The 144,179-nt window shown below is 37.4% G+C and overlaps 1 long non-coding RNA gene and 1 other non-coding gene across 2 annotated transcripts; one reads left to right on the top strand and one right to left on the bottom strand.

Annotated features, from left to right (window-relative positions):
- The first annotated feature begins 59,687 nt into the window (after window positions 1-59,687).
- LOC123464749 lies at window positions 59,688-112,561 on the top strand. Its single transcript, XR_006639768.1, has 2 exons — window positions 59,688-60,111; window positions 112,173-112,561. It is a non-coding gene; the product is annotated as an uncharacterized LOC123464749 (long non-coding RNA).
- Window positions 112,562-118,504: 5,943 nt separating this feature from the next.
- TRNAR-ACG lies at window positions 118,505-118,576 on the bottom strand. The gene has a single exon. It is a non-coding gene; the product is annotated as a tRNA-Arg (tRNA).
- Window positions 118,577-144,179: the final 25,603 nt, after the last annotated feature.

The following is a 144,179-nucleotide window of genomic DNA, read 5'->3' as shown; positions in this document are numbered from 1 at the left end:
TGAGTCACAATGTGAATTAATGCTATACTTGTGTTTGTTGTAATGAAGTTCTAAATGAAAGGAAAATTACAAAATTACATTACAAAATAACAAAATTACATTATGTGCATGGTAGTAAGTTTTAAATGAAGAAAGAGAAAGGAAATGAATGAATGAAAGAATGAAGAAGAGAAAACAAATGTCTTTCCTGAATTAAAAGTGATGATCAAATGGAGTAATGAAAGCAGAAATTTTTATGTGTATGTATATATCTCTACATAGGTGGATATTCAGGATGTCCAATTCAAAGTAATAAAATTGCCCTTAAATTGCCCTTAAATTCAGGATGAACTATGTAGTTAATAATACTCAATTTTCAAAATTGAATTTAGAAATTAAAAACACTTGCTCCTTGGAAGAAAAGCTATGACCAACTTAGACAGTGTATTAAAAAGCAGAGACATCATTTTGCTGACAAAGGTCCATAAAGTCAAAGTTGTGGTTTGCCCAGTAGTCATGTACAGATGTGAGTGTTGGACCATAAAGAAGGCTGAGCACCAAAGAATTGATGCTGTCAAACTGTGGTGCTAGAGAAGACTCTTGAGAGTCCCTTGGAAGGCAAGGAGATTAAATGAGTCAATCCTAAAGGAAATCAATCATTAATATTGAAGGACTGATGCTGAAGCTGAAGCTCCAACATTTTAGCCACCTGATATGAAGAGCTGACTCATTGGAAAAGACTCTGATGCTGGAAAAGATTGAGGTCAGGAGGAGAGGGGGTAACAGAGGATGAGATGGTCACATGGCATCACTGATTCAATGGACATGAGTTTGAACAAACTCCAGGAGACAGTGAAGAACTGGGAAGTCTCATGCTGCAGTCCATGGGGTGGCAAAAAGACATGATTTAGCAACAATAACAATAACTTCAGTTTTCTTTTCTTTTTTTTTGTGGCATCTTTGTCAGGTTTTGGTATTAGGGTGATGGTGGCCTCATAGAATGAGTTTGGAAATTTACCTTCCTCTGCAATTTTCTGGAAGAGTTTGAGTAGAATAGGTGTTAGCTCTTCCCTAAATTTTTGGTAGAATTCAGCTGTGAAGCCATCTTGACCTGGGCTTTTGTTTGCTGGAAGATTTCTGATTACAGTTTCAATTTCTGTGCTTGTGATGGGTCTGTTAAGATTTTCTATTTCTTCCTGGTTCAGTTTTGGAAAGTTGTACTTTTCTAAGAATTTGTCCATTTCTTCCAAGTTGTCCATTTTATTGGCATATAATTGCTGATAGTAGACTCATGATCCTTTGTATTTCTGTGTTGTCTGTTGTGATCTCTCCATTTTCATTTCTAATTTTATTGATTTGATTTTTTTCCCTTTGTTTCTTGATGAGTCTGGCTAATGGTTTGTCAATTTTATTTATCCTTTCAAAGAACCAGCTTTTGGCTTTGTTGATTTTTGCTATGGTCTTTTTGTTTCTTTTGCATTTATTTCTGCCCTAATTTTAAAGATTTCTTTCCTTCTACTAACCCTGGGGTTCTTCATTTCTTCCTTTTCTAGTTGCTTTAGGTGTAGGGTTAGGTTATTTATTTGACTTTTTTTCTTGTTTCTTGAGGTATGCATGTATTGCTATGAACCTTCCCCTTAGCACTGCTTTTACAGTGTCCCACAGGTTTGGGGTTGTTGTGTTTTCATTTTCATTCATTTCTATGAATATTTTGATTTTTTTTTTAATTTCTTCTGATTTGTTGGTTATTCAGCAGCGTGTTTTTCAGCCTCCATATGTTGGAATTTTTAATAGTTTTTCTCCTGTAACTACAGGCCAATATCACTGATGAACATAGATGCAAAAATCCTTAACAAAATTCTAGCAATCAGAATCCAACAACACATTAAAAAGATCATACACCATGACCAAGTGGGCTTTATCCCAGGGATGCAAGGATTCTTCAATATCCACAAATCAATCAATGTAATACACCATATTAACAAATTGAAAAATAAAAGCCATATGATCATCTCAATAGATGCAGAGAAAGCCTTTGACAAAATTCAACATCCATTTATGATAAAAACTCTCCAGAAAGCAGGAATAGAAGGAACATACCTCAACATAATAAAAGCTATATATGACAAACCCACAGTAAACATTATCCTCAATGGTGAAAAATTGAAAGCATTTCCCCTAAAGTCAGGAACAAGGCAAGGGTACCCACTTTCATCACTACTATTCAACATAGTTTTGGAAGTTTTGGCCACAGCAATCAGAGCAGAAAAAGAAATAAAAGGAATCCAGATTGGAAAAGAAGAAGTAAAACTCAAACTGCAGATGACATGATCCTCTACATAGAAAACCCTAAAGACTCCACCAGAAAATTACTAGAGCTAATCAATGAATATAGTAAAGTTGCAGGATATAAAATCAACCCACAGAAATCCCTTGCATTCCTATACACTAATAATGAGAAAATAGAAAGAGAAATTAAGGAAACAATTCCATTCACAATTTCAACAAAAAGAATAAAATACTTAGGAATATATCTACCTAAAGAAACTAAAGACCTATATATAGAAAACTATAAAACACTGGTGAAAGAAATCATAGAGGACGCTAATAGATGGAGAAATATACTATGTTCATGGATCGGAAGAATCAATATAGTGAAAATGAGTATACTACCCAAAGCAATCTATAGATTCAATGCAATCCCTATCAAGCTATGGTATTTTTCACAGAGCTAGAACAAACAATTTCACAATTTGTATGGAAATACAAAAAAACCTCGAATAGCCAAAGCAATCTTGAGAAAGAAGAATGGAACTGGAGGAATCAACCTGCCTGACTTCAGGCTCTACTACAAAGCCACAGTCATCAAGACAGTATGGTACTGGCACAAAGACAGAAATATAGATCAACGGAACAAAATAGAAAGCCCAGAGATAAATCCCCACGCCTATGGACACCTTATCTTTGACAAAGGAGGCAAGAATATACAATGGAGAAAAGACAATCTCTTTAACAAGTGGTGCTGGGAACACTGGTCAACCACTTGTAAAAGAATGAAACTAGAACACTTTCTAACACCATACACAAAAATAAACTCAAAATGGATTAAAGATCTAAACGTAAGACCAGAAACTATAAAACTCCTAGGGGAGAACATAAGCAAAACACTCTCCGACATAAGTCACAGCCGGATCCTCTATGACCCACCTCCCAGAATATTGGAAATAAAAGCAAAAAAAAAAAAAACCCACAAAAAAACCCAAATGGGACCTAATTAAAATTAAAAGCCTCTGCACAACAAAGGAAACTCTAAGCAAGGTGAAAAGACAGCCTTCAGAATGGGAGAAAATAATAGCAAATGAAGCAACTGACAAAGAACTAGTCTCAAAAATATACAAGGAACTCCTGCAGCTCAATTCCAGAAAAATAAAAGACCCAATCAAAAAAATGGGCCAAAGAACTAAATAGGCATTTCTCCAAAGAAGACATACAGATGGCTAACAAACACATGAAAAGATGCTCAACATCACTCATTATCAGAGAAATACAAATCAAAACCACAATGAGGTACCATTTCACGCCAGTCAGAATAGCTGCTATCCAAAAGTCTACAAGCAATAAATACTGGAGAGGGTGTGGAAAAAAGGGAACCCTCTTATACTGTTGGTGGGAATGCAAACTAGTACAGCCACTATGGAGAACAGTGTGGAGATTCCTTAAAAAACTGGAAATAGAACTGCCTTATGATCCAGCAATCCCACTGCTGGGCATACACACTGAGGAAACCAGAATTGAAAGAGACACGTGTACTCCAATGTTCATCGCAGCATTGTTTATAATAGCCAGGACATGGAAGCAACCTAGACGTCCATCAGCAGATGAATGGATAAGAAAGCTGTGGTACATATACACAATGGAGTATTATTCAGCCATTAAAAAGAATACATTTGAATCAGTTCTAATGAGGTGGATGAAACTGGAGCGTATTATACAGAGTGAAGTAAGCCAGAAAGAAAAACACCAATACAGTATACTAATGCATATATATGGAATTTAGAAAGATGGTAACAATAACTCTGTATGCGAGACAGCAAAAGAGACACAGATGTATAGAACAGTCTTTTGGGTTCTGTGGGAGAGGGAGAGGGTGGGGTGATTTGGGAGAATGGCATTGAAACATGTATAATATATATGAAACGAATCACCAGTCCAGGTTCAATGCATGATACAGGATGCTTGGGGCTGGTGCACTGGGATGACCCAGAGGGATGGGATAGTAAGGAGGTGGGAGGGGGATTCGAGATGGGGAACACATGTACACCCGTGGCGGATTCATGTCAATGTATGGCAAAACCACTACAATATTGCAAAGTAATTATCCTCCAATTAAAATAAATAAATTTATATTTAAAAAAAGAAAATTTCAGTGAAAAATTAAAAGATGGATTTTCTCTGGTGGAAAATCTCCTATACAGAATACTAGGCATGATTATTTAAATTTTTATCTCCCATTATCCTTAAATAAAACACTACAATGTGGTGTTTATTTTTCTAAAATGGTGCTCAATGGAGTTGTAGCAAAGATATTGTGTAATTCAAGGGCATATCATTGATACAAACTTACATCATAAGGCTTTCAGCCAAGGAAATTAAGATAATTAAAAAAAATAAAAACTATGTCTCATCTGAGTGCTCTATTCCACTATCTAGACCTCACCTTGATCCTCCTTCTGTCTCTTAACCTCACTTAAGGATTATTAAGACAATTGGTTATGCAACTGTCCTCCCTTCTTGAAAGGCTTTCAGCAGCTTAAGTAAAATGATTCTTGTTCCTGAAGCGGTTTTTCATTCTGTATGTAACCTTCCTGTGATATTATTATAACAAACTAACAGAGGAGAAAATTCAGGGTCAGAGGGGAAAATTAAAAGAAATGAACTTCCTCTCCATGTTGTAGAATAGATCAAGTGGCTGTCTATTATTCCTCTGGCTTTTTATGTCTTCATTTCAGGAATTTCAGCAGTAGTTAAGATCGTTTAATTTTTGTGTGTGTACATTTAGCAAACACACACAGGCAGTGAACTCTCTTTCACAGAGTGGATATTAAAATTCTCCATAACCTCTGGAAAAAAGCAGAGTTGTGTAGAGAGCAAGTGCTCAAAAACATGTTCCGAAATTCATGTTAATGTAAATGGGTGGATGAGAAACTAACATGAGAAATGATACAGTTTACAAACATGATTACTTAGACACCTGATGGTCAGTTTTCCTTCACTTTTGCCTTGCTTGTTTTCATAATAATATGTGTATGAAATTGAATACAAACGTCATCAGGTGTTGCAAAAGCAAGGACTAAAAGTATTGAGTTGTCAAAGAGGGGAAGGTCATTCTTAATTCAACTCAGAATCTCCAGGAGCTTTTTCTTTGAAGGCATTTGCCAGTATTGGCTGTGGGCTACAAAGACTGAGAGTCTGGGGTTGTGACAGCAAAGGATGGTTTCTGTGGGACAGAGAAAACAGACAGCCCAGTGGCAGTCACGTCAGGCTGAAGCAAAAAAAAAAAAAAAAAAAAAAGAAACCTAAAATTCAAGGAGCCTCAACACTTAAGTTTGTTTCCCCTTATGGATACTATGGATACTTTAACAGCATTCCCAAGTGTGTCTGGTGGGAGTGATAATCCTTTAAGAAGAGAGGGGAAGTTCCTGCAGTCTCAAGGGGCTTAACAAGCAAAACCTTCCAGAGGCAGGGATCCTAAGAAAACGAAAGGCAAGAACTGAAAATTCTTAAAGGGAATGATGAACTGAGACTGATCAGCTGCAACCCCTAGGCCCCTGCCTTTTATTTTCTTAGGGGCACATATCCATCTGGATGCAATTGAAAATTTCCTGAATTTAGGAAAAAACACCAATTTACATTTATCAAACCACAAGTTGGATAGTTTATAAGAAAATCACATATACACACATCATGATGAAAGTGCTAAAAACCAAACAACATGAGAAGGAAGAAAACCATTGCATGTGAATATTTGCCAAAAATTCTTACATATACCCCAGCCATTTTACTTTACTGTCTCTATTTCATGCCCTCCCTAGGTCACTGGTAACTATTTGGAGAATCAACAATCCCTCTGAAATTTAATGTATCAGTGTGTGAGTGTGTGTTATTGTTAAAACATGAGAAGAATCGTGCAAATTTGGCTGAGGTGCACAAATGGAAGGTGATTATGACCAGGGGTGTAGCGAATTAAGATGTATTAAGAGAAAAACTAAGGATGAAAGGATCTGAGGAGTGGAATTTTTCACCATCCCCACAGTGCAGTTTTAGTCTACCCACCCAGGATATGAGTTCATGGTCCTTAATATATTGTGAAGTAATTCACGTCTTTGACAATCTTATGGAAAAAATGGACAGAACAAAAATTTTAGATAGTTTTGGAGAGAGAGTGCCTGTCATCTTTGAAATGAGTAAGGGTCAAGAATTTCAAATAGTGAATCTTAGTGAAAATTTTTATAGACAATAGGCCTTCAGAAGAAGGTGCTATTAAAAATTGGATCCTACTTCATTCCAAGTTATTTTAAACATCAAGATAAGCCATATACTGACTTCCCTGGTGGTCTGGTGGCTAAGACTCCATGATCACAATGCAGGGGGCCTGGGTTTGATCCCTGGTCAGGGAACTAGAACATGCATGCTGCAACTAAGACCCAGTACAGTCAAATAAAATAAATAAATACATTTTTAAAAGAAAGATCAGCCATTTGAAACATACACTTGTCATTCACAGCACTGATAAGACTAGCATCATCTCCACAGAGTATAGTTGATGTAAAGACTGCAAAACTCGTATGGAAATTGATCTATGCTAAGTGAATTTGATCCCTAAAATTTGATATTGGTATATAATGATATTGGTATATACATGTGTAAGCCTATGAGGGTGAGAAAGACAACAGTGTATGCATGTTGACTTCAATTTTTTTAAAGAAAATGTATGCAGCTTGCAGACTTACTCAAGGGATTGTTTGCATAATAATGAAACAAGATTTTGCATTCTAGTTTATGAATACCAGTAACACAAATAGATTTTGTAAGAACAATTTTCATTTTGGAAGTTGCAGTTTGTCATTCTTAGAATAAAAGGTGAGATAATGAATGAGTCTCTATGCATCCTTACTTGACCTCTGTCTGACTACATGGAGAAGTCACTGTGCAAGGACTCTTGTCAACTCAAAGGCCAGTAAAGTTATCATGACCCACTTTATTCTGTGTCTTTTCCAGCAGCCAATGTATGTTTTAGCAATATGAACCTGGATGACAATAGTTCTGAGACCAAAGAGGATCTTACAGTAAAATAATCCTGTAACAACGGTTGGAAACTCAGCTCCTTCCTAAGTATTTGTTACATGCTTATATGTAGGAAAATTGGGAACTCCTTAACATAGACACTTAGAGATAAATTTTCCTTGAAAATTTAAAATTTCAATGCAAGTTTTATTTTCTGGGCCAAAATAATTAGTCATAGATATAAGTAAGTTCTCAAGTGAAAAATCTTACACATGGGAGCAGTACCAACATTGAGTTAAGTTTATCTTTCTAAGTTTATCTTTACCCAATTTCACTGGAAGTTCTATTATCATCTTCCCTAGTACATTTCAGATTTGGCCCTAAAGCAGTCAAAATATCTGCTCAGGAGTTATGAAGAATAGTTATGAGTAAGACAACTATGTGGAAGATCAGATGTGTTCATTATAGTTATACCCCAAGCAGAGATGATGAGAAAGCAGGTTAATTAAGTAATAGAGTATACACAGGTGTGTAGAGTGTATTAACTAGAAACTAAATCTCCTGAGAAATCTGTATGCAGGTCAAGAAGCAACAGTTAGAACTGGACATGGAACAACAGACTGGTTCCAAATTGGGAAAGGAGTACATCAAGGCTGTATATTGTCACCCTGCTTATTTAACTTATATGCAGAGTACATCATGCAAAATGCCAGGCTGGATGAAGCACAAGCTGGAATCAAGATTGCCAGAAGAAATATCAATAACCTCAGATATGTAGATGACATCACCCTTATGGAAGAAAGTGAAGAAGAATTAAAGAGCTTCTTGATGAAAGTAAAAGAGGAGAGTGAAAAAGTTGGTGTAAAATACAACATTCAGAAAACGAAGATCGTGGCATCCGGTCCCATCACTTCATGGGAAATATATGGGAAAACAGTGGCTGATTTATTTTTGGGGGCTCCGAAATCACTGCAAATGGTGACTGCAGCCATGAAATTAAAAGATGTTTGCTCCTTGTAATAAAAGTTATGACCAATCTAGACAGCATATTAATAAGCTGGCATTAATTTGCCAACAAAGGTCCATCTAGTCAAAGCTATGGTTTTTCCAGTAGTCATATATGGATGTGAGAGTTGGACTATAAAGAAAGCTGAGTGCCAAAGAATTGATGCTTTTGAATTGTAGTGTTGGAGAAGACTCTTGAGAGTCCTTTGGACAGCAAGGAGACCCAACCATTCCATCCTATAGGAAATCAGTCCTGGATATTCATTGGAAGGACTGATGCTGAAGCTGAAACACCAATACTTTGGCCACCTGATGTGAAGAACTGACTCATTTGATAAGACCCTGATGCTGGGAAAGATTGAAGGCTGGAGGAGAAGGGGACAACAGAGGGTGAGATGATTGGATGGCATCACTGACTCAATGGACATAAGTTTGAGTAAACTCTGGGAGTTGGTGATGGACAGGAAGGCCTGGCGTGCTGCAGTCCATGGGGTTGCAAAGAGCTGGACACAACTAAGTGACTGAACACTTAATGATGATAAAATTGAAAACCATTCATAATAAGCAAATGAAATCTAATCTTGTATTTAATTTAGCTTTCTTATAATCCTAGAATATTACAAGCTTTCTCATTTGAAGTTAATGGGGGTTCATACTGTTTAAATAATGGTAGAGGGATATTTATTATAAGAAAATATATTTGTTGTATAAGAAAAATTGATCCAAAATCATTGCATAAGAATGTATTAGTTTGCTCAGGTTGCTACAACAGAATGTCACAGACTGGTTGGCTTAAACAGCAGAAATTTACTTCCTTGTAGTTTGGGAGGCTGGAAGTCCAAGATCAAGAGGCCAGCAGTGTTGGTTTCCAATGGGACCTTCCTGGCTTTCAAATGTTGCTTTCTTGTTCTGAACTCAAATGTCCTTTTCATTGTGCTTTTTTGTTCCTTTTGTCTCTTCCTTTTCTCTTAAGGACAATTCTATTGGATTAGGACCCCACTCTTATTTAACCTTAGTCACCTCTTTTGAAGTTCTGTCTGCAAATCAGGTACATTGGGGAATAAAGGCTCCAATGGGTGAATTTTGAGGGAGATACATTCAGTCCATAGCAAGTGGATATAAAGTATAATATGACTCAAATAAAACCCGTGGCAGATTCATGTTGATGTATGGCAAAGCCAATACAATATTGTAAAGTAATTAACCTCCAATTAAAATAAATAAAAATTTTTTTAAAATACAAAAAAAAAAATTAAAATATCTGGAAAGGATATTATCTACCTGGAAGGATGTTGCTTACATCATTTATCTCTGCTACTGCTGCTGCTGCTGCTGCTACTAAGTTGCTTCAGCCGTGTACGATTCTGTGCTACCCCATAGACGACAGCCCACCAGGCTCCCCTGTCCCTGGGATCCTCCAGGCAAGAACACTGGAGTGGGTTGCCATTTCCTTCTCCAATGCATGAAAGTGAAAAGGGAAAGTGAAGTCGCTCAGTTGTGTCCGACTCTTAGCGACCCCATGGACTGCAGCCTACCAGACTCCTCTGTCCATGGGATTTTCCAGGCAAGAGTACTGGAGTAGGGTGCCATTACCTTGTCCGGTCATTTATCTCTAGGTAGTATGAAAAAAGATGATATGATTTTTATAGTATTATTATTATTTGATCCCTCTGGTTTTTTCCCCTTAATTTCTCTTCATTAGGCATGTATTCCTGGTATGACTTCAAAAGGCAATCAGTGTAATATAGTATAATGCACAGCATTTCACCTGTTATTAACCACATTTAAGAGATCAGTGTTGTAATATGGCATACCCAAGATCAGATTTCCAGGTGTAAGTGTTGAGACTTTTTCAACATATTATGAGGCCATCATACATCCTATTGTGATAACATCTTGAAATGAATTGTTCGTCATTCAGTTGTGTCTAACTCTTTGAGACACCATGGACTGTAGCTTGCCAGGGTCCTCTGTCCATGGGATTCTCCAGCTAGTATACTGGAGTAGGTAGCCATGCCCTTCTCCAGGGGGGTCTTTCCAACCCAGGGATGAAACACAAGTCTCCTGCATTGCAGGAGACACAAGAGACTTGGGTTCGATTCCTGAGTCAAGGGGATCTGCTGGAGGAGGGCATGGCAACCCACTCCAGTATTCTTGCCTGGAGAATCCCATGGACAGAGAAGCCGGTGGGCTACTGTCCAGGGGGTCACAATGAATTGGACATGTCTGAAGTGACTGAGCATACACTTGAAATGAAGACAGTTGGGACAGAGGGACACGGATCTGGTGGGTAGATGTACATTCAGAGACACCACTGGCTGTCTATCCCAGCACACACATTTTGGTTTCATGTTTCTGTTGAAATCTTCTTCACTGGTAGCCCCAATATTTTGTGAAGCAAAACTCTTTTTTTTTTTTTGTTGTTGTTTTTGAAGAGGAAAGTCAGAATTTTAGGTGGAAAAAGGATAGGAAGAAGGGGCTAGGAGCTAAAAAAAGATGAAGACGCAAGAGTCACCTTTCTTTTTTTTTTTTTTTTAATCTGTCATGTTGAACTCTGTCAGCATGAATCATTTTAGCCATCCATAGGTAGTATTTAAGAATTCACAAGCCTTATGATACTATTTCACTGCAGGGTATGCATGGAACATTCTCAGAGTGGGTTTACTTTAATGAAAGATTTTGGAAAATGTACCGTAAACCACAGAAAATACAGCTCTATTGAGGCTTAGGATGGAAACTACATAAGAAATTTTAAATAAAACTTCAAAGAAATTTTGTTTTACAGGTAAATCTATTGGCTTATACTACCAGATATATAATACATTATTATAATTATTGTACAATGCAAGAGAAGACTCTACACATGGACATCACCAGATGGTCAACACCGAAATCAGATTGATTATATTCTTTGCACCCAAAGATGGAGACGCTCTATACAGTCAACAAAAACAAGACCAGGAGCTGACTGTGGCTCAGATCATGAACTCCTTATTGCCAAATTCAGACTGAAATTGAAGAAAGAAGGGAAAACCACTAGACCATTCAGGTATGACCTAAATCAAATCCCTTATGATTATTCAGTGGAAGTGAGAAATAGATTTAAGGGACTAGATCTGATAGATAGAATGGCTGATGAACTATGGACTGAGGTTCGTGACCTTGTATAGGAGACAGGGATCAAGACCATCTCCATGGAAAAGAAATGCAAAAAAGCAAAATGGCTGTCTGAGGAGGCCTTACAAATAGCTGTGAAAAGAAGAGAAGCAAAAAGCAAAGGAGAAAAGGAAAGATATAAGCATCTGAATGCAGAGTTCCAAAGAATAGCAAGAAGAGATAAGAAAGGCTTCTTCAGCAATCAATGCAAAGAAATAGAGGAAAACAACAGAATGGGAAAGACTAGAGATCTCTTCAAGAAAATTGGAGATACCAAGGGAACATTTCATGCAAAGATGGGCTTGATAAAGGACAGAAATGGTATGGACCTAACAGAAGCAGAAGATATTAAAAAGAGATGGCAAGAATACACAGAAGAACTGTACAAAAAAGATCTTCACGACCCAGATAATCATGATGGTGTGATCACTGACCTAGAGTCAGATATCTTGGAATGTGAAGTCAAGTGGGCCTTAGAAAGCATCACTATGAATAAAGCTAGTGGAGGTGATGGAATTCCAGTTGAGCTACTTCAAATCCTGAAAGATGATGCTGTGAAAGTGCTGCACTCAATATGCCAGCAAATTTGGAAAACTCAGCAGTGGCCATGGACCTGGAAAAGGTCAGTTTTCATTCCAATCCCAAAGAAAGGCAATGCCAAAGAATGCTCAAACTACTGCACAATTGCACTCATCTCACATGTTAGTTAAGTAATGCTCAAAATTCTCCAAGCCAGGCTTCAGCAATACGTGAATCGTGAACTTCCAGTTGTTCAAGCTGGTTTTAGAAAAGGCAGAGGAACCAGAGACCAAAATGCCAACGTCCGCTGGATCATCAAAAAAGCAAGCGAGTTCCAGAAAAACATCTATTTCTGCTTTATTGACTATGCCAAAGCCTTTGACTGTGTGGATCACAATAAACTGTGGACAATTCTGAAAGAGATGGGAATACCAGACCACCTGACCTGCCTCTTGAGAAATCTGTATGCAGGTCAGGAAGCAACAGTTAGAACCAGACATGGAACAACAGACTGGTTCCAAATAGGAAAAGGAGTACGTCAAGGCTGTATATTGTCACCCTGCTTATTTAACTTCTATGCAGAGTACATCATGAGAAATGTTGGACTGGAGGAAGCACAAGCTGGAATCAAGATTGCTGGGAGAAATATCAATAAACTCAGATATGCAGATGACACCACCCTTATGGCAGAAAGGGAAGAGGAACTAAGAAGTCTCTTGATGAAGGTGAAAGAGGAGAGTGAAAAAGTTGGCTTAAAGCTCAACATTCAGAAAACGAAGATCATGGCATCTGGTCTTGTCACTTCATGGGAAATAAATGGGGGAAACAGTGGAAACAGTGTCAGACTTTATTTTTCTGGGCTCCAAAATCACTGCAGATGGTGACTGCCGCCATGAAATTAAAAGACGCTTACTCCTTGGAAGGAAAGCTATGACCAAGCTAGATAGCATATTGAAAAGCAGAGAGATTACTTTGCCAACAAAGGTCCATCTAGTCAAGGCTATGGTTTTTCCTGTGGTCATGTATGGATGTGAGAGTTGGACTGTGAAGAAGGCTGAGCGCCAAAGAATTGATGCTTTTGAACTGTGGTGTTGAAGAAGACTCGAGAGTCCCTTGGACTGCAAGGAGATCCAACCATCCATTCTGAAGGAGATCAGCTCTGGGATTTCTTTGGAAGGAATGATGCTAAAGCTGAAACTCCAGTACTCTGGCCACCTCATGCAAAGAGTTGACTCATTGGAAAAGACTCTGATGCTGGGAGGGATTGGGGGCAGGAGGAGAAGGGGACGACAGAGGATGAGATGACTGGATGGCATCACTGATTCGATGGACATGAGTCTAAGTGAACTCCGGGAGTTGGTGATGGACAGGGAGGCCTGGCGTGCTGCGATTCATGGGGTCGCAAAGAGTCGGACATGACTGAGCAACTGCACTGAACTGAACTGTGGTGGAAATATCAGAGGCCTCTTTTCATTCATTCCATGGGGACAAAAATTATTTCCTGAGGCACAGAAAAGTCTTAGTTATTGCAATGCTTTGTGTCCTCCAAAAAGTCCAAAATATATAGATACACAGTCTATCTGTGTTATTAATTCATTGGAGGAATTAGGACAAAATATTTAAAACATCTCCTTGGCAGGGGCAATAAAAAGGTTGTAGAAATACGGATCTATTCAGATCAGTCACTTGGCATTATTTGACTAGTTGACTTTTACATTTTTTAAATTTAAAGTCAGTAGATTTTGTCCTCTATCTATCCTACCTATAGTGGAAGGTATTACAGAGAGATCTGTAAGGTTGAATAAAATTGAAAAAAGATTGATATTGTTAATATAATTTGTTAGAGAAGAAAGGAAGTCACTGTACATGGATTGAACTGAAAATAAAAACAAAACAAACTACAGACTACAGAGGTTTTGCCTTAATTGGCCATAAAGTGTTTCATGATCATGATTTCTTTACTTATTAGGGTTCTTTATTATTGATTAGATGTTAGAGAAAAAAACTTTATGGGAAAATATTTTGTTATAACTGAGAAGTTATAAGCAATGAAGTTAGTATAAATGTAGAAAGAAATGTATAATCATTGCCCACTGAACAAAGGCATTATTTTTTAATCTTTAGAGGAATGAATATGGTTGATAAGTATACTTAATTGGGAAGTAGCATCCAACCCATGGAATTGCTAAACCATTAAACGAAAATCAGCTAAAAGGATGCTAGTGTTGGTTCTGAAATCATTTCACCTCTTAATTTACACCAACATTTTAGCATAAATGTAGCAGATGATTTTACTTCTTTCCTTTTAGAAAAATATGCCATTTGAAGGACTCTTAAAGATTAATTGCTTAATTTTGTTGGTTTAACATGCTCTAGGAGAGTGCCACGACCATTTTGTATATTACAGCCTGATGAACCAAAGTGTTTTGACAACCCTTTTACAATTTGAGTCACAGGGGGTTTAGAAGTAGGCTGCTTTCCAAATCTTATCTTGAGAAATGATTTCTCTTTTGAAGACATGATTTATAAACGTGAAATATCTTTCTTTCACTTATTGGCCACTATGCTTTGTCTGTGTCCCTCAATAATAGTGGGCAGTATAAAAGAACGCAGTGTCCGTAATATGCTCCTTCCTTGTCCCAGTGTCCAGCAGCGGGGTTTTGTGGCATATACCATAAAAAGGCTGAGGCCCCTCTATCTTAGCCATGCTCAGGCTACTGCTTTGCAGAAACAAGTGACTCTACTGCTCATGAGGCTCAAAATTCACAGATGCTTAGTCAATTCAGATTACTGGCTTCAGGCAGAGATTGCCTCCCTTATTCAAACAGTATTCTCTTCTGTCTCTGATGACAGACTGGCTGACTTTACTCAGAGTTTTGTTTTCTCCTATAGTAGGCTGTTGATAAAGGCCACCAGTTGCTATGTACTATTTCTTCCAATAAGCCTGAGACATTTTTCTGTTACTGTAATCATAGCAAGCAATTGTATGACCAAATATTTTATCCGGGAATAATAAGGACCACCAGATTTGTAGACTACAGTATAAGCATTCTTTCTGTTTGCTGTTTGACAAAGTGGCATATATATTTTGCATTTTAAATCATATTACATATTTGTGGTAACTGGGAAATTACAGATTTCTGTTACAAAACATAGGCGTATTTTAATAGTACAAGTTAGAGAGACCTGAACTGACACTTGAACTTAGAAAAATGTTGGTACTTTTGGATCATTCAAGACATATAACAATCATTGTCTGCTTTTTGCTGTATAATAAATCCAATATTTTGGTGTTGACAGGGTGAAATTAATCTCTCTGAATCATAGTTTTGCTAATAGACTATACATGCCATGAAGAGAAGAATTACATCTGCTTTGTTCAACAGTACAATTTCAGCATTCAATACAGTGCCAAGGACATAGTAAGGCTTCAGTAAATATGCATTCAGTTAGTTTCAACAGAGAGATACCATGATGTTGATATCATAAGAAAGATTGGCAGAGATAATTTTATTAGTTAAATTAGCTTTACCAATTCAAAACTAAACCCTTTTTAGTTTTATAGCATTACATGAATTGTTATGCTTTGTGATTTTCTTTATTAAATTGATAAATTTTAGGCTAATATCTTTACTCCTTTCTCCAATTTTTATAAAATCTCTCTTGCAAATGTCTTTTATTTTATTTTTTTTTAAATTTTATTTTATTTTTAAACTTTACATAACTGTATTAGTTTTGCCAAATATCAAAATGAATCCACCACAGGTATACATGCAAATGTCTTTTATATTCTCATTCTGAGTATGTAAGAACACCTAAAGCTCTTTTTTTTTTTCAAGGAATTAGTCACTTACTTTTAATTTTATATCAAAATAATACATAAAATGGTATAATAAAAACAAAAATAAAATGATACAGAAGAGCTTAGGATGAAAACAGAAAAGCTTATGATAAAAAGCAACTGTCTCTGGCTTCATCCTTCCCACTTCTGTTTTCAGTCCTTGGTAGTGATCTCTTTTAGCTGTTGTTTTAGATCTTCTAGGAGTTACCTCCAAATCAAGTGGGTTCATTAAGAATTGCTAAATAAGAGACTGTCTTTGGTAAAATAGTCTCATTTTTTTTTTCTTTCACTTTTCTAAGCACTTAGTACTTGGAACTTAGTTGGCCCTCAGTAAATATTTACTAAATATATTGAAAACTCATGACCAAAAAGATATCAAGAGAAAAATGTGATATTTATCCCCAAAGTAACACTGACTCTTGAGACAGAAAATGTCTAGGAAGCCAGAGGACAAAGGTATACAAACTCCCATTGGTAATCTGATTGCTCATTACTATCAGTCTCAGCACGATTTAATGGAATATAATCCCTCCCCTTCCACAAGAGTAATTATGTAATAGGATCCAAGGGTTTCCGGTGTTCTTTTATGAAATGCAGCTGAACCCAAAGACAGTAGCAGCCAGACAGTGAAGATAATCTAATGACTGCACTGTCAAGTAGGTAGTAAACCTTTTCTCATTATTTTTAAAACTATGAAACAAAATTTAAAAAAGCGAAAAAACAAAACCAAAAAAGCAGCACTCATAGGCCCTAACATAGTGACACAGCTTTAAACAAAAAACATCAAAAACAAAAATAATCCAATTTTTCATTGTAATTAAATTTGCCATCTTTCATGCTGGTTACCTAGCCAACATTTTGAATGTATATTGTGGTTCATAGTTCTGAAACATGGTATTCTATGGGGAAAAAAACAGCTTTTACTCCTTTTAACTTCCAAATCTGTCATCTTGCAGTTGTTCAGCTATATCTGTTTACGCCCCAAAGTGTTAGTGACTCAGTTGTGTCTGACTGTTTGTGACCCCATGGACTGTAGCCCACCAAACTCCTCTGTCCATGGAGTTCCCCGGGCAAGAATACTGGAGTAGGTAGTAATTCTCTTTTCCAGGGAATCTTTCTGACCCATGGATAGAACCCATGTCTCCTGCATTGCAGGCAGATTCTTTACCATTTGAGCCACCATGGAAGCCCCAAATCTAGTAATTAATTATATTTTTTAAAGACTGGAAGCAAAACATGTCCACATCCATATATTTATATGGACCTTAGATAGATAAAACACGTAAAACACGTTTTTTACAGCTTTTTTCCCTTGAGTTGGAAATTTGCTAATCCTCAAATACAGCTTTCTGTGTGAACTTAAGCCTTACAAATAGCTATAAAAAGAAGAGAAATGAAAGGCAGAGGAGAAAAGGAAAGATATATCCATTTGAATGCAGAGTTCCAAAGAATAGCAAGGAGAGATAAGAAAGCTTTCCTCAGTGATCAGTGCAAAGAAATAGAGGAAAATAACAGAATGGGAAAAACTAGAGATCTCTTAAAGAAAAGTAGAGATACCAAGGGAACATTAGATGCAAAGATGGGCACAATAAAGGACAGAAATGGTATGGATCTAACAGAAGCAGAAGATATTAAGAAGAGGTGGCAAGAATACACAGAAGAACTATACAAAAAAGATCTTCACAATCCAGATAATCACGATGGTGTGATCACTCACCTAGAGCAAGACATCCTAGAATGTGAAGTCAAGTGTGCCTTAGGAAGCATTACTTTGAACAAAGCTAGTGAAGGTGATGGAATCCCAGCTGAGCTATTTCAAATCCTAAAAGATGATGTTGTAAAAGTGCTGCACTCAGTTCAGTTCAGTTCAGACACTCAGTCGTGTCAGACTTTTTGCGACCCCATGAACCTCAGCACGCCAGGCCTCCCTGTCCATCACCAACTCCTGGAGTCCACCCAAACCCATGTCCATCGAGTCGGTGATGCCATCCAACAATCTCATCCTCTGTTGTCCGCTTCTACTCCTGCCCTCAATCTTTCCCAGCATCAGGGTCTTTTCAAATGGGTCAGTTCTTTGCATGAGGTGGCCAAAGTATTGGAGTTTCAGCTTCAACATCAGTCCTTCCATTGAACACCCAGGACTGATCTCCTTTAGGATGGACTGGTTGGATCTCCTTGCAGTCCAAGGGACTCTCAAGAGTCTTCTCCAACATGACAGTTCAAAAGCATGAATTCTTCGGTGCTCAGCTTTTTTTATAGTCCAACTTTCACATCCATACATGACCACTGGAAAAATGATAGCCTCGACTAGATGGACCTTTGTTGACAAAGTAAAAAGTGAAAGTGAAGTTGCTCAGTCATATCCGACTCTTTGCGACCCCATGGACTGTAGCCTACCAGGCTTCTCCCTCCATGGGATTCTCCAGGCAAGAGTACTGGAGTGCGTTGCCATTTCCTTCTCTAGTAATGTCTCTGCTTTTTAATATGCTCTCTAGGTTGGTCATAACTTTTCTTCCAAGGAGTAAGCATCTTTTAATTTCATGGCTGCAATCACCATCTGCATATGCCTGCAAATTTGGAAAACTCAGCAGTGGCCAGCGAACTGGAAAAGGTCATTTTTTGGCCTTTGGTTCAATCCCAAAGAAAGGTAATGCCAAAGAATGTTCAAATTACCACACACACTAGCAAAGCGATGCTCAAAATTCTCCAAGCCAGGTTTCAACAGTATGTGAACTGTGAAATTCCAGATGTTCAAACTGGTGTTAGAAAAGGTAGAGGAACCAGAGATCAAATTGCCAACATCCATTGGATCATCAAAAAAGCAAGAGAGTTCCATAATAACATAATCTTCTGCTTTATTGACTACACCAAAGCCTTTGACTGTGTGGATAACAACAAACTGGAAAATTCTTCAATAGATGGGAATACAGGCCACCTGACCTGCCTCCTGAGAAGTCTGTATGCAGGTCAAGAAGCAACAGTTAGAACTGAACATGGAACAACAGATTGGTTCCAAATTGGGAAAGGAATATGTCAAGGCTGTATATTGTCCCCCTGCTTATTTAACTTATATGCAGAGTACATCATGAGAAATGCTGGACTGGATGAAACATAAGCTGGAATCAAGATTGCCAGAAGAAATATCAATAATCTCAGATATGCAGATGACACAACGCTTATGGCAGAAAGTGAAGAAGAACTAAAAAGCCTATTGATGAAAGTGAAAGAGGAGTCAAAAAGTTGGCGTAAAACTCAACAGTCAGAAAACTAAGATCATGGTATCTGGTCCCATCATTTCATGGCAGATAGATGGTGAGACAGTGGAAACAGTGACAGACTTTACTTTTTGGGCTCCAAATCACTGCAGATGTTGACTGCAGTGATTTTAAACACTGCAGTGTTGACTGCACTGCATTAAAAGATGCTTGCTCCTTGAAAGAAAAGTTACCACCAAACTAGACAGCATATTAAAAAGGAGAGACATTACTCTGCCAACAAAGGTCTGTCTAGTCAAAGCTATGGTTTTTCCAGTAGTCATATATGGATGTGAGAGTTGGATTATACAGAAAGCTGAGTGACTAAGAATTGATGCTTTTGAACTGTGGTGTTGGAGAAGACTCTTGAGAGTCCTTTGGACAGCAAGGAGATCCAACCAGTCCATCCTAAAGGAGATTAGTCCTGAATATCCATTGGAAGAACTGATGCTGAAGCTGAAATGCCAATTCTTTGGCCACCTGATGTGAAGAACTGACTCATTAGAAAAGACCCTCATGCTGGGGAAGATTGAAGGTGGGAAGAGAAGGGGATGACAGAGGATGAGATGGTTGGATGGCATCACCGACTCCATGGACATGAGTTTGAGTAAACTCTGGGAGTTGGTGATGGGCAGGGAAGCCAGGCATCCTGCAGTCCACGGGGTTGCAAAGAGTTGGACACGACTGAGCAACTGAACTGAACTGAACTGTGTGAACTGATCCCTCCAAAAAGAGGCAGTCAGTTTTCCTCTAGCTTCCATGCTGATGGCTATACTCTTCTAGCATCACTAGTTCTACTTTGTCTTGTAACTCATTTTGCTTTTTGTGCCCTACCCTCACTTGAATTTTCATTAATATTCAGCATTTAATAAAACTAGGCGTTCAGAATGTTGTAAAGAAATGTATTCAGAACATAAAGAAGCTTGATATATATTTGAGTAAATAAGGTAATAAGTGAATGGATGTAAATTGATCAAAAATGGCATGTAGAACAAAACCTCTCAAGCAGAGAGCAGAAAGAGAGCATTATTTGTGGTCTCAGTGGGATTATTCAGAAGCATCTCAGAAAATGAGACCAATATCTTTTACCTCATTGCTTTGTAGAGCCATACTGGCAATCCTATTCTGCTATGTATAGAATATTTGAGATTCAGTTATATCCTATGTTTGGAAACTAACTATCATGTACTGTCATCACCTGAGTGCTGAGACTGAGTTTGACTCTCTAGCAGAGAATGGGGCTGGGGTTCTGTCCTGGTCATATGTTTCAAAGAACCATCACCCTCTGCTTCAGTAGGCAGGCCCTGCACTGGAAAGAATGCCTACCAATGGCTCGTGATGATGACACCACAGAAGAAAAATGTATTGGTCTATTGGAGTAGGTTGCTACTTTAACTTAACAAGTCAGAATATTTATTTGATTGTGTAGAATTAGGTGTACACACCCTATTGTGTAGATCTCAGTACATAGAATATTGCATGGAGAAGGTAGGGTAAGCTTGCCAAGAAGCAATGTAGAATAGAATAAGCACAAATTCAATATTATGGATACCACAGGGAAACAGATGAAATATAAGCATGAATGTTAGGAAATGAGCCTTGTGGTCCTTTCTTCTCAAGCACAGACTGTATGATTTTGAGAAATTCACCTAATAAGCTGAACCTCAGAGTCGTCACATATAAAATAAGAGTGGAACAGAGTATTCACTAAATAACCTCTATATATCTATAGAGTCATAACAGTATAAAGGCAGAGTTTATATAATTCTTTGACTCTGGAAGCCTGGAAACCTTTAATCTAGTATCCAGGATTGGAGCTAGCTAGAAATAGTATTGAAGCAGCCAATAGAATGTTGATTGAAAACTATAGTATATTATGGAGAAAGAAGATTGATTTGTCTTGAAGTAACTTTGGAGACGTGGCAAATTGGTCTTGATCAGAGACTTATTGCCTGTTACCCTTTTGAACTTCCATACTGGGTGGTTACAGGTTTTCTCCATTTACACTGCCAAAGTTATTAGTCCTCAAGTCAGCATTTCTGCCTCTGAGAGAAATGGAGGAGTCCTGGAATGGATCTTTCACTCTAGACTCCTCACATGGAGCTGACACTTATTTCTGAATTTATCTACACCTAAGTTTGTTTGAGATGGTTCAGCTGTTTAAACTTTTTTACTTTGTAGTGGATTTTAATCTGTTCTTTTTATTTTTGTATTTTATGTGATGTGTATTTGTAACCTCCATGTGTCACTACATACATTCAAAAGCAGGTTATATATCATCAATATCTTGATAATATCTGTGTGCTTCTCCCATTTTCCATTGATGTCTTTTTAAAAGTAATAATTATTCTAAAGTATGTAATGGTCAGTGTTCCTTTTTTATTCAATAATGTTACCATATCTGTATCTATAAACAATATATTTTTTATTTTGCTTGATTGTGAGGTTTATAAAAGTGGTACCACAAACTCTAAGCTTTTAAAATTTGCTTCAATCAGTCATTATATTTCTGAAATTTACCCATTTTGTCTAATGTATTAATAGTCTGTTCATTTTCAATGTTGTATAACATACCACTGTGTGACTATTGTAGAATTTGTGCGTTCATTTACTTCTTAACTTAGGACCCCTCCAGTACAGTATTACTGGTACTAGACTTTGGATTGTTTTATCTTTTTGTTCTATAAAACAATATAACAGTGAACATAATTGCATAGGATATTGTATATGGTTGTGCAATAAAAAATAAACTTACTTACTTTAATAGGGTAAGTACAAGACTGTCCAGGTCATAATAGACCATCTCACTCAGGCCTGCTTTTCTCATTTATTCTCTTCCCTAAAACACTGGTGAAAGAAATCAAAGAGGACACTAATAGATGGAGAAATATACCATGTTCATGGATCAGAAGAATCAATATAGTGAAAATGAGTATACTACCCAAAGCAATCTATAGATTCAATGCAATCCCTATCAAGCTACCAACGGTATTTTTCACAGAGCTAGAACAAATAATTTCACAATTTGTACGGAAATACAAAAACCTCGAATAGCCAAAGCAATCTTGAGAAAGAAGAATGGAACTGGAGGAATCAACCTGCCTGACTTCAGGCTCTACTACAAAGCCACAGTCATCAAGACAGTATGGTACTGGCACAAAGACAGAAATATAGATCAATGGAACAAAATAGAAAGCCCAGAGATAAATCCCCACACCTATGGACACCTTATCTTTGACAAAGGAGGCAAGAATATACAATGGAGAAAAGACAATCTCTTTAACAAGTGGTGCTGGGAACACTGGTCAACGACTTGTAAACGAATGAAACTAGAACACTTTCTAACACCATACACAAAAATAAACTCAAAATGGATTAAAGATCTAAATGTAAGACCAGAAACTATAAAACTCCTAGAGGAGAACATAGGCAAAACACTCTCCGACATAAATCACAGCCAGATCTTCTATGACCCACCTTCCAGAATATTGGAAATAAAAGCAAAAAAACCCCCCAAAACAAATGGGACCTAATTAAAATTAAAAGCCTGTGCACAACAAAGGAAACTCTAAGCAAGGTGAAAAGACAGCCTTCAGAATGGGAGAAAATAATAGCAAATGAAGCAACTGACAAACAACTAATCTCAAAAATATACAAGGAACTCCTGCAGCTCAATTCCAGAAAAATAAAAGACCCAATCAAAAAATGGGCCAAAGAACTAAACAGACATTTCTCCAAAGAAGACATACAGATGGCTAACAAACACATGAAAAGATGCTCAACATCACTCATTATCAGAGAAATGCAAATCAAAACCACAATGAGGTACCATTTCACGCCAGTCAGAATAGCTGCGATCCAAAAGCCTACAAGCAATAAATACTGGAGAGGGTGTGGAGAAAAGGGAACCCTCTTACACTGTTGGTGGGAATGCAAGCTAGTACAGCCACTATGGAGAACAGTGTGGAGATTTCTTAAAAAACTGAAAATAGAACTGCTTTATGACCCAGCAATCCCACTACTGGGAATACACACCGAGGAAGCTAGAACTGAAAGAGACACGTGTATCCCAATGGTCATTGCAGCACTGTTTATAATAGCCAGGACATGGAAGCAACCTAGATGTCCATCAGCAGATGAATGGATAAGAAAGCAGTGGTACATATACACAATGGAGTATTACTCAGCCATTAAAAAGAATACATTTGAATCAGTTCTAATGAGGTGGATGAAACTGGAGCCTATTATACAAAGTGAAGTAAGCCAGAAAGAAAAACACCAATACAGTGTACTAACGCATATATATGGAATTTAGAAAGATGGTAATGATAACCCTGTATGCGAGACAATAGAGACACAGATGTATAGAACAGTCTTTTGGACTCTGTGGGAGAGGGCGAGGGTGGGATGATTTGGGAGAATGGCATTGAAACAGGTATAATATCATATAAGAAACGAATCGTCAGTCCAGGTTTGATGCAGGATACAGGATGCTTGGGGCTGGTGCACTGGGATGACCCAGAGGGATGGTACAGGGAGGGAGGTGGGAAGGGGGGAAAGGATGGGGAACATGTGTACACCCGTGGCAGATTCATGTTGATGTATGGCAAAACCAATACAATATTGTAAAGTAATTAGCCTCCAATTAAAATAAATAAATTTTTTTTTTTAATTTTATTTTGTTTTTAAACTTTACATAACTGTATTAGATTTGCCAAAATGAATCCGCCACAGGTATACATGTGTTCCCCATCCTGAACCCTCTTCCCTCCTCCCTCCCCATTCCATCCCTCTGGGTCGTCCCAGTGCACCAGCCCCAAGCATCCAGTATCGTGCATCGAACCTGGACTGGCAACTCATTTCATACATGATATTTTACATGTTTCAATGCCATTCTCCCAAATCTTCCCACCCTCTCCCTCTCCCACAGAGTCCATAAGACTGATCTATACATCAGTGTCAATTAAAAAAAAAAACAACCCTCATGACATTGGGGAGGGGGGTGGGGGTGAGGGTTAAGAAAATCTAAATGGCCTGCTGTTAATGGGTTTTAAATTAGGTTTGCTTTTCTTGAGCGAAATCACTCTGGAATGAAACTATAGTAATTTAAACAATAGCAGCACAAACATTATATGATCAGAGCAGCTTGAAAGATGCAATTTTGGAAATAAAGAATTAAAACTTGAATGATCCACAATGGACATGAAATCAATGGTCAACACAAATGTACTCTCTGGATGATCAGCTGCCAAGTAAACTCATTTCCTGAGTCTGGCAACAGGGTCCTGCTGAAATTCTTGGTGGCTAAACATTACTTTCTTAGAGAAAGATGGCAACCCACTCCAGTATTCTTGCCTGGGAAATCTCATGGACAGAGGAATCTGGCAGGCTATAGTCTGAGTGACTAATCAACTTTGGATCATTACAAAGGAGAAGCAGGTAGAAGCAAAGGAAAGTTCCACCCTGCCACGTGAATTAGTTGATGCAAGGAAGTCACAATCCCGCCTTACCTTCCAGATATCATTTGGAGGTTGTTTCAAGTTCTAAAACCTGAAGCCATTTAACTTCAACATAGTTGGGCCAGAGTTGCTGGCATATGCCTAGCAATTAACATATGAAATTTTTATTTAGTGTAAGGAAAAATATCTCCCTGATTTGGCTGAATCTCAGATGCTAACAGTTTTATTTTTTGGTTCATTTATTTCCAGGTTTCATGTTGCATTTAAATATGTGAAGGTTTAAGATGTGGAAAAGCAGAAAACCTTATAGATAAAAGCATATTTTAGTAAACTCTCTAATCCTCTAGCTATATCTTCTAAAATGGAATTTAAAGTCACCATGAAATTATAAGTGGAGTCCAAGTCAGAGCAGGAAGTAGAAATGCAGCAAAGAGATGGTCCACTTAGGCAAATTCTTCTGGAGCTTCTATAAGAAACACAGCTTCCACTGTTGGAGCACTTTGGTCTCCTCTCTTATTCATGGGGGATATGTCCCAAGGCTCCCCGATGGATGATTGAAACAGAAGTTGTACCAGACACTATACATACTATGTTTCTTTCTATACATACATACAAACTTGTGATAAAGTTTAATTTATGAATTAGGCACAGTAAGAGATTAACAACAACAATAATAAAACAAAACAAATTACAACACTATGCTATAATAAAAGTTACGTAAATGTGGTCTCTCTTTTTTTTAACCCCAAATATCTTATTGTACTCACGCTTCTTGTGATGATGTGAAACGATAAAGTGTGTACATGGTGAGATGAAGTGAGGGAATGACATATGCATTGTGACACAGAACCAGGCTACTACTAACCTTCTATATGTCAGAAGAAGGATCATCTGCTTTGGGTGATCCTGAGTCATCAAGCCATGATAATGTGGATGGTTGGATGTCAGGAGAAGCTCATGTTGATGGTTGGGGAGCAGGATGACATGAGATTTTATCACACTACTTGGAAACGGATGCAATTTAAAACTTATAAAACTTTTTCCGGAATTTTCCATTTATTATTTTTGGACCATGGTTAGCCATGGGTAACTGAAACTTTAGACAGCTGAACTACAGACCAGCAGGGGGAGGGAGAGGAAACTACTGTATTCTTTGATGAGTCACTATAGTTTCCATCCGTGCCTTCCATGCTGTGCTGTCGAAGGAAGGAATACCCAGACTGATAAACGGTGAGCTAGAAGAAACAATATCAGAAACTCAAAAGCAGCTCCGTGTCAGAGAAAATGACAAATCAAACAAGCCAGTTGATGCTTGTGAGATATCTACAACAAAGAAAATGTGTTTGTTACATCCCATAAAAACACCAGCCTATTTAATATTACTGTCAAGCTTAAAAAAAAATATAAATATATAGTTGAGAATGCACTAACATAAACCTCCCTAAAGAAAAGTAAGCAACAGAAGGATGCATTAAGTACAATAACATGCTCTGTTTCTTTTTACCTTTCAAGGGAGTTATTGGGAAGTTCCTATTACTAAGAATCATTAGTCTAAATAACAATTCCAAATTTTGAATTATTAGTCTACATAATAATTCTAAATTTTGTACTGAGAAACTTTGACCTCCTCTTAACACCGTTAGAGGAAATTCTCCGTGGCTACCATTCTATGAACAAGTGTAACACAGAAGTGGGATGCTTGTACCAGAGTGAGGGTAAAAGTATTGGATTAAATGTAGAAATGTATCTGGCTGAGGGTGGGGTGCTTTACCAGTGATCTTCACACCTGTGCTCAAATTGAGCTCTCACTAAAATGATCTGTGAATCATCATTTTATAGTTGAGGAACCAAAGCACGAAGGCATGGGAAGGTGAAGTTGTTCACTGTTAATCTGTGATTGAACTATGATTAGATTCCAAAGTTCTCGACTCCTAGTCCAGTCTTATTTACATGACACTACCATATTTGCCCTAATTCATTTCACTTAAATAAATTCCACTGAGGCTGTTCCAGATACTGTGGACAAGGCTCTCCTTTGAAAGAAACAAAGTTCCTCTCCTCAGGAGGCCATCAAAAGTGCAAATAATCTGAGTTCTGAATTACACGTATTTAAGTTTAAATTCCACTTGTGAGACTTACTATGAGACCTTGGACTAGAGACTCAATCTTTCGGTACCATAGTTTTCTTGACTAGCCCTTACAGAGGAGGATGCTGTATGTCTCATAGAGTCATTTTAAGGATCGTAAATAACAATGCTAGAAACATTCCACAAATGTCTGGTGCACAGTACCTCTTCAGTGAAGGTCCTCTCATGGGTAATACGACAGTTAGTAAGATGACTATAAGGCCAACAAGAATGAAATGAGTATCGTATGGAGGCACACTGAGTGCTACAGGCATTTAACATCATGTATATATACTGTGTAAAATGCTATTGCAGGGGACTTTCTTGGTGTTCCAGTGGTTAAGACTCTCTACTTACAATAGAGGGTGCAGATTCAGTCCCTGACTGTGGAACTAAGACCTCACAAGCGGGTGGTGCAGCAAAGAAAAAAGTGCTATTGGATGCGGTTTCCTCTTTTAGAATCAAAGACATCAAAGTACTGAAAGAAATCTTGTTTGTAATCCCACTACCTTTATATCATTTCCTATCACTGCCTCTAGACTTGGGCTGTATTCCCTGTCACTCTCTCACATTCCATCCCTTATTTTATTTCCTGTTTATGAGTTACATGGAGCAGATTTTCAATGTCATTTTCTTGAACTCTATGAAAATTGCCTTAGTAACAGTATAAGGAGATTTGTTGGAACGAGTATGAAAAACACTAATAATATTATTTGATAGGGTCTTCTTTTCATTCCCTATATACATCTGTCTTCAATATTATGTAGATGTAGTCACTACCATTATATAGCAGAGAAGTATCCGTGATATTAATATGTTCCCTGAATATCAGTTTCTAAGAGCAAGCCAAATGTATATGCATACATTCCTCTAATGCGTTTATAGCTTTTTACTTAGTTGAAACAGCTGTTGTTACCCCATGAAAGACTTAAAGGAAACATTAATTTTTTAGTGTATTTTTCTACTTATAATGTTCTTTTTGCCTTGCTGCTTCTTATTAACAATATTTGCATAAATATATATTACTATCTTTTTAGTTTCTATCATTTCTCTCTGAATCATGTTCCCCACACAGAGTTATCATCTTACATTTGTGGAATCATCAGATGCTGTGAAATCTATCATGAATTTAAGGCACTAATGGCTATCAGGAAGTTCAAGATTTCTTAGCAGTAATTAAAACCACAGACTTACGTGCATAAAAACACGTAAAGTCACAGCTAAATCAGCAGGACTCTCTTTGTTTCTTCTCTGATCTTTCTGTTAAGCTTTCTGACTCTCTTAATATCACACCCACATGTTACTATCCACTAATTTTTCAGCTGAATCCTAGGGGTATAAATTGCTCCATAGTCTAATCCAAGTCAAATAAAGGCCCTTTTCAGGGGGTAGTTTGGAGGTCGGTCTTTGTTCTGACTTTAGGAAGGCTCTTCTTAGTTGTCTCTTTCCCTGGTTCTGGGTTAGCCTGTTATTTTCATAGTGTTATCAGAATCCTCTTAATTGCTTACCATCAAAATATTCATTGTATTCAAGAGTGATCTTAGATTTGAACTTCCTGCCTTCTGTTTCAAACTGAGTTTGAGAGTACTCCAGATATCTCTGTTTTTATGGGCTACCTCTTTAATAGGAAAAAAAAAAAAATCTCTGAACACTTTTCCAGAGCCGGAGGCAAGAGTGCTGATGAGCAGGGCATTGAGTGGTGGCAGCAGCTTCTGGCCTTCTGGGAGTGACTGTTCTGGCATGGAATCTATGTCCTGAAGGAGCTGCGTTAATGGCTACTGGGGCTCCAGTATCTTTAGTCTTATTGTGCCTGGAAAAGAGCTTCTACCCTATCAAAGGGGGCTGGATGGAGAATGGAACTAATACTAATCCCATGGCAGTAACCACCAGGGGTTTAGCCTCTGCAATGGCTTTGGCCACCTAAAGTGAGAAGCTGACTCATTGGAAAAGACTCTGATGCTGGGAAAGATTGAAGGCAGGAGGAGAAGGGGATAATAGAGGAGGAGGTGGCTGGATGGCATCACTGACTCAATGGACATGAGTTTGAGCAAACTCTGGGAGATGGTGTAGGACAGGAGACTTAGCATGCTGCAGTCCATGGGGTCACAAAGAATCAGACACGGCTTAGAGACTGAACAACAACAATGCAAGCTGAGGCTGGAGAGGATGAGACATGACTGTGGCCTGTCCCTATTAATGAGATATCATACTACTTGATGAGAATATGAGGGGAGAGAATGGTTTGTTTTCTGGGTCAAGTACATCAGGAGTGGAGATTCCATCCTGCTGAGCTGGAGAGGGTGGAAGTAGGAACAAGGCACGTATCCAGGTGTTACAGATGCTTTCTGTTCTTACTATGACTTAGTAGATACCTTCTTGAATCAAAGTTTTCTCATATGCTGCATACTCTCAGGAAAATTTCCAGAGACTTTAAAAGAGTACTATCATTGCTCTTTTAAAAATAATTCTCATTGGTTGTGTTTGCTTTATTGGAGAACATGTCTGTAGAGCTCCTCAGGCTGCCATTCTAACAGTAACAGCATGCTTTTATAAATTTTTTTTTTTAATTTTAGGGCTTTAAGTATCTGTGAAAGTTCTTGTTAAAGGCAGAATTATTAGATCTCTTCTGATCAACTTTGGAGCCAGTAGCACAGACATGAGATTTTTTCCCCCTTAATTTATATGAACCTGGAGAAGAGCAGAGAAATAATTCCAAAAGGGAATGAAAAGGCTGGGCCAAAGTGGAAACAATGCCCAGTTGTGGATGTGTCTGGTGGTTAAAGTAATGTCCAATATTTAAAAAACAATATTGCATAGGAACCTGGAATGTTAGATCCATGAATCAAGGTAAATTGGAAGTGGTCAAACAGGAGATGGCAAGAGTGAACACTGACATTTTAGGAATCAGTGAACTAAAATGGACCAGAATGGGTGAATATAATTCAGATGACCATTATATCTACTACTGTGGGCAAGAATCCCTTAGAAGAAATGTATTAGCCCTCATAGTCAACAAAGAGTCTGAAATACAGTCCTTGGTTGCAATCTCAAAAATGACAGAATGATCTCTGTTCGTTTCCAAGGTAAACCATTCAATATCACAGTAATGCAAGTCTATGCCCCAAACACCAGTGCCAAAAAAGCTGAAGTTGAACAGTTCTATGATGACATACAAGACCTTCTAGAACTAACACCAAAAAAATATGTCTTTTTCATCAAAAGAGACTGTAATGCAAAAGTAGGAAGTCAAGAGAAACCTGGAGTAACAGGCAAGTTTGGCCTTGGAGTACAAAATGAATCAGGGCAAAGGTTAACAGAGTTTTGCCAAGAGAATGCACCAGTCATAACACATACACTCTCAGAAGAGACAGCTCTAAACATGGACATCACCAGATAGTCAACACTGAAATTAGATTGATTACATCTTTGCAGCCAAAGATAGAGAAGCTCTATACAGTTAGCAAAAATAAGACCAGGGGCTGACTGTGACTCAGATAATGAACTTATTGCAAAATTCAGACTTAAGTTGAGCAAAGTAGGGAAAACAATAGACCATTCAAGTATGACCTAACTCAAATCCCTTACAATTACATAGTGGAAGTGTCAAATAGATTTTTGGGATTAGATCTGATAGACTGCATGAAGAACTACAGATGGAGGTTCATAACACTGTACAGGAGGTGGTGATCAAAAGTATCCCCAAGAAAAAGAAATGCAATAAGGCAAAATGGTTGCTGAGGAGGCCTTACAAACAGCTGAGAAAACAGAAGCTAAAGACAAAGGAGAAAAGGAAAGATATACCCATTTGAATGCAGAGTTCCAAAGAATAGCAAAGAGAGATAAGAAAGCCTACCTCAAGTGATCAATGCAAAGAAATAGAGGAAAACAAGAGAATGGGAAGGACTAGAGACTCTTCAAGAAAATTAGAGATACCTAGGGAACTTTTCATGCAAAGATGGGCACAATAAAGAACAGAAATTGTATGGACCTAACAGAAGCAGAAGATATGAAGAAGAGGTGGCGAGAAGACACAGAAGAACTATACAAAAAGTTCTTAATGACCCAGATAACCACGATGGTGTGATCACTCACCTAGAGCCAGACATCCTGGAATGACAAGTAAAGTGGGCCTTAAGAAGTATCACTAGGAAAAAGCTAATGGAGGTGATGAAATTTCAGTTGAGCTATTTCAAGTCCTAAAAGATGATGCTGTGAAAGTGCTGCACTCAATATGCCAGCAAATTTGGAAAACTTCAGTGGCCCCAGGACTAGAAAAGGTCATTTTTCATTCCAATCCCAAAGAAAGGCAATGCCAAAGAATATTAAAACTACCACACAATTGCATCCATTTCACACGCTAGCAAAGTAATGCTCAAAATTCTCCAGGCTAGGCTTCAACAGTATGTGAACCGAGAACCTCCAGATCTTCCAGTTGGATTTAGAAAAAGTTGAGGAACAAGAGATCAAACTACCAGGATTGTTGGATCATCGAAAAAGCAAAAGAGTTCCAGAAAAACATCTACTTCTACTTCATTGACTATGCTAAAGCCTTTGACAGTGTGGGTCACAACAAATTGTGGAAAATTCTTAAAAAGATGAGAATACCAGACTGCCTGACCTGCTTCCTGAGAAGCCTGTATGCAGGTCAAGATGCAATAGTTAGAACTGGACATGGAACAAGAGACTTGTTCCAAATTGGGAAAGGGGTACACCAAGGCTGTATACTGTCTCTGCTTACTTAACTTGTATGCAAAGAACATCACGCGAAATGCCAGGCTAGATGAAGCACAAGCTGGAATCAAGATTGCTGGGAGAAATATCAATAACCTCAGATATGCAGATGATACCACCCTTATGGCAGAAAGCAAAGAGGAACTAAAGAGTCTCTTGATGAAAGGGAAAGAGGAGAGTGAAAAAGCTGGCTTAAAACTCAATGTTCAAAATATGAAGATCATGGCATCCAGTCCCATCACTTCATGGCAATAGATGGGGGAACAATGGAAACAGTGACAGACTTTACTTTTTGGGCTCCAAAATCACTGCAGATGGTGACTGCCGCCATGAAAGTAAAAGATGCTTACTCCTTGGAAGAAGATCTATGAGAAACCTAGACAGCATATTAAAAAACAGGAACATTACTTTGCTGACAAAGGTCCACCTAGTCAAAGCTATAGTTTTTCCAGTACTCATGTATGGATGTGAGAGTTGGACCATAAAGAAGGCTGAGCACTGAAGGATTGATGCTTTTGAACTGTGGTGTTGGAGAAGACTCTTGATGGTCCCTTGGACTGCAAGAAGATCCAACCAGTCCATCCTAAAGGAAATCAGGCCTGAATATTCATAGGAAGGACTGATGCTGAAACTGAAACTCTAATCCTTTGGCCACCTGATGAGAAGAACTGGCTCATTGGAAAAGACCCTGATGCTGAGAAAGATTGAGGGCAGGAGGAGAGGGGGACCACAGAGGATGAGATGGTTGGATGGCATCACCAACTCAATGGACATGACTTTGAGTAAACTCAGGGAGTTGGTGATGGACAGGGAGGCCTAGTGTGCTGCAGTCCATGGGGTCCCAAAGAGTCAGACAGGACTGAGCGACTGAACTGAATACATGATAATTCTTTGTTTACTTTAAAGACACCTCATTATCTTCTGTCTTTTTCTTCTTTTCAGCACCTTCTTATTTTCTGAAACTAAAACATGTGCCAGGTTCATTCTTTGGATTCACTGCCCCAGCCTTAGGATCAGTCATTTATCTAAGAAGCACTTTCCCCCTTTATTGGAGTATGATCTCAGTGCTAGGTATATTTATTACTACTGGGCTCATTGTTTATAGGCTCTTTCAATTGGCAGGGCAATTTTTTCTTTTAAAAATTATTTTCTACTTTATACTGCAGAGTAATATATATCAGGAACTTAAGTTCATGTTACTTACTGATAAAGAGTCACACCGTACCATTAAAATCATTTTCAGAATGGAGTTTTACTTGTTTATCTATTTTGTTCTCTTATCAACTAAGAGGAATTTATCCACAAAATCAGGGCTGTTTAGGATAAGCTATTTTTCTCCCCAGACCTATCCAAATATCCTGTTCCAATATTTAAGAAAATATCTCTTAGTATTTTTTTCCTCATACTGAATGGCTAACAACTATGCTAAATATTTCTCTTTATCATGGAATTTTTATAAAAGCAGAACTATGAATGGACTCAATATTCAAGACAACAGTAATAACAGGAAAACAAAAATCTCCTTACAAAAGAGCTACCTGGCAAAAATATTATGACAGAGGGAGAGTCCCTGGATCCAGAAAGCATAACAACAGGGTTCTGGAAATAACAACCATTTTCATTCTTGTTTAAGAATAAAACATAATAACAAAAAAATAAAATAAAACATAATAAAGGGAGTGACTGCAGTGACTGAGGAGTGCATTTTTCTAGTGAGAACATCAGAGCTGGGAGATATGAGTGCCAAAGTTTGGAGGGGAAAAAAGATATTGGTGGTCGAGATAAATGGCTGCTATTTATGGCAACAGGTCATGACCTGTTAGAAAATCAGTTCAATAATAGCTCCAATAAAAGAATGATTTAAAATTATGCCCCTACTAGGTTCTTTTATGTTTACATTAAAAATGAGCACTTCTTCATGTTGGGGTTAAAAAATTATAAGTTATACAGATGCTCAAAATGTTAAGGTAAGAAAATCTAAAGATAGATTAGTATTTCTTTCCAAATTACAATCAAAGCTAACTTAGCTTTCCAGCTTTCCAGGTGTTTGCTTATGGGTTCTCCATGTAAATCACTAATAAATCAGGGTTGTTTCCCTATCGTAAAAATGCATCTTCAGGATATATCTTCAGATGAATTTAAGCAGAAGAGTACTTTAAATAACCAACAACTCAGGGTTGCTTAATGACAGAAATTTCCATTTTTGGCTTTTTAAATTTCCATTGAAGGGTTTACTAATGTAGATGACACCTTATCAATTATAATGGCCTCCTTTTCAGTTTCCAATCTGTTGGGCTTCAGTGAGTGCCTCCAAAGTGAAATCAGTGGTTTCATGAGAGTCATTAATATTTGCCTTTAATGACTTCTCTTTAAATGTAAAATACAATTTTTCCAAATGACTTTCAATTAGAAGCTCAGTGACTCTGCTTGTAAAATTCCAGGGCCTTTGGGAGGACAATTGGTTTCTAAAACAACAAAATGAAGCAACTCTGAGTTGTATTTGAGACTTTCAAAGGCCTTGTACCTTCTATTTATTCAAAGTGGAGAAGGCTGGGAACTGAGAGAAATAATCCTTAAAATCATTTCAGAGTATATGTTTTATCTTTAAAATTAGTTATTGCAATGAATGTCCTGCCTTTTATATTGATAAGCATTGGAATGTGCATTAAATAAGCTTCAGCCTAGTAGAGGACCCATGAGAACTGACTCAAGACCCTCTATGATGTATCAGATGTCTGACATACATTGTGACTTACTATCACAAATATAATTCAAGGTAACTCTAATTATTCTTAATTTACATATAAGGAAACTGACTCACAGAAATTATGTTATTTATCTCTATTTTTATAATGGTCCAATACCCATTCATTTTCTACTATTTGTAAGTGATAGGTTAAACCCACTCAAGTTTTATTCCACATTTTTGGCAAATAGAAAACATTTTCATATTTTTCCCACTAATAGCTATGATCTTACTTTTCACCAATACTTAGAGTAATTGCCTTTCTGTTTTGGCTCACAATGAAGCAATCATATCTATGGCAAACAGAGGAGGTAATAATGATTATATTAATAACACAAAGGGGACAAAACTACTGGAATCTCACCTTTAATTTCTTGTGTATTTTGCCTTAAAAGAATATTTTAAGGAGTCATAAATCCAACATTATTAGAACAGTACTGTGGTACTGTAGTACCAAGCTATTGGGTTTTAGCAAAAGAGAAAAAAAAAGTCACTAATCAATTTTTAAAAAATCATTGATCCTTTTGTAAAGTCTTACTTTTGCCTTTGTTTTTTTAAAAGCTGTTACAAATTTACATGAATTTGTGAATCAATTTACAAACTAGAACTGGAACTAGTTTAAATTTGGGTGTGTGTGTGTAAATGCTCAGTCATGTCTGACTCTTTGCGACCATGGACTCTATTCTGCCAGGCTTCTCTGTCCATGGAATTCTCCAAGCAAGGGGTAACCATCCGTTCTCCAGGGGATCTTCACTGATCCACTTGTGGATAATAAACAGACTCTAGTGTGCTGAGAATGGTTTCCTCTATATTTGGACTGAAATGGTGTCACCACTACCTAGTAAATGAATCCCTCGATAAGGACACCAGTAACAACTTCCTGATGAACAGCATCAGGGTCGAGGAGACTTAGGATCCTTGCCCTTGGACGTGTGCGCATGTTAAGTTGCTTCAGTTGTGTCTGACTCTTTGCAACCCTATGGACTGTAGCCTGCCAGGCTCCTCTGTCTTTGGGGATTTTCCAGGCAAGAATACTGCGGTGGGTTGCCAGCCCTCCTCCAGGACAGCTTCCTGACCCAGGGACTGACCCCACATCTCTTACATCTCCTGCACTGGCAGGCAAATTCTTTACCACTAACGCTAACTGGGAAGCCTGACCTTGGACAAATTATAGCAAAGATGAGTAAAATTATAAAGAATAAAAGTGAGGAGAGGTTTATCACAGCAGTTTAGAGCAGGGCTTCCCCAGTGGCTCAGCAGCAAAGAATCCGCCTGTAATGCAGGAGACACAGGCTCAATCCCTGGGTCAGGAAGATCCCTGGAGGAGGGCATGGCAATCCACTCCAGGATTCTTGCCAGGAAAATCCCATGGACAGAGAAGCCTGGGCAGGGCTACAGTCCATGGGGCCGCAAAGAGTCAGATATGACAGAAGCGGGTGAGAATGCACAGCCAGCCAGAATATATGATCACTTGACATCTGGCCGTTGAACAAGGGGTAAAGGAGAGACTGGTACTAAAGGAGGAGAAAGGCCGAAGGAAGGGTTCCCTCAGGGAATCCAGCTGAGAGAAACCCCTAACAAGGGGAACTATAATTGACATACATACACTCTAATGGGTAAAACATATAACTAGGGGGAATCTGCTCTATAACACAGGGAGTTCAGTCTGGGATAACCTGGACGGGTAGGAAGAGAAGGTGTGTCTGTGTGTGTGTGTATATATATATATATATATATATATATATATATATATATTCGGAGAAGGCAATGGCACCCCACTCCAGTACTTTTGCCTAGAAAATCCCATGGACAGAGGAGCCTGGTAGGCTGCAGTCCATGGGGTCGCTAGGAGTCGGACACGACTGAACGACCTCACTTTCACTTTTCACTTTCATGTATTGGAGAAGGAAATGGCAACCCACTCCAGTGTTCTTGCCTGGAGAATCCCAGGGACGGGAAGCCCTGGTGGGCTGCCGTCTATGGGGTCGCACAGAGTCGGACACGACTGAAGCGACTTAGCAGCAGCATATATAAAATTATGACTGATTTGTGTTGATGTACAGCAATGATCACTACAACACTGTAAAGCAATTATTCTCCAATAAAAAAAAAAGATTCCTAAGATTTTTAACCCTGAAGGAGAAATACATACAATTTTCAAAAGGATTAGTCAATTTTAAAATTCCATTCCCACACCTGGGTGAAAAATTGATCTTAAAATTAAGGTTTTACTTCTAATTATAAAAATACAAGCAGCTCGGCAAAATATCAGGGGGTGATGAGAGCATTTCACAAAAGCAACCCTTTTTGGAGCAATGTAAATTTCTGATCTAGTCTTTCAGTAAATATGGTCCAATTTTCCTTCTTACCAGTTTTTAAGAGTTGTCACAATTTTGATAGTCTACATAAATGGTATTATATAAGTAGTGTTAAAATTAGAACCATATTAATTGCATGCAGGTTTTCTGGGAAAATAATCATAAGAGCATCCGTTTTAGACACCTCTGTGGAACCAACATACCGACTCATCTGTAGGAGCACAACTATTGGAATTAGCTGCTTTGATTAGAATTTTATTTTCCATCATTTGGACAAGTTATTTGCCTTCTCTACCTCCATTTCCTCAACAGTAAAATGGTATCGTTATATTTCTTAACTCACAAGATTGTGGCAATAATTAAAAGAAATGCCTGAACAGTGCTCGGTACAGTGCTTGGCATGTAATGAACACTCACGTTATATAAGCAGTAATTATTGTTGACAGAATGGATTACTCCAGGCCCCCAAAGGAAGTGTTAAATGTAGTGGTAATTCTTTAATGCTGTGGAGTTTTAAAGATCTGGGTTTAAATTATGACTCTGTCATCTAATAATTCAATGGCCGTGACAAGGACTTTACTTCTTAAAGTTTCTGCATGTATAAAATGGTGATTATGGATAAACTACTTCCCAGTGTTATCAAAATCATGGCATATGTTAGTGTACTTAAGGCATTTAATATTGTGCCTGACTCAAACAGGTAGCAATTACTGAGACCAGTATCTATCCCAGGGAGAAAGAGATTTTTCTTGCCTATTTTAAACACGACCCAGAGGGATGGTATGGGGAGGGAGGAGGGAAGAGGGTTCAGGATGGGGAACACATGTATACCTGTGGTGGATTCATTTCAATATTTGGCAAAACCAATACAATATTGTAAAGTTTAAAAATAAAATAAAATTTAAAAAAAAAGCAGTAGCTCATTACAAGGAAAATTCCTTGATCTTTTGGCATTCTTCTTATACTCTTTATAGTAAACCATAACAAAACAAACAAGAAAAAAAAACCAAATGCTGAAGCCAGTAAATTCTCATATCTTCCTCTCCTCTTGCTCATATTCTCTTTTTCTACACTGAGAACCAAGATGAAGTTGAAAAATCCTCGGCATGGTTTTGGTGCAGGTGATACTCAGAGGTCATGGCATCCGGGTTCTATATCTTGCATTTTTCTCTTAGTGAATGGATACCCCTTCCCTGATGCCTACTTTGTGCTCTCAAGTAATTTCATTCTCTCTCTTTCTATCCTCATCAAGCCTTGTCCTCAGAGCCCCCCTCTATGCCACCTTGAAGTAAAACCTGATAAAACCAGTAATGTTGGACTTTTCAAAGATATATGCATTCAAACGGGGATAAAAATCATACAGTTAAGAAAAGAAAGCAACTGTAATTCAACAAAGATTTAGAATTCAACTTTGTATCTTCAGGTGAGGAGGCACCGGGACTTCCAGTAGTCCTTGAAGATTACGTGTGCATACTTAGTCCCTCAATCATGTCTGACTCTTTGCAAATCTATGGACTGTAGCCCTCCAGGCTTCTCTGTCCATGAGATTTTGCAGGTAGAATACGGATGTGGGCTTACATTTCCTCCTCTAGGGAATCTTCTTGAATCAGGGATTCATTCCTGCATTGGCAGGTGGATTCTTTACCACTGCCATTAGGGAAGTCCCCTTGAAGATTTTATCTATGACTAAAATTTAACCTGTCCCAATGAGTATGATTAAAGGATCAGAAATGTGTCATAGGAAGAGTATAAATTGCCAGAGAAAACATGAAATGGCTTTATACCTCATTTCATTTTTTCCCTCCCAGTCACCATTTGCTTTCCATGCTACCTGGGTTCTAGGTTTGACCTCTGTTTCCATCACTTATGGGCTTCCCTGGTGGCTCAGATGGTAAAGAATCTGCCTGCAATGAGGGAGACCTGGATTCGAATCCTGAGTTGGGAAGATCCCTGGGGTTGGGCATGACAACCCACTCCAGTATTCTTGCCTGGAGAATCTCTGTGTACAGATGAGCCTGGCGGGCTACAGTCTATGGGGTCACAAAGAGTTTGGACATGACTGAGCGATTAAGTACACACACACTCTATCACTTAGTTGCTAAACATAAGCAAATCCAAACAAATCATCTAATCCTCAGCTTCCTTGCCTTTGAGATGTTTATTTATTTATTTTTTTTCTTGGATGGGGGCAGAAAATTGTTTTATGTATGTGAAAACACTTGTCAAATGTTAGCCAAGTAATTATTTTAGGACAATACTTTTCTGATCTGATTCAGGCGCTCATCTATGTATCTTAGACACGACCCTTCTACTTCTAAAATGTTCCAGTCTTAGTCTTCATCCTCTAATAGAAAATTAAGTAAGCTCTTTGTAAAGGCACTGTGTAAAAATGATTCCAGACTTCAAAAATCAAACTCCACATTATTAACAACTGAGTGTCATACATTATTTAAAAATATGTTGCTGTGAAAAGTGTGGCCTGCTCTTTGTCTTTCTCATTTATGTTATGATATTTTCAGTAATTCAAAAATTTAATTATTTTTTCTCTTTTCAATTGTCCAAGAAACTCTAAAGGAGCTCATATGGCCCTCCTATAGGGATACAGCTGCTTAAAATGGAAAGGAGCTTCTCCAGACAGAAGTTTATGAAGTGGAGTTTCTCTGCATTTAATTTCCTCTGGAAGGTAAGCCCTTCGTCAGAGTTTTTTCATCAAGCTTTTGCTGCAGCTGTATTACTTCAGTTTAGGCCTGCCATACTAGGGAAGAATAAACAGATTCATGAATTATCCTCAGTGTATATATTTAATCAAGGGAGTGACTGTGATCTTGACTGTGTATTAGACTTTACCTTTTAAAGATTGCTTAATTTTACATTTTACTCAAGGAGACAGTTTTGAATGGAAATGCCTTTGATCAAGGCATTTAAATCAAGTTTAAACTAGAATCAAGTCTAATGGAATTTTCTATTCTTTCTTTTCCTGTCTTAAATAATAATCACCCATTTATTATTTAAGCGTATGACACTTACTGAATTCAGGTCTGGCATAAGACTATCAAGCCAAGCATGTAGTACTGTGGGGGATCTTAAATTAGCCAGTCATACTCCTTACTTAGCAGATGAGGGAAATGGTGCTCAGCAAAGCTGAGAAGTAATAAAGGATTTTTCCAAGGTCACACCAGTTCCTGTTGTTACAAAACTATGCAGCAATGCCTCATTGTTCCTTTCTGGGCATCTCTGATGTCTTCTGCCCCTTCAGACCATGTCTTCTCTTTTCAGATTTCTGTCTGGTGTTGTTATCAAGCCCTTAGAATGTACAGAAGCTCTCAAGTGATGCAATATATTCAGGACTTTCCTTCCTTGGTCTTTATCAGGAGATATTTGTCCCCTGTTTTCTTGACATATTTCATGGTAATGAATAAATGACTGATATTGGATTGGATACTATCATGGTTTCCAGGCAGCATGCTCTAGTGTTTTAACTTTTAGGACCCAAATATGCCTCCAACGGACTTAAAATACTAGCTCTCAGAGAGTCCTTTGGGTAGCACTCTCAAATACCAGCCTCTATTATTGTTTCCTCCAGCTCCATATACAGCTGTCAGCATTCCTCAATAAACTACAAAGAACGAGATTTTGCATCTACTCCATTTTCAATGTTCCATATAAATGCATGAACTTTTTCAAAGATGAGTTTTAAAATATTTTTATCAGTGATGCATAATCAAATCCTAAAAAAGCAATCAAGCAATGAATTAATTCAAATGGATTCCACATAGGCTGTAAGCAGTGAGGAGGGGTATTCAATCACCATCTTTTCCTTTATAGCTTACCTTTTAAATTCTTTTTCAGAAAAAGAACATGAGAGAAATGGTTTAATTCAGGGAGAAGAAAGTGAAAAGGAGGAGAAAAAGGTTACTATTTATAAATATTGAGGAAGATAAAAGAAATAATGCCTTTAGGGGAACTTTTACCAACGCAAAGTTTGATTCCATACAAGGCATGCACTTGTATTCAGGATAAATAATAGCCAGTGGAGACAGCACAATGTTTTTTATTTTTATTTATTTATTTATTTTTGATGTGGACCATTTTAAAGTATATTATTTTTTACAATTTTATGTTTGGAATTTTTGGCCACAAGGCATGTGGGATCCTAGCTCCCCAACCAGGGATTAAATCCACACTCCCTGCATTGGAAGGCAAACTCTTAACCACTGGAAGGCCAAAGAAGGCCCAACTCAATGCAAAATGGTTTTGAACATTGTATAACATCAGAGAAGGTCCACATGGAGCTGGGACTTTCATCCCTACTTGCCTGTGATGAGGCACCCCTACCCCAAGTATTAGGAGAGTCCTTGTGGGGAGTTGGACTTTCACCCCCATCTAGCAATAATGAGATACCCTTTTACCTCCCAGCTGGTGTGAAGTTCAGGTTCACTGAAGAATCAGGATTTTCACCACTTCCCGGAAATAATGAGGTCATCACACTGTGGCAGTGGCTAAAAATGGAAAGGAGATTGCTAGAAATCTCACCCCCTCTTAGAAGTAACAAGGAGGCCCTCCCCTCACGTTTCAATGAAAGCCAAGAGGGAACCTGGTCTTCTACGTCCACCAGGTAGTAAAGAGGTAGTGACTTAGGGGCCTATGGGACTCTGTTCAATTTGTAGATTAAAACTGCAATGTGATGTCATGGACAACAATCACTGGAGAGGATACAGAGGGTTAGAATCATCTATATACTGCTGGTAGGAGTGTAAACAGTAAAGCCATTTTGAAAAACAGCTTAACAGTTTCTTTAAAAACTGAATACGCACCTTTCATACAACCCAGCAATTGCAGTGCTGGGCATTCATCACAGAGAAATGAAGACTTATGTTCAAACAAAAACCTGCATGCGAATGTTCACAGCAGCTTTTTTCTTAATTGCCTAAAACCGGAAACAACCCAAATAACTCTCAACTGTTGAATCAAATGGGAACATCTAAATTGTGGATTACTATTTACTAATAAAAAAGAATAAACTGCTGACACATGCAACAACCTGGATGAACCTCCAGAAAATTATACCAGATGGAAAAGCGAGTTCCAAAAGTTTACGTACTGTATGATTCTATTTATATAAAATTCCTGAAAGGAAAAACTTTCAAGAAACGAAAAACAGATTAGTGGTTGCCAGGATTTAAGAAGGGGGATGGAAATCATGCCCAACATAAAAGGGCAACATATATAATCTCAAAGTGATGTAAACACTCTCTATCTTCACTATCAGTGTCAATACTCTGGTTGTGACACTGTTGCAGTTTTGCAAGATGTTACATTTACACAAACTGGGTAAAATGCGTACAAGATCCATCTCTGTATTGTATATTATATATATATGTTATATATATATATATGTTATATATATAATTAAATAGCTTCATGTACTATGTAATTTGGAGAAGGCAGTGGCTCCCCACTCTAGTGCTCTTGCCTGGAAAATCCCATGCACGGAGGAGCCTGGTGGGCTGCAGTCCATGGGGTTGCCAGAGTCGGACACGACTGAGCGGTTTCCCTTTCACTTTTCACTTTCATGCATTGGAGAAGGAAATGGCAACCCACTCCAGTGTTCTTGCCTGGAGAATCCCAGGGACGGGGAAACCTGGTGGGCTGCTATCTATGGGGTCGCACAGAGTCGGACACAACTGAAGTGACTTAGCAGCAACTATATAATTATCTAAAAATAATTTTAAAATTTCTATTATATATACATACATATACATATATATGTATGTGTGTATATAATATATATAATACCTTCTAAAGTTTTCATTCTATATATCATATTTTAGGAAATCAAAACAATATGACTAATTTTGGATAGGTTGCATATTTTCCTCCAGAAACTCGTTCATGAGAACTTATCAGACTGAGTTAAGTACTTCATAAACCTTGGACTGCCAGCCTCTGAATGCTACCTACTCATTTCTATGAGTTAGCTATCTTAAAATTGTTAACATGTGCATCATATATGTGAGGGAACTGAAAAATTATATATATTCAGGATAGACCAGTGGTTCCCAAAGCATGGCCTGAAGACCCCCTGGAGGACTCAGGCTATTTCAGGAATCCTCCAGGTCAAAATGATCTTCATAAACACTATTTACTATTTACTCTTCACTGTGTTAACTCTCGCACTGATGGTGGGTAAAACCACTGGAACTTTAGCAAGAATCAAGATAGAGGCACTAAAGTGTTCTAGTAGTCATTGTATTCTTCACTGCTGTGCATTCACAGAAATAAAAGTGTCAGTTACATTTAAGAACGTCCTAAATGAAGTGTGAAAAATTATAGATTTTATCAAATTTCAATATTTGAGTAGATGCTATTTTTAATATTCCATTTGGTAAAATGGGAAGGGACCATAAATCATTTCTGAGCAAACCCAAGTATGATCGTTGTCTCTAACAAAAGCACTGGTGAAATTCTTTCAATTCTGAATTGAGTGAACTGCTTTTTTCATGAAACATCATTTTACTTAAAAGAAAAACTGACACTCAAACTATAGTTATTCACACTTGGATACTTGGCAGACATTTTCTTGAAAAGAAACAAGGAACTCTGTCAGTTCAGGGAAAACAAATGCTTGTATTTGTTGCCAGTGATAAAAATTTGTGATTGCAAGTAGAAATTAAAATTTTGGAACATTTGTATCTGCTACTGTGAGTTTGGCAACTTTCTAAAACTTAAACATTTTCTGATGAGACTGGTGGTAAAATGAACAAATATGATTTTGATATTGCAGAATGAAATGTGCCAACACTCAGGTCTGTGTAGTGAACTATAGTTTTACAACTGAGTGGGGACAAAATTAGGCAACAGTAAAAGCACATTTAAAGTGCAAGAAATCATTGGATTTTAATGTAACTCAATATGAAAAGTTAATTTACATTGTAACTAATCCTTAGGCAACTGTGGTCTGTGGTCTGTCTATTTTTGATGTGGCATCAAAGAAGAATGGCCACAATTATCTGAAAAAGCTATTAAAATTATCTTCCCTTTTCCAGTTACACATCTATGTGAAACTGAATTTTTATCTACTTTTTACAGAACAATATGTTGCAACAAATTGAATGCAGTAGCCAATACAAGAATCCAGTCAGTTTTGATTAAGCCAGAGAGCAGGAAAACTGGAAAAAAATTAAAAAGTAAAGCAATATCACTCTCCTCACCAATTTTTTAAAAATACACTACTTTTCATAAAAATCTGTCCTTTATGTTAAATTGTAATGGATTTGTCATTTTTTTTTAAATTTTATTTTATTTTTAAACTTTACATAATTGTATTAGTTTTGCCAAATATCAAAATGAATCCGCCACAGGTATACATGTGTTCGATACTGGATGCTTGGGGCTGGTGCACTGGGACGACCCAGAGGGATGGAATGGGGAGGGAGGAGGGAGGAGGGTTCAGGATGGGGAACACATGTATACCTGTGGATTTGTCATTTTAATTTTAAGATACATGTTGCAAAAAATTTCTTAGATTTGATTTTTAACATAACATTAAAATCATGTTAACATAAATTTTTAACATAGAACATACTGCTACTGCTAAGTCACTTCAGTCGTGTCTGACTCTGTGTGGGTCCCCCATAGACGGCAGCCCACCAGGCTCCCCCATCCCTGGGATTTTCCAGGCAAGAACACTGGAGTGAGTTGCCATTTCCTTCTCCAATGCATGAAAGTGAAAAGTGAAAGGAAAGTCGCTCAGTCGTGTCCGACCCTTAGCGACCCCATGGACTGCAGCCTACCAGGCTCCTCCATCCATGGGATTTGCCAGGCAAGAGTACTGGAGTGGGGTAGTTCTATGTAATATTTAAGCATAAATATAACAAACATTTTAAAAAAGTCTTTGGAGTCTTCTACAAGTTTTAAGAGTGAAAGCCTCCAAGGATTAAAAGTTTCAGTACCACTGAGTTGGCTTGTTGTTATGTGTGGATAAAACACATTGGAACACAGATCTCTATATTCCTGTGATAATATCGGTCCTTTAAAATATGCCAATCTTTCAATTAAATGACTGAACATTTTAGTTTATCTATGTCTATAAAACTATTGGCAATATAGCTAAATTCAATCTGGACTTGAAGCAGTATTGAATATACAAGTTTCCAAAGCTGTACAAAAACTGGAATGTGGGTAAAGTCTTTTCCATTTTCCCAGCTGTACTTTCAGGTTGCGTTGACGGTAATTGCTTCACCCCTTGTAAGGTAAGTTCTCTAAATATGGAAACACTCAAATGTGCATGAGAATAAAGTGAACAGTGCAATGAACCTCCATGGACTTGGCCAGTTACAACAATTACCAAAATTTGCCATTCTTGGTTCAGTTATTACCTCTCCATTTTTTGCTTATTATTTAAATGAAAATTCCATATATCATATCTTTCATTCACAGATATTTCTTTCTTTAAGAAATATCTTAAATATTTCTTAAAGAAATATTTATATAAGATAACCTTTTTTTAAGGTTCCTAACAGATGAAGGATGTTTGATAATAGAGCTATATATTTTAAATCCAGTACAATTCAGAATAATTTTTTATATTCATTGAATAGCTGATCTGTGATGAATAGTCCCTCTTGTTTTCAAAAATGTCTTCATAGTTTGTTTTCTAGTCATATGACAATGTAAGAAAGTCTATATACTGAATATGGATTATATATTCCTTAATTCATAGTAGTACTCCTCTATTAAAATGCCTATTCTTTATTGAAAAAAATTGTCATATAAAATTCACCTTATTGTGTTTTTGCTGATGGCAACCTCTTGGTATTGTTTCAAGTGTTCCTCTATTCCATTTATTTCCTGTCATCCTGATACATATAGAAGCCTGGATAGATTCAGGTTTTTTGTTTTTTTTTTTTTTTTGAGGGAAGAACTGGAGTAATTCATAGGTGGAGCTATATATTTATTGTTGCATTCAGTTCAGTTCAGTTGCTCAGTCGTGTCCGACTCTTTGCGACCCCATGAATCGCAGCACACCAAGCCTCCCTGTCCATCACCAACTCCCAGAGTTCACTCAGACTCACTCATCACTGACTCCATAGAGTCAGTGATGCCATCCAGCCATCTCATCCTCTGTCGTCCCCTTCTCCTCCTGACCCCAATCCCTTCCAGCATCAGAGTCTTTTCCAATGAGTCAACTCTTTGCATGAGGTGGCCAAAGTACTGGAGTTTCAGCTTTAGCATCATTCCTTCCAAAGAAATCCCAGGGCTGATCTCCTTCGGAATGGACTGGTTGGATCTCCTTGCAGTCCAAGGGACTCTCAAGAGTCTTCTCCAACACCACAGTGCAAAAGCATCAATTCTTCAGTGCTCAGCTTTCTTCACAGTCCAACTCACACATCCATACGTAACCACTGGAAAAACCATAGCCTTGTCTAGACGGACCTTTGTTGGCAAAGTAATGTCTCTGCTTTTCAATATGCTATCTAGGTTGGTCATAACTTTCCTTCCAAGGAGTAAGCGTCTTTTAATTTCATGGCTGCAATCACCATCTGCAGTGATTTTGGAGCCCCCCAAAATACAGTCAGCCACTGTTTCCACTGTTTCCCCATCTATTTGTCATGAAGTGATGGGACCAGAGGCCATGATCTTCATTTTCTGAATGTTGAGCTTCAAGCCAACTTTTTCACTTTCTTCTTTCACTTTCATCAAGAGGCTTTTTAGTTCCTCCTCACTTTCTGCCATAAGGGTGGTGTCATCTGCATATCTGAGGTTATTGATATTTCTCCCGGCAATCTTGATTCCAGCTTGTGCTTCTTCCAGCCCAGCGTTTCTCATGATGTACTCTGCATATAAGTTAAATAATCAGGGTGACAATATACAGCCTTGACGTACTCCTTTTCCTATTTGGAACCAGTCTGTTGTTCCATGCCCAGTTCTAACTCTTGCTTCCTGACCTGCATACAGGTTTCTCAAGAGGCAGGTCAGGTGGTCTGGTATTCCCATCTCTTTCAGAATTTTTCACAGTTTATTGTGATCCACACAGTCAAAGGCTTTGGCATAGTCAATACAGCAGAAATAGATGTTTTTCCGGAACTCTCTTGCTTTTTCCATGATCCAGCGGATGTTGGCAATTTGATCTCTGGTTCCTCTGCCTTTTCTAAAACCAGTATAAATACTACTTTTAATAATATGGAGATTGAAAATGGATTTTCTTGGTCAATTGGAAATCTTTATGGAATTATATTAAAAAATTGAAGAGTTAATGTTGATGAGAGGAAAGCCTTGTAAGAAATGTATTGTGCATCCATAAAATGCAGAATTTTTTCAGAGCCATAATAAATTGATGTCCTATTCATTCCTACATTTTTAGGACATCATAAATCCCTTTGCAGTCTCTATTATAACATAGTTCAAGACCTAGCAATGTGGAAGAATGCAATTTAATAAAATCCATACAAATGATCTCCTAACAGATAACATATAGACCTAGCTTGATAAAAAAAACTTCAGATGCCACAAATAAAAGGGAGCTCAGAATGAGAAAAACAAATAGATGTTGTAGTGGCTCAGGGAATTATTAAAACTGAATCAAAGCACTTGGGGCTTAAGGCTTGAGTTTTGTAAACAGAATATATTTGAGTTGTGGGTGTTTTTAGTCTGCTCTACTAATCTCTGCTTTTGATTGGCATATTTATACCATTAAACTTTAAGGTGATTATTGGTATGTCAGAGCTTAACAGTGCCATTTTATTATTTATTTCCGATTTATTTATTCTGGTATTCAGTCTTCCATTTCTTTCCTTTTTTTCTACCTTCCTGTAGGTTATTCAAATAAATTTTTAGATTCGATCTTCCTTTACTATAGTGATTTTTGAGTTTATCTTTTGGTATAACTTTCTATGTGATATACTGCAGTAACCACATGACTTACCACAGCCTACTGCTTTCAACATTTTACCATTTTTAATGAAGTGTAGAAACTTCACTTCCATTAAGATTTACTTTTTCCCATTTCTCTTTACATTTCCCACTTTAAAATGTCATTGTCTAGAGTGTCAGAAGGTATAATTTTCATTTCAATCATCAGATATGAAATACATGAGGGGAATGATAGTCTACTGTATGTATCCATATTCTGCTTTGTCAATTGATTTTCATTCCTGATGCTTCAAGATATTTTTTAATAATTTCAAGATTTTTTTTTAATAATTTCATTTGTAAGAACTTCCTCTAGCCAATATTTATCGGTAGTCCTGCTAACAACGAATTCTTCTTAGATAAAATATCTTCATCTGAATATGATCTTATTTCTCTTCATTCACGAAGGCTAGTCTTATTAAATACAGAATACATGGTTGATGACTCTTTCAATATTTGCTCTGGCTCTGTGGCTTCAGACAAGGGATCCTCTGTGATTTGAATGGACGTTTCCTTGCAGGTAACCCATCATTTTTCTTTTTTTTTTTTCTCTGGCTGCTTTCAGGATTTTTCTGCCTTTATTTTTCAGAAATTTATGTGTCTTGGCGTGAATTTCTTATGTTTATCTAGTTTGGGGTTCATTCAGCTCCTTGAACCGCTAGGTTCTTCCCATATGCCATATTTGAAAAGTTTTTAGCCACTAGTTCCTTGAAAACTTTTAAATGCCACTCTGTTGGACCATTGGTTGTAGCTCTTCATCCTGTCTCCTGTTCTGCACGTTGTTCCCACAGTGGGAACCATTTTTAAGGACACAACCTTGAGAGAGCGCTATGTTGCTGAGACCATCTGGCTGGTTTACATGACTGAGTGTAGTTGAGGCCTCTACATAAACTTTTAAGATAACTGGAGGGCAGTTGCTAAGACCCCCTCATCTTGCATCACTTAAGCCTTGTATTTCAATCTGGAGTGATCTGTCCCTTTCTTCACTCTCTTCTTGCCCTCTGTGTACAAGGGCCAGTTTGTGAACCCAAACTCTCCTCCTGGGACTTTGATTGATTTTATGAATATTGGATCTTGTGTTGGTATCCCAGAGGAAACTGAGGCTGTGGTAAATCACTTATAGCCTGTTTTCTCCAATTCTTATATTAAATTCCATTGATCTGTTCTCAACTCACCCATCTCCGCTCCATTAATGCACCTATTCAGTAAGATCATTTATCATTATTGTATTTTCAGTCCTATCATTACCATTTGATTCTTTTTAACAAGTTATATTTCTTTGCTGAGATTATCTTATATATTAATTTGTTTCAAGAAGACTTGTGATTGCTTGTTGAAACATTTTTAGGATGAGTGTTGTAAAACTCTTATCAAATAATTTCAATGACTGATTAATCTCAGTGTTGGCACCTGCTAATTATCTTTTGACATTACTTGTTTCCTGATATAATGGATAATTTTTTGCTGTATACTGAACACTTTTTCTGTTATGGTAAGGAAACTCTGCATCTAATTATAGTGTTTTATTTAAACAGGGAGTCATAATGAACTAACTGGCCTGATTTTGTGGGCTCTGGTTCAAATGTGAATTAAATTTTCAGGGCCACTGAGATATTATTTTGCTCTGCTGGTATTATTGGGTCTCCCACTGTTTTTTTTTTTTTTTTTTTTTTTTTTTTGCTGGTGCTCCTTAAAGGGACAGGCAGTCTGTTGTCTCTTTGTGAGGTGTGGATGAAGATCTTTCCCTGATCAAGAGCTGTTATTGTAATTTTTTTCTTGATGGTGCCCCTAAATGTTGGGGCTTGAGTTTTCATTTTTTAATAGGGGAGCTTTGATCTAGGCAAAGTGCATATCCAGATTTGAGATATCTCGTTAAAGTTAAGACTTCAAAGAATTGTTCAGGCTGTGAAGACATGATCAAAGAAAGTCTGCTCACAGTTTCATCGAATTCTACCAAACATTTAAAACTTAGTTGAGTCTTCTCCATGCATTGGGTAGAAAGATACTTATGGAAAAAAATGATATGCACAAGCCAGTATCACATATGAATATTGGGGTCTAAATTCACATCAGAGTGTTCAGTTCAAGCTGGGAAAAATTAAACATATCTAGCTCTTGTCAAATCCTTGAAGACACACCCCCAATAATTCAAAATGCTTCTTCAGGGAGATATTCACAAACCAAGGCACATTTATCTTTTATAGAAGAAAAAAGTGAAAATTAGAGTCATTAATTAAAACATAAATTAAATTAGAAAGTGGATGACCATAAAATATTGCTGGCAGATGCTATAAAGAGGGAAATTGATATCCCCCAAATCAAATAAAATAGAGCAATCTAAAAAATTATAAAATAAGTATACTTGCAATGATTAAAGAGGTCAAATAAGAGAAATGACAAATGAAAATGATCTTATGAAAGAAAAGTATCATTTGTGGAATTAGAAATATCATAATACTTTCTAAAAAATTCTCCCATCTAGGTAGCATATGTCTGGAATTTTACTTTTCTGAAAAGCAAGTAATGTCACCAAAGAAAAAAGAGGCTATGGAATAATGAAGGTGACTATAAGCTTGGCACTAAATTTGGGCATCTAGTCGTTCATTATCGGAGAAGGCAATGGCAGCCCACTCCAGTGCTCTTGCCTGGAAAATCCCATGGATGGAGGAGTCTGGTGGGCTGCAGTCCATGGGGTCGTGGAGAGTCGGATACGACTGAGAGACTTCACTTTCACTTTTCACTTTCATGCATTGAAGAAGGAAATGGCAACCCACTCCAGTGTTCTTGCCTGGAGAATCCCAGGGACGGGGGAGCTTCATGGGCTGCCGTCTATGGGGTCGCACAGAGTCAGACACGACTAAAGTGACTTAGCAGCAGCAGCAGCAGTCATTCATTATAGACCCTATTTAAAAAGTAATGAAAATTAGTTTTAAAGCTTTAAGTAGAAGAATCACAGCTGAGAAACAGAAAACACTGCCTTTTACCTGAAGCTTTCATTTCAAATGATGTTGAATGACCCATTAGATTGATGAAATTGAAAGTTTAATGTCATACCTTTGTATATTGAGTATCTTGTATTTTATGATCTATAATTCTAGTTTTCAGTTTATCTGAAACATTTTATGTGCCAGGAAAAACAACAACACGATTTGCATATTTGTGAGGATGCTGTGATTCTTCTGTTTAAGAAATTGGACCAAACATCACTCAAAGTTGGATGAAGTTATCTCATACAAAGACTGTATAAGCAGAATTCGTGTATCACTGATCATATTCATTCATCAAAACTTTCCTTCCTAAGAGTCCTTGTGTCAGTGAACATTACCATTGTGAAATAAGGAGTTTTCTTTTTCTAACCAAATGAGTATCACAAGCTCCTCCCTTAATAGTGATTGTAATTGTGATGTCCAGTGAGTCAGAAATTATATGTGAGAAACTAAGTAATATGTACTGTACTATACTTTTGAAGTAGTTTGTGTTTAGTTTCTCTCAGTGAGAACTATATACATGATTTAAAAAACAAAAAAAGCAGTGCACTGGAATGTAACACATTCAGTTCATTCTGTGAACAATGCCTGCTCAGCATTTTCATTTGCAGAATCTTTGCAATAATTGACCCAACTATTGATCAAAATGATTAAGAACAAAACTCTACCCCTTTCTTCAGAGGTAATTGCTTTGGTTTCCCATTTTCATTTCCAGCTCTGATATTATCCTCCTAGGGATTCACATAATAGGCATTTGAAAGATTTGTTGAATGAATTAATGGTCCCATACCTCCTATCACAGTGGGTAGTAAAACCTTTCTTATATAAGATGCTTTCTACTAATGTGTAAACAAGCTAATGTGTTATTCTTTCCAGGTAACAAAATACTCAAATTCAGTTACAAGGCAGCAATTTTATTTTGTATAGCAATTTTAGAAGACCATTTAAGAATAGAGCTTATTTTGTGACTATAAGACCCTGGAACGGGCTGATAAGCAAATCTTGTGTCACCTTTTGCCACAATTGGGATTTATAAGCACAGTAGCTTTCTTCAGTGCTTTCTCAGGAAGATAGATTACCAGTGCCATGTGGGTGGTTTCCATTAGGCTGATGAAATTTTTTCCAGAGACATTCTGTTCCTGTTGAATGAGGATGAATAGTTTTCCTGTTACAGGAATTTGGGGTAGGTCCCCATGGTACTGCAACAACAGACGTGACCTTGAAAGAACAAAAATCTAAGATCTAGAATGCATATAAAATTCAAATTTTCACAAAATAATGTAGCGGTCCTTCATGGTATATAGCTATCAGTACATTCGTTTTTAGATGCAGTCATTAAGTAACTGGGATTGCACCCAAAATGTGAAAAGTTAACTGACTGGCTATGTGAAGGCAAGTGAAGCAAGGTAAGCAGCAAACTTTGTTCAGTTGATCTTTTGTCTTTAGAAAGTAATTTTATTTATGGCTTTGCTTAAAGTGATCATTCTTAACATAAGCAGCTCAGAAACCAAAGCTAAGCTAGAAAGCACTTCACAAAACTCTTATATTTCATAAGTCAAAGGATTTTAAAAAGCAAGGTGCCAGATTTGCTGCTCGTATACTCTGCTATATGATCAAGGAGTGAATCTTCTGCAGTCTCTAGTCTATCAATTATATTCCTTTTTTATTATATTTTAAATCTTATCTTTTCATGTGAAAAATGCAATAAGTTGTATTAGAAAGTAACATTATTTGGTGGAGGGTGAAAGAGTGTTAGCTCTCTTTTTTTCTGGATGATATAAAACCTTTCTCAAAGAATTTAAGTTGGAATATTTATAGATACAGATTTTTAAATAAAATTTTAGATATATTTTATCTTTAATGACTTTTCCCTGCTTTGTGTGTGTATATGTGCATATTTAGAGGGGTGAAAGTTATTTCTGTATTGAAAAATAATGAAAATACTTCAGAAGTCCTTTAGTGAAAATGATCATTAATAAGGGTTGGTAATTAAATTATAAAATTTAGCTAATATGTGAAATTACATATAAATAGATATATATGTATTCTCTTTCCATAGTTCTGATCAGTTACCATGGTTTAATTAAATAATATCAATTTTACAAAAAAAAGTTTAAAGTTTCAATTACCTTGATAACTAGGAGAAATTCTATAAAAGTATACACTTCGCTGCTGGATCTTCACTCAATAGAAATTGCTTTTGAAAGGGCCCAGATGGTACACTTAGCAGACAAAAACTCCAAACCAACCATCATAATTATGTGCAAAAAGTTAAGAGAATCATGTCTGAGGAATTAAAGGAAGAGATGACAATATCTCACCAAATAGAGAATACCAATAAGGAAATAAAAAATAAGAAAAAAATAACAAATAGAAATTAATACAAGGGATGCAAACTTGGTTTCATATCTGAAAAGTGATTAATGATATGATATCATATGACAATCTCAATAGATTTGATATTTAACAAAATTATCATTATTTTATGCTAAAAATACTGGGCAATCTAAGAGTAATAGGGACTTCCTCAACCTGATAAAGGGCATCTGTGAAAACCCTACAGTAAACATCAGATTTAAAGGTGAAAAACCAAATACTTTTCTAAAAGTCAGGAATAAGTCAGACATTTACTCTTAACACTTCTATTTAACACTGTACTGGATGTTCTAGCCACAATGATTAGGTGAGAAATGGAAGAAACAAAACTAGCTTCATATGCAGATGACAATACATACAGAAATTCCTAAGGAATTCACAAAACAAATACAACTTTAATTAAAACTAAAAAGAGACTTCAGTAAGGCTTCAGAATACAAGACTAATACACACAAAAAATATGCTAGCAATTAAAAATTTGAAAATTAATTAACTCACTTATAATACTATTAAAATAAATAAAATATTTGGATCAAAGTCAGTAAGAGCAATGCATGATTGTACTCTGAAAACTACGAAATAATGTTACAAAATAAAGATTAAAATAAATGGCAAAAGATTCACATTCCTGGATAGGAGGTATCAATGTTGTTAAAATGGCAATAGTCCCCAAATTCAATCTACAGAGTCAACATAGTCTCTATGAATATCCTTGCTGGCATTCCTCACAAATTGATAAATTAATTCTAAAACTCGTATGAAAGTGCAAGGAGCCCAGAAAAGCTAAAATAATTTTGACAAAGAAAAATAATTTTGAAAGGCCCTTACTCAATGATTGCTAAGTCATGACAAAATTACAGTAAACAAAATAGTGTGATACTCTATACAAATATGACAGTATATAACACAGAGATCAATGGAAGAAAATTGAGAGTTTTGGAAATAAACCCTTACATTTAAGTTCAAATGATTTTTTAACAAGGGTGCCAAGACTATTCAATAGAGGAAGAATACTCTTTTCAACAAATGGTGTTGGGACAATTGATAACCATACGCAAAGTAATGAAGTTAGATTTCACAGCATGTGAAAACTCAACTCCAAATGAATCAGTGATATAAGTGTAAATCAAAGATATAAAGCTCTAAGAAAAAAAAAGTAGGAGTACATTTTTGTGACTTGGGGTTAGGCAAAATTTCTTAGGTTTGACACCAAAAGGATAAACAACAATAGAAAAATTAAGAGATAAATATGAAATAATCACAATTAAAACCTTACATGCTACAAATATGTGACTTATCTTTCATCAAGGAAGTGAAAAGATAAATCACAGATTAGGAGAAAATATTTGCAAATCATATATCTTGTGGGATTTATATCTATGCTATATAAAGACCCCTTTCACCTTGACAATAAAATAAAAAATAGCTTAATTTAAAAATGGGCAAAGGATTTGAATAGATATTTCTTCAAAGATGGTCTACAAATGGCCAAGAAGCACAATGACATTAACATTTGGGAAATGTGGATCAGAAGCACAGTAAAATACAGCTTTATACCCATTGTGTGTGTGTGTGTGTGTGTGTGTGTGTGTGTGTGTGTGAGTCACTCAGTCATGTCTGACTCTTTGCGACCCCATGGACCGTAGCCTGCCAGGCTCCTCCGCCCATGGGATTCTCCAGGCAAGAAAACTGGAGTGGATTGCCATTCCCTTCTCCAGGTCATACCCATTTGGATGCCTATAATAAAAGAGTTAGACAGTAAAAAGAGTGGGCAAGGATGTTAAATCAGACTCTTCATATATTGGTGATTGGGATTAACTATGCTGTGGCTACTTTACAGAACAGTTAGAATGTTCCCTTAAAAGGTTAAAAATAAAATTTTCATGTGAGCAATTCCACCATTAGTTATATATAAAGAGAACTGATGCGTATGTTCATATGAAATCTTGTACATGAATCAGTATAGCAGCATTATTCACAATAAAGAAGAATGGAAACACCTCAACTATCAACTGATGAATGAATAAACAAAATGTGGTATATCCATACCAAAGAATATTATTCAGCTTTAAAAAAGAAATCAAGTAATGCTAAATCCTACAACATGGATGGACTTTGGAAATATTATTCTAAGGTAAAGAAAATAGTCACAAGAAACTATATACTATATGATTCAATTTATATAGGGTGTCCATAATTTAAAGGCCATAGAGACACAAAGTATATTAGTTGTTGCCAGTGGCTGAGGACAGGGCATGTTGTGGAGGGTTCTGAGAAAAAGGGAAGTGAAGGATAATGGTTATATATTCATCTCTTAGGGGAGATGAATATATTTTAAAATTAGTGGTAATGCTTACATAACCTTGTAAATACACTGAAAAAGAACACATTGTATGCTTTATTTTTATTTAATTTTTTAAAGATTTTTTTTAATACGGACTATTTTTTTTAACTCCTTATTGAATTTGTTACAACATTGTTTCTGTTGTCTTATGTTTTGTTTTTTTTTGGCCTGAAGGTAATTGGGATCTTAGTTCTCCAATTAGGGATTGAAATTGCACTCCCTGAAGCGAAAGGTGGAAGTCTTAACCACTAGGGAAGGCCCCACATTGTATGCTTTAAATCAGCTAATTGTATGATATTAGAATTATATTTCAATGAAATTTAAAAAAATTGGACTGTGGTATTGATTTCATCATTGGTCCAAGACTTATTTAGAAGAGATTGTTTGTGTGTGTATGTGTGTGTGTGTGTGTGTGTGTGTTTTCAGTTTTTAAGTTGATATGATACTTATTTATTTCTGGGATTATATTGCTTTTGGGGCAAATAATACCATGCTCACTACCTTCACTTTTCATTGATTTTTTTGGTGATTATTTATTTAGGTTTATCAGGTTGATTTTTGTATCATGGACATTTGATTATAAGAGCATTCTTTTGGTATATGTAATATATATCTGGATATATATTTATTAGTTCAGTGAATCTCAGGATCAGCATCAAAATACACAAGTCACATTCTCATCAATTCTAATGACAAAGGTCTTGTTGCACTTGGTCTCTTTTTTAAATGAAATCTTTCTGAAATTCAAGTGGAATGTAGATTTAAATAATTACTCTATTAGGTCAACTTTATCAATAGTATTATTTGCCATACACATTGTCCACTTGATCTACTAATCACTGAGAAAGAAGTTATGTCAAATTTTCCTTCTCCTCTTTTGTTTGGCTGGAGATTTTCCATTTAAGATTTTTTAATAAAATTCCTAATCTGCTTGGGTCAGGCTCTTTCAGATTGGGGCTCATCTTGTTCTGTTTGAAATGTTTTTGATGATTAGATTTATTTCTCCATTTTCAAGTGAGAAGGTGAATTAAGGTGTTTCCCAATGGCTCAGTAATTTTTGTTTGGTGCTTTAATTTAAATTTGTGCCTGCACAGTTATCTATGGTATATGCTCCTTTTAGAACATACATGCCTCTAGATCTCAGTCATCTTATTTTGGATACCAGAAAAACAATGTTGCTTAACAACAGAACTTACTTTATCTCTGTGAGTGCTGACCTATGCCAATTTTCAGGAAGAAAGCAAATTTGATCCTTGTCTTCCACACAACTTACACACATGCTCCAACCTATGTTTTTACTTGATGCTATTGGAGTATGAATAATTTTCTCCCATTTCATTCTGAAAAACTTCCACTGGGCCCAGGAGCTTCAGAGGTATTTTATTTCTGTTATCAACTTTCAACTTGGTTGAAATAAGTTTTTAAAAAGTTTACTTTTTCTCATTTCTTTTATTTGGGGTTATAGTATGAGGTTTAAAATTTTCCTCACTTAAGCACAGATAGAATTGTATTCATTATTTTGAGATTTTCCTTCCATTTCATAGGCATTAAGAAGTAGGGAAGACTATCAAATGCATTTTTGTAGTTATTAATATCTCCACCATTAAGGATTGATGTCTTTTTGTTTTCTTTTGTTTAGATGTTTATTTGGATGAGATTCAAAAGGAAGAGGTTTGGACAAAAATGAGATAAACATTTGCAGTTTTGAAAAAAACATTTTCTGTCTGTTTGTATAAGTAACATATATGTTTGAAGCATTGGAACAATGACTCCCATCAGGACCTTGTGGAATAGTGAGGAAGGAGGATGAAGTAAATGATGTCAGAAGCTCCATCCAACAACTGACTAGAGTAAGGATTTTAGAAGACATGATGGAGAAAAACTAGCTAGAAGCAGTTTATTACAACTATTATTTACAATAGTCTGGTCATGATCTGAAAAAAAGGGGCAGAGGCCAGAGACATAGAGGAGGGGGATTATCAGGACTGGAGACCATTTGTACTGGGGTAACTGAAGAGGGGGAATAAGAAATAATCAACGTTCTAAGTGGGCAACTAGATGGACAATAGAGAAGACTGGAGAAGCGCAAGCTCGCAGCCTCAGAGGGCATTCAGGATGTCTGGAAGTGCTTTAAATTAACTTGATTGAATTTTTTCTTGCAAGTCAGAAATCTGTGCATATATTATGGATAAGTACAACTTTTAATTGAATTAAATGACTATTCCTGGCCCTTAAAGCAAGAGGAAACAACCAAGCCTGCCTTCTGCTTTCAGCAATTTTCTGTGCCCAAAGCTGAAAGCTAAGGGACAAAGAATTGTTCATAATTGAAGTGAGGAGATCCTGACTTCAGTGACCCTGATGCTGTAGCACTAAGGGGAACGATTTAAAAATTCTTTGGGGAAATGTTGATTTGCAATGTGGAGCTAATAAAGATGGACTAGAGTGTCCCCACATATTCTATGCAACAGTCATCCATTACCCCAGAATTTCCCCTAATTGTGTATACTTGGAAGACAGTCAGTGCTATTTTTACCCATTGATGCATTTCCCCCCCAGCTTCATTGTGATTCATTATGTGCTTTCCTTGGAGCAAATATAATTTGAGATTGAAATAGCCCTATTGGGAATGCTCACGTTAAGCATGAGCTATTTTTTGATATAGACTATCTGTTATAACTTAAATAGAGCACAGTTTTATGATCTTCACAGGCTTAAAGAGGCAGAAGACTTAACTGGAAGGACAAGTCACACAGGTAGACTAAAGTCTTGTGATGCAATAAGGCTGGATGGAGACCCCAGAAGGAGGTGCTTGTGTCTACTTTAGACAAACCATTCACTGTGGACTGAACAAGCCATATAGATTCTAAGGTGTCCTTTATTCTCTCCCCACTCACCTAAATCATATTATAAAGGCTCCAACTTAAGCACCGTTTACTCTGTGAAAACTATCTCTGTTGTCCCCCTCAAAGTGATGTTTGCTGCTGCTGCTGCTGCTAAGTCACTTCAGTAGTGTCCAACTCTGTGCGACCCCAGAGATGGCAGCCCACCAGGCTCCCCATCCCTGGGATTCTCCAGGCAAGAACACTGGAGTGGGTTGCCATTTCCTTCTCCAATGCATGAAAGTGAAAAGTGAAAGTGAAGTCGCTCAGTCGTGTTCGACTCCTGGTGACCCCATGGACTACAGCCCACTAGGCTCCTCCATCCATGGGATTTTCCAGGCAAGAGCACTGGAGTGGGGTGCCATTGCCTTCTCCTAAAGTGTTGTCTGTCTACCCTCAAATAAAAAAATATTTACTATTTGCCTCTCTCACCTGGTACTTGACAAAGGCTGACTTTTATTGGTGGTTAATGGGTTATGTTTGTTAATGGGTTATGTATGTACCTTAGGTTTCCTTAATGTGATGTTATTCATCAGTAGGACTTTAGGATCTCAGTTGCTTAAGGTACCTTAATCATAGCAGTTGCTTGATAAAACTTTTTTTGGTAGATGCTTACCACAAGAATGCAAATAACATTTAGTTTAACAAGAAATGCTTTCCATTTGCTTTACTACTAATGATGAGTGTGCTCTGAAAAAAAAAATCTTATGAAATTCTGAACAATTAAAATATACAGTTTATAGGGAATTTATGTATCTGTCCCTTCCATTAGTGAATATTTTAAGAGCAAGGACTGATTCTCACTCATCTAATTTCCTCTTACTAAGAAGATATTCATAATTTGAATGATCCTTAATTTCCTGCAACTTACAGTCTGTGTATGGGGGGATATAGATAACAACAATGGCAATAACAACACAACAATTTTTGCAGATTATTATTGTAAACAAACAAAACTATGCCAATTAACTTGTGTGGTTGGGGCAGGGGGTAAGTTTAGAAAGAAATGAGAATGTAAGTAATACGGGGAAGATGAAATGGTTGTGTTAAGGAGGCCTCTATGTAGAGGTGGTATTTAATTTAAAAACTATTGAGTGAGGAGTGAGCTGATGAAAACAGTAAGGGAAACCATACATAAGATATTAAAGACAAGTTAACATCAGAGCAAAGGGCATAGGTGAGGTTAGAAAACTGTACTTTCATTAGCATTTCATAGTCAAGGTACCTAAAAAATGTATCTTAAAAACATAATAATGGGAGTAAATCATTTACAAACATAGTGGCTAGCAAAAGCAGTTAGCAACTGTGGTTTGTTTTTTGTTTTGGGAGGGATAGTCAGTGTTGATTTTTTTTTTTAAATTTTGATTTATTTTTGAGCAGTCTTAGGTTCACAGCAAATTGAGAGGAAGATACTTAGAAATCTCCAATGTACTCTCTGCACCTACATGCACAGCCTCCTGTGTATCAGCACCCCCCACCAGACTGGTAAATTTGCCAGTTGAGGAAACTACATCGATAACCATTATCAGCCAGGGTCGACAGTTTACATTGAGGTTCACTCTTGGTATTTTTCATTCATTCTATGGGTTTGGATAAACATATAATGACACGTATTCACCATTATAACATCATACAGAGTATTTTTGTCACCAGCAAAGCCCATTAACAATTCCTGGGAAATAAAAATGGAATCTGAGTAATAAAATTAAAAGTCTAATTTTTTTTAAATTCTTTTCCTCCAAGTGGAGCCTAGTTTCACTGGCTCCCAGGAAACCGCCAGCAGGGGCCTTGCACCTGGCCTTTCAGACCAGAGTTCCTGGAGGGAAGCAGTCGCATGGACACCTCCGCTCTCAGGGCTCTGTGCAAAGGCGCTGTGCATGACACCTCCAACCCAGACACCAACAGTGCGCTGTGCGTGGAGCCTGCACTGGGCCCTGCAGTCTGGAGCCACGAGCAGCCCAGATGCACTGACCTTGGGAGAATGCCACCCCCACCTTGCTGACCAGAACCCTATAAAGCAATCCAGAAGCCCTGCCCACGACCTTTCTGGGGGACCCTGCATTCTAGAACTAACTTGGGCCTCTCTGCTCTTTGACAATAAGGCTTTTCTTTGTTTCTGAATCCGACTCCAGCCCCTCCTACTGACTCAAGCAACACCAGGCAGCAGACCTGTTTGTTGGGGCCTGACTCAGAAGGGTAAGTATTATTTTCACTGCCCTAAAAATCCTCTCTGCTCTACCTATTTATTCATCCCACCTCCCACAACCCCTGGAAACCACTAGTCTCTCTAGTTTCCACATTTCTGCCTTTTCCAGAATGTTATATAATTGCCATCATGCAGTATGCAGTTTTTTTCAGATTGGTTTTTTTCACTTTGTAATATACATTTAAGGTTCCCCCATGTCTTTTTGTGGTTCGGTAGTTCATTTCTTTTCAGTCAAATAAGGTTCCATTGTCTACATGCATCACAGTTTATTTATCCATTTATCTACTAAAGAACATTTTGGTTGCTTTTAAGTTTTAACAATTATGAACAAAGCTGCTATAAATACCCATGCCTAGGTTTTTGTATGAACATAGGTTTTCAATTTCTTTGAGTAAATACTGAGTTATTCAAAAGCTAGATCTTATGTTAAGAGAATGTTTGTTTTTTTTAAGAAAGGGGTATTGATGTTGGTTTCCTAGGAGATAGGATTGTACATGGGGAGAGCTGATTGAGATGTTTACTCTTTTTTTGTAATTCAGCCTTTAATAATATTTAATTAATTTCTCTCTTCTGGCCTCTCATCTCCACTCTGCGTGAAGTGTTCTTTCATCAAGTTTCACAAAGATTAGCAGGAGTCGTGTAATAAACTTTGTTTGTATATGGGGACTCAGATAATGGAGGCTAACCCAGTGGCTCAGCCCATATCAAAATCAAAACCTGAGTCAGCCTGGCCTTACAGGAAATACCTGTCAGAGAATCATACTATTCACAATCTCCAACTCATCTCTAGCCAACTTACTTTACCCTAGAAAATAGGACCTGCTAGACTTATAAGGAAATCCCTGACACCCTAGCCAATCATACTTTCTTTCTGAACTCCCTCTTCTAACTCTCTGAAAAACTCACTATTTCCCCAAACCCTTCAGCGATAGTGTATCACTGCTTGTGAGGCTTTGAGCTTTCCCTATCCTGGGAGTTTTTCCTGGAATAAAGAATATCAAATTTGTTACTAAATTGTTTTAGCTTTGTCAGTTGACACCTGTTTACCACCCCCTTCCTGGTTATCTCTGCCTTTCATTGTCTTTAACTACTTTATAATGCTGCTCATTATAGTAAGCTGATCATAGTGAAAATGATTCCTGTCCATTGGAATATAAATTGTCTATGGTGGAGATATAACTGATTACTTCCCTGTGGTTTTATAACTCTTTGCAAATTTGTTTTTTGATTGTCTACAATCAGAATTCTTTAAATTCTTTACATTATATTACATCATGATTTACATGTCCACTTATTATTTAATGAATTAAATAAAATCTTTGACTTTTTTATATTTTTATGAGATGAGAGTTATGAATTAAACTTATTAAATATCTTTTAATGGTGTTTTCTCACAATTTATTAATATTCTTACAACGTACATGTTTTACTTCATCATACTAACTTATTTATTTACAAAAACTTATTTTAAATTTGTTTTTGGTTTTTGAAGTCATTGTAGCTTTAAAACTGTATTAAGCATGATTCTTAAATATTTTAGTTAGCTACGAAATACCCATTTAAATCACACTGTAGCTAAACTTTATTAGTTTTTTAGATTAGGTTCAAGATCTTGGATATGGGAGGCAATATAATTGAGAAAGAAAGATGTAGAGAGAAAAATATAAATACTCTCTCCTTTTCTGGTAGGGAGGGGTAACCCCAAGCAAATTTTCAAATTGTAAGAGTTTGTTTTGGCAAACCTCACCTTCCTGTACTCATTCATTTTCTTCATACCATTCCTGGCAATTTATCCTTTTTTTTTTAGCAGTCACCAACACTCCAGCTTTAACACTCTGGCTTTTGTTGTTGTTGCTGCTGCTAAGTTTCAGAATGTATTCTAATTCAATCAACATTTATTTAAAGAGCAACATTAGAATAGCTACACATCCAAGATATAAATCTTTGCTTCAATTGCTTTTTTAATTCAATTTAAAGCTTTTTAAGTGTTTTAAAATTTTTGTAGACCACCCCTCCTCCCCGGCCAAAAAAAAAAAATAAACAAATCCAAGCACTTTACTAGCCTTTGGTCTGTCCTTTTGAGGCCTCTTGTACTTGTTCCCAGGATAATTTATATATTAAATATAAAATCTTTGCTAATGAGATCAGTTGCTCTTGTTAGTATTTCAGCATTTAGAAACTTGGAACAAAGTAATGTAAAAGCTGACTTGGGAGAAGATGCTCCCTATTTACAGTCCAGTTCACCCCAAAAAAATTATTTTCTGCTGCTCACCTTAAACTATGCCTGCTTTTAACTGAAATCATTCTTGACTGTTCTGTGCTTGCATGAACGGACAAACACTCAGCTGAATAAAAACGGTGACAGGTACAAAACCTGTAAAATTAACAAGACAGAAAATGCCATTAAGTTTTAATCCCTTTTAAGGACAGACAATTTCTTGGGAAACACCATGAAATAGTAAGTCATACTTTTAAAAACTCTTGTTTAACTTCATTTGCATCACGGTAACTTGCATGATATCCAGGGATGTCACATGACACAAGTGATGTAGGACAAACATAAATTTGGAAAACAGTATTTTAACAGGATGCTGTCAAGCAAAAGGCAGAATGGAACTGTACATAAACGCTACTCCAGTTGGTAAATGTCTTATTCATGGACATGGATCTGGGAGTACAGACTAACAATTCTGAGCCTACTTGTGTATATACTGGGAATGTCTGAAAGAATAAATGAATGGATGCTGTATGCTGAGGGGCTGATGAATGATCCAGATGTTGATACAGACATAATTGTGGAAATGTGTATAAAAATGGATTGGTAAGCACACATGCATTTTCTAGCTCTGTCTGTCAAGAAGGCCTAGGAGCAGTGACATCTAAGTAGCAACAAGCACCCTTGGTATTTCTGGGAAGGGGAAAATTTCCCCCTCAACCTTGCTTGAATTTTGTAGCTGGACAAATAATAGAATTGATAAAAGGAAGATTAACAGAATAAAAAAAAACAAATTTTAATTCATGTGCACAGAGGTCTTAAAGATATGGGACCTAAGAGGTGGCAAAATCAGGAAAATTTTATACTTTCTTAGGCAAAGCAGCAAGAAATTTTAGAGGAATTGACAGGACAAAGAAACTTGGGCTTTGGGTATTTAATCAGTAAGGAATTTAAATTTGGGCTTGGGTAGTAAATTAGTAAAGAAGAACCAAGGCTTGTTTGTACTGGCTTCCCTCAACACCCTGAATTCCCTATTGGTGATAAGGATGTTTGCCTACCTACGGGTACATGGAGTGCACCTTTTACATGAAAGATTTATTTCCTGCTTTCAGAGAAGCAGAGAGAAAGGTCAAAATTTCCTTCTTGCACTGGCCATTTCTAAGGAACTTTGATTCAAAACAATATGCCATTGAAGCATATTTTGGGGTGGTCTACCTTGGGCCCCAACAGCATCCAGATCTTGATTTCCTAAATGTCTCTTGAGAAACCTACATGCAGGTCAGGAAGCAACAGTTGGAACTGGACATGGAACAGACTGGTTCCAAATAGGAAAAGGAGTACGTCAAGGCTCTATATTGTCACCCTGATTATTTAACTTATATGCAGAGTACAACATGAGAAATGCTGGGCTGGAAGAAGCACAAGCTGGAATCAAGATTGCTGGGAGAAATATCAATAACCTCAGATATGCAGATGACACCACCCTTATGGCAGAAAGTGAAGAAGAACTAAAAAGCCTCTTGATGAAAGTAAAAGAGGAAAGTAAAAAAGTTGGCTTAAAGCTCAGCATTCAGAAAACGAAGATCATGGCATCTGGTCCCATCACTTCATGGGAAATAGATGGGGAAACAGGGGAAACAGTGTCAGACTTTATTTTGGGGGGTTCCAAAATCACTGCAGATGGTGATTGCAGCCATGAAATTAAAAGATGCTTACTCCTTGGAAGAAAAGTTATGACCAACCTAGCATATTAAAAAGCAGAGATATTACTTTGTCAACAAAGTTCCGCCTAGTCAAGGCTATGGTTTTTCCAGTGGTCATGTATGGATCTGAGAGTTGGACTGTGAAGAAAGCTGAGTGCTGAAGAATTGCTGCTTTTGAACCGTGGTATTGGAGAAGACTCTTGAGAGTCCCTTGGACTGCAAGAAGATCCAACCAGTCCATCCTAAAAGAGATCAGTCCTGGGTGTGCATTGGAATGACTGATGCTAAAGCTGAAACTCCAATACTTTGGCCACCTCATGTGAAGAGTTGACTCATTGGAAAAGACCCTGATGCTGAGAAAGATTGAGGGCAGGAGGAGAAGGGGACAACAGAGAATGAGATGGCTGGATGGCATCACTGACTCGATGGACATGAGTTTGGGTAAACTCCGGGAGTTGGTGATGGACAGGGAGGCCTGGCGTGCTGTGATTCATGGGGTCACAAAGAGTCGGACATGACTGAGTGACTAAACTGAACTGAACTGAATAACGCTTCAGGCTTCTTAAAGAAATGGCTGATTCAATGGCAGGAGCAGAGAAAATATCTGATGAATTTAGAATCTGGTAATTCCAGAAAGCAAAAAAGCTCTCAAAAAACAAAAGTACTTGCCATAGGGACTTAATAGTCAGTCTGAAACAAAACAAAAACTAAAGAACAAAACAAAACAAAAACCCCAACCAAACAAAGAGAAAACTCCTAATGGTCAAAGTTGAAGCAATTTGAGCAACAAAATAAATAATGTGGCATTAGATTATCATCCAGAGTACAAACTAAATATGCATGAATCCATACTGATATAAAAGAAGATTGCATAAATAAGTAAATGGGGAGAAGGAACAGATTTTTCCCACAGAAGAATTCCAAATAAAATAATTTAGATATTCTGCTCGCCAGGAGGTAGAACAGGCCTCTACAGCCCTCCTTCTACTTCCTTGAGTGTGGGCTGGACTTCGTCATTTGCTTCCATAGTAAATGGAATAAGAAGAAAGAAAATAATAGTAACTTTACAGTGGAGTAACTTGGCAAACCCACCTTAACCAAGTGACCAAGATCCATATCATCAGCGATACATCATCTTGCTAGCATGTACCTTCTAATGTGATAAAGTCCTTTTACAAAGCTAACTTTTGAACTTGAGGAGAGTAGAAAGGTTCCTTAGAGGGAGGTATATGTTTCCCTGTATATAAATTTGACAAAGTTTATTAAATGTGTTTCTCAAATATAATGTGGTTTATTTTTCAGCTAGATACTTTTTAATAAGTAATATTAAACTTTATAAACATAATTATTTGTTCACATATATTTCCCCAGTAATACTGTTATTGTTTTTAGATATTTAAGTACTTGTTACGAAGATATGCATATAATCGCAACATATTAATTCATTCATTAAACATATATATGGTGCTTCTTGTATTCCAAAAGCTCTTTTTATACTTTACGATTAAGTCATTTGATTCTTATAACTACCCTATGAATTAAAGACCATTTTTAGCCTTAATAACCTAACTTTTCTTGCATGCATCAATTTTTTCATAACATAACGCAAAAACCTAGTACAGGGATTTTATATTACTGAATTTTTATATTTTAGGCCACTATATAAAAACATGTAAACACCTGGGATTATGAAAAAAATCAATAAAAATAAAAATATTATTAAAGGAATAAGAAGTCATATACAGTCTTCATTTTAACACCATTTATCAGCAACTTGAACACCTTCAGCTCAGTCTAGGTATTGGCACACAAATGGTCCAACTCCATTAAAACTAGGATTAGGAAAAAACAATCTCTAGCATTTAAGAATTCTCATGTAAGTTTCTAATATTTTAGCACATTGCACAGTCAGCATTCTATTTGTTTGCGCTTCTCTAAAACCAAGGGGTTACCCTTTAAGAGTACAGTAAAGTCATACCAGACTAAAATATAATTTGTTTGCTTAATCTCAGAGCAGTCATTTTGTAAACCACCTTATTTCAGTGACTGTGGCTAAGATTATAAGGACAAACAAAACTTTCTAAATGTTATTGAGATCATTGTCTTCTAGAAATTACTATTTCTGAAAATATTGTTCTGTCAAAACAAAGTTTAATTTTCCTGACATCTTAAAAATAAACAATTAACAAATGCTTTTATTATAATTCTATGTTGTAAATTAAATGAGTTTCAGGAAGTCATAATTAATGATATAATTGTTTGCTGTATGTGGGAAGATATACTCACTGAAAATCTCTTCTTAGCAAACAAGGTAATTTTCTTTGAAAATGCAAACTACAGCGTGTAACAGGTTTTGGAAAGATTTTCTAATTTATAATGCAGGAAAAATGTTGCATTATCATTATTATTGCTTTTAATTGCTTCATAGTAATTAAAATTAGTTTACAGATACTGCACACATAGGATACTGAAGAGAGATCTGGGGGGAAAATAGTGTAAAATCTGGCTCAATTATGACCTAGTCTTTGACAAGTGACTTTATAAACTGCTCTTAGGTGACATGCATGGTTAGTCACTCAGCTGTGTCTGACTCTTTGTGACCACATGAACTGTAGCCCGTCAGGCTCCTCTGTCCATGGGATTTTCCAGGCAAGAATACTGGAGTTGGTTGCCATTCCCTTATCCAGGGATCTTCCCAAGCCAGGGATCGAACCCAGGCTTCCTGCATTGCAGGCAGATTCTTTACCATCTGAACCACCGGCAATGACCCTATGGTGACGTATGTGTTTCTAAAAAGTCATGACTTTATACAAATTGACACACTAAAAACCACAGGGCTTAGAGGAAAATTGGGGCTGGGGCATAACACTCAAAATTTTAGTCAGGGACACATTAGACACAAAGGTAAGAACCTGATTAAAATACTTGCACAGTTTTACACATATTAAGTTGTTAATAAATACATATGTGGTCCAATGCATATGGGAAAAAACTTTAAATTCTCATGTGGAATTAGACATCAAAAGGGTTGCAGCTTTTGTTAATGTGAAGTGATGGAAGAAGAGTCATCTAAAATAGGAAAGAAAGTTGTAATCCCGGATGTGGGTGGGTGTAGTTCATAGCACATAACCCAGGCAATGGGCTGCACTGGGTGGTAGGTATTTGAAGTCTGTGTGTTTTGTGCGTTCTTGCATGGCTTTGTTCAGCTAAGTGCAGTTTTCTGCATACTCCCACTGTTTCCCATAGATGAAATCATATAAGCAAAGCAAATCTACTTTGTCCTCAAATTGCTTCTTAATATATCAATCAAGTTGGAAAACATTTGGGTTTTCAACCGCGGTATTACAAGAGAACTGACTGTAAATGTTAGTGGACTGCAGTGTTATTGAATTTCAGTTCAGGCTGAACTTTTAAATTCCTCTAGGAATCCTCACTGGCATTAACTGCGGCAGTTTCAACCTTGTTTTGCTGCTGCTGCTGCTGCTGCTGCTAAGTCATTTCAGTCGTGTCCGACTCTGTGCGACCCCAGAGATGGCAGCCCACCAGGCCCCCCCCATCCCTGGGATTCTCCAGGCAAGAACACTGGAGTGGGTTGCCATTTCCTTCTCCAATGCATGAAAGTGAAAAGTGAAAGTGAAGTCGCTCAGTCGTGTCTGACTCTTAGCGACCCCATGGACTGCCCCCTACCAGGCTCCTCCATCCATGGGATTTTCCAGGCAAGAGTACTGGAGTGGGGTGCCATTGCCTTCTCCAGAATCTTGTTTTAAGTCCGAATATTTTTGCCATCAGTTTGTGTATCTGTTCAGTACTCTGCTGTTTTATTTCTGTTTCTATCCATGGTGGCTTGTTATAACCTCAGAGCAGTGAAGAAAAAATATGTGACTGTATAACAGCGGTAGAGATCAGGCAATCCCCTTAAGTATATTTGGCATTGCTCTATCTTTAAGCAATTTGCCCAACCTGTATAATTACACCGCCTCTGCTGGGCAAGGGTTTTTCCTAATACAGCATCAGTGGACTGTGTGGGTCTGAATGTTGGCGCAAGCTCAGCGTATTTCATCAACACAGTGATTTCCTTGGAGGTGTGCCATCATAAAGATATCAAAACATCAAGAAGCAGAAACATGCTTTCACTGTTACAGCAAAATGGAGAAAATTCATTTAAAGGAGTCCTTAATCTAGAATTAAACTTTTGTCTAAAATGCCTTTCCTTCCCCTTGACCTAATGTTACCTGCTCTTTGAAGCCTCATTGTCCTGCTTCCTCCAATAATTCTTGAGATGCTTCTCCCACACTCACTGTGTTCACACAACCCACCTGATCCAATAGATCTGTTTGTTGGTTCAGCCATGTGCCCTTCGAAGCCCTGGTGTCCCAACAGACCTCCCTTTTCAGGGGTTGTAGAGAGCTCCACAGAAGGCACACCTACCTATGGCAGAACCTCAGCCTTCCTGTCCACAGTGACCCTTGGTTGATTAGCTCTTTTCATGACCCAAAAGTGAAAGTGAAAGTCAAGTCTGACTGCCACCCCATGAACTGTAGCGCACTGGTCTTTTCTGTCCATGGGATTTTCCAGGCAAGAATACTGGAGTGGTTTGCCATTTCCTCCCAATCCAGGGATAGAACCCAGGTCTCCTGTATTTCAGGCAGATTCTTTACCCTCTGAGCCACCAGAAAAGCCCTTCCATGACCCGAGGTAGGAGTCAGTTTTTCTTTAGGTGTTTACCTTCCACAATTTGTTCTTTTCTCAGCTGATATGTTGGCTTTGGAACTAAAAGAGAGCCGCCAAAGTTAATTTATTTACTAGATACTCACTCTCAGTATATACTGTAAAGAATCTTAAAAGTCTCCTCTGCCAAATGCTTGTCAAGCTTAGACATAAATATTTTTGCTAATGAGGAACTCACTACTTGTTGAGCAGCTCATTTAGCATGTAGACGTTTTCACAAAGTTCTTCTTAATATGGCACTGATCTCTTCAGAGTATGTAACAATGCCAATTCCCTCCTTCTAAAATCCCCAGAATAACACAAATTTTTGTCTCCATGAAAACCTCTAAAATATATCAAGAAATCTGACTTTCTCCACCAATTCTGAGTTCTTTTTTTTTCCTCTTCATGTTCATTTCCCTAAACTGATCCTCAAAAACACAGGCATAAATCTTTTCAATGCTTGTTTCTTTGAATTTTGAATTTTGTCTATTTCATTTTTAGGCCACAGCATCCAAAATTGTTTCCAAAGGTTGTTTTTTGTTTGTTTTGATCATTCACAATACTTTAGTTCAGTTTAGTTCAGTCGCTCAGTCATGTCCAACTCTTTGTGACCCCATGAATCACAGCATGCCAGACCTCCCTGTCCATCACCAACTCCCGGAGTTTACCCAAACTCTTGTCCATCGAGTTGGTGATGCTATGCAGCCATCTCATCCTCTGTCGTCCCCTTCTCCTCCTGCCCCCAATCCCTCCTAGCATCAGAGTCTTTTCCAATGAGTCAGCTCTTCGCATGAGGTGGCCAACGTATTGGAGTTTCAGCTGTAGTTTCAGTCCTTCCAATGAACACCCAGGACTGATCTCCTTTAGGATGGACTGGGTTGATCTCCTTGCAGTCCAAGGGACTCTCAAGAGTCTTCTCCAACACCATAGTTCAAAAGCATCAATTCTTCGGTGCTCAGCTTTCTTCACAGTCCAACTCTCACATCCATACATGACTACTGGAAAAACCATAGCCTTGACTAGACAGACCTTTGTTGGCAAAGTAATGTCTCTGCTTTTGAATATGCTGTCTAGGTTGGTCATAACTTTTCTTCCAAGGAGTAAGCGCCTTAATTTCATGGCTGCAATCACCATCTGCAGTGATTTTGGAACCCCCCAAAATAAAGTCTGACACTGTTTCCACTGTTTTCCCATCTATTTGCCATGAAGTGATGAGACCAGATGCCGTGATCTTCGTTTTCTGAATGTTGAGCTTTAAGCCAACTTTTTCACTCTCCTCTTTCACTTTCATCAAGAGGCTTTTTAGTTCCTCTTCACCTTCTGCCATAAGGGTGGTGTCATCTGCATATCTGAGGTTATTGATATTTGCCCTGGCAATCTTGATTCCAGCTTGTGCTTCTTCCAGCCCAGCTTTTCTCATGATGTACTCTGCATATGGGCTTCTCTTGTGGCTCAACTGGTAAAGAATCTGCCAGCAATGCGGGAGACCTGGGTTCAATCCCTGGGTTGGGAATATACCCTGAAGAAGGGAAAGGCTACCCACTCCAGTACTCTGTCCTGGAGAATTACATAGACTGTATAGTCCATGTGGTTGCAAACAGGTGGACACGACAGAGCAACTTTTACAAATTTGCATAAGATTGTCAGGGAACTTCCATTCCTTGCTTTTAGATAATTCTACAAACTCTGCATGCTTATAATCAATTTTCCTTGCAACTTTCTTTCTATTTTTATTCAACTAAGAAAAGACTAATCTTAAATGCCTATTAAAAGTTAGAATTGGTAAACCCATCAAATGACTCTTAAAGTGTGATAATTTAGTTATATAGACTATGAAGATGTTACAAGTAATTTTGCTGCATGAAGAGAAGCCATAGACACACACATCCATATGTAGCATGTAGTCCAATTTCTTGAGTCTGTGGCAACCTGAAATCTAGCTCAGTTCAATGAAAAGTCAACAAGTTCTCACCAAAATCAAATGTAGTGTCTAAACATGTTTGTCATTCAGTAATTTACCTCTCTCACATAATTTACCCCACTATTTACCAGCCATTCAAAAACCCAAATACGTTCAAATTTCTCTGATTGATATTTTATACTTGTTTCCATGCTAGTATATCTCTACTGACAAAAGAGAGAAACATTCTTCAGGCATAATCTGAACAGAACTGAAGAGAAGAAATCACTAGGAAAATAAAATTATATTTGAGTAGAACACCAGACTGTTAGAGAAGAGAGATAAGTTGGAAAGCCAGTAGCATTGAGAAAAGCTGTAAGAGAGAAAAAAATATTCAACTTTTTGAATAGAAAAATATGACAGCATTGAACAATAATTACTTGCATCTCTATTCACTCAGAAAAGAATTAACTAAATTTTTTTGTCTGAAGATATCACATAAAATGATCATCTTAAAAAGAGAGACATTTACCCCAAATTGATCATCACATGAAGTCAAGTTAGCTTCTTTTAAAACAACTTGTACTTGCCTATTATGAAGAGAATTACCACCAGACATATTGACTTGCCCCAGATAACACATGTGTGATTGAGTTCTAATGGTTGACTTGCTGATTTACCTGTTTTTCATTAACTAGCAGGATAATCCAGGCTTACTTGCCTCATAGTTGCAGAATTCCCAGGGTCAGGGGACGAGGGAACGCTCCAATGTACAAACACTTTCCAGTCTGTGTTGGCTCATATTTCCTATTGCTCCACTGACCAAAAAGGGCAACATGGTCAACCCATATGTAGACGGGGTGGTTCAGGAGATAGACCCTACTTCCTGGTGGAAGGAAAGAATTTGCAATATGTTTTGCAGTCTATAAAATCAAATTGACCTAGTGCCGTTTATCAAAGGGACTTTCCTTTCGCTACCATCCCTCAGATTTGTTTTCCCCTAAAGCAAATATGCATGTGTATATGGTTATCATGTTATCTTTATTTAAAAAAAAATTGTAGGTTGCTATATGTCCCATTATCATTCATTATATTGATTATTTCACACTCAACTTTCTTTTAATCCATCTCATGGTTGTCTCATCAATTTTATTAGTCTTTCTGATAATCAGCTTTTAACTATCATGTGTGAATATAGATTATTTTTTCCATTTCTACACTTTTTTGTTAACATTTAATTTCTTCTGCTTTCTTTGAGTTTAATTTTCTGGCTCTTTTTTCCCTAATGTTTTTCCTAATTATAACTATACCTATTAGTGTACTCCAGTACTTTGGCTACCTCATGCGAAAAGTTGCCTCATTGGAAAAGACTCTGATGCTGGGAGGGATTGAGGGCAGGAGGAGAAGGGGACGACAGAGGATGAGATGGCTGGATGGCATCACCCACTCAATGGATGTGAGTTTGAGTGAACTCCGGCAGTTGGTGACTGACAGGGAGGCCTGGTGTGCTGTGATTCATGGGGTCGCAAAGAGTCGGACACGACTGAGCGACTGAACTGAACTGATGCTATGCTATCATAATGAACACCCTCCTTGCTTAAAATAATGCAGTTTTATTTTTCCCTATAACTTTATGTCTCTCATGGTTCAACCAAGGCTTTCTTCTTCAAAATCATTATTCACACTCTGTGCCACTGGAGGGTCAGCATATTATAACTGTAAATTCTACCTTTTCCTTAAGATATTCGCATTTTTACTGAGGTCAGAGCCTTCACCAAAATTTGTGAATGCATACCTGTAAAATTTCAAATATCAGGAAAGATTCAAGGTAATGAGGTCAGAAATTTCCTTGGATGCTCGAAAATATCTTTTGATTGGAGCATTCCATATACTGCTTGTACAAGTTTGTTTTATTTATTTATTTTTTGGACTATTTTTTATGGAGAATTTTAGATGGCAAGTACTTGGATTTTTATTTCCTATGTGTTATGCCAGAGGCCTAGCAGTAGATTTCTGCCCCTGAGAAAATGCCAGCAATACTCTGCTCCCTGAGATTTACAAGGAAAGTATTTCAGAAATGGTAAAACACATAGACAGCATTTTTCAGAACCACTGTGTGAGTCCCTAGGGCACATTTTCAGAGGCTTGTGAGCCTGACAACTCTGCTGTGAGGGGACTCTAATTTACAGAATTTTAGGTACTACCCAAATGCCTGAAGGGGCATGGCCTACATAAGATGGAATTTGAAGGCTGTAAATTAGTTTTAACAAAGTATATAAGATTGCTGAATCCGGTATTCTCTACATATTGCAAAATTAATGCTTTGGGGATTTCTTTTAAGCTTGGATAAAGCTGGACGGAGATTGTATTTTCTTTTATGCAGGGCGTCATTATAACAATTACTTTTGTTCCAAGTTGTCTGGAGGGAGAAATTGAAGCTTAGGGGTATGTTCCAGTCCATTAGGCAGTTTGAAGTTCTTGCTGGGACACAAGATTCAACTCTCAGATTTTACACTCTGTATGAGTTACTAGAATCACTTTCCAGGTGTGGCTACCTAGACAATATATTCCAGCTTCAATTAATATATATATATTTATAAATATACACACACACACACACACACACATACATGTAAATATATCAGGTCTTAATGCATCCTTTAGTTTGACTAAACTATTTTTTAAAGACTATAGGCCAATAATAGATGTTCTTTTTCTTAGAACATCTACTTTAGAAAATTTTCAACTGCAAATTCTTTCTCTGCTTCTTTAAGATGTAAACCTTCTCCCAGCTTCTTGCCAGTTTTACAGCCTAGGGATCTCTTCCTATAAGGACTTGGGAACCATCCTTTTGAAATGTGATTATCGAGAAAGACAAGACCCCTTTCTCCCAAACTCTGTGAGAAGGTAGGAGCCAAAATTCCATAGGGAACAATAAGAAAAAACAGGTAGCCTCTTCACATTGATCAGCCTCCAGTAGTTTTCCACTAGTTCACTCTGATGCTTTTTGTTTTAGGGGGTTGAATTAAATATATTTTTTTTATTGCAGTGGTCTTGGGAAAAGTTTCACTTGCCTGCTTATGCCTGCTTAACTTTTCTATTGCAATTTTTCTTTGACATAACTCATTTCTATTGTATATGATTGCAATCTTCTGAGGTGGTAAAATAGAAAATCACCAGTCTCTTTACTACCTGGTCACAGAGATGTATACAAAAGCAAAAATATTTTGTGTGTGTGTGTGTGTGTGTGTAGCAAAGTAGATGACTTTGGGTCTGGGTTCAAAGTCACCATTGTTCGAATTTGTCACACAGTCATCCTATCTGATACATACCAGCTTACTTTTCTTGGCAATGGAGCCAGACTTGGGCTTGAGCAGATTTTTTTGTGTGCATTGCTAAATGACTTAGGTACATTGTTGTCAGATTATGTTTGCATGTTTTGGAGGGTAGTGGCCTATTTTAACTGTTTTCAGATTTCACTCAAACTTCACATTGATGTTGTTCTTTAGTCACTAATTCATGTCCAGCTCTTTTGTGACACTTTGGACTCTAACCCGTCAGCCTCCTCTTTCCATAGGATTTCCCAGGCAAAAATACTCGAGTGGGTTGCCATTTCCTTTTCCAGGTAAACTTCTTGACCCAGAAACAAACCTAAGTCTCCTCCATTGGCAGACAGATTCTTTACCACCGAACCAGCAGGGAAGCCCAAACTTTATGTTAGATATTCACTAAGATTTTTCAGTCAATGAATAATGGAAAATTCCATTCAGTGCATCTCACTTTTCAAACTGGAGGTTCAAATGTTGGACAAAATATTGAAGGATCATATCTCAGGCAGCAAACTCATTGTATGCATTTTCCTGTCAAGGAAATCTGTATTTCCAAACTTTTTTTTTATATCCTTTAGCCAAACCAGCAGATCTCTCTACCTGCTTATAGAAATCTCTGCTGATCTTGACCCATAAAATTTCTAGTAAATTTAGGAAGTTTGTGCTGCTTCCCACTCACTTAGTGTACACACTTATTATACAAATACTTCAACATTTGGGTAGATTAGATGATGATTGATTAATAAGATTTATTAGTTATTTATATTAGGACTGCTTCATGTCTGTGGAAGCTTATCTTCAAGATGGGCACCGTCAATTCCTTCCCTTGTGGGAGGCAGTCAGCCCTATGCAGAGGTGAAGCCTACTGCTCTTTTCCCTTAAATGTGAATTACACTGAGCGGCTGTTTTACCAACACAATATTGGAAAGTGACATGCAGCTTTGAAGGTTAGGTCATGAAAAACCTTGCAACTTACACTTGGGCCTCTTGGACTGTTTGCTCCTGAGATGCTTTCTTTGGAAGGAGTAGTCATCAATGCCATGTAACAAATGTGTCCATGCTGTGATATTTCTAAGTTACACAAAAAGGCCAGGTATTTTTGAGATACTATAAAGTATCACTTGAACAGCCTGTCTCCTGCTGCTCTCTATTTTCTTTAAAATCAAAATACACACAACTTTACCATCTGCTCATCTTTTTGACAATTCTAAATTAGACTTTTCATGTTTTTTTTTTTTCATATCAATGTGTAATTTGAGTTTTCTCTTGTAAAATCTCTTAAAGTTAGTTGTAAGATTTCTCTATAAAATGGTCTGGTATGTAATTGCATCAGTCCAAAGTGTGTCTTACAGCAGTGCCATGGCCATATTATATGTTTTGAATGCATAAAGAGATGAACTATATCTGTAGGAGAAAAATAAAAAATCAAGAAGATAATTCAACTTTTCATAAGTTAAAACAATCTTATCTTTTATAGTTTGGAAACTTGCCATCTTAATATTAGGAAAATTAGGTGTGTTTAGTTTCAAGTTTCAAGTGGGTTAGTCTCATTCATTGAAATTTAAAATTTATTGTGTGTTTCTGATTGAAATATGGCCTGGGTATTTTAATAGAAAATCAGTCTTGGAAAACCAGCTGAAAAGTGATTACTCTTTAACTGGAATTGCTTTTAGTCACAGTCCAGTTTTAAAAACTATTTCAGGATTCAAACAAATGAGAACAACTTGAAATCAAGAAACTAATTTAGCCATGAAAAAGCTAGTTATTTCCTAATGCTAAACAGAAAAGGAAACATTCATCGGTGCTGAAGGAGGTTAGGGAGTCATTTCTGTAGTAAAAACACAACATAGGAGAAAGATGAACCCTTCTAGAAGGAAAATAATGGATTTATATTAACATTCATCTCAAGAGCAAATGTTGATTATCAACAAAGCAAGCTTGCAGTTTAGATTCAGTCACTGAAAAGCTGTGGCCAATTGAGAGCCTTCAGAAAGCCAAGTGCTTGCCAAAGACCATGGAATTTGTCCAATCCATCTGCATTTAATTATTTATCCAAACCAGGTTTTACATTTTCTAAGTAATGCCTCATTTAGAATTTCTCTAGGGGCATTACCCCATTATCTAGTTAATCACATTGCCAGGAAGCTGCTAAATTTTTTGTAGAAATCTTCCATTTGCAATTTTTTAAATATGACTTTACTTAGCCAGACAACTCTTTTCACCCTTGACTTTTCAGTCTGTCATGGTGTGCATAGATACTATCTTCTTTACAACTGAACATATTTATAAAACCAAGTTTCTTTCCTTTCCCCTCCATTTCACACATTGAACTCTCATATGTTTTTATTTTATTTTACTACCATCCTAAAAGAGTGACCTAGATTATGTTACAACAAGAGAGAAGATTGGTTTTCCCTAAAATTATTCATGAATCACAGTTTTTATTAATATAATTGTTTTGCTTTCTCCAGTAGGTTTGCTAAAGTTGGTTATTCATTTGCAAAATATACTCATATATAGAAAAAAAATAGTGTATAGCAAAATTAATGTATCTTTTAAGTGTATATGAGCAAAGAAAATATAAAAACCTGGAAAATTAAGCCTCCTTAAAGCACTTAATTATTGGTATTAAATAAGTTTATTTATAAATATATGTGGGAATAAATAAAAATCAACCCACTTTACTTCCAGTGAAAGATATTGAACTAAGATATATTGGTAGAAAAAATATCTTATAGAATCAAAGCAGTGGGAATGTTTTCTTTTTATTTGACAATGTTGTCTACTATATTTTTGATGGCTAAATTGCCATCATTTAAATTTTTTTTGTATAATCTTTCATCACTTTCACTGAAATGTATATGAGCTAATATTAAAGTTAAGCACTGTCTGAATTTTGGATGATCTTTTAGCCATAAATCACTGCTCCTATGGCAGGAAACTTGATTCCCTGCTTGAGCTATAGCAAAGTCAATGTCTACTTTTATAAATAATATTGGTAATGTGCCCATAACACTATCTTTATAGAGTGTTTTAAAGTTCTAAAATAGGGACTTCAACATTATACGGTTACTTGAATGTTCCCAGGATCAACTGGGTTTATGTTGTAATCTCCATTAGTAAATATGAAAACTGAGGCACAGAGAAGTTCAGTGGCTTTAGTCAAATTCCTATATCAAGTCATAAGCAGAACTGGAATCTATCTCAGAGATCCTCAATGTTAGCCTGGTGCTTTCTCAATTATATCTCAATATATGAAATCAAATTATTAAAACATAAATATTAATATTTGTATATACTGCTTGTGGATTGAAATCCAGAATGAAAATATACACATACATTTCTTACCTGGGGGATTTTGACTTTTCTATAATAGACATACAACAGAATTAAAGGGTTTATTTGGTGGCTGTTGTGAAAATAAACTTTATCAAGGTAGAACTTACATAAAATGAAATGCATCCCAATTTAGTGTATATTTTGATGAAATTTGAGAAACACATACAGCTAGATAACTCCCTCCACCATCAAGATATAAAACATTTTCATCACCCTAAAAAGTTCCTTGTGATCTTTCACAATCAATTTCATCTCTCCAACCTCAGCCCTGGCAATCACTTAACTGCTTTTCGTCAATGTAGATTGTAATCCTCTTTGTTATTGTTTCACATAAATAAAAACTCCAGAGTATCTACTCCTCTGTGTCTGAATCTTTCTCTCCAAAGAATGCTTAGGTGAGATCTTTCATGTTGTGGAGTTATATCGGTAGTTAATTTTATTTTATTGCTGATTTAGCTTTCAGCATGATATATTGATAGGTTTATTTATTTGCCTATATTTGGCTATTTGGACTGTTCCTATATTTTGGCTATGAGAAACAAAGAAGCTGTAAACATTTGTATACAGGTCTCTGTGGGGGCATGTTTTCTTCTTTTGGATGGATAACCAGGAATGAATTGCTGCTGTATAGGGTAGATATGTTTAAATTTATAGGAAGAGGTTAATGACTTTTTAAAATGTCATTAACTTTGCATTCTCACAAGCAATGTATGTATAAGTAACCAGTTGGTGGCATTGGTATTGTCAGTCTTGCATTGTAGCCATGCTATGGGGCTCGTAGTGGTAGCTTATTATAATTTTGGTTTGCACATATTTAATTAAATGTATGTCTAAGAGCATCATGTTTTTTATTCTGACTGGTATTTCTAAGACTTCAATGCCTTTTCTTTCTCTCTCTCTGTTGTCTTCATCTATCTGTCATCTGTCTATGTACTCTGCTTCAAACTCCGAGATTTAGGTTTGTTTGGCCTCACTCTGTATTGGGCACACAAACTTGGGTTCACTATAATATTTGCTAATTACATAATTTATGTAACTTATGGTTCTATTTTTACTGTATTATTTTTCTCCTGCTTTGGGCTACATTTTTCTATTTCTTAACATAAGCAGTAATTTTTTAATTTTATGATAAGGATTATAGGTTAGTTGTTACTAAGAATCTAGATTTTTTTCCTTTGCTTCCCCCCCTCACCCTTTAAAAAAGTTTTAGGTTTTATTTGTAGGTAAATTACTTGCAGATCAGTTTCATCCTTTGTGGCATTTTTAAGCTTTACATGTACAGGTTTGGAATGGATTTCATTCAATTGATAGTTTGCTCCACTTACTTACATACTGTGTCCTCTGATGATAATTCTGAATATGCTAAAGGATCATCAAACACTCTTCATTCTGGCTGGTTGGTGTTCAGAGTATTTTCTTAGAGCTTGTTTTGTGTGAGGTCTGGGAATTTTGACCTCACAGATAATTTTCTTTATCAAGACTCATAGTGTTTCACTCTATACTTGCATATCTGAGGACTTACCAAAGAGGCAAAGGATCCTTTATTCAGATTTCTAAAGTTCTTTTTCTGCATAGCTCTCTCTTTTTCAGAATTCTGCCTCCCCTAACTCTAGCTGTCTCAGCCTTTTCTAGTCGCTATTTTTTTTTAATTAATTTTTATTGGAGTAAAGTTGCTGTACAATGTTGTGTTAGTTTCTATTGTACAGCAAAGTGAATCAGATATATGCATATATATATATATATCTATATATATATATATATATATCTTCTTTTTTGGATTTCCTTCCCATTTAGGTCACCACAGAGCACTGAGTAGAATTCCCTGTGCTATATAGTAGGTTCAGGTTCATCATCTATTTCATGCATAGTATCAACAATCTATATATGTCAATCCCAATCTCCCAACTCCTCCCACCCTTCCTTCTCCCTTGACATCCATATATTTGTTCTCTACATTTGTGTCACCGTTTCTTCTTTGGAAATGAGATCATCTATACCATTTTTTAGATTCCACATATATGCATTAATATATGATATTTGTTTTCCTCTTTCTGACTCACTTCACTCTGTCTGACTGTCTGACTGTCTCTAGGTCCATTCATGTCTCTATAAATGACCCAACTTCATTCCTTTCTATGGCCAAGTAATATTCCATTGTATATGTGTACCACATCTTCTTTATCCATTCCTCCTCTGTTGCTTTTAGGTTGAAGGGCATTAGGTTGCTTCCGTGTCCTGGCCATGGTGATTAATGCTGCAATGATCTTTAGGATGCATGTTTGAATTATTTGAATTATTGTTTTCTCTGGGTATATGCCCAGTAATGGGATTGCTGGGTCATGTGGAAGTTCTGTTTCTATTCCCTACTTAGATTCCTCAACTCGCTAGCCTTCTTTTGCGTTTATGCCTCCGTGTGTGTGTGTGAGTGAAATTGTACCCAGGCACTAGCCAGGCCAGTTATAAGCCTGCCTCACCTGCTTCCCTTCTCTCAGGGATCTCTGTCTTGAGATACCTTTTGTAAGTGTTTGCTTTTGTATTTTGTTTTCTGTATGGTTACAGCAGGAAGGTAAATACAGTCCTTTTTACATCATGGCTAGAAGCTGAAATTGTAATTTTTAAGTTGAAGTATAATTGATTTACAATATTAGCTTTAGGTGTACAGCACAGTGATTCATTATTTTGACAGATTATACTCTATTAAAAGCTATTACAAGATAATGGCTATAATTCCCTGTGTGGGTTATGTTTTTACCCCAGTCTAGATTCATGTTAAGACATATAATTATGGGTTTTTAACCTCTGAAAGAGAAAAAGAATTTGCTTCAGAATTCATGATTCTGTTTAGTATTTATTTTTCTGGACAATTAGAACTATACCAATAATTTCACTTAATTGTCAATCCCTCTGATAGAAAGTAAAAGTGATAAGCAGAAGGATGTGAAAGACTTGAAAATGATTCAAAAAACCTAGCTGTGCATAATTTAAAGACGGATTTGTGATATGAAAAAAAAAAAGAATTAAAATCATCAATGTAATGCTGTTGCTAAATCAGTCAACCAGACCTGTGCTAGGATATCCTAGTTCAGGCTAAGACCCTTTATCTCAGTCAGAAAGGTTCCTATTCTAATCAGACTCACATACTAACAAGGAAACCAATATTGAGAATGGAACACCACAAGCTTTATTTAATAGCCAAAGAATGGAAAAGTAGGAATCTAGTTTGCAAATCAACTTCTCCACTCAATTTAGGTGGAGACACCAAATATACTGGACTTGCCTGGCTCAGACGGTAAAAGCATCTGCCTACAATGAGGGAGACCCGGGTTCAATCCCTGGGATGCGAAGATCCCCTTGAGAAGGAAATGGCACCCCACTCCAGTACTCTTGCCTGGAAAATCCCATGGACGGAGGAGCCTGGTAGGCTACAGTCTGTGGGGGGTCACAAAGAGTCGGACACGACTGAGTGACTTCACTTTCACTTTTACTTTCACTTTCACACCAAATATACAGGAGGGTAGAGGTAAATAGGGGGAAATTGGAAACATTTCTCCGTGGGAAGAACATTCACAACTTGTCCCAGAACAGGGATGTGGTTTGCCATGTCCATCGTCTAATGTAAAATCCTAAGGCATGCAAAGCAGAAAAATGTGACCTGTAATGAAGAGTGAAGTCATCCCTTTCCATAGATCCCTAATTTTGTCTTGCATTAATCTCCATCTGCCTGAGGTATTTCTTTAACATTTCTAGCAGTTCTGGTCTCATTACTGCCTTTAAATCTTGTTGGGCAAGACCAGAGCAGGATTTAGTCTGTGGCAATTCTGCTCCACAATTGAGGCAAACGTTTTCTGAGTACTCTACCTGATGCTCTGTGAATTGTTAGCATTTCCATTCTGGTTGGTGGTGAGTCATATGTATTTTTTCAGACCTGTGTGGGCTCAAAGCATTGTTGCCTTTAATTTGTCCATGCATTTATTTTCCCAGCCCCGAGTTGCTTTCTACAGTGCCTCTGCTGATTCTTGTTCAACTAATGATTCAAGGAGAACTCAGCTCTCTGGAGTGCTCTGTCTGCAACTCTCTCCTCTCTGGTACTCTGCATTGCAAACTCTATCAACCTTGACCTCCCCACTCTCCTCCTTATGTCCCCTCAAGCCATGGACTCTACCTGGTTCATTCCTCCACAGCACCTTGACATGCAGCCCCCTCTAGGCAAGACACTAGGTAAACAGAGGATTCACCTTATTTATCTCTCATTTATCCTTCTCTTAGTGCCTGATGTCCAATGTCTTGAAAACATTTGTTTTGTGTATTTTGTCTATTTTGTTGATGTTTGGGTCAGAGGATAACTCTGTTCCATGTTACTCCATCTTAGTAAAGAGTTGAAATCTTAAAAATAAGTTATCATTTATATATTTTAATGTATCTAATTTTTGTGGGTAAAGTAGACATTTTTGATGAAACATGGACTTCACATTAGTATTCTTTCTATCTGATATTCATTTATTTACATAAATCCCACTGGCTATGAGGCAATTAAACAGCAGATGGTTCAGTTCAGATCAATTAAATTGAGTGGTATGTGCTATGAATAACTGGGACTATCAAAGTGTGTGTTAAACACACTGTTCTTTTAACAACAAATGTTATGATTTTGACAGTCTTTGAAATGCTCATGTTATGTTCACCTTCAGTATTTGTCAGAATTATTAATCCTGGCATTCTTTTTATATATGAAGTGGCCAGAGAGTTAAGCAATATTATTATTTAGTATTTATCTTATCAAGTATTTATTGTCAGCATTTTCAAAGATATCAATTCTGTTTTTTTTTACAAGCAAGTATTATTCTATGTTATTATTAATTGTATTTTCATGACTTCTCATGCTTATTCTTAAAAATGAGCCAAAAGAAACAATGAAGTATATAGAATTTAAAATCTGATTAATGGGGAAAAGTAGAAGAATTAATTAAATAGAATATTTTTATTTGTTGTTTCCTCTGTAAGAGGGCAAATGCCTCAAGGTTAGGATATACATTTTAATGTCTTATGTTTCTCCCATTGCACTTAGCATGATACTCCTTTACTACCTGTGCCTAATATCATTGTCACTCTTCAGTTTATTAATAATTAATCTAATCAACTTCAATAGGTACACCATGTTTAAATAATAAATAATAATAACACCTGGAGAAGTAATCGCTGACTTAATTTTTAAGGTTTCTAATTGACTTTCTTCAGGAGCACATTTTTAAAATAGGGATGTTAGCACTTACCTACGGAGAAGGCAATGGCACCCCACTCCAGTACTCTTGCCTGGAAAATCCATGGATGGAGGAGCCTGGTAGGCTGCAGTCCATGGGGTCGCTAAGAGTCAGACACGACTGGGCGGCTTCACTTTCACTTTTCACTTTCATGCATTGGAAAAGGAAATGGCAACCCGCTCCAGTGTTCTTGCCTGGAGAATCCCAGGGACGGGGGAGCCTGGTGGGCTGCCTTCTATGGGGTGGCACAGAGTCGGACACGACTGAAGCGACTTAGCAGCAGCAGCACTTACCTATAGAATTGGAGTGAGTATCAACTGAGACATGTTTAAAACCCTACTACAGCATCTGGAATAAAAGAAATACTTAATAAATTTATAGCTGTTACTTTAACAATCCAGTTATTAATGATTAAATAATGACTAAAGATTACTTATACTTTTTATTGATCTTATAAGAAAAAGGGTACAAATTCTCCAGTATATCTCAATGTAGGGAGAGAATTCATCAGTTTAATTTTTCTAGCATAGTACATTTCTGTAAAATCTTTGAAGCTTTTTATCTTACCCCACCAGTACCAAGTGACTGTAAAATTTTGCATGCGAGTTTTTAAGAAAAAATAGTGACTATCACATAAAATGAAATAATGCTTAAGAAAATAGTTAAAATGCTAATGTCCTACTGTTACAAGAAATCTGATAATTCAATATTAAAATAAATCATAAAATATGGATAAACAATAAGGCTTATGTTGGTGTAGAACAGATTAACAATCAAAAATAAAAATACTAATTATCTACAAGAAAATCAGATTTAACTTCCTTTGAACAACTCAAAACAATTATTCAGGGGATATCAAGGTAAATGACAGCAATCTGTCTTGAGGAAAAGCGACTGAGGAAGAAGAGTTATAAATAGAGGGAAAATCAGGGAGGTGGTGCAAAATAAAGGAAGAATAACAAGTTTCTCAAGGCAAAAGAGTCAGATACAGCATTTTTGTTGGACTTTTAGGACTTCAAATAGTGGATCTCAGGTAACACTTAGGATTTTCTGGTCTAGAGATGGTGCTGAGTAGAGTTTCACCCATATATAGAAATAGTATTTTTCAGTAATATTTCTAAATATTAGTCAATGGTTTTGATTAAAGTTCCTTAGAGTCTTAAAACAAAGAACCCCATTTTTCATATATGAAGCATCCCATAAGATTCTCTCATTTTTCCCTGTTTCCTCCTCTCTCTCACTTGGTGGTAATTCCAGCATTTGGGCAGAGGCTCTGGTCCAGTTGTGGCTTGGGGGTGCTGTCTTCTCAAGATGGCCAATGCTCTTTCTTCCATGAAACATTTGTATTTATAGTAACCTGTTCTTATCCTTTTAAAAGAATCCTATATATACCAAATACACCTTTTGGAAATTCTCTTATTACCTAAATAAACTGTTTCTCTCAAGATCATTTGTTTGGTTTATTCATTTCAGTCCCTCTGTTTTATACTGCTAGTTTTTCTCTCTTATAAATGTTAGTTATCCATTCATAGTTATAAAGACCAGGTTGATGAATACTTGTCAGAGTTACAGATTTTCTTAGTGCTTTTGTAAGTCATTTTTCACTAGAAGCATCTCCCTTCAATGCAAGTTAATTGTGATGTAAGAATTGTTCATGCCAACAGCCTTGCTTCCACATAGGATGTGTGAGCAGACAGTTTGGAGATTCCTATATTCATCAAAGTAAGAAAGGTTTTACTCTGGATGGAGAATATTTTGGTTTACTTCATTCAAGCAGAGCTATCTGGCTTCAGCTGATTTGTTTGTTTCTGTCCCCTCTTTGCATGTGATGAGGGGGTGCAGGGTACCCTGAAGTCCAGTCTTTGGGTCTCGGGTGCTGATACTCCCAGCAGAACACCTCTAAATCCTTCTTTATACTTTAATTGGGAGTCTCCATCCTCTATACACAGGGCAAGACAGGCACAATAGTCATGTTCTGGATGCACTTGGAAAAAAAAAAAAAGTACAGCTTTTTCTTTTTTCTTTACATATTGCTTCTACTTTTTGATTCCAACCTGAGAGCGTTTGTGAGATGACCTAGGGAAAAACTCTGACCCTGGTTCTCTCTGGTCTGCTTTGGGCTGTGATTGTTCTCTACTCTCTGATCGTCGAGGAGAAAATAACTTTATTTGCTTTCTAGAAATTCTGCCAGAAGTTTGATCTTCTCATGACATCCTCTTTATTTTTTAAGCACTGCTGTTTTTTCTGAAATATATCTTTTCTGTCATTTCATAAAATTATTAGGAAGGAAGGGCAGAAGTTGAGTGTATTTAATCAGTCACATGGATCTAGAAGCACCCTATTTTGAACAGATCTTTGTTAAGAACTGCTTATATGTTCTGCATATTATCATCTGGGGAATTAAGGCAGAATTCCAATATTAGGCCCAAAGTCAGATAAATTAAATCAAAACTTCTAAGGTTGGAGACTAGGCAGCTACTCTTTTTTTCGTTGTTGTTGTTGTTGCTTAGAGGCAATTTTAATGTATAGCCAAGTTTGACAGATTCTGATATGCCTCTTCTTATAATAAGTGACAAAATCCTTGGGGACAGTGACTTTACTTATTTATGCAGTCAGTGCTTTATAGGTAGGCAAATAAAGATTTATTAAATTGAATTAATAGTAATCTGAAAAGTTCAGAGTGTGGAAATTAAGGGTAATCGTTCATTTTTATTTATTTTCTTGGGCTTCTGAGAATTAAAAAAAAGAAAAGTTCCTGAAAATATATTCTCAATTTCCTGTATAAGTAAGTAAACTAAATAAAAACCTATTATCTATGTGATATGATGAAAACTGTTATGTATCTTTATGATTTATTATGGACTATAGCCCACCAGACACCTCTGTCCATGGAATTTTCCAGGCAAGAATATTGGAGTGGGTTGCCATTTCCTACTCCAGGGGATCTTCCTGACCCAGGGATCGAACACTTATCTACTGTGTCTGCTATGTTGGCAGGTGGATTCTTTACCACTGAGCCACCTGGGAAGCCCCATGAATTGAATGTGATATTATGAAAACTGTCATGCATCTTTATGGTTTATTAATTGCATAGGGCATCCCTGTATACACGGTCAACATTCACAGTCCTGTGATTTCTCTATTTGTTCTCATAATTGAAATAATTTAATATTTTCATTTGAGATGTGAATTTTTCAGTTCATCAAAGTAGCAATTTCCGTGATCATGTATGCTCAGGGTTATGTTTGATGAGTTTCCAGGGATTATTTTCTCTTTCATTTTGTTTCAAATGCTGATAACTCAGGATAGTTCATCTAGGGTACCGTGACACAGACTAACGAATAAACTGATTACCCAGTGCAGACTCTAAGCTTGGGAACTATGAATCACGGAGCTATAAACATGCTGGGAGCTCCCAGAGAGGTAATGATAAATTACAGGACAAAGCTTTTTCTGTAAGATGCTGCTGGATCCTGAGAGTGAGCCAGTACCTAGGTTCAGAGCTCTATTTTTTAATCTGAGAAAAAAAATCACATCTATGAGATGTAATGTTGAATAAAGTTAATGATAAACCACAAGGTTATTCATGCATTTTTACACTCTAGCTTTGTGTGCACTCTGAGGATCTTTTTGATCATTCAGATCAGATAATTTCCCTCTAATTATGCATATTTGATCCAGAGTCTTATTAAGTTGACCTGCACTCACATCTTCCCTTTGAAGGATAAGCCCTAAGATAGAACAACTCCCTAGAGGTCTACTGCTGGGAGAGAGATAGGCCATAATGACAATTAAAAAAGGATTTCTTTCAATTTGGCTGTGATAACAACTGCTTATTGCATAGAGAATGTTGTATTTTCACAGTGATGTTTCACAGCAACAGTATGAATCAAAAATTATTTCAACACTAGAGTTCCCTTTTAAATTTTTTTTAAAATTGTGGTAAAATACTGATAACATGCAATTTACCATCTTAACCCATTTTTTAGTGCAGATTTCAGTAGTGTTAAGTATATTCACACTGTCATGTAATCAAGTTTCAGAACTTTTTCATCTTGTAATTCTATACTCATTAAACCACTTCTATTTTGCCCAGCCTGGAGCATCCATCAATGTACTTTTTGTGTCTATGAATTTGATTCTTCTAGATATCTTTATATAAAATTCAAACAGAATTTGTCTTTGTGACTGGCTTATTTCTTTGAACATGATGTCCACGAGGTTTATTCGTTATGTAGCCAAGTGTCAGAATTTCTTTTACTTTTTAGGCTGAATTTATTTTATTGTATGTACCACATTTATTCATGCTTCTATCAATGGACACTTGGGTTGTGAAAAGATGCCACTATGAACATGAGTTGGAGCTCTCTTTTACAAACATATACTACCTTTTATAATTGCTTCTCTTCTTTCCTACAGATAACCACATCTAACAATTTCTTATCTGGGCTGATTCTAAGGATTCCTGGGTTTCATCCAAAATCTGCCAAAATCAGAAAGTCTTAGGAGGGATTCTGGGGTATTACTTTAAAAAATTGCTCCATCAGGTTATTTTGATAATTAGGAGATTTGGGTTCCTAAAGCTACCTTGTATGCCCATAGTCGAGACTGTTTAAAGTAATATCTTAATCACTCACTGTCTCCTCTTCTGATAAATGATCGTCTGAGTCTTTCCCTGAGAAAGAACCAGTTTGTCTTTGTGGCAGCCCAGCCTCAGAAACCCAGTGGGTCTTGATAAGAATCAGACATAAAAACCAGAACCTTAAATAAAAATAAATAAATAAATAATAATAGAAATAAATTAACAAACACCAACATCACCCATCCCTCCAGAAAAACAAAAAGCAACAGCAAAAACAATATTCTTGCTTTCCTGGCTTTGTTCGCGACTATGACGTGAAGGCATGAGTTAAGACTCAGCCCATCAGGAGCAATGCAGTCTTAAGGAGGTAGAGCCGGGAAAGAACCTGAGGGCCAGTGACAGCAGCCGTGCTGTGACGGCGTCCTTTGTCTCGTGCTAATGGCGTTAGTTGTGCGAGTGCAGGCGTTTGGCCGCAGTGTTCCCCTCTTGAGGTGAGTTCAGTAGCATAACTTGGAAAATCATTACTGTCCAAATATACACAGATATGACCCAATCTTCTGGTAATTTGTGAACTGCCTGCTGCTGCTGCTAAGTCGCTTCAGTCGTGTCCGACTCTGTGTGACCCCATAGACGGCAGCCCACCAGGCTCCCCCGTCCCTGGGATTCTCCAGGCAAGAACACTGGAGTGCGTTGCCATTTCCTTCTCCAATGCATGAAAGTGAAAAGTGAAAGTGAGGTCGCTCAGTCGTGTCCGACTCTTAGCGACCCCATGGACTGCAGCCTACCAGGCTCCTCCATCCATGGGGTTTTCCAGGCAAGGGTACTGGAGTGGGGTGCCATTGCCTTGGTTTCTCTTCGGCTTAAGTGGAGTGAAAGTTGCTCAGTCATGTCCGACTCTGCAGCCCTATGGACTATACAGTCCATTAAATTCTCCAGGCCAGAATACTGGAGTGGGTAGCCTTTCCCTTCTCCAGGAGATCTTTCCAACCCAGGGACTGAACCCAGGTCTCCCTCATTGCAGGCAGATTCTTTACCAGCTGAGCCACAAGGGAAGCCCTCTCCTGCTTAAATCAGCTGTAGTTGGTTCCCCTTGCTTGCAACAAAGAAACCAGACTGATGCTATTGGCTTGGTCTTACTAATGAGAAAGAAATGAAATGTTATCTGTGAAGAAGTTATAACTCTTCTATTTCCCTGAGATAGTTGGTTGTTGAGGAAAAATTATTATGGAATTCTACAGAGGAGTTAAATAATTTTCAGAAGCATAAAGAAGGCAGGTTGTCAAATAAGGTAAGCTTGAGTGGTGAGTGTGCTGGAATGCGGTAATGAGGGTGGGCATTTTCTCCAGAAGAGAAAACCAATATACCGGGATGCTTATAATTTATGGCACAATTTAATCTTGCCTTTTCCTCATTTGGTTCCTGTCATTTCTGCCTTTTGATTTGCTCAAATTTTAATTGCTTTGTAAAAGATTTGCCATTGTACCAGATTGTTCTGAGGTTAATAGTTTAAGAGCTGTCTTCAATGTACAGTAAAAGATAGCCTAGTGCAGAAAATATGTGACAGATAATAATGTTGCAGTGTCTGAAAACAAAGTGAAACAATCTTTGACAGGATTGTTCTATATCTTTCAGAGATAACATTATTTTATATTTGCAAACACTCTACAGTTTTCAAAGCTCTGTCAACATACCATCATATCTGAGGCCAATTCCATCAAACACAGACCTCTAAATTTTATTTTACTCATTTTGATGGAAATATATGTCAGACTAAATACAAATTTCTTACACAGGAAAATATTGGACATAAATATAAGTTTTTACTATAACTTTGCATTATTGCTTAAATGTGGCAATCATTCTAGAAACATTTCTCTTTTTTCTAACATGGACCATCTTAAAGTATTTAATTTGTTACAATACTGTTTTTGTTTTATGTTTTTGTTTTATGTTTTTGTTTTTGGACCACAAGGCTTGTGGGATCTTAGTTCCCTGACCAAGGATGGAACCCACACTGCCTGCATTGGAAGGCAAAGTCTTAATCGCTGGACCACCAGGGAAGTCCCCAGAAACATTTATTTCAATTCAACTTAGAGAGCACCTTTGTGTGCCTAGCATTATTCTAGGTAGAAGGATACAAAAATAAATAAGACCTTGGCTTCAAGAAGCAAGAGGCTGACACGAGGGAGTAGATTATTAAACTTCAATGAAGTAAGTATGATGAAGAGGTTTAATATAAAGTTCAGTGACTATACTCTACCAACTTTCTCAGAGTTATTGGGATGACCAAGTTTGAAATGGCAAGGTTCAGCATAGAGGGCAGTTAGGATGATAATAAAAAAGCTGCTTCTACTGAGGCAGAAAATAGTCACACGGATGAAAGTGCATGAGGTTGTGGAGTGAATCAGAAAGAGCAGGGGTCTTGCAAAAAGAAAAACTTGGATTCAGACCAACCCAGGGGAACTTCTGATATTTATGAACTGTGTGAATGTGGGCAAGCATCCTGATTTTTCTGAGTTTCTGTTTCCTAATTGGCAAAACTTGAATAATACCTACTTTGAAAAGGTCGCATTGAAAGTTATGGGGATGTTGGCTAATCAATGAGTATAGAATTTTAATTACTTTATAAAGGACACATTCAAATTTATATAATCCAGTGAGAAAGTTAGTCTCTCACAGTGCTCAGGGCATAATTACTACACAATATATATTTGTTCAGTTCAGTTCAGTCGCTCAGTCGTGTCCGACTTTGCGACCCCATGAATTGCGGCACGCCAGGCCTCCCTGTCCATCACCAGCTCCTGGAGTTCACTCAAACTCACGTCCATCGAGTTGGTGATGCCATCCAGCCATCTCATCCTCCGTCGTCCCCTTCTCTTCCTGCCCCCAATCCCTCCCAGCATCAGAGTCTTTTCCAATGAGTCAACTCTTCCCATGAGGTGGCCAAAGTACTGGAGTTTCAGCTTCAGCATCATTCCTTCCAAAGAAATCCCAGGACTGATCTCCTTTAGAATGGACTGATTGGATCTCCTTGCAGTCCAAGAGACTCTCAAGAGTTCTCCAACACCACAGTTCAAAAGCAGCAATTCTTCAGTGCTCAGCTTTCTTCACAGTCCAACTCTCACATCTATACATGACTACCAGAAAAACCATAGCCTTGACTAGACAGACCTTTGTTGGCAAAGTAATGTCTCTGCTCTTTAATATGCTATCTAGGTTGGTCATAACTTTCCTTCCAAGGAGTAAGCATCTTTTAATTTCATGGCTGCAATCACGATCTGCAGTGATTTTGGAGCCCCCCAAAATAAAGTCTCTCATTGTTTTCACTGTTTCCCCGTCTATTTCCCATGAAGTGATGGGACCGGATGCCATGATCTTAGTTTTCTGAATGTTGAGCTTTAAGCCAACTTTTTCACTCTCCTCTTTCACCTTCATCAAGAGGCTTTTGAGTTCCTCTTCACTTTCTGCCATAAGGGTGGTGTCATCTGCATATCTGAGGTTATTGATATTTCTCCCAGCAATCTTGATTCCAGCTTGTGCTTCTTCCAGCCCAGCATTTCTCATGATGTACTCTGCATATAAGTTAAATAAGCAGGGTGACAATATACAGCCTTGACGCACTCCTTTTCCTCTTTGGAACCAGTCTGTTGTTCCATGTCCAGTTCTAGCTGTTGCTTCCTGACCTGCATATAGGTGGCGAGTAAATGAATATTCTTGAGTCTATCTTTGAGGTAGGTAGGGCTGGTGTTATTATTTTAGACACTACTATTTATTGGTCATTCTAGAATTATAATTACTGTAAATAATAGCAAAATTGAATATTAGCTAATTAGTTAATTTTACCTGTGCCAATGTGACATATGTGATCTTAGTTTCCCAACCAGGGACTGAATCTGCACCGTCTGCATGGAAGCACAGATTCTTAACCTCTGGACAACCAGAGAAGTCCCAACATATCAATTAACTTAAAAGTAATAATACTAATGACGTTCTGTACCAAAAAAAAAAAAAAGCTTTATCTCTAAATTATTTGACAAATTACATGTTCTAGGTTCTTTTCTATTTGTATGCAAATAATATTCAAATAATGAAAACTTTAAGCAGAAAAAAAATAATAACTTTTGGCTGATGATATGGACCATTATTGTTGAATTTTGAAAAATCTAAATTGATTAATTGTTTTCTATGAAAAATCATATTTAATTACAGAGACTCATTTTCTGAATATTTATATATGAATTTGAAATCTAGGAACAATTCCTTTCATAGAGAAGACAGCTATCATTTTATTGCAAATCCTTGAATTTGAAACTTAAAAAAAATACTCCAATGCCCTTTGTGAATTGAAAGTTCAATTTTTTAAAAAATGTTCTCAATTATGCTCAAGAAAATAAGAAAATATAAACAGTACTAGCCCTCTAAACATCTACCTAAGGGCTATATCAATTCACATGTATTCAGTCTCCAATTTACCTCTGTATCTCCTGCTGCTGCTAAGTCGCTTCAGTCATGTCCGACTCTGTGCGACCCCAGAGATGACAGCCCACCAGGCTCCCCCGTCCCTGGGATTCTCCAGGCAAGAACACTGGAGTGGGTTGCCATTTCCTTCTCCAAAGCATGAAAGTGAAAAGTGAAAGTGAAGTCGCTCAGTCGCGTCCGACTCTTAGCGACCCCGTGGACTACAGCCTACCAGGCTCCTCCGTCCATGGGATTTTCCAGGCAAGAGTACTGGAGTGGGGTGCCATTGCCTTCTCCACCTCTGTATCTCCAGTTTTGCTATAATGTGAGTCACTTTTAATGAACAAAGGAAAGACATGGATAGGAAAAGCAATGAGCAGACATGGTGGAATATTCATATACTTAAAAGATAGTGTGGTGCATTGTTGCTGTTCAGCCGATAACTTGTGTCTGACTTTTTGTGACTCCATGGACTGCAGTATGCCAGGCTTCCGTCCTTCACTGTCTCCCAGAGTTTTCTCAAATTCATGTCCATTGAGTATGGCTATAGAGTGAGCTAAATTAGTAAGATCAGATATTATCCCAGTTGCATAGCATACCAAGCAGTTAAGATCAGATACTATTCCACTTGCAGAGCATACCAAGGCAGAGTAGGGACCAGAGTGAGAGCCAGATTTCTGAAGAAAATTTGGTAGGAAATCTGAAATGGGCTTCCAGGAAGCAAAGCAGTAGGAACCTATGTAATAGCTGAGTACGTTTGAATGGATAGCATTCTTACTGGTCATAAATCTCTGAGGAGCCACAGACCTGGCCTCGTGTTTGTGATTCTTCTTCTCTTCCAGAATATATTCATGCTATCTGGACCATTAACAACACATATTCCAAGTTCTTTGAGTCTTGTATCTCATTCTCTTGGTGAACAGCAATGTTATATACGGAAGATGAGGGTTCCTGAATTAGGCATATATAAGCATTTAAGCAACACCACTGACACAGTAGGATATCCAACAGATGCTTATTTCCTTTCCTTTTGAAGCCCTTGTCCACAACTTCTTGAGGTCCAGAATGTTTCTATCATCTTGCTTATGGAAAGTCTGTTTGTCTGTCTTGGTCCAAGGTCAGTATTCTATCTTCACAGTCCCAATTTGTGTCCCTTAAGAAACTGCCATTGGCCTAATTTATGTTTCCATAGGACTTTGTATTCTGCTTATTACACAAACCCAATCATCTTGTATCAGGTATATAGGGAGCTATTTGGGGAGGGAGAAAATACTAACTATGTAACTATTTTCAGACTGTTGCTATGAGTCTGTTTACTTGATGATGGCATGAAGGAAATGGTTATGAAAAGGTTTAATTGTTCAGGAGACTGGGATTAAGATTCTTTAACAAAAGAGATAGGTAAAAACCATCCCCCAAGCTCTAGAATAATACCCTCCATAGCTAGGTAACGGTCACTGAGAAATCGAAGGTCTGTACTGGAGACATTTTGTCCTCTAATAAAACTTCCTCAGCCACTGTCACTTAACCCTGTGTTACTTACTCAACATATTGACCACTCAGATGTTTTCTTATCTATTTCATTATTCATTTATTATATACTTTTTTATTATTCTAAGTGTTACATAAGCTCCACATAGTCAGAGATCTTGTCTCATTCAACATGATCTTTCCAGAACCCATAAAATTATCTGTCATGTAGTCAGTGTTGGCTGAATCAGAGAATAAATGGGTGAATGGGTGAGCAACATTAAAATTCTGCAAGGAAATGTAAAAATTGTGGGGGCCTATGGTTTCCAGGACTTCTCTGATTAGGATTTATGGTGATTTTTTTTTTCATTACAAATACAATTATTACCAGTATTCCTTGAATTTCTTTTCCAAGTGTTTTGCTTTCCTTTGAGGAGGAGGGGTGGGTATTATTCCTGGCATCAGCAATTGATTCCTTATGAATCCACAAATGATGTAGATGAGGTATGTTCCTCATTATTTTACTCTAAGAAATGTTTGCTATCTTGATGTTCACATACTTCTATGATGCTGTGGATTCTTGAGCTACAACCTAGCAGGTGAAATAAGCTAACATCATAACCTTGAGCTTGATTATATTTATCTTGCTTTTTTATGCCTCACACAGACAACATTCAATAAATGTTTTGAAAGAATAAGTAAAATGGACTGAATTATGCAACTACACATACTCATCTTCTATATCCAAGGAAATGCATTGAAAGAGATTTGTGCTATAGAAGCAGGCCTTTTTGACCTTGACGTGTGGCAGCACCTTCCTAGCTGTAGCAGTGGTTGCTTTCAAGTTGGTGAGAGGTGAGGCTTGTACACTGTTTGTCAGTGGGAGAAAGGTGGTTTAGGGCCTTGCTACTCAAGGTGTGATCTGCATTACCTGTAAGCTTATTGGAAATGCAGATTCTGCGCTCTATCCTAGGACTTCTCAGTTATAATCTGCATTTTTATCAACATCCTCTGGTGATTTGTGTGCACATTATTATTGGAAAAGCAACAGTTTATGGGAGGTAGGTCAGTGATTATGTTACCCTCAGGCATCAGTAATGACTTAAGTATCTATATCTGTATAAGACCCTCTAGACAGTTATACATTGGTAGACAAACAAATTCCTCTTAAATTACTTTGAGGACTGTAACCTCCTCTAAAATCCTATTTGTATATTCATCAGTTTCCAGAAAACATACTCAGTGCAGTGTTTTGAATTAATCAATTCAGCGTTTAAATGACAAAATTTGCAGTCTCAATAAAGCATGATAAACAGCTGCTGCCTTTCACTTCTGCCTCCATTAAGAGGAAGTTAGAAATACTCACCAGAAACTCATCACTTCTCTGCTTCTTGCCAAAAATGTCCTTGGCACAAATTCCAAGTTCAAACAAGCACTGAATTTTACATCTAGAAACATCTGCTTTTAATCTGTGTTTGAAACAAATGGGAACATAAACATCTTTCACTGATCTTCCACTTCTTGACACGTGTATAGCCCTTAGAGCCTGGGTCACAAAATTACCATCACATGGCAGAACATTGTGCATTGTAGGATGTTTCACAATTAAATTGTAACAATGTCAAAACAGTAATATAGAAAATATGTGCCAGAAATTCTTCTTCAAAGAAGAAATTTGGATTGCTTGGGTAGTCAAGTGAACTATATAGAGAGGTAAGTGTCAGATCTGTCATGGAGGAATGAAGAGAGATTGGACAGTGGAAAGGAAAGGGCATGGCATTTCAGAGAGCAATGACAATGAAGATAAGACTAGAGAAACGAACAAAGCAGGGTGGATTAATGAGGAAATGTGTTCATGAATCGTGATGGCAGGGCTTACAATCAGAAATGTTGACCAAGACAGAGTGGTCCAAGTTAAATTTGACTATTCTCTGCAGGAAATAAAGATGCTTTAAGTAAGTAAAGAAATGAAAAACAAGAAGCTAGTGTTTTAGGAAGAAAGGTTAATCAAGCAAAGGTAAGCATCTTGCAAATCTAGTGCTAATGTCAGTATTGTAATGCTGGGTCTTAATAAATGATTACTGAGTAGCAAGTGAACAAATATACAGTGATTCATGTAATTTTCAGGAAAGGAAATTAGTTTCTGAAGTGAATTAACTCCTCTGCAATTTGTTTATGTGTATCACAATTTCCAAAATGGTGGTAAACATTTGATAGAAAGTCATAAACAGAGGCAACAAATGTAAATGCAGGATATACACATTTGTCTGAATATGGCTGTAAGTGGGGTTCTACAGAATTTTTCTCTTTAGATATATTTCTGTATTTTAAGTACTTTCAAATGTGCCTCTCATTCTTTTGGGAACAAGGATTTCCAGGTCATTGAAGGAATGCCTTTTGTCATTATTTGTTCTGAATATTTTATGCTGGGACTTCTTCTGACTCTTAAGATAATTGGCAAGACACTTACCTGAACATAGTGTTCAACTACTTGTTTACAACCCAAGGCATCTTTGAGTGAAAACTCCAAGGATGAATCAAAAGCCACTTTTCCAGGATAAGTTTCTTGGGCTCTTTTCTCTTATATTCCCTCCTTTTAAAGCCCAGGCTTCAAGACTGCTTGAGACACTTTCCAACAGTCAGTATGATAATTTCTCTGTACAGGTCGACAAAACTGCTGCAAAATCATCATGTCCAAACTCCCATATGAAACATTCATTTGTAGAATGACCATGGTCATGCAGACACTTCCTGGAGCAGCAGAAATGATCTTACAGGATCCCTACTTGACAGATGGTGTGTATGAAAGAATAGAAAGGTGGCTTGTGGGCTACTGGCCACAAAACAGTGATAGATCTCTGATAGAATTCTAGAATAAGTAAAAAGGCTCTTTTCCTTTGGGGCATCTCCTCTCCTCATCAAAGAGAAATGTGGGCTTAATACATGAAATCCAAGTTTTGCTACATTTCCACAACTTGACATTATGGTAAACTAACAAAAGAAGATTGATGCAGCAGAACACAGAATATCGCTTTGGTATCCTATTCCACCACGTCCATATAGAATCATCCAGAAAACAGGCTACTAATCAAGAGAAGTTAGAAATGAAATCTTGTTGGGTGAGAGAGTGAAAAATCTAATGTTACAACCCAATTACATTTCTTAAATTACCTGAATCATTAAATATTGGACTATTAGAAAAGCAATAGCTGTAATTAGTCATCAACTTAATCACTATAAGCTATTTTGAGCATCTTCAATAAATTTGAGATGGTCCAGTTAACTTATTCTCATTTGTTTTATATACTCAGTGATAGTCTATGCTTTTTTAGCATAGAGATTATACCCAATAATATGATTTGTCCACTGAAAGTGCCCAGTGTATTTGTTTAGTCACTAAATTATGTCTGACTCACTGTAACCCCATGGACAGTAGCCCACCAGGTTCTTTTGTCCATGGGATTTTGCAGGCAAGAATACTGAAGTGAATTGACATTTGCTTCTCCAGGGGATCTTCACGATCCAGGGATTGAACCCACATATCCTGCATTGCAGGCAGATTCTTTACTGCTGAGCCACCAGGGAAGCCTGGAAGCATACAATACCTATATGTTAATTTATGAGATGAGCGAGGGCTGTATCTGTCCCTCCAAGGGTAATAGGAAGACTGGGATTTCTCTCACTGCTAAACTGTGGTCCCTATCAGCTATACTATGAAAGGAGCTGAGTCTCAAAAAAGTAAACAAAGACAGACTAAAAAGGAATTTTAGAGGCTCCCTAGGATAACTTTCTATTTAAGTCATGAATTTCCTAATGTTCTAAATATATGCATGCTGACTTGTAATGTGAGTTCTCACAAGCCTGACCTCATGCTTAGTTAAAACATGAAATTATTTATATAGTGGAATCTGAGATGCCTCTCCAGGATGTAGATGTATTGAGTGATAGAGAACTTTAATTTCTAGACACAGAGCCATTGGTTAAATGACAGAAGAAAGAAGAAAATGAACCTGTTACCATCCACTGATCCCTAGAATTAATAAATCTCCTTTTCTGTAAATTGAGGAATTTGGCTAAAATTCAATGAAATATTAACTTGGCTGTATATTGAGAATCATATGGAGGGCTTTATATATATGTATCACTGTTTAGTCACCATTCCTAGATATTTTAGTTTAGCTCTTTAGATGGTTCTACTATGCCATGAGAATTGGGAACTACTGGATGAGGGGCCCTCAAGGTTGTCTCCACTTTTAACTTCCCATGAATCTGGAAGACAATGGATAAATTGTTAAATTCCCAAGATTGGGACAGTATAGCTTTAATCATTGTCTCTCTAGAGAGGAATCCCATGTGCCATTCAATGCGGTAATTCACTCTCTGAAGCTCCAGCTATGGGGAATTTATGACCTTTCTGTTGAGCCAAAGTGGTTTCCAAAAAGAAGATATCATGCCCTTTGTTGATTTCAAATTTCACTATGAATTGAGTCCCTGAGTATTTCTTCTAATTTTAGCAAATATTGCAGTAACTACTGTGAAGATTATACAGACCAGAATTGATTATTTATCAAAAGTTAGATGAAATCGGCTCCCATTTAATAAGCATTGATTACTTCTCAAAAGTTGAATGAAATTAGCTCTTGACTACAATATTCCTCCCACAAGAAGATTGAGAAATATTTGTTGGTGGAAAATTCTGTAAAGATAACTCTTTTATAGCATCTATAAATCCTTGCAAAAACACTACAAGTGATAAAATAATTTCAGTGGGTTATTGTCACATGAAGATAATAGTGAGAACTTATATAACCATCACTGGCCATAAGAGATGGTTATAAATGTGTTTTGCTGTAGAATGCTGAGGAAATATGAAACTGTATTATTATTTTGGATTCTGTTTATTGGAAACATTTTGGGAACTGGAAATTTAATTAGCTGGCTGACTGGATTTAAAGGCACCTGGCAAGAGCCATCCTTCACAAATTGCAATTTCAAAAACCTCCAGTTTGATCTAAAGGTTTAGCCTGAGGATTTGTCCCTGATTGAATTTGCAGGACCAAGGTTCATGGATTTATTTTTTTCATTGTTGATCCTTTACTGTAGTTAATCATTCCTGGAAGTCTAGGATTGAATTGAGAGTTTATGCTCATTGAGTTGGCTTTGAAGAGCTGTGAACTCCACCATGTTAGGTTTGATGTAGAGGAGATTCAGTTTGGAATAGGTTACATGCTTTGCACAGGTGAACGTTTCCTGCAGTTACATTACCATGTTGTCCTATAAGGGATTGCACTCTTAGGAGAGGCTGAAACAATGCTCTTCTAGGCTTAAACAGTAACAAAAATGTTGAGGAGAGAAAAGTTAGAGCGAAGAACACTAGACAAAGAGGAGAAAGGACCTAGGTAATGGATACAGAATTCAGGAATCAGTCTTGGCTCTGTACTCAGCACAATGCCCAACACAGAATTGTTACTAACTGTTACAGTCATTGAGCACTTCCTCTGTGTTGGACACTGAGCCATGCCTTTCCTTTATGTTACCTCATTTATCCCTCATCAAAAGTATGTGGGGGCTCTTAGTACCCCGTAGGTCCAAGTACCATAGATTTGTCCTGGACCACCCTTCTTTAGAGGGTCTGCTCTGGATTTCCTCTAGCAGTGTTTTCCTTCTAATCCAGTCTAGACCATGTTCTAGGTCTTCAGGACTGTGGTGTCCCCTGTACAAATGTCCTTTAGCACACTTCCCAGGAGAGTGCAGGACTTCCTCCCAAAGGTAGATCACAACCTAAAAAACTGAAACCTGAAGGCAGGCAACCCAGGGCTCCATGTTGTGAGAAAACTGGATGCCTTCTGATTTGTACGTTGTCATCTTCAATATATTGCCTCCACCTCATGGTTCAGGAGGTCTCCAACATCATATTCTCCTTTCACTTAGAAAGGAGAAGAAAAAAAAAGTCCATCTTCTCCCTTCAAGGGCACTTAAAATTCTCTCCTTACATCCCATAACTCTGTGTGTGTGTGTGTGTGTGTGTGTGTGTGTGTATGTACCTGAGACAGGGAGAAGAGGTCTTGTTAAAGACACAGCCATTTTATATTATTTGGACATTTTTTGAAGTTACTGACTAGTTTAATTTTGACATTTTCATTTTGCACTCTTCTATTTATCATGCTTTACTTCTCTCTCCCCTCAGAGTTCTTGTCTTGCATTTTTTCTAAAATGCTTGCATTTTCCTCTCTACTTTATTTGAGGCTTTATGTTCTTTTAGTAGTTACCCTCAACATTTAAATGAATATTTAATAAAGCCAACCTCTTTACATACCACTGGAGTAATACAAGGATATAGGATGACTTTAACTCTTAAGTGTTCCCTTTTCTCTCTGAGTTAGAAACAAACTGACAGATAGAAAACTAGAGCTAGAATCAGTGAAAGAAGGGAAAGGGCTTAAGTAATAGGACTGAATGACATTCAGGAACCTGAACAGTTCAAACAATACAGACAATTGTTATCTGATATTTTAACTCAGTCTTGTTATGTAAGTCAAATCTATTGATGATGATTATTTTTACACCATTGATTTATCTTTGAATATACATGCATGATTATTCTCTCTGCTCACCAGTATCATTCCCATTTCAGATGCTTCTGTAAATTTTTTTCTTCTTTTATTGGGTCATTCAGAAGCTCTTTTGAGAGTTTTTATTTATTTGAAAATGTCTTTACTCACTTTCATGCTTGAAAATAGGTTTCCTGAGTAACCAATAAAATTAGATAAAATTTGTCTCTGAATTTTGAAGTATATTTAACTTTTTATTGTTACATTATTTCTCTTTAGAATTTGTCATTCTAATCACCATGCCTTTGTAAATTTTTTTTAATGGCTGCTGTTAAGATCTTTGTACTTTGCATTTTTACCATGATTTGTTTAGCTAGGAATTCTTCTAACGTAGGTTATTTGGAAATCCTTGTTTTCCAAATGTTACATTTATTATTTTACTCAGTACTAGGAAACTCAGATATTACCTCTCTAAATATTGTTTTTATATCATTTAAAAAATTATTTTGCCTGGTATCTGTTTAAAGCATATTTTGAATCTTCTAACTCTATCCTCCATGCCTCTTACATTTCCTTTATAGTAATATCTTTTATTTCTTTATCTCTGCAACTTTTTTTTTGTGATTTCTTCTGACTTTTCTCCCATTTACCAACTCTTTCTCACTCTTTGAAACTGTTACTCAGCAACTCATTAAATTGTTGATTTTAATAATATTGATTTTTTCCTATAACTTTTTTCTAATCTTTCATTAAATATATCTAACTTCCTCCTCTATATTCTGGTAGTCTTTTTATCCTAGTATATTTTCAATTCCTTCTCATTTTCTTTAATTAATTAAACGTACCTCTTTAGTGTTCATTTTTAAACATTTTTGGTATCTGATTTTTAAAATTTTTTCGTATTATTGTTTTTTATTCTCATTTATGATAGCATGTTTTCCTTTGTGTTTGGCATGATTTTTTATTCAGAGCTAATATTTGTTGACATTGTGTGTTGGTTATTGATTTTTCCAGGGAGAATTTTTATTGCATGCCAATAGGCCTATGTTGGATATAAACTGCAGTTCTTGACATATATTTTGAACTGAATACACATAGTAGATTTAGATAACAAAACATCTGTAGTCAGATTTTGACTATGTCATCTCAATGAAGGTCTTGTTTACAAAAAATCTTCACTTAGTGCCAAAGCCAAGTTAATCATGACCCTTCACTAGCTTCACTGTTTGCTTCCTTGAGTGTCTTTTTCTGTTGAAGTCATCTGTTGGTCTGCACTCCACAGGCTAGTAAACCTTGTAGTTGTCCAGTCTCTAGACCAAAGAGAAAGTCCAGAGTCAGTGACAGAGGTAACAATGGTTTAATGGATGGGGGGCCTTTCACATCAGAAGCAAGCTCCTAAAGCGACAGCCCACCACGTGCAGCAGACAGCAGGCAGGATAAGGAATAATGCTAGCTTAATTTCATGATGCTTGCCCCTGATATGTCCAGCTTGAGCTTTTTCCTTTACTTTCTGCAAGGTCATCTAGTTATTTGAGAGAGCATTTTGAGTTATTTTATCAGTCTTTGTTAGATTTTTCATAGCAGGAGAAGGTTGTAATGTCTAGACCATTATAATTTTGTAAGCACAAGACTCATATTAATCCATAGAAAATTGCTGTGTTCTCAGAAGGACTACATATTTAAAATAATTCAATGTATTATCAGACTTGAAAAAGTTCCATGATTTTCAGGATATTTCTATTATATAAGAGAGTAAGGTAATGCTTTTCAGTGTGATTAGGTGATACCAACAATAAGATAGTAATAAAACCCCATCAGAAACCATGCTTCCTGGGCTCAAATCCTTGTTTCACTTGTTAACTGTGTGATTATTGGTGAACTGGTTAATATCTTCAAAGGCCCAGTTTTCTCCTGTTTAAAAGAAGAATGGTATTACTAACTATGTCATAAAGTTTCTCTGAGGAAGGTATATATTGGTACATGTGAAACACAGAAATCCTTATCACTTGATAAGGTTTTAAAAAATCTAGTTATTATTATCATGGTAGATATTGGTTATACCAATGAGTAAGTTGCAAACTAAATTACATAATCAAGAGGATAAGAAAAGTAATGATAGTGACATTATTGTAAGTTTGGGCTTGTATATTTCATCCTTTATTTAAAATGAGCTGAGTTGCAAAAATTTCAACAAATGAACAACAATAGGAGAAAAAGATTTAGGGGATTTTAAAAATAGGACTTCAGTTAAAGCATTATATGCCTCCAATCAAGTATTAATACATGAGAAATTGATTTTGAAACATATGTAAATTTAATGTATATGTTTTAGCTAAATAAGATTGAAAACATATGAACTTGATTTTTAATGGCATTGCCTTTCTTTAGGCATATTTAACATTCAAAACTGGTTTTGACACAAATTTGATTATCATTTTGGAAAACCGAGTTTCTAGCAAAAGGCTACTATTATTAGATTGTATTTTCTATTTATATTTATTCATGTCCTTTAAAAAATGTTAACGTTTTATAGGTAATGGAAATGTTTTAGCTCTAGTATGTTGAAAGCAGGTATTTTTGGCTGTAAATGTGTTGTTAAAATTATATTTAATCTCTTTTTCAACCTGCAGAAAAGAAACAACTTGAATGAACATAAGTCCATGTACAAATATGCACCATGGGTTACTGAGGAAAAATTTAAATTCCTTCTCTTCCCGCTCTGGTGGAATAGGTGATGTAGTATTTTTCCCCCAGGGCACTTTAGTTCACTCTTGCTTGAAACTTCATAGTAGAGGTCACCAGTGAAGGGATTTTGTTTTGTGATAAGATTCTTCCGAAATAAGACAATCCCTTCCTTAATCTGCGGAGAAGGCAATGGCACCCCACTCCAGTACTCTTGCCTGGAAAATCCCATGGACGGAGGAGCCTGGTGCGCTGCCATCTCTGGGATCTAGCAATTTACTTTTTAGGACTTCTCAGGTGGCTCAGTGGTAATGAATCTGTCTGCAATGTAGGAGAAGTGGGTTTGATCCCTGGGTGGGGAAGATTCCCTGGAGAGAAAAACGGCAAACCACTCCAGTATTCTTGCCTGGGAAATAACGATTTACTTTTCTATGTGCCTATTCCTCAAGGCTGATATTTTGTTTTAGACCCGTAAGAATCTTGAATTTCTCCCATCAGATATAATTTTTCTTAAAAGACAAAAAAATCCAACCAAATACATTTGAAGATCTAATTGGCTTCATTAGGTGATTCATGTAATGGGAAGCATGCTTTCAAGCAACTAGAAGGGCCCTCCATGGAGTTGTACAAAATGAAAGGTCTTTATAGAGAGAAGGAGCCTTGCTTTGGCAAGGATTTTTAGAAACTGTGAGAGAGAGGGTCTCGGGGTGTGTGATGAGATCATGTACAATTCTCTCACAGATTGGTGATGAGAAAACAGTGATGTTTCTGGAATCTCAATAGTCAACTTTCTGGTTCTAACCCATCTAGGGTCTACTGGTGGTCTGCATATACCATTCTGAGGTTTCAGTATCTGCAAGACAACTCAGAGATATGGCTCAGGATATTGCCTAGAACCCTTGAAAGAAATTAAAGATCCTTGACTTTGTTTTATGGCTAAACTATTACTTTGTCTTGCTTGACTGCTCTCCTTTGTTTCTGCATTTTCTCACTTCTCCGATTAAATTTACTCTTTGGAACTGGAGGAAAGGCCTAGGAGGCTAAACAGGAGGTGGGGGACATGAAAAAAGGAGTTATGTCCCTAGGAAGGCCCTGCAGGGTCCTGCTCATTTTCAACAATACTATTTTTCAAATAGGAAATGATCTCTCTTCAATTCCCTACTCCTGGATATTTCATATGGGAATCAGATCTTTCTCATTATTGTTATTTTAAAAGCCTCCCCAGTGGTTCAGATGGCAAATAATCTGCCTACAATGCAGGAGACCCCGGTTTGATCCCTGGGTTGGGAAGATCCCCTGGAGAAGGAAATGGCAACCCACTCCAGTATTCTTGCCTGGAGAATTCCACAGACAGAGGAGCCTGGTGAGCTACATGGGGTCACAAAGAGTCAGACATGACTGAGGGACTAACACATTTTCACTTCTCAAAAGTTCATTCTAAGTTATTAACATTCCGATTCTAAATAATTCAAACAATCTTATTTTCAACTTTTAAGCTTGAACTTTCCACTGAATCTTCCTACTTGACTTGCATCAAGGAATAGTTCCCCTAACACCCAGAAATATCTTTTATAGGAATTTTATTTTTCACTAAATACTCTTCAAAGCCATCACATTTCCTGCATTGATTATTTGGGATGCATTGATAACAGTCTACAACTGGTTTGGACTCCCTACTAACAAATCCTGCATGAATGTGTTTTTAAAATGTGTGATTACCTAACACTTACTGTTTTCACTTATAATTCCAACTCAGACAGAGTGCCTTTTAATATCTTTTTACATTTATTAATGCAAAATATTTATACTCAGCTAGTATTCCAGACATTGTGTCAAGACCTGGTGACATTTATGTAATTCACAAATAAGGAAGGGTAACATGAATTATATTAATTGAATAATAATTTATTTTTTAAAATAAACCAATAAGAGGATTGGATGAATTAGAATCTAATAATATTTTTTTGAAGGAAAATTTTGTTTCATTTCACTTAGTGTCAGCTTTTTAATTTTTTTAATATGTAAGAAATTACTACCATTTGATCATCACATCCATTCAAGTTTCATCAATTGTTTCAACCACACCTCTGTAGCAAAAGGATACAGCTTGAGATCACAGATTGCATTGTGTTCTTTAGTCTGAAGCAATGCTTTGGTCTTTCTGTGCTTTTATTGATCTTGACATTTCTGAATATTAGAAACCAATAATTTTATAAAATGCCCCTCAATTTTGTTTGTCTAATGTGTTCCCATGATTAGATTCATATGATATATCTTTGGCGGGCCTATTATAGGATTGATGCTGTGGTCCCTTCTCTGCCTCCACCTGGGCATTCATGTTGATCTGTCTTGTTATTGATGATGTTCATTTTGATTACTTCATTTAGGGGATTGGCCAGACTTCTCCCATACAAATTAATTCAAAATTTTTTTTGGTAATCAGTAGGCATTTTGTGGAAAGGTACTTTGGGAGTTGGCGATAGACAGGGAGGCCTGGTGTGCTGCGGTTCATGGGGTCACAAAGAGTCGGACACGACTGAGTGACTGAACTGACCGACTGACTGACTTTGGAAGCATGTAAATATTCCATTCTGAATCCAGTTTGTACTTTGTGTTTATTTGTGTCTTCATGGAGGTTACATTCCTCTGACTCATCTAATGATTCTCAGATGATTGTTCAGAAAGAAACCAGACAAGGAAAAGAAAAAGCAAAAATCCTTTAATTAAACAGAGATCGCCGAGCTCTGTACTATGCTGTGCAGTATGCTCAGTCGTGTCTGACTCTTTGAGACCCTATGGACTGTAGCTCTCCAGGCACTCTGTCCATGAGATTTCGCAGGTAAAAATACTGGAGCAGATTGCTATTTCTTCCTCTAGGGAACCTTCCTGACCCAGGGATCGGACCCACATCTCCTGCATTGCAGGCAGATTTTTTTTACCGCTGAGCCACTGGGGAAGCCCTTCATTGAGCTCAGGATATTCGTTTCACAGGGGAAGGAACCCAAGGCCCAGGAAGGTTAAGTGAGATGTCTGGGTCCAGAACCCATGAATCCTCTCTCTCAGCCAGGGACTTGACACAGCAACACACTTTAAGTGTTTTATTATTGATCATCCCTTTCTTGAGTGAGTTTTTCAGTGCAATGGCCATTGTAAAAAACTTTTTGAAAGATTCAAGAATGTGAATCAATAATAAACTCTGTCTATAGGATTTTATTTTAAAATATTTTCTATGGTTATATTTCATCCAGCCATTCTCCTTTATATTTGTCCTTGGAGGTATATCAGGCTGGAAGCATTAGTCCACAGATACAAAGTGAGTGTCTCACAGCCTCCTCTTTCCCAGCCAAACTTAGAAAGTTTAGTTTTTAAAGAAGTCCCTTGGTATGACCTCTGACTTCTAAGATCATCCATATTTAGCTCTAGAATAATTTATCATCCTTTTCCTATACATCCTATCTCTTGAAGCTTTCTCAAGTTGGGTAGACATAAAAACAATGATTTATTGTGAAAAATATATTACATGTAGAACCAAATTTTTAATGTGGAAATAAATCCATAGAAGTTTGCTAAAATGTAGTGATTCCTGTATCTCTACTCAGAGATTTACTCAGCAAGTATGCATTGGGGTCTAAATGTCTACATTTTAAAACTCAGAAGTTTCTGATGCAGGTGAGCCTGGGGACATGCCATGGGAACACTGTGACTAATATAGATTAATCATTTAAAAAATTAAAGCTGATTTTAGTGTTCTCATACAACCTAAGGAAAGGATAGAAGAACCTGGGACTATTTAGCTGAGGAATTTCATCCAGCTATCACTCAATGATTCCTCCCCGACTCTTATGATTGACAGTTCCCATGGAACCTATGTCAGGACCCTGACTTTCAGCCTATTACTTTCCCAGCCAGTTTGGCTGCTGGTCACTCGCCATGATGGCTTTGTCCACAGCTCACTCACCACCTAATATGCCACTTGCTTTCAGTCATGTCCTTGGTCTCTGACTATCTGTGAGCATGAGTGCGTGCTAAGTCACTTCAATCGTATCTGACTCTTTGTGACCCTACGGACTGTAGCCCACCAGGCTCCTGTGTCCACGGGCTTTTCCAGGCAAGAATACTGGAGCAGGTTTCCATGCCCTCCTACAAGGGATCTTCCCGACCCAGGGATCAAACCCACGTCTCTTATGTCTCCTGCATTGGCAGGTGGGTTCTTTACCACTAGCACCAGCTGGGAAGCCCTCTGACTATCTACAGGGTCCAAAAAGAAATTGCTCCTGGCAGCCAGGGAGGAACACCAAGAAGGGAAGCAATGGTTTAGAATTATGAAGACCCCAGTAGGGAGTCAAATTACTTTTGAATTTTAGCCAAGAGTTATTTCACTTTTCAATTTCCAAGCAGATTATCAGGTATGGATATCCATTCAAATGTCAGTTCTTTTTTTTTTTTTTAGAGATCTTTTTTATTCTTAAATTTATTTGTTTTTAATTGAAGGATAGTTGGTCAACAATATCATGTTGGTTTCTGCCAAACATCACCATGAATCAGCAATATATATACCTATGTCCTCTCCCTCCTGAATGTCAAATATCAGTTCTTGATACTTGATTGAAATAGTTTTCTAAAACAATACTCATGCTTATTAAAAAGGAGAGAACTCCTGAATAATATTAATCATTAAAAGTTTATTAGATCTATAGAAGTAAAACATCTTTTGCTCCCCGACATTTCACTTCTCCACTGAGAATGATTTCGTGTACTCCCTGATATAATTATAAAACTTAGGCTGATCAGTTAAATCTTTATATCCCAATAAAACAGTCAGAAATTACACCGACTTCAGTGACACTCTTGGGGCCTCAGTTAACAAACAAAAGTGAAACTGCAGAGCTGTGAGTTACAATCACTTGAGTTTATGAAAATTGGAGATATTAAACCTTGAGTTATTTTATACAGATAATGATGATAAATGCATAGAAATTGTAGTATATCAGCACTTTCGGTGCTATTCTCTTGTTAATTATACTTAATCACCTGAAGGTCTTATTGCTTCAACATATGTAATGAATTGATCTCAATCAATTTGCACACTTTTATAAATGGCATTTAATAAAATATAATGCAAAGGGGTTATGTGTGAAACACGATAGCTTTCCACGACCATAGATGAATAAGAGATTGAAAGAGATATATTTAACAGTGAGTCATTTTGTCAATTCTTTTAAATTCTCATGTGGGAAAAGTGTTACCAAGTTTTCTTAGGACTCTGTGTAATTATATTTAACTTTGTGTTAATTATGTTAATTTAGGTGTTGTCTAAGATGACCAGAGGTTTTAAAATCTGAGAACAGAGAGTAAATGACATGATAAATAGCTATTCACCTCCCTGAATTCCATTACATGGTGGATATTGTCGGAATGGTACCAGAAAATGGAGACTCTGAATTCTCTCCCTAACTACAGCAAATTCACTGGCTCTTTTATGTATTGGTACCTGGAGCAGGCAGGGTGATTTCCCAAAGATGTTTACATCCTAATTTCTGTAATCTCTGAAAACACGACTTTGCAGATTATTTAGGATTATCTGGATAGGCATAATCTGGTCATGTGAATCCTTAAAAGCAGAAACTGTCACTGTGACCAGAGAGATGCTGCAGAAAAGACAAGGAGAGCGGCTTTGTTGTTGTTGCTATTTAGTTGCTAAATTGTGTCTGACTCATTTGTGACCCCATGGACTGTAGCCCACAAAGCTCCTCTGTCCAGGGAATTTCCCAGGCAAGAATACTAAAGCGGGTTGCTATTTCCTTCTTCAGGGGATCTTTTTGACCCAGGGATTGAACCCATGTCTCCTGCTTGGCGGCCAGATTCTTAACCCCTCAGCTACCTGGGAAGCCCCCAGAGAGAGCTGTGGTGGAAGGGAAATCAGAGATTCCATTGTGAGAGGGTTGAGATGCCACTGTTGGCTTTAAGATGCCCACAGTTAAGGACTGGGAAAGGTCTCTAGGAAATAACAGTGGCCTCCTGGTGATAGCCAGCAAGAGAATGGGTGCTGCAGCCCTATAGCCAAGGAAATACAGGGTGACAGCTCTTGACTGAACTTGGAAGCGGGTTCTTCCCGGGAGCATCCCATAAGGAGGCTGCTAGCACTTTGATGTTAGCTTAGGGAGACACGTGTCAGATTTCTAACCTACAGAACTGTGAGATAAATGAGGGTTGTTTTACACTGATCACTTTATGGAAATTTATTAAGGCAGCAATCAAAAACTAGTATATCACCTTTGGAAATATTTACAGCCCTCTCTTCTAGTTTACTTACTTGAGCCTAATTATTCTCTTATGGCATGTTATTGAAGACACTGAGCTCTGGGTTTGTTTCTCATTCTGGGCCTCACCCCTTTTTTATTGAAATCTCTTTTCATACAGTTTCATTCTTTCTTATGTCTACCTTTGGGTAAATCTTAAAGTTCCTTCTTTGCTCCACCCTATGTAATTATATCAGTCCCACAATACTTTAAAACTCAGATTATGCTCTAGGACCCAAACTAATGTTTCATTCCCTTTTACAGGACTTTTTTCTCTATTTCAGAAACCTGTACTTCAATACCACAAATCAACATCACCACCCCTCTGGAGGCCGATGCCCAGAACTTTCCTTCTCAAATTATACCCTCAATTATTTAGAGTCTGATTTCAATAGGGTTAGACCACTGGACTATAAAGAAAGCTGAGTGCTGAAGAACTGATGCTTTTGAACTGTGGTGTTGGAAAAGACTTGAGAGTCCCTTGGACTGCAAGGAGATCCAACCGGTCCATCCTAAAGGAAATCAGTCTGGGATATTCATTGGAAAGACTGATGTTGAAGCTGAAACTCCAATACTTTGGCCACTAGATGTGAAGAACTGACTCATTGGAAAAGACCCTGATGCTGGGAAAGATTGAAGACAGGAGGAGAAGAGAACGACAGAGGATGAGATGGTTGAATGGCATCACCAACTCAATGAACATGAGTTTGGGTAAACTCTGGGAGTTGGTGATGGACAGGGAAGCCTCGTGTGCTGCAGTCCATGGGGTCGCAAAGAGTTGGACACGACAGAGCGACTGAACTGAACTGAGCTGAGATCATTATGTACTTATTCTCTGTTTAGGGCCCATAGATGTAAGTGAGTATGTTTACAAAACACCATACACAAAAATAAACTCAAAATGGATTAAAGATCTAAACGTAAGATCAGAAACTATAAAACTCCTAGAGGAGAACATAGGCAAAACACTCTCTGACATACATCACAGCAGGATCCTCTATGACCCACCTCCCAGAATATTGGAAATAAAAGCAAAAATAAACAAATGGGACCTAATTAACCTTAAAAGCTTCTGCACATCAAAGGAAACTATTAGCAAGGTGAAAAGACAGCCTTCAGAATGGGAGAAGATAATAGCAAATGAAGCAACTGACAAACAACTAATCTCAAGAATATACAAGCAACTCCTACAGCTCAACTCCAGAAAAATAAATGACCCAATCAAAAAATGGGCCAAAGAACTAAATAGACATTTCTCCAAAGAAGACATCCAGATGGCTCACAAACACATGAAAAGATGCTCAACATCACTCATTATCAGAGAAATGCAAATCAAAACCACTATGAGGTACCATTTCACACCAGTCAGAATGGCTGCGATCCAAAAGTCTACAAGCAATAAATGCTGGAGAGGGTGTGGAGAAAAGAGAACCCTCTTGCACTGTTGGTGGGAATGCAAACTAGTACAGCCACTATGGAGAACAGTGTGGAGATTCCTTAAAAAACTGGAAATAGAACTGCCTTATGATCCAGCAATCCCACTGCTGGGCATACACACTGAGGAAACCAGAAGGGAAAGAGACACGTGTACCCCAATGTTCATCGCAGCACTGTTTATAATAGCCAGGACATGGAAGCAACCTAGATGTCCATCAGCAGATGAATGGATAAGAAAGCTGTGCTACATATACACAATGGAGTATTACTCAGCCATTAAAAAGAATACATTTGAATCAGTTCTAATGAGGTGGATGAAACTGGAGCCTATTATACAGAGTGAAGTAAGCCAGAAAGAAAAACACCAATACAGTATACTAATGCATATATATGGAATTTAGAAAGATGGTAACAATAACCCTGTGTACGAGACAGCAAAAGAGACACTGATGTATAGAACAGTCTTATGGACTCTGAGAGAGAGGGAGAGGGTGGGAAGATTTGGGAGAATGGCATTGAAACATGTAAAATATCATGTATGAAACGAGTTGCCACTCCAGGTTCGATGCACGATACTGGATGCTTGGGGCTGGTGCACTGGGACGACCCAGAGGGATGGAATGGGGAGGGAGGAGGGAGGAGGGTTCAGGATGGGGAACACATGTATACCTGTGGCAGATTCATTTTGATATTTGGCAAAACTAATACAATTATGTAAAGTTTAAAAATAAAATAAAATAAAAAAAAAAGGCATTTAAGATGGCCTTATAAAAACAAGAAATGAGAGAGCTAGAAGACCTATAAGAAAGTCTTTTTCTTTTTTCATCTCTACATGTATTTTTGTAATTGGAAACTTTTGGAAATATTGTTCCAGATTTAAATGTAGTATCAAAACAGAAAATATCAGGAAATTGAAGTGGCTACAGGGCAAGTGTCTAGAACAAGCAGATTTTTAGGCTTGCAGGCATAATATATATTTCCTGGTGAATGACCTAGCTTCTAATCTGGACATTTGGAACACCAGTGATTTAGAGTCCAAAGTATATGGGAAATTGCAAAGCCGAGGCTCTTGACATAAAATAGTAATAACTTCATGTTGCAAGTGGCTTCCAGAAATTATATAAATAAGCCTTTGGTCTCCAGGAGCATGAATGTTATAAACTTGAATGTCTTTGGGTTAGGTTTGGATGCACATATACCAGAAAATTCCAAGTAGCAGTGGTTCAAGCTACACATTATTCCTTCCCTGCAAGAAATAATTCAGGAATAAACAAATTAGGATTGGTGTGGTGGCTTCATGATTGTGAGGCACTCCCTTAAGTTACTTCCCACTTACTGCTGCTTTATCCTAGTCTGGAGCTTTTATCCTTAATATTGCCTCATGATTTAAAGAATTGTGGGAATTCTAAGGTCTTATGTGCATGTAAGTCAACAGGAAGGGTTTAGGGGTGAGGGTGGTGAGCATAAAGTGCTTTTCCCAAGTGAGTTTCTTCTATGAAGCCTTTACTGAAGTTTTATAAAACACTCCACATCAACAGTATTAGTCAGATGTTAACTGACCATACTTGGCTTAAAGAGAGGATGGGAAATTAATTCTTTTAGCTGGATAAAAAAGAAGAACTTGGAATAAAATAAATGTTCAGTTTTAAGGAAGAAGAGGAGAATACATATTGAATCATAAGTAGCACGTTTTGATATTTCTGCTATTTCAAAATTAACTATTTCAACAAAGTGAGCCTTTAATAATCTCTAGGGTACAATTTAGAGCATAATTATTCCTTACATCTGAGAACTTCTGAAAAGATACGTGAGTTGTGTTCATCTAGAGTCTAACGGAAAAGAAGAGAAAAATGTGACCTACATGAACTTTTTATCTTGTCACTTTTCTCCTAGAAATACACCTCTGAATTTCCTGGGGGAACTATCTTTCCTCCACATTCAGGTTACTTGCTTTGGTTGTAACTCCCTGTTAACTCCAGGAAAAGCCTGGGTTGGCTTAAGCTATCATCACAGTCCATTAAGAGATTCCTTCAGGGATGGGCATGCAGTCCAACCCTGCCCCATGAGACTTAGGCCAAAGATTTCATTTGACTCTTTCTTATTTTTTCTTCTTTCTAGACATGAACCTAGAAGACTGCAGCCATGGATGCTGTTCACAGTGACGCTGAGACCTCACAAGAGATCCTATTTGAAAATAGACTCAAACCATTGACTGATGGGCTTCCCAGGTGGTGTAACAGTAAACAACCTTCCAGCCAATGGAGGAGTTATAAAGGATGGCAGTTTGATCCCTGGGTTGGGAAGAGCCCATGGAGGAGAGCATGGCAGCCCACTTTAGTATTCTTGCCTGGAGTATCCTTTAGACAGAGGAGCCTGGCAGGCTACAGTTCATGGGGTTGCAAAAGAGTCAGACATGACAAAGCAACTTAACACTCATGCATTGACTGAGATTTTAACAGATGGAGAAAATGAAACCAGATCTTTGGTGGCTCTGTATGAATCTAAAAGGAATAATATTTATTTAGGAAAATTTTGGTCAGTTTTCTTATCTACTTATAACTGAATGAGTCTTTTTTTAATTACACAAAAAATCCATAACTGATAATTACTGAATACTAGCCACCATGCAGTTCATGTTGGCATGTCTTCTTATAGAGGAAAACAACAGAATGGGAAAGACTAGAGGTCTCTTCAAGAAAATTAGAGATACCAAGGAAACATTTCATGCAAAGATGGGCTCGATGAAGGACAGAAATGGTATGGACCTAACAGAAGCAGAAGATATTAAGAAGAGGTGGCAAGAATACACAGAACTGTACAAAAAAGATCTTCACGACCCAGATAATTATGATGGTGTGATCACTGACCCAGAGCCAGACATCCTGGAATGTGAAGTCAAGTGGGCCTTAGAAAGCATCACACGAACAAAGCTCGTGGAGGTGGTAGAATTCCAGTTGAGCTATTCCAAATCCTGAAGGATGATGTTGTGAAAGTGCTGCACTCAATATGCCAGCAAATTTGGAAAACTCAGCAGTGGCCACAGGACTGGAAAAGGTCAGTTTTCATTCCAATCCCAAAGAAAGGCAATGCCAAAGAATGCTCAAACTACCGCACAATTGCACTAATCTCACACTCTAGTGAAGTAATGCTCAAAATTCTCCAAGCCAGGCTTCAGCAATACATGAACTGTGAACTTCCAAATGTTCAAGCTGGTTTTAGAAAAGGCAGGGGAACCAGAGACCAAATTGCCAACATCTGCTGGATCATCGAAAAAAGCAAGAGAGTTCCAGAAAAACATCTATTTCTGCTTTATTGACTATGCCAAAGCCTTTGACTGTGTGGATCACAACAAACTGTGGACAATTCTGAAAGAGATGGGGATACCAGACCACCTGACCTGCCCAAGAAAATTAGAGATACCAAGGAAACATTTCATGCAAAGATAGGCTTGATGAAGGACAGAAATGGTATGGACCTAACAGAAGCAGAAGATATTAAGAAGAGGTGGCAAGAATACACAGAACTGTACAAAAAAGATCTTCACGACCCAGATAATCATGATGGTGTGATCACTGACCCAGAGCCAGACATCCTGGAATGTGGACAATTCTGAAAGAGATGGGGATACAACAGACTGGTTCCAAATAGGAGAAGGAGTACGTCAAGGCTATATATCGTCACCCTGCTTATTTAACTTCTATGCAGAGTACATCATGAGAAACGCTGGGCTGGTGGAAGCACAAGCTGGAATCAAGATTGCCGGGAGAAATATCAATAACCTCAGATATGCAGATGACACCACCTTTATGGCAGAAAGTGAAGAGGAACTCAAAAGCCTCTTGATGAAGGTGAAAGAGGAGAGTGAAAAGTTGGCTTAAAGCTCAACATTCAGGTTGGAAATCTGAGAGCAGAGGACACTGTGCCTTGCGTTCAGGAGGGACTGAGAAATTAGCAAGATTCTAGACTGTTCTCTGTACCACAGCAGAAAATAGAGATGGTGAGGTGTTTTTAATTGAGAGTTCTGAGAGAGTCTGTAACTTGTTGTCTGTCTGAAATGGGGAGCATCTGCTTTTCCCTCTCTTCTGGAGAAATTTGTAAAGAGAGAGTGGGGAGGGAATGCCACAATCTTCTAAGTTAGTATCCAGTGGGAAAGAGAAAAATCCAATGGGAGTGAGAGGAATTTAGACTAAAATTCAGTCAAATGGAAGTCCTGAATTTAACTGTCTTGCCTTTGAGGTTTTCTATGGGAATCCAATTATTTGGGGTTGAGAATACATAGCTTAGTTGGGAAAGAATCTGCCTGTAATGCCGGAGATCCCGGTTCAATTCCTGGGTCAGGAAGATCACTGGAGAAGGAATAGGCTACCCACCTCTTTGGCTTCCCTTGTGGCTCAGTTGGTAAAGAATCTGTCTGCAATGAGGGAGACCTGGGTTCGATCCCTGGGTTGGGAAGATCCCCTTGAGAAGGGAAAGGCTACCCACTCCAGTATTCTGGCCTGGAGAATTCCATGGACTCTTTAGTCCATGGGGTCACAAAGAGTTAGACATGACTGAGGGACTTTCACCTCACTTCACTTCACTTTATTTCAGTGTTATAGTTCCACATACAAGCTTGTACAAGTTCCACCTGGTACAAGCCTGAGATCTTCCAAGAGGCATTTAAAACTCAAGGCTGCATTTTTACCAGGATTGGAAAAGTCTTAGCTGTTGCCCTGGTTTTAATACTCATTTGCAGCTCTGCTTTCCTGCTTCCTCTTTACTATGGCTTGTGGGGATTTCTCTCATTTGTAGTGAATCCAGCAGTTAAAAAGATACTTGTTACAAACAAACAAAACTCATGGAAAAAGAGATCAGATTTGTGGTTACCAGAGGCATGGTAGGGTGGGGAGGGTTAGGAGGGTAGAAATTGGATAAATGCAGTCAGAAGCCACAAACTTTCAGTGTAAGATAAATACGTATTAGGAATGTAATGTACAACATGCTCAGTATAATTAACACTGCAGTATGTTTTACATGAAAGTTTTTAAGAGAGTAAATCATTCCAAGAAAAAAAATATTTTCCTATTTCTTTAATTTTGTATCCATGGGAGATGATGGATGTTCACTAAACTTACTGTGATGATCACATCATGACATGTATAAATCAAACCACTCCTTAAATGTATACAGTGCTATTTGTTAATTTTATCTCAATAAAACTGGAAGAAAAATATCAAGTTGTACTCCTAAATAAAGTTTGTTTTATTCTGTCTCAGAACTGTCCAGCACAAGTTCCCTTAAACATCTGGTTTGTCATATTACCTTATGTCTTTCAAACCTAGCTCACTTATATTATCTGGGATACTATATTATATTATTTGGGATCAGAGCTCCTAAATCTTCATAATAGATGAAGCAACAGGTGAAGTGAAGATTGCTCATTCTCTGAGACCTGTCCCTAGCCCCCACTCCACGAAGGAAGTAGAACTGGAGATCTCCTCATTCCCTTGGATAATTACAGCATCACTCCCCTTCCTGTCTGTTAAAACTCTTATCATGGTATGGTGTTGACCTTTTGCTCACTCACTCTCATTCTCTGAAGACTGTGGTACCTACTTACCGCCCTCTGGTCCCCCATACATAGGACCATCACCCTGGTTCACTTTAGCCACTGTCACATCCAACTTGCAGGCTTTATATTTCTTTGACTTGTCATCTGCAGTGAATTTTGTCCTCATTCATCATTTAATCTCATCATTTAATTTGACTTCAACATATATGCTCCATTTTCTTTCTTTTTTACTCGATAGAGAAGTCCCAACCATGAACAAATTCAATTATATGCCTTCTATGAAATGTCACATGTCAAAACCTGCTAAAGAAGAGCACACAGCTTTATAGATTGGCTCTAACATAACCTAGAGACTCAGGTGTTCTCTGATTATTCAGCCTTGTTCAACACACCTTCTCTCTCTCTCTCTTTTTCTGGCCACCTAATTCTGCAACGTGACTGTTTTAAACCTTCCATGTTTTCTTCAAAGCTTCAACCAAATAAATATCATTTTCTTATCCTTCATCATTTTTGCCAAACTAAACTCAGGTCTGCTCACCTGATCTGCAGCAAAGCCAATCTATTGACACCGAATTGTGGTGAAGGAGAATGTAGCATTTATTGCAAGCTGCCCAAAGTGGTCACCAAGCAAAGAGAATTGGCAACTCATGCTCAAAAGACCTAAAATCCTCAATGGCTTTCAGAGGAGAGATTTTAAAAGCAAGATGAGAGAGAGGGTTGTGGGGAGTGTGGTTAATTCAGGCTTAGTTATCTGATTGGTGGTTGCTGGTGAAGTAACAGGAAGATGTGTTTCTGGAATTTCAGTCATCAACCTTCTGGTCCAACCAGTCTGGGGTTATGTGCTGCTGGTCAACATGCAGTTAACTTCTTCTACCTGGTGGAAGGGGGTGGAGGTATTTAGTATCTGCAAGAACTCAAGGATATGGCTCAGGATACTAACTACAGCCCTTGAGGAGGAACTAAAAGTCCTTGACTTTGTTTTATGACTAACCTTTTGTCTTATTTGACTGCTCCTTTGTTTCTGCATTTTCTCACTTCACCAATCAAGTTTGCTTTTGGAACTCTAGGAAGGCTTGGGAAGCTAAAGCTTTTCTACAACCAAGGCGGGAGGGGGGGTGGTGGTGTACATAGGAGTTGGGGCTGTCCCTGGGAAGGCTCTGCAGGGTCCTGCTCAGTTTCATCATCATCAGAAGACATCACGAGGAAGTTAGAAGCTGTTAAGTAAGTCACTAAGAAGCTTTATTTGGCTAAAATCTAGAACTCACTACTCTATAAATTAACTTTCTGTTTGCATCCCATACAGTGGGCTTCCCAGGTGGCTCAGATGGTAAAGAATCTGCCTGCAAGGCTGGAGAACTGAGTTCGATCCCTGGGTTGGGAAGATCTCCTAGAAATGGAAGTGGTAATCCACTCCAGTATTCTTGCCTGGAAAATCCCATGGACAGAGGAGCCTTGCGGGCTATAGTCCATGGGCTCACCAAGAGTCGAACACGACTGAAGTGACTTAACACATCCCATATAGTAAGCTCCAGAGAGCAGGGACCATGTATGCTCTGTGCTTGCTGTAACTCAGCAGGTAGCATGGTTCCTGGCCCAAAGTAGGTGATCAATAGATATTTTAGAAATAAATATATAAAAGCATTAATATGTAAATATAAAATAATTGAAACATCCCGAATCCTTAATCATACTGAGGCATTTGCCCCAAATCTTTTACAATGCTAAACAAAAATGTTTATCTTAACCCAGAGACATCATAAACACCCTCTCCCTCATTTTCAATACAAATCATCACTTCCTACTTCAACAACAACCAGAGGAGCTGGGCTTATAAATTCTTAACCATGCTTTGTCTCTCATGAGTATGATATTTCAGAATGTAGTCTTTCTTTGGCCTTGGAGTTTTCTTTTGCCAACTGGAAAGCCTTGCCCCCCAGGAGATAATTAGGGCTGGAAGTGTAAGCGCCCTGCACAGAGCCACAGTGCATAAACCACTTTGCCTGTGTCCTTCCCTCACCTTCCCTGCCAGACTCCACCAGCATCCAGGCCATCTGCAGCAGTGCCGCAAGACTAGGCTAATAAACCCGGATTGCTCTGAAAGTTTTGCATTAAAACGTAAGCATTTTCCTTAGCCTGGAGAGCCAAGCTTTCTGTGTGATGTAAAAGAACCCCAAGATACAGAACAAAAAGGCCTTTTTTTAATAGCCCACTCAATCTTTTTGTAAGGGTAACAGGCTATTTACTTCTTCCCCCTAAGGTTAATCTGCTACATTTTCTATATAAAGGCAAAAGTGGTCAAAGATGTGAAGTAAATTCAAAATTAAACCAAACATAAAGACAAAACCTAAAAAAAGTGAAAATCAGAGGAAAATATAAATCTAGCTTTTGGTATCTCTAAAATAATTTGAGAATCAAATGGGAGATTCTCAAATTAATTAATTAGTGGGAGAACCAAAATCTGAAATAACTTGTTTCTCTTAAAAATTTAATGCCAATACTTATTTAATCTGTAACTTTGCTTAAGGGTCTCATCTGTTGCTTAGGTTAAACATCTTAGGTTACAATTCTGTTTTGCATTAACAACATACATGTAGCTTAGGTTGGCATCAATTAAGTTCAAATAAAGTAGAAAACAGTTCCTACCTTTTGTTTTTTTTTTTGCTTGTTTCACTCATCCATTTGAAAAGCTCATGTTATATCAGGCACTATTCTAGATGAAGAGGATAAAACAGTGAATAAAACTGCAAAATGCCTGCCTCTGTGGAGCATAAGAAAGGGAAGTCTCTAAGTCGTGCTGACTCTTTGCCACCCCATGGACGGTAGCCCACCAGGCGCCTCCATCCATGGGATTTTCCAGGCGCGAGTATGGAGTGGGTTGCCATTGCCTTCTCCAGGGGATTTCCCCACCCGGGAATCGAACCCGGGTCTCCTGCATCGTAGGCAGATGCTTTACCGTCTGAGCCACCAGGGAAGTCTGTGGAGCATATATACTAATAAAGAAGACAGATAATAAACACACTAATTAAATCGGTCTGTAAGAAGCTGGCAAGTACTATGGGGGCAAAAGTAGAATGGAGGAATGTGTGAGTGAGGTAAACAGTTGGTGATATAGTTGAACTTGCCTGGACAGAGAAGATTTAACTCTTGAAGGAGGGGAGTCATTGTCCATCTGGGGGAGAATGTTTCAGGCTAAGTGGCCATGCCACTGATGAGGAAGCATGACTATGTGTTCAAGGAATGGCAAGGAAAGCAAAGTGGTTAGAACAGAGAGAAGGAGGCTATAACAAACAGCATAGGTGCTCAAAGATGCCACTGGGAAGCTAGTTCCATTGGGACTCACCCATTTGGGAGCAAAAGGTGAGCCATGACCAGTTTTTGAGAAGATAAGTAGCGTGGTTACACTGATAACCTAACAGTATCACATAGGTTGCTGTTTTGAGTATTGACTAGGGAAGTAAGGATGGAAAAGGGAAGAGCAATTAGGAAGCTTTGGCAATAATCTTCATAACAGGGGACTGTGTCTTGGATGAGGATGGTTGCAATAAGTTTTGCAAGAAGAGATCAGATTCTAGATATGTTTATGATGATAGAGCAATATGATGGATTTTTGAACTATTATTTCTTGAAACATTGACATTCTATTTTTCATGAAAACACTTACATATTTGTTAAGGATGGTTGTATAGTTTATTACAGGTTTTTTTGTGTCAAATGGTGGTGTTATGGGTAATCTGTGAAGAGCTTGTTAGGTGTGCATTTGGAGGTATGTAGAGTGAAGTGAGCGACTTCACTTTCACTTTTCACTTTCATGCATTGGAGAAGGAAATGGCAACGCACTCCAGTGTTCTTGCCTGGAGAATCCCAGGGACGGGGAAGCCTGGTGGGCTGCCGTCTCTGGGGTGACACAGAGTCGGACACGACTGAAGCAACTTAACAGCAGCAGCAGCAGCAGAGTGAAGTGGAGGGCTTGTTGAGAGAAACTGATGAGGCCTCCCTGTGATATGACTATGGGTGAGAAGCTATCAGTGTGTAGTAATTCTATTTTCTAATGGTTATGGGTAGTGTGTTTTCAAAAGCTAGAAAGAAGAGAGTATGAGAACAGTTAGTAGATAAAATGGATTATGGATTATGAGGTTGAAACCTTTATGCCTACTTGCAAATATTAATAGTATGTCAGTTTCATAATTCTTAATTATGATTATAATACATTATATTATAATTCTTAAGTATGAGTGTATTTATAGTCATGCTCAGGATGACTATAAACACAGCTACTGAAAAAGATAAATTGAATTACACTTTGCAGGCACCAGTGCTAGGGAACTAATAAAGAACAATAATGCAAATGTCATAACCATACTCCTTTTCTAAAAGAAGCATCCCTTCCACTTTGTATATTAAGAAAACAAATTAATAAGAGAGTCTTAGCAAAACCTTCATTCACTCTTCTTCCAGATTATTATGAGAATGAGACTAGAGATGAGACTATGTTCTTGTGATCCCTCTGCACATAAGGGTTTTGTGGCAGCCTCCAAATCACTTTTCCTTTTCCTCCAATTTAGGAGCAGAGAATTGTAGCATTTAAATGGATTATAGAATTTACCTAAACTGTGGGATGTTGTCTGCAGGGAGATTAGGAGGTATTCATTGTACATATTCAGTTTGGAATAATCGTTTCACACTACTACCTACCAGGGGAAAACTGGAGGCTGAGAGTGTAAGTGACGTGCACAAGGCTTCACAACTAGGATGGTGATGTTGTTTCCAAATTGGTCCACTGTAATAGGGAACTGTGATGGTAGTTTTTACATGTCAACTGACTGGGCCATAGGAAACCAAGACACTTTGTCAGATATTCTGGGTGAGATTGTAATGCTGTTTCCGGACACAATTAACATTTTTAATTTGATTTTTTTATTGATGTATAGCTGATTTACAATATTCTGTTAATTTCAGGCATAGAGCAAACTGATTAACACATATATATATATATATATATGTATATATACATATTCAAGTTCTTTCCCCTTACAGGTTATTACAAAATATTGAGTTCAGTTCCCTTTGCTATACAGTAGGTTCTTGTTGGTAATCTATTCTATATGTAGATAGTGTGTTTATGTTAATCCCCAATTCCTAATTTATTCTTCTCCCCATTTCCCCTTTGGTAACTATAAAGTTGTTTTCTGTGTCTGTTGTTCTATTTCTGTTTTGTATATAAGTTCATTTGTATCCTTTTTTTGTTGTTGTTGTTTTTTAATTTAAATTTATTTATTTTAATTGGAGGCTAATTACTTTACAATATTGTATTGGTTTTACCATACATCAACATGAATCCGCCACGGGTGTACACGTGCTCCCCATCCTGAACTCCCCTCCCACCTCCCTCCCTGTACCATCCCTCTGGGTCATTCCAGTGCACCAGCCCCAAGCATCCTGTATCCTGCATGGAACCTGGACTGGCGATTCGTTTCTTATATGATATTATACATGTTTCAATGCCATTCTCCCAAATCATCCCACCCTCGCCCTCTCCCACAGAGTCCAAAAGACTGTTCTATACATCTGTGTCTCATTTGTATCATTTTTGAGAGTACCATTTTAATTGGTAGACTGAGTAAAACAGCAGGCACACCTTGATATGGGTGGGCTTTATCCAAACAGCTGAAGGCCTAAACAGAACAAAAGGCTGACCCTCCCATGAGCAGGAGGGAGCTCATACTACTTGATTGCCTTGAGCGCAGATACTAGTTTTTTCCTGCCTTCTGGATCACTCGGAAACACTGGCTCTTCCTGGGTGTTGAGCCTGATGACATTCAGACTGGAACTACACCACCAGCTACCTTGGGTCTCCAACTTGCCAATGGCACATTTAGGGTTTGTCATCCTCTGTAATTCCATATAATTTTAGTAGATAGACAGCAGTAGTTCTAGTCACCTATTTCTGTCTGTCTATTGCGAAGTATATACACATACCCACATAGCCATCTTACTGTTCCTATTTCTTTAGAGAACACTTATTATCACAGAGACCTTTGCTCTTTGCACAGAAAATGCAGATTTCACCGTTGACCAGAAAATTGAAAAAAAAAAAAAAAAATCTCCCATATATGTGCATACAAGTGTTTCAAAGGGTAGAAAATACTGTGAATAAAACTAGAATTCTGATTTAACTGTGCATGTTGGAAAAGAAAACAGTTGGTTGTACCTTATTAAGAGTTTGGAAAGAGAAGCAACTCAATGCTGTGTTAAAAACAAAGAAATTTGACTCAATAAGCTTAAAATTCAATTTCATTGTTTTGTAAACCTTCGCACATGTGATGTAACTCAGCGAAGGCCAAGTGGATGGCAAAAGAAGAAACAGAGGTGTGTAGCAGAGGAAGGACCATGAGGAAATTAGATGACTGGTGTTAGTGAAACAATCAAGACCAATGTTGTACTGAGATCTGCCCTTGTCATCTGACAGCCACCAGGAAATGGTTTCTCTAAGTCCATTGAGAGAAAACTTGAAAATATTAGCATCCATGGCTGCAGGGAAGAAATTGAATGACTCCAAACAGATTGGGTGAGTCATCCTGAGGCCTAATAGGGGAATGGAAGGATTTATCCTAGGTGAGATGAAGTCTTATTCCTATTGATTTCTCAGGCAGACAATGACATAGGGATTTTTTTGTTTTTACTGTCACTTTTCTTTTTTTTTTTTTGTAATAATATTTTACGTATAAAAGAAAGAAAGAAGCATACTTTATGCAAAAAGCTATAGGAACAAATGATGAACCATTAATTAAGTCAAAGTAAAATGGCTTCCTTTCTGGAAATGGATAGCTTCATTACACTGATAACTGGTAACACCATTTGGAATCTGAAGAAGATAAATCACATTAGAAGAAATATATTTTCAAAGTCAGTGATTTAAAGTGACAAGTTTGCAGCTGCAGCAACATATGGAGATCAGAATAATACAACTATCCAAGCATCAGTTTCCAAAGACGACAGAGATCAGAAAAATAATTTAAACTTTGAAACATTAGCATTAATTTTGTTCATATATTTTATCTACTGTTGACTTCTCAGGCAATATTAGCATCCCCATCTCCCTTGCTGGCAGTTTTATTTGCAAAACATCATGAGTTGTTTCATTATGAATGGAAGTTCTTCTGTTGAACGTTACACAGAGGGGCTCGAGTGTCCACAACACACTCAGTTGTGGGTACAGCCCAATAACAAGGGAGAGCACAGTCTTGTCAGAGGGAAGAGAACTGTGTCTCTCAGCCATCCCAGCCTGTCTCCTGCCTTCTACTCTTAGTGCTTTGGGCCTAGCTGACTTCATCTTGTAAATTTCCTATTGATGAGCTCATAATTGAATCAATCTGCTTGACTGTCTACAAGAGTGTCCTGATCACCCTCCAGACTTCTCCCTCTCTCAGCCCACAAGATTCTCCTCTCTAGGGCTCCCATATTGTTACCACACTGACCTGCTGAATTCTATTTGAGGTATTTCTAATGGCTCTGGAATCTGGGTTTTGAAACACTATATGTTTAGGGCCATGGCTAGTACAGAGTGAGACCACAATAATTAGGGGGAGGTTGCATATAATGTTAATAATTGCATATAATCTTTCAGTCAGACTATATTTTGTTTTCAAAGGTAGTCAAAGAAAGGAAAACAGGTGACGTGAGACAGTTTGGCAATGGAAGTCAGAAAGCAAAGAAGGTGGTCAGTCAAACTAGTTAGCTGGAGGCATGGATTTTAATTCTCAGATAATAAGGACCCTGGCCAGAAACTAGAAAAAGAGAGACAGAAAAAAAAAAAAAAAAAAAAAAAAAAGCACCAAAGGAGGCTGGCTCAGGAAACTCTGAAAATTAATAATTTTTAAGTTTTCAATTTCTATTTTAACATATTTTTAGGAGATAAGAGTTCTCTAAAGATTAAGTGTTTTTCTCTATTTCAACTTTTAGTCATGTAGTCTCCATTTAAAGTAACAGGATGTACTCTGCATTATGTAAGTCATCTGAAACAATCAGGAGACTACCTATGCACTATGCAGCTAAATACTTGACTATTTACAAGATAAATTTGAATTATATATTTTATTCTATGAGAAAAAAAATCTTCCTGTCAACATTATGTATAGGTTATTGAACATGTATCATACTACCCACTGCAGATTGGTTATTTGCTAAAAATGGCTATTATTTAAGAATTAAATATGCAGCTGAATGAATAGGGAGCAAGGAAACACTGACATTAATTAAAGGTTAACTTGACTCCTGTCTAACAATGGATGAAAATAAACAAGAACAGACAAGGATATACATGTTTATGAAGTATCTACTCGGCAAAAGATAATGTGTTTCTGGTCTGTTTCTACAGACTGTCACACAAAGTAGGCAATATTATCCACACCTTACAGAAAAAATCCAGGTAAGACCACAGAGTTTTAGTAGTAGAGCAAATATCTGACTGAAGTCAGCCCACAGTAATACCTTAGAAAGACATATAGAAGATGAGACAAGGGACTGAGTTGGAGGTTATGTTACTAGGATCAGAGATCACTTCAAGGAAATGCCCATGTCAGTACTGGCCTGTGAATAGTTGTCTAAGAAGAACTCAATCCAGAACTCATATCTGAGTAGAGGGCACATGCTAGGTAGTGGGGGTGTTGAGGGTACAGGGATGTTATAAATCCTTCACAACCAGAAAAGCTGAAATTATATAAAGAGGGTAGAAATGCAGTCAATAGATTACACAGCTGGTGGGGAAAAGTAATAACTGGGCCAAAAGACCATATAAATAGTAATATTTAAATAAAATTGATCTGAAGTCTGGTGAGTAGAATAATGCCCCCCCTCCCCAAAATGCTCATGTCCTACTCCTTGGCACCAGTAGATATATTACCTTAAATGAAAAGAAAACTGTGTAGGTGTGATTAAGTTAAAACCAATCAAGATTAAATGGTCTTTAAAAATTTTTAAGTATAGTTGATTTACGATGTTTCAGGTGTACAGCAAAGTGATTCAGTCATACATATATATATTGACTTATGCCTCTACACTTCCTAAATTCCTAAATGTTGAGTGCTTGAGCATTTTTCTTAACTGCCAGAATATGACTTTGTAATCCACTTTATACTCCAAACTATAATTTAATATTCATTTTCACAATTAGGGTTTTGAGGTTAATATTTTTTGGCAGCCTTTTACAACCCTGATGGCAGATTAGAATCACCTGGAGTTTTTGAAAATATAATGCTCATCCCCACCACTGACTAATTAAATTGGAATCATTATGGGTGAATCTAGACATCTAATCTTTTAAAATTTCCCCATGTCACTTTAGTGTAAAGCCCAGGCTAAGAATCAGCACTCTATAGTCTTCTATTTTTCAGAAAAAGTGCTTTACATTGAAACCAAGTTATGTCTTGACTATGGTTTTTTGTAGTTTATCTTGATTTTTCATAATCATGGTTAATTAGGTGAAAAAAAGACAGTTCTCTTCTGTCATTTTAAAGAAAATAAATATTTTCTAAATTAATCTTGATACAGTCATTAAATAGCTTGATATTTAAATAGGTTATATAATGTAGGAAAAAAAACACAATGCTTTATAAGCTCCTCTGTACTATTAGAATTCTTGATTATATTGGACAAGTGCATCTGTGAGTTCATAAAGTTTCAACAGTGTCAAAGCCAAGGAGTGGTTTGGGGAAGAGTGCTTCTTCTTAAACATAATTCCCATCATCTGTCCTACCCCAAGCCACTAAAATTTGATCTATAAGCTTAGTAACAACAGCATGTCTGCTATGAAAATATAATTTCAAAATAAGTCCCTATTCCAGCTTTCCAAACAAACTGCCTTCTCCAGGCTCCTTATAGAATCAGATTTTGATAATCCTAACTTACTGTACTTCTTCTGATTTAAAAAGAATGTTTTAGAGCTATTCTTTCCTAGTCCTATAAATAAGAATGACCCTGTTTTTACAGAATTTGGGGATCCTTGTTTCAAATAGTTTTTTAAAAGTAATCTGCAAATGGCCTTTGATTGTCCTTTTCAACAGGGGAGACCTGATATTTCCTGCTTTGAATTAATAAGAGAAAAGGTCATATTTGCTGTTGTAAGCTTCCCCTCTCTTCTCTAGCTTCTTTCAGAACTTTATTATCCATAAAGATAAGGAAAAGTACCAAAGTTGATGACACAAATCTGCATAAAATCTCCATATTTATTTTCTGCCTGATGAACCTTGAATTTCAACTGTTTATTCCTTCAAACCAGATGTTTCCTTTAAATTTGTAGCTGTTTTATAGAGAACCTGATATTTTCCTCAACACATATTGCGTTAGTTTTATACAAAACAGAAACACTTAAAAACCTAAATTCATTTATTTGAAAAAAGTGTACTGACTGTAAATTATTCTATGCTCCTGGGCTAGGCATTAGATGATATAAATATTTAAGAAATTATTTAGCATAAAATTTTGAATAAAACAAATAGATTTCTTTGGGCAAGGGATCATATAGTAAATAAAAGATACAGGCATATGAAGCAGGGGAAATCACAGGAGAGTAACAGAGTGCTTGGAGTTGAGTTTTAACTTGATCCCTAAAACCAGAGAATTTTACAAGGCAATTTCTTCATGGCAAACCTAGTGGAAGTGAAAGTCAACTCCCAAGAAAAAACCGATTTTGATGGTCTCCTAAGATATATGATTTTGTTGTATAATTCTGTGATTTTTCCTTGTGGAGGAAAAAAATCTGTTCCCTTTGGCATCCTCATAGAGGAGCCCAGGGTCCATTCTGACCCTGAACTGCATCTTATGCATGTATGCAGTCACAAGATGCTTTGAGAATATTAAACACTTACCTCTGACAAAAGATTAAAAAAAAAAAAATTTATGCTTGCCACTTTAACCAAAGAAACACAAACCATAGCAGTATCTAGAGCTTTATGTTCCAGATGGTGATGAATCACTGGTGGAGCCCCTAGGGTCTAATTGCACAACTTTCCTAGATACCTATAAAGCATCAATTATGCAGAACACGTGCTTTCTCTTAATTGTTTCTCCTAGGAATTTTAATATAAATAGAAGTATATTATAAAACAAGCATTGTTTGAATCTGAAAAATCTAGTTATAGCTAATAAAGATATATATTGGCTGTATGTATAAAGATATATATTTGGAATACTGTTACAGGACTGTTCGGTAGCAATGAAAATATTTTAGATTTCTATATTGCAATATTGAAAAAATTATTATCAATTGTGGTGCTTACATAGGTTATATAATCTAGGACAAATTTTAATGTTTTATAACCTCTGCAAATATAACATTTTTGATTGCATACAATATTGGAAAAATATAATTCATACTTATATCAAAACCTGTTATGATAGGTTCTTATGTATCTCTTAGAGTTTCCCTGCCAAGGTAACATTATGAAACTTTTTAACTTTGTAGACCATGGTAAGGAAAAGCACAAAAACCGAAATGAAAGGAACAATAAAATGTATATACCATCCAAATGACACTGATTTCTTACTGATCTCTCCTATTACAGTGAAGGAAGTACTTCTCCTGGGCTTCCTTGGGGACTCAGTGGTAAAGAATCCACCTGCCAATGCAGGAGATGCAGGTTCCATCCCTGGGTCAGTAAGGTCCCCTGGAGAAGGAAGTGGCAACCCACTCCAGTACTCTTCCCTGGGATAATCCTATGGACAGAGAAGCCTGGAGGGCTACAGTTCATGGTGTTGCAGTCAGACATGATTTAGTGACTAAATAGCAATGGCCACAAAATTCCTCTCCCACTTAAGATCAGTAGGTGATTGACTTGTCAGTTATTTATCAAATGCACAGAGATAGGAGTCTTCTCAGGACGACAGGGCTTGTGAAAGTGTTCGTTAGGCAGCTCCCTGAACTTGCACATCACCTGCTTCTCACAGGACTCTAAACGCTCTGAAGACAAGCACAGAGCCCTGCGTAATTTCATCTCTGGGGCACATGAGCAAGGCAGAAGTGCAGAGACAGCACAGAGCCTCAGCTGTCTTCCCTGAAGTTTGCCAAAGCCACCATCTGTAACCTTGAAGCAGCTGCTGAACTAGCCTTATCCACACGGAAGTCCCCTTACCACCAATAAGGGATCTCAGTGAAAAGATGAGACTTTGTGGCTATGGGTCAAATGAAATATTTCTGGTTTGACTCTATATTACAGACTTGCTTCTCGGCACTTATTTTTTTATTTCACTCTCATTGCTGTCTCTCTCTCTCCTCCAAACAGTTCACAGGATGGAGTTGAAGCTGTCATTCTGGAATCAAGAACAGAAGTGAAGGCAGTTGGCATGTGAATTCTGAGGCTTCAGTGTCCGGAGTTAAGTCTCTTGGGCCGGGAAAGGACATTTAGAGAAAGAGGGGATTAAGACTTCAGGAAGTATATGGGAAAGAGAAGCAGTGTCTTGTTCTGCAACCTACTCACATAACCTTTCCCATGAATAAGGCCTGTTAAACTGATTGGATCTCAAAAAGGCCTCATTCACTGTTTTTTTATTTTTTTCTTATGACTTCTGTACAGAACAAACACCACAGAGAAACCAACAAAATGCTGGGTTGGTTATTACCTTTAAAGGTCATTTGAAGAAGGGTGCCATATTATTCAAGTCTAAAGTGACATAGTCACCTTAAGGCTCCAAGGAAATGTCAGGCACAAACAATCAGGACCAGAGAAGATGAGCACTCTGTAATATCTTTGCAGCTTTTCTCTTTAACTCCATGATAAAAAGTGTATCCAAAATAAATGATCAGGGACTAGCAAAGAAAAACTAATTTTCTGCTTTTGGTGTAAGAATTTGGTAGTAGTGGTTATGACACAGGGGAGGCAATAGGGTTTAGTTGAAATCATTGTAACCATTAAGAGCTTAATGCCAAGTAGATAATATTACATTTTTAGGCAAGTGAGCTTTCATTTTTAAGATTTATAGATTTTTTTAAAATATAGGAGACCTTTAAAATTAGTCTTTATGTCAGTATAATTATCTATTTATTTACTTTCTCCTGCTACAGCCATCTGTGGACAATATTGGGGAATGAATGGGAATGAGTATTTTTTCTCCTCTGTTTGGTTCTTTTACTTTCCCTGGGACAAGCTCCTTATGCCATGGAATTTCTCACCAAATCCCCACCAAAATTTATCCTTCTACCCATTCCTACTAAATGGGAATTATAATTATTAACAGTTCTACAAAGCTTTGCCTTTCCAGTAAGACTTATAGTCTGCTATTATTATTCATGCAGTGCATTAAACATGCTTGCCCTTCTGAGCACTCCTAAACTTATTTTTATAGATGCTGCTGGTCTTCTGTAGTATCTCATTAATGGACACTGCAAATAATCCAAGACACATTTTAGTTTTCATTTCTGATGGAAAGTGGGACTGTGTCTTATAAAGCTATCCTTCTGTGGTTTAAAAAATGGGAAATGGGATTTTATGGAAAAAAAATCAAAGGGAAAAGAGAGTTTATGTAAATGGTAATGATTTTGCAGTTAAGACAAAATGGGATAAAAATCTATACATTTCTTTTTCCTTATGATAAAAGGTTAATGGTTCCCATTTGACAGATGTCAACCTATGAGATAGAGCATGTGATTCATGTGGGAAATGATTAATTGAGGTCTCATAATGTAGGGCACCTTTACTACTGTAATGTTAGCACCTCATTTCTTGAGTTCTTACTGTATGGCAGGTACTGCACTAATACCAAGATTACCATAAAAATTGTAAGATGAAGGTGCTATTAATGTTTTTACAGACTAGGAATCTTAAAATATTGTAGAACTAGCAAGTGGCAGAGCCAAGGTTCAAATCCAGGTCTGTCAGTTGCAGAACTTGTTTTCTGATCCAATTTCTTGTCCTGGATTGAAATTCTAGAAAATGTATAAGAGACAATATTTTTATTGAAGACTGTTGTGTTTATTTCTGCTGTCCAGAAAAGTGATTCAGTGATTATACTGAATAAAGTAATAAAAATATAAGGGGATTTCCATGTATTTGATTGCTTCTATTTTCTTGATGAAGTAGGAGGCAAGAGTTTGGTGGGGCCATGACTAGAAGAGTTTGGTAGAAAATGAAATGTGAAATAACCACTTTCGGAATTGAGAAGCATGACTAAATATGTGTGTGCTTGGGTATGTGTGTAAATACTCTATGTACCTTTTAACAATTTTAGTTGCTTGAGTGTCAGTGCAGAGTAGGTAACTAGTATGTTTAAGGAGATCAGGTATTTTCCAGATGAGTAAAATGGAGAGAGAAGAGAATGATGGACTTAAAGACATTTTGAAGGGAGGATTATCAAAATGGGATTCAAACTATCCAAGGGGAAAAGTGAGGTCACAAGAAGGGAGAACCAATAAACTTGAGATCTTTGAAGATAAAGAAGTGCTGAAATTGGAGTATTTGTCTGAATGAGCCAAAAGAGTATAAGTGATTTTTCAAACACGTGATCCTTGAGATTGAGATTGCAAAAGAGCTTTTGAGAGTGACAAGGCCCAAGATGTGGTAACAGTAGCAACTGGCTAAGCTGGGATGAAAGAAAAATCCTTAGACGGCGAGGCGATCAAGGGATCCAAAGGCCAAGCTGTTGGGTATATTGAAAGAAATTTCCAGTAAGATACAGAAACATAATCTAAATTTGTTTCATCTATTGGGTGGGATTTTGAGCTTCTTGGTAAGAGGATGGAAAATAATTTCTTAAGTTTTTCAGGCAGTTAGAGGTTAACATGAGGACCCTAGAGACCAGGCAGTAAGAAATAGAACAGTATCATGAATTAGGGTGGTGATATGAAGGCATCGATCACTGACAGCTTAGTTTTTTTGTTTGTTTTTGCATTAAGACAGCACCTCCAGAAGTGTCTGTTACATAAATGCCCACCCACACTGAAGGGAAAAAAAGAGCAAAGCAAACATTGATATTTTTTGCTTCCCTACTAATTAGTTTCCACCAGAGTTTTTCTGGTGGCGTATACAAAGAGCCACAAAAAAATCTAAATCTTGAAAAGTCACCCAGAGCACTATACTAAAAAAATAGTGATTTTTGTTGTTGTTTAGGAGTCGATAGTGCACACTGACGCAAGGTGATTGAGGAGTTTGGGAACTTAATCTGTAACTGGAGTTCTTGGCTAGTTTCCATATGAGAAGAAACTTCACCAACACCTCACTATACATTTTCCTCAGAGATCAATAAAATAATAAACTACAAAAATACAGCCATTAAAGTGCTGGGTTTGCCGTGAAAGTATAGCGTGTTGACAGGCTGGACTTCAAGTCCCTTGGCTTCAATCAGGCATAGCCAAGGTACCGGAGTTGCAACTGATGACAAGGTGATATGTTTTTTTTCTTAGTTGTTGCCCTTGCTGTTCTTTTTTTTCCCTCTGAGCTAAGGACTGTCCTGGGTCATTTCATTCTTGTTGCTTCAGGTCTCTTTCTATATTGCTTGCAGAAATCCAGCTCCTCCTTTTCTTTAAAGGAAAAACTTCTGTGAGGGGATAGATGACAATTAGAGAAAAAACATTAGTCCTCTGTCCCTGACGTGCTGCTATTAAACATGACAGGGTAGTCTCTACCTCTATTTCCAGTCTGGCTGTTAGTGATCCTAGAGTTTTAGCTTCTCTCCGCTCCTTTTTAACAATCGATATGATTATTTAAAGATGCCTTTGCAAATACAATGAATTCCAAAATATTGTGAGCCCATGAAATATCTTGAGTAACAGAATCTTAATTATACCAGTGTTACAGATGGCCCCTGTTTTCCTGAAGTCACTTTCATGTATCATAACCATTCTGTATTGTCCTGTATCAAATGTAACTAATGTAAAATGCTCTAAAACAGGACAATTTGGCAGGATAATCACAAATGTGTAATGAATATGAAAAGTTTTGCTCTATCCAGATGGCTGCATCCATGCTTATTGTTTTCTGTTTCCCAAGTTCTGTCTCCTCTGTTTGCTGAATTTACCAGAGGTTTTCTGTCTGAGATAAAGCCAGCATGGAAAAGAGTAGACTCAGGAATCAAAAATGAAAAACAAAACTTTGTTATTTGGTGAAGTCACACCTTAAACATGTCGTCTGGATTGTAAGGAACAGAGGAAATAAGCAAGAGGCAGAACTGAGTTCCTTAAGCCACAGCATAAGAAAGAAAAACATGTTAACTCCCGTGAAAGCAGGGGTTTCAGACCCCTAACTTAAAAGAGTCTCACTGGTGGTGAGCCTCGCTCATCTTCCCTTATTTTAAAGCACAGTGGATGAATGAGAATTTGATGATGTTCCTTCGTGTGCTTTTATTAACTGATTGGAAAGAATAGTTCATTAATTAGGGAAAATAATGTTTAGCACATTATTCTTGGTGAAATAAAATGTTTTCTTTATAACCTTTCAATGTCTGAAATATCATAGACATAAACAAAACTAGTCTTACAGAGCAAAAGGTAAATCATCTCTGTCCAGCATTCCCAGATGGTTTAGTAGATACTTGTGTACAGTGTCACCTTACAGACTGGACCTAGATCTAGACTTGCAGAACCTAAAATATTCATAAGTAGAGATGCTGCCCTAATAAAGTAGTAGCATCCAAAGCAAGAATTTGTTGTTGTTTGGTCACTAAGTCACTACCAACTCTTTTGTGACCCTATGGACTGTAGCCCACCGGGCTCCATTGTCCATGCGATTTCCCAAGCAAGAATACTGGAGTGGGTGACCATTTCCTTCTCCAAAAGCAAAAATAAGTTTTGCAAAATAGGCACTTTACTTAATGTGTCTTTTTTGTCAAAACAGTGGATGAGAAAGCTGCCAATTCAAAATCATGGAAATAGGAAACAAAAGATCATTCAGTTCAGTTCAGTCACTCAGTCGTGTCTGACTCTTTGCAACCCCATGAATCACAGCATGCCAGGCCTCCCTGTCCATCATCAACTCCCGGAGTTCACTCAAACTCACTTCCATCGAATTGGTGATGCCATCCAGCCATCTCATCCTCTGTCGTCCCCTTCTCGTCCTGCCCCCAATCCCTCCCAGCATCAGTCTTTTCCAATGAGTCAACTCTTCGCATGAGGTGGCCAAAGTACTGGAGTTTCAGCTTTAGCACCATTCCTTCCAAAGAAATCCCAGGGCTGGTCTCCTTCAGAATGGACTGGTTGGATCTCCTTGCAGTCCAAGGGACTCTCAAGAGTCTTCTCCAACACCACAGTTCAAAAGCATCAATTCTTCGGTGTTCAGCTTTCTTCACAGTCCAACTCTCACATCCATACATGACTACTGGAAAAACCATAGCCTTGACTAGACGGACTTTTGTCGGCAAAGTAATGTCTCTGCTTTTGAATATGCTGTCTAGGTTGGTCATAACTTTCCTTCCAAGGAGTAAGCGTCTTTTAATTTCATGGCTGCATTCACCATCTGCAGTGATTTTGGAGCCCAGAAAAATAAAGTCTGACACTGTTTCCACTGTTTCCCCATCTATTTCCCATGAAGTGATGGGACCAGATGCCATGATCTTAGTTTTCTGAATGTTGAGCTTTAAGCCAAGTTTTCCACTCTCCTCTTTCACTTTCATTTGACCTGCTCCAACACTTGTTATACCCTCTTAGCATATCTTTGTAAAACTGCTCTAGTGGAGCTGCCTGTGGCTTTCGTGCCTCTTCATTTTTCTCTAAGGTTCTTTTCAACTTTGATGGTTACCTAACTCCTTGTTAGGGCCCAAAACTCTCATTTTTTAAATGACTCACCCTGGGTGTTGGAAAGCACCAGTGGTACTTTTGGCCCCAGAATTTAATACAGTTCAGCCGAAGTCTAATTTTTTTTCCCACATTGATTTGATTTATGATCATTTGTTTCACTCTTGTCAAACAAGAACTCATTTGTCTAAAGTAAAATGATGTTCTGTGCCAGAAGGCAGAAGGTACTCTTGGCAAATGTGTGCTTGCATCAGCACAAAGTTATGTTTCTTTTATATTCCGTGTATAGTTTTAATATGGGTTCTTATTTAACTTGCACAATAAACAAAGAATCAGGAGAAATGCATCAACATGAGCTAGACTGGACATGAATTAATTATTAAGAGCTCGTGAATAAGGAAATAGCAGAAATAGTTGTATGTGCTGAACTTCATGTTGAGCCTCTAGTTGTCATGACTATGTTTTTGTTAAGGTACCTCGTTAGAGGTTAAATTATTTGCTTTTGTCCTCTTCTTAACACAGACAATATCTGAGTACCCAAAAATCGTCTTTGGTTCACCAAGGGCAGCCTCTGTTAGAAAGTGAGAGAGAGATAGAGCAACTGGATCTGTGGTAGCCATATTGAGACGTGTAGGATGAGCTTTTTTTCTAGGAAAAGGGGATAACATACATTAGGATGGTTTGTGTTCTGAGGAGTTTATTGAAAATGATTCCCAACTTCTAAAGCATTCCCAGGGAAATGGAAAAGAGGATGGTTGTTTTTATCTCAGCAAGAGTGAGTATCAGAACCAAATCTGGCATGCCATCCTGGGGCTAATGTATAATCCCTGGAAGTGACTCTGCATACAAATTAAGCATGGGTGGATGAGGGTATATTTTCTGTGGGCAGTAACATTTTCTACTCCACTGTGCCTGCTTTAGACTAAATGTTCCCTCCCAACCCCTAATTCACACATTGAAATGTAATTCCCAGTGTGCTGAATTTTGTAAGTGGGATCTTCAGGAGATGAATTTGTAAGTGGGATCTTCAGGAGGTCAAGAGGGTGAAGCCCTCATGAATGGGATTAGTGCCCCAGAGAGTTCTCCTGCCCTCTTCTGCCACGTTAGGACACAGTGAGAACTTAGCCATTGATGAACGTGGAAACAGGCCTTGACCTGTTAATCTACCAGCACCTTGATCTTAGACTTCCAGCCTCCAGAACTCTGAGAAATTTCTGTTGTTTATAAGCCACCTAGCTTTTAGCATCCTATTATAGCAGGCTGAATGGAGTGAAATATAACCCTTCCCCACCTTCTCTTCTTTGTGCCTTAAATGCTTTGCTCAACATATAAGTCAACTTCTTCTATCAGCTTTTGTACACTGGACCTGATTCCATAAGTCCAGTCTCTACTCCATGCCAGTATTTTCCTATGATTATCATTAGGATGACTGTATATGTTTTTCTAGGTCAGTCATGATTTATGCCTGCGGTCCCTCTATATCCTGCCCAGTGTAGCAATTGTCCCATATATTTGGTGTTTTTAGATTCCACAAAAGTAAAATGACACAAATTTTTTTCTTTCTTACATCTAACTTATTTTATTCAATGTCCTCCAGAAACATCCATATCGTTACCTATCTAAAATAAATCGATGAAGATGTCAATGTTTTCAATTTTTTATTTATGCTATATCTCACACCAACATGCCTACAAGTACTTATTTCTCCATCTTTTTTCGGTTTGTCTTAGAATCAATCTGCAATGCAGGAGACAGACCCTGGTTCAATTCCTGGGTCGGGAAAATCCACTGGAGAAGGGATAGGCTACCCACTCCAGTATTCTGGCCTAGAGAATTCCATAGACTGTGTAGTCCATGGGGTCACAAAGAGTTGGACATGACTGAGTGACTTTCACTTTCACTATTTCCTTTCATTTCTTTCAAAGATGTCATTATTACATATTCTGATTCTACATATGCTGAAAGACAAATAATGGGGAAGTTTTCCATGAGAACAAAGGCAAAGACTACCAAAAGCTGATAAAAAATTTTCTTATGCTAATTGGCTCTAAAAAAAAAAAAAAACAAGTAAAACGAGTACTAATTATGACAAGTAGCTAAATATAGTTTTAGGAGAAGCATTGAAAGACTATGAATAACATTGTGACAACAAAGGAAGAAATGCAAAACACTCTGTTTATTTTATTAGTGGTCTTTATTTATAATGGCTTATTCTTGTAGCAAATATCATTAGAAATTGCTTTCCACAAAACTATTTTCTTAGATGATTGTATAATTCACAGCAATAATGTTTGATGGGCTAGCAAGGAAGAATTGTTCTGAAAAAGATTAGGACAGAAAGTGCTGTTTCTAGCCTTACTCTTTGGAATAGCCATCTCTTCTAATGAAGAAATAGCCTAGTGTTAATTCTTTGTCAAGTAATTCACACTTAATTATACAAAAAAGTTATAATCTAAAAAAAGTAGCTTCTATTTCAATCTTTTGTACCTCATTAGTCTCTAGCTAACCTACAAAACCAAGAAATAGAAAAAATTACTATTTTTTAATCTGCTAAGCTTGCTCTCTTATATATATGTCAGGTAAAAAATGATCATAGAGAGGTCAACAATATATTCTTTTGAAAATTTCAAATATTTTACTGTATATAGGACTTCCCTGGTGGCTCAGATGGTAAAGCATCTGCCTACAATGCAGGAGACATGGGTCGGGAAGATCTCCTGGAGAAGGAAATGGCAATCCACTCTATCCAGTATTCTTGCTTGGAAAATCCCATGGACGGAGGAGCCTGGTAGGCTACAGTCCATGGGGTCGCAAAGAGCCAGACAAGACTGAGTGACTTCATTTTCACTTTATTTTCACTAATATTATTTCATATAGTATACGCACACACATATATATGTGCATATATATATATGTACACTTTGCATAATTCCACAGAATTGGTATATATTATCAAGGACTTGGTCTTTATAAATCAAAAATCTTCCAAAGGGAAAAAGATCATGATTATTTAGATGCAAGAAAGTGATCTTTCTGTTTAATTCATGACTGTCTAATCTATGTTGAGCTTGGCTTCAGAGTTAGAGTCTAGGTTCCTATAAGGTAGAAACCTTGTTGCATCTTTCTAAACCCAGCACCAGTGCTGAAAACATAATAGAAACTAAAAACTTTTGCTTGATCTGAATCAATGTTCTTTATATTCAAGAAAGACCAGGTGATCCTGTACTTTCTCTGCTTTAAGACTACACTTTTACTTAGGGGAGGAGACTGTATATTGTAATCTTGGCATCTCTACTTTACTGTGTCCTGAGACCTTTTTAATTTTTAATTAGTTTTTTGTATGAAGACAGATGGCACACTTCCTATCCTTAAATCTTATTATTACACCATGATGATCTCCAGGGTGGTATTTGAAATCAGGAATTATAGGAAGGTGATCAGTGATCACTATGACAAACATGTGTATGGAGAAACCAGCAGCATGCCTATGGGATTTCTTTGGAAGGAATGATGCTAAAGCTGAAACTCCAGTACTTTGGCCACCTCATGCGAAGAGTTGACTCATTGGAAAAGACTCTGATGCTGGGAGGGATTGGGGGCAGGAGGAGAAGGGGACGACAGAGGATGAGATGGCTGGATGGCATCACTGACTCGATGGACGTGAGTCTGAGTGAACTCCGGGAGTTGGTGATGGACAGGGAGGCATGGCGTGCTGCGATTCATGGGGTCGCAAAGAGTCGGACACGACTGAGCGACTGATCTGATCTGATACATAGAGAGAAGAGGGGTAGGGGAGGGAGAATGAAGCTGGCAGTACAGAAAGTAGTAAAGTTAAAAGGGACCATACAGCTCTAGTCATTCAATGGTCACTTACTGAGAACCTGCTTTACATGGACATTGTGCTAGCTGCTTGGGAAACATCAAAAAATCTAATCATTACGATCCATGCCTGAAAGTGAGACAGACACAATAGGTGAATAAGAACAAGCCTCCACATAGTAAATGCCTAAAAGATATTCTATGAAGTATCAAGAAAGAAAATACATTTGAAATGAGGAATTGCAATAGGAGAAGATCTATTAGATTGGAGGAAGTTGGCAAAAGCAAAGCTCTTCTGAAAAAGAACTCTTTAAGCTAATATCTGTAGGCCAGACCACACAGGGAAAAACATTGACTGTCACAAATATCTTGATGTTTGTCCAGGCTGTGTTTCAACTCCTTTCCAGGGTCCAGGGTGCTCCCTACTATTGTGTGCTGGCATATGCGTCTCTATCTTAAGTCCTCCTTTGGCCTAAACTAGATCAAACAGATTTCTGCTATTCGAAACCAAAAAACCTTAACTAACACACATTCAAAAGTTGCCTTGATACAAGATGAGGATTTATGTGATAGCAAGCATTAAAATTCATTATTTTGGTCTCTGATCTTCTTGAAATTGATGCTGGAGCAGTAATGTTGAAAAATTAAAAATATGTTGAATATGCCTATATTTTTAATAGCCTCATTTTATCAAGATAGCTCATCTAAGTATTGATTTTATAGCCAGTCATAAACTTGCAGAATTTTTGGAGGCAGAAAAGACCTTGAGGGAATTTTCTTAATTTACAGAGAAGAAAACAGCAAAATAAGAACAAAATCCAGAGATGAGGCCATAGTGGAGAACTAATTTATAGTATAGCCAAGACAAAGCATAGAAGTCTGACTGCCATTTTAATGTTTTTCCCAAAAGTGCTGGCTAAGTCACTCTGTAAAAATTCATAGGTATGTCTAAGGAGACTGATGACTTTTTGACCGTATCCCAGCTTTTTAGACAGAAAAACAAGTCTCTAACAAATGGATACCTACTACAACAAAAATGTTTGGAGGAAAGGTGCATATTATAATAGAATCTAGCTAGATTCCTTGCAACATTGTTGGACTCTAAAAGTTATCTAGGTTTCAATTTTCTCTTCATTGATAGCACTTCCAGTTAAACTAGAGTTAGATCATGAAGAACTGGGCAAGCCAGCAATAATCATCTTAACCAACTTTAAATGTTTGTTAAGTAGTGTACTCAGGGCATCTTCTTGGATGCCCCCAAGGCCAAATGATGGCATCAAATTGATTACATCATTCTTTGGCAGTAGAAGCTGAAGGACATTGAGATCATTGCAGCAATACCCACTGCCAAGATGGGACCAGCGGCTCTCTGTCCTCTTTCAAACTCTTTCTTAAGGTACAACATAAGGAAACTTCGAGCCCATACAGAACGGTTAAATACTGGATTCTTATTCAAGAAGACAGTAGTTCATCATTACAGCAGGAAAAAGCACAAATTTCCAGTTTGTAAATACTTAGTGGAAATAATTAAAATAAGATTTAAGAATATATTGGTTAGAGAAACATATTCAAATGTTTTTGAAACAGAAAAAATGATTTTGAATATTTTGTTGTTCATAATAGATGTTTTACTAAGTGTTTATATTTCTATATAATCCTTTGCTGTTGCTAAGTCACTTCAGTCGTGTCCGACTCTGTGCGATCCCATAGATGGCAGCCCACCAGGCTCCCCTGTTCCTGGGATTCTCCAGGCAAGAACACTGGAGTGGGTTGCCATTTCCTTTTCCAATGCATGAAAGTGAAAAGTGAAAGTGAAGTCGCTCAGTCATGTCCGACTCTTAGCGACCCCCTGGACTGCAGCCTGCCAGGATCCTCTGTCCATGGGATTTTCCAGGCAAGAGTACTGGAGTGGGGTGCCATTGCCTTCTCCAATATAATCCCTTAGCAAGACATTATAGCCTTTATATATATATTGGCTAACTCAGCTGGAAGGTAAGTTTTTCAAACCAAGTTTCAATACAATCCTTAGTAAGACATCTAAATCAAAGAAATTTGAGGGCAAAAGCTAGCTTAAAGGAAAAAAAAGACTTATTTTCTCAGAATATAAAACCACTTCTCTTTTCAGCTTGGCATGGATCAAAATACTCACTTTTATAATATGTAAACAGGTAAACCCAGATTAATGCTCTCTACTTTGAGGAGTTCAACTCCTAAGTCCAGAGCTGTACAACTGATGAAAATGGAAAAAATCCTTCCTGTGGTTACTTGCTTTTGCTGCCTTTATCAAACATAATAACCTTTTTCTCCTTACAGGGTAAAAAATAATATACATAATCATACAGAGGGCTCAGATAAAAAACTAAAGTCTAAAGTCCTTTTCTTAGTCTATGCTCAGGTTCCTTGCACAATGCATGTGAATTGTTATACATCCTCAAAATGGTCTCTTAATTTTTCATTTCCATATAATCAGATTAGAATATTATAAGATTAAAAAGTAATCTTTCTTTTAAAGTGTGTGTGGTTTAATTATCTTTGGACCATTAATCACTTGCTTTATATTATTTCCTGATGATGTCAAACTTCTTTGTTTCTTGTTAGCCTATCTAAGAATTCTGAATCATAATAGTGAAGACCAGCAATCTAGGTAGTAATTTTCTTATTATTGAGTTTTAAGAGTTCTTTATAGTTTTGGATACCAATCCTTTATCAGATGCATCTTTTGGAAATATTTTCTCCCAATCTTTGCCTTGTCTTCTAATTTTCTTAATATTCTTTCCCCAAGAAGACATTTTTAATTTTAATGAAGTCCAGTTTATCAATTATTTCTTTCATGGATTGTATCTATAAAGACATCACCATACCCAAGGTCATATTTCTGTGTTATATTCTGGGATTTTTATAGTTTTGTGTTTTACATATAGACCTATGATCCATCATGAGCTAATTTTTATGAAGAGTCTACAGTCAGAAGGTAAAGGATCTGCAGGAGATCGGGCTTTGATCCCCAGGTAGGGAATATCCCCTGGAGAAGGGAATGGCTACCCATTCCAGTATTCTTGCCTGGAGAATTTCAGGACTGATGAGCCTGGTGGGCTACAGTCCATGAGGTTGCAAAGAATTGGACACAACTGAGCAACTAACACTTTCACTTTCACTTTTTCAAGGTCTATGCTTAGATTCACTTTTTGCTTGTGAATGTCCAGTTGTTCCAGAACCATTTGCTGAAGAGTATCTTTGCTCCCCTGATAGCTCAGATGGTAAAGAATCTGCTTGCAGTTCAGGAGACCCAGGTTCTATCCCTGGGTCAGGAATATCCCCTGGAGAAGGGAAAGGTAATCCCCTCCAATATTCTTGCCTGGAGAATACCATGGACAGAGGAGCCTGGTGGGCTACAGTCAATGGGGTCACAAAGAGTCAGACAGGATTGAGTGACTAACTCTTTGCTCCATTATTTGGCTTTTGCTTTTTTTGTCAAAGATAAGTTGATTGCATTTATAGAATCTGTGTCTGGACTCTATTCTGTTCCATTCATCTATTTTGTCAATAATATACTATATTGGGGCTTCCTTGGTAGCTCAGTAGGTAAAGAATCTGCCTGCAATTCAGGGGGCTGTGGTTCAATTCCTGGGTTGAAAAGATCCCCTGGAGAAGGGATAGGCCACCCACTCCAATTCACTTGGGCTTCCCTGGTGACTCAGACGATAAAGAATCTGCTTGCAATGCGAGAGACCTGGGTTTGATCCCTGGGTTGGGAAGATCCCCTCAAAGAGGGCATGGCAATCCACTCTACTATTCTTGTCTGGAGAATGCCCATAAACAGAGGAACCTGATGGGCTACCGTCCAAGGGATCACAAAGAGTTGACATGACTGAGTGACTAAGCACAGCACAGTAGCATACTGTACTGACTACTATAACTTTATAGTCAGTCTTGAAGTTGGGAAACATTCCTTTAATAGATAGAACCTTCTTTTCAGAAGATATGAGTGGATAGATGAGAGGATGAGAAAGGAATAAGGTTCAAGGATTGGGATGAGTATGGTGAAATCTGACCTACAAAACTTTTGTAAAAGTTTTTTCTGAATTAGGTTTACTTATATTAAATGAGGGGAAATTCAGGCAGCTGAAAACAACAGAAGCTGTGGCTTTTACAAGTCTTTTATTTCAAACTCTCTTTGGATTTAAAGAGGGGAATGTCTACAGGTAGAGGTGTTATGGTTGCCATAGCAAAATGACAGATTTATTCTAGATATTTATAAAAACAAGATTTATTTCTCTAATCTTGGTTTCTGTAGTTTTCCCAGAGGCACAAAAATATTGAAAAGATGACAAGGTATTTTGGAATTCTCCTATAAGACTAAATAACAATTAAACTACTGAAGGGACATTTAAAAAGAAGAAAGAACTTAGTGATATCTTACACAGGAAAAAAAAACTGCTCTAGGGAGACAAATCATACTGTATATGTAGCATAAATCATAGCTACTTTAACAGGGTATTTAAAGGGTATCTTACTTTTTATAATAAAAAATAATTTTCATATTAAGACATCACTTTGAATATGTAAGCTCTTTCCATCAAAGGTGGAAGACCATAATCTCAAGAAAATTCTGCATTTGGAAAACATGCTAATTGCCTAATATAGTTTGGATATATCAATCTAGAAGAATTATGTAATTTCTAAAGAATTTGTCTTTTTTTTTTAATTTTATTTTATTTTTAAACTTTATAATATTGTATTAGTTTTGCCAAATATCGAAATGAATCACCACAGGTATACCTGTGTTCCCCATCCTGAACCCTGCTCCCTCCTCCCTCCCCATACCCTCCCTCTGGGTTGTCCCAGTGTACCAGCCCCAAGCATCCAGTATCGTGCATCGAACCTGGACTGGCGACTCATTTCATACATGATATTTTACATGTTTCAATGCCATTCTCCCAAATCTTCCCACCCTCACCCTCTCCCACAGAGTCCATAAGACTAAGACTGAAAAAAAAAAAAAAAAAAGAATTTGTCTTAGGCAATTTGAAGGTAATCAAAACTTGATACTGAATAACCTTACTTGCTATCTTTCCTTCAAAGACATCTTCATCTTCCTTCATTCCTAAGCTATGTATCCTGTGTCTCCAGGAGCTGACCCCTTGTTTTATTCTCCATTTATATTTTCTGTCCCTGGGCTTGTTTGCTCACAAGTTTTCCTGAGGAAGTTTTCGAATGCTATCTTTATCGGGTATCAATACCTTTATGAGGTGTTTGCTTAGACACACAATTTCAAGATTCAGTGGAATTATCATAACATAGAGGACAGAGGTAAGAAGCAGAGTTTTAGATTGGGAATAGTATATTGCTCAACACAAATCTAGTAATACAGAACAATTAAACTCTTATGAACAAGAATAGAACTTCCCAGATGGTGCCAGTGGTAAAGAACTCACCTGCCAATTCAGGAGATATAAGAGATGCCAGATTGATCGATCCCTGGGTTTGGAAGAGCCCCTGGAGAAGGACATGACAACCCATTCTGTTATTTTTTTTTTTAATTTTATTTTTTAACTTTACAATATTGTATTGGTTTTGCCATATATCAAAATGAATCCGCCACAGGTATACATGTGTTCCCCATCCTGAACCCTCCTCCCTTCTCCTAGAAGAGAACATAGGCAAAACACTCTCCGACATACATCACAGCAGGATCCTCTATGACCCACCTCCAAAAATATTGGAAATAAAAGCAAAAATAAATGGGGCCTAATTAAACTTAAAAGCTTCTGCACGACAAAGGAAACTATAAGCAAGGTGAAAAGACAGCCATCAGAATGGGAGAAAATAATAACAAATGAAGCAACTGACAAACAACTAACCTCAAAAATATACAAGCAACTCTTACAGCTCAATTCCAGAAAAATAAATGACCCACTCTGTTATTCTTGCCTGGAGAATCCAATGGACAGAAGAGCCTGATGGTATTAGTCCATGGGGTCACAAAAAGTCAGACATGACTGAAGTGACTTAACATGGACACATGAACAAGAGATCTGATTCCAAAAGTTTAAAGTCGCCAGTTCAATTAGGAAACTCATTCCTTGGCACAATTGCATGATTAAAATTTTCTTTTTCAAGTATAGTTATTTATTTTGTGATGAAACTGGTAACACATGTTAGTAGCTTATTAGCATTCACAGGACAGTGAAAATAGAATTTAGCCAGAAGTTTATTTATGTGAAGTACCTAAGATTTTAAGTATACATGAACGATAATTTATACTTACATTCATGAAGGCATCACTGCTTTTGCAATGAAAAACTGGAAAATAGCTGCTCAATTTTGTAAGTAGAAAACTTCAAAAAGGAGAGAGTGTCTCTTAAATATGAATTTCATGGAGAAATATATTTTTATTAAAATGAATCACTATTCTACAATATTAAACACAATTAAACTTATTCCAAAAATGGTTATTTGTATTCAAATTTTACCTTGAGAAATTTGAATGACGTACAGCTTCATTACTTGTTTCTCAAAAATTGCTATAATGGAGTTTCTTTACTTGGAGAGCATGGATAAACCAAATACCAATTATGAATCTTTAGATATGAAAGATACCAGAGCCAGCAAAAAGAGCCATCATGCCACTTCTGAAGGTAATCAGATCTTAGATTCAGGATTTCTTCAAGTTGGTACAGCCTAGAGCTCTAGATGGAGAAGGCAATGGCACCCCACTCCAGTACTTTTGCCTAGAAAATCCCATGGACGGAGGAGCCTGGTAGGCTGCAGTTCATGGGGTCGCTAGAGTCGGACACGACTGAGCGACTTCACTTTCACTTTTCACTTCCATGCATTGGAGAAGGAAATGGCAACCCACTCCAGTGTTCTTGCCTGGAGAATCCCGGGGAGGGGAAGCCTGATTGGCTGCCGTCTACGGGGTCGCACAGAGTCGGACACTACTGAAGCGACGCAGCAGCAGCAGCAGCAGAGCTCTAGAAACTTAAAACAGAGCTCTTCTAAGAAAGAATCCTCAGCAATACATACAGATTACTGTCTCTCT

This window comes from Bubalus bubalis, chromosome 2 (assembly GCF_019923935.1).
Source record: "Bubalus bubalis isolate 160015118507 breed Murrah chromosome 2, NDDB_SH_1, whole genome shotgun sequence".
Classification (NCBI taxonomy): Eukaryota; Metazoa; Chordata; class Mammalia; order Artiodactyla; family Bovidae; genus Bubalus; species Bubalus bubalis.
The sequence above is the reverse complement of the archived record's forward strand: the minus strand, read 5'-3'. Positions and strand labels throughout refer to the sequence as shown.